This window comes from Scardinius erythrophthalmus (assembly GCF_964197995.2).
Source record: "Scardinius erythrophthalmus genome assembly, chromosome: 1".
NCBI classification, from domain to species: domain Eukaryota; kingdom Metazoa; phylum Chordata; class Actinopteri; order Cypriniformes; family Leuciscidae; genus Scardinius; species Scardinius erythrophthalmus.
In genome coordinates, this window is record NC_138221.1 from 56445685 (window position 1) to 56548182 (window position 102498).

Here is a 102498-nt window from a genome sequence, read left to right on the forward strand (position 1 = left end):
AAGATCTCACCTCGTGGGGTCTCAATGATCCTAAGAAAGGTGAGAAATCAGCCCAGAACTACACGGGAGGAGCTGGTCAATGACCTGAAAAGAGCTGGGACCACCGTTTCCAAGGTTACTGTTGGTAATACACTAAGACGTCATGGTTTGAAATCATGCATGGCACGGAAGGTTCCCCTGCTTAAACCAGCACATGTCAAGGCCCGTCTTAAGTTTGCCAATGACCATTTGGATGATCCAGAGGAGTCATGGGAGAAAGTCATGTGGTCAGATGAGACCAAAATAGAACTTTTTGGTCATAATTCCACTAAACGTGTTTGGAGGAAGAAGAATGATGAGTACCATCCCAAGAACACCATCCCTACTGTGAAGCATGGGGGTGGTAGCATCATGCTTTGGGGGTGTTTTTCTGCACATGGGACAGGGCGACTGCACTGTATTAAGGAGAGGATGACCGGGGCCATGTATTGCGAGATTTTGGGGAACAACCTCCTTCCCTCAGTTAGAGCATTGAAGATGGGTCGAGGCTGGGTCTTCCAACATGACAATGACCCGAAGCACACAGCCAGGATAACCAAGGAGTGGCTCTGTAAGAAGCATATCAAGGTTCTGGCGTGGCCTAGCCAGTCTCCAGACCTAAACCCAATAGAGAATCTTTGGAGGGAGCTCAAACTCCGTGTTTCTCAGCGACAGCCCAGAAACCTGACTGATCTAGAGAAGATCTGTGTGGAGGAGTGGGCCAAAATCCCTCCTGCAGTGTGTGCAAACCTGGTGAAAAACTACAGGAAACGTTTGACCTCTGTAATTGCAAACAAAGGCTACTGTACCAAATATTAACATTGATTTTCTCAGGTGTTCAAATACTTATTTGCAGCTGTATCATACAAATAAATAGTTAAAAAATCATACATTGTGATTTCTGGATTTTTTTTTTTAGATTATGTCTCTCACAGTGGACATGCACCTACGATGACAATTTCAGACCCCTCCATGATTTCTAAGTGGGAGAACTTGCAAAATAGCAGGGTGTTCAAATACTTATTTTCCTCACTGTATATACATATACAACATTTATGCAAAAAAATATATATTAAAAAAATAAACAAATATATACAATTTTAATAAAACAAAAAATAAATAAAAGTAAAGTAAAATAAACAAAACAAAACAAAAGCAAAGTAAATTCAAAACAAAAGACTTAAATATATACATTTTAAACAAAAAATATTATAAAACTAAAAACTAAACAAAAAGAAAAAATAAATAACACAAAACTAAAAGCCAAGTAAAATACCTAAATATATACATTTTAAACAAAACAAAAATAGTTTAGAAAACAAAACAAAAATAAACAAATCTATTAAATGTAAACAAAAACAAAAATGAATAAAACTAAACTAAAATGAACAAAAGTCAAGTAAAATCAAAACAAATAAATATATACATTTTAAAGAAAATGAAAAGAAACAGAAAATGTAATTATTTAATTTAAAAAAATAAAATAAACAAAACAATAGTCAAGTAAAATCAAAACAACCAAATATATACATTTTAAACAAAACTAAAATAATATATAAAACTAAAAGAAAAAGAAATCTATAAAATGTAAACAAAAAAACCCAAGATATTGTGCTTAAATTGTAAAAAAAAATATGAACGACTTTTTATATATAAAATTCCATCTTATTTGTATGTTTTGATTGTGAAGTGAAATGTGACCTGAATATCTATAAACGTCCAGTGAGATCATTTAAAAAAGGAATACTTGCTGGCTATAATGGAGAGATAACAGTAATATAATGTGTGTTAAAAGGCATATGATGTTAAAAGATGACCCTTGATAACCCCTATTTAATATCACTCTGAAACTTGCCAAACCAGAGGGCTTTTCAACGGATCAGTAGCAAGTCAGGTCAGGATTCAATTATAGCTGGAAATAAAAGACAGATGTCATAATATATGGGCATATGTGAAGGCCTGGAGGGGCAAAGCACTGCGCATGTGCAATGATGAGCTGATGGGAAGGAGGACAAGTAGAGTCAAGGTGACCAAAGCTTCACCATGAACCCGATCTGCCAGAATGAAGCTTCTACTGCTACATCTATCTATCGCCTAATGAAAGAAAAGAGTGGATGTGTAAAATACACCAACCTCGTACTGTATTTGCCTTGCCAAATCTCAAGACGACAGAAGCCACGCGGGCTTGTAGACTAAAATATATCAATCAATCAGTCACAAGTTCAATGTTTTGAGCTTTCTATTTGTATAAATAGAAAAGGAACAATGTATCCACAGAAATATGATGCAGCACAACTGTTTTTTATTTTGATCAAATAAATGCAGCCTTGGTGAGCATAAGAGACCTCTTTCAAAAACATATACAAATCTTACCGACCCAAACTTTTGAATGGTGGTGTACTAAGTTTGTAAAAATTTAGTTCACAATATTAGGACAGGACAGATGTATGTTTATAGCCGTTTATTGTCTCTTCCACAAGCATTGTGAATGTCTTCCACTGGTCAAACAGATAGTCCCATCCCAAACTCACGTCATTGCCAATGGTGCTGTGTCCAGCTGGTCAGACAAATAAAGCGATGTTTCGTAAGCATCACAGAGCCAGTCTTTGCTCACAGTTCTCTCTGCATCTGACCTGGAAAAGAAGAAAGTATTTTAACATTGAATAATGACACACTTTGCGACAGCTGCCATTGGGCATTCCTTATTCTTGAGCCCCGCCCTCTGCTGAATTAAAAGAGGTAACTTTCCTCCGCCGCCTTGCCTATAAGCAAGGACTAAAATAAAGCAGTTCAATGTGAATTAATATTGATTCTGGAATATTAAAAAAAAATCTATTTTAAAATAAAATATTAATAGGTGAATCGATTTTTCCCCAGCCCTAATGGACATCCATATAGTCCATCAGTTTGTTAAAAAAAATGAGCATGAGCATAAACATTCAAATATACCTTCAGCCACTTATTATACAAATTATTAAACATGTTAACATTACCACTGTGGTTTAAAAAAAGAAAGAAAAAGAAGCTTACTAACCTTGACTGGCCAAAACCATATCCAATTACAGAAAGGCACTGTCTCCATGTGCAGGTATTAAGTCAGAAAACCGAACGTTTATTGAAAACTCCTATTGAAAAAGAACATATTTAGACATATTTAGCTCTTTTCTGCTTTTAAACACTCCAGAAAGCCTTGTCCCATAGGCATTTTATAATGTTTTTAATCAACCGGGGGGTGAAATATTATGCCAGAGATGCTTTCAATAAAGCTTAACATGCTTCTTGTGCACAGAATATTCCTTTTACTGTGCAAATTGTGCATTATTAAACATGCAGAAATGAGAACTGATCAATGACTGAAAAAATACAAAGGTGCATAAAAAATATATTTCATATTTTGTACTTTCACTCCCTGCCAGCTGTTGTATTGGTGGAAAGATGTTATAATACACATTCATGATGAGTAGATGATAGTCATATATGATTACGTGCCATTCAGCAGGACAGAAATGTCGGTATGGCGGCATCACTGCAATGAATGCTGTACAATAAATCTTGGGTTGTAATATCCGTTATCAAATGAATAGAACAGAAACATGGTTTTACAGTCCATTGAAAATGCCCTAGTTCATTAGTAGAACCTGCAGCTCGAAAGTGATCCGTTTAAAACCCGAACACAAAGTTTTTGAATCCATCAGGCCTTCCACATGCAGTGCAAAACATGTGGAATAAAGCCTCACAGAGAACGGAAATGCAACGCCACCGCTGTTAAAATATATAAACTTAACGAAACCTGCATCTTAGACCACCACCACAGTCTGGATTTCCACTTCGTCAGGTGAAGCAATGACATACTGCTCCTCTTGCTCGGTTGGCTCAATGTTCTCGGCTGTTACCATTGTCACTGTGGTGTGGGGCGTCTCGATGGCGCCCTCTGTTGTCGCGGTGAGGAGGGTGCCATCGCTAATGGCATTTGCAAGTGTCATTGCCACCTGTTCGGTCAAACTCTCTGGTGTGGCGATTGTGATGGTGTCTCCGCAGTCCGAGATGCCGGGCGTTTCGTCGGCGGCCACGTTACGCACGATGATCTGGTGTCCTCCGTGTGATTGGCTCACGATTTGCTGCACCACCTTCATGATGTGACTGTCCATCTGAAGTCAGACACATTGAGCAATGTGGTTAACTCTATTTGGTTCATAAAGTCCTTTATTTTTTATTTTTACCTTGCTAATATTTGCTTTAAGTTGACATTGACAAAAGTGAAAAATGACCTGCTGCTGACTGTCTTGAATTATTGCCAGTTCCTCCCCTTGAGCTGCTTCCTCAACTGGTGCCTGCAGAAACATGAGACAAAATCTGTATTTCTAACAAAATCATAGTGCTTATATTGCAACAACTAATCTCTCAATGGATACGTTTTTAGATAAATATTTGGCCATCCATTTTATTGATTATAAAAATTAGCAGGTTAGCAGGTTTGAGGCCAGTATGATTTAAAAAAATTAAATAATAATAATAATAATAGTTTATTCAGCACAAATAATTTCTTTTTCAAATAAACGCTGTTCTTTTGAAGTGTCTATTCATCAAAAGAATACTTAAAAATAAAAATATGAAGCAGCACAACTGTTTTCAACATTGATAATAATAATAATAATAATAATAATAAATGTTTCTTGAGCATCAAACCATCATATTAGAATGATTTATAAATGATCATGTGACACTGAAGACTGGAGTAATGATGCTGAAAATTCAGCTTTGCCATCACAGAAATAAATTATATTTTAAAACATATTTAAATAGAAAACAGTTGTTTTAAATTGATATAATATTTCACAATATTACTGTTTTTTACCATATTTTTGATCAAACAAATGTAGTCTTAGAGAGAATAAGAGACTTCTTTCAAAAACATTTAAAAAATCTTACAGACTCCAAACTTCTGTTGTGTACATAATGGTGAAAATCGTATATATTGCCGGTATACATGTAATGACGTGAAAATATACGAAAACTAATTAAAATTAATACAAAAGACATCAAATTGGTTGGATTTTCATCAAAATCTCATATCACATAGCAAGCATACAGTAACACAAATGACGCATTTACCCCTATGATGTATTCCTGAGTGTCGGCCACTACTGAGGAGAACTCCACCAGCACAGCATGAGGGTCGTCTGATACGATAGTGGTGGAGACGTTCTCAGCCGTCACCTCCTGCTCATCAGAGCTCCCTGCGTGTTCAGAGTCCTTCTGCTGCGCAGCGAAACAGCCTCCTGACCACACGCACACAAACATACAGTCATCACCTTCACATGACAACTGTAAAGGGCCTTTCACACCAAGAATGATAACACTCTGTTTATTATAAGCACACGCTTATAATCGCTTATTTCATCTGGTTCTTTAAATGCTCTTTAAAGCAGGATGGGCTCTGATTGGCTGTCATTGTTTTGATCATTTATCAGCTGTAAAAACTAATTTTAAAACGATATCTTTAGTTATTATCCTTGGTGTGAATGGGTCTTAATGATGTCTATAAATAGCTTAAACGAGTCTCTCAAGTGTCCTAACGTTTTAGAGAAAAATTCGAGCTTTTTTTCATCTCATCAGCCTCTGATAAGTCTTAAAGGTGCCTTGTGTAATGTCCGCCAAAAAATCAATTCATACTCCACATTCCATACCAGATGGGGGCAGTATACCTCCAGAAAGGGAGTTGGTCTACTCTAGAGTAACAACCGAGAAACGGCATAGTCTCTATGCTCCGCCCCTACCTTCACAACGACCCTAGAGCCATAGCCGAAGCCGAGCCAACTCCTAATAGAGGACGTTTTGACTCCAGAGGAACGTTGGTTGATGTCAAGTGATTTTGAAATATGACATCTTCAAGCTACTCCCCTTCACCTTTACCAGTGAATATGTTCATATTCGTTTTGTTCATATTACATTTTTATTGTTAGTTTGAATTACATTAATTTGACAGACAGCATTCGCTGATGTTGACCAAGCTAGCGCCAACGTAACCAGAGCTGCCAACTCTCACGCATTCACCGTGATAACTATGTTATAACTTCCCGAAAAGACTACACAAACATATAAAACCAACTTCTAGCGAAATACTAACAGCATCTTACTTACCAATCCAAAATAAATGTTGCAAGTTCGGAGTCGAATCTCATTTCTTTCACGTCCATTAGTTGTCTCCAGCGATGGAAAGCAGTGCCAATGTTTACTCTGGTTCTGTTCCTTTTTTTTTTTTTATCAGATTTTTATTTGCATGGCTAACGTTACCACAAAACTGAGTAGCCTAACAGACGCGGCTACAACAGTATAGGCCTATCTGCCACGCAATTTCGTCTAGCCTACATCTGACAATTTTGGGTTCAAACACGCCCTGCACACCACACATAAGTTACTGAACAGTGTTAAATTTGAAAAATACTGTTCGACAGAACTGCTTTGTTACCACAGAACTGCGTGCTTCCTCGGTGATGAAGTTCCACATTTGCGGCTATCCAACACGAAAATGCATGCAGCAAAGCCTTTCACAATATTGTTTTCTTCAGATAACTCCAAATTTCTCCCACACACTGGACTTGACTTTTGATGACGTGTTGTCGACAACTTTACAATCTCCACTAGCTATTCTTTTCTTCAACTCCTCAGCATCCATCTCGACGACTGCAAGCAGGTCGTGCGCGCGGTTATGAGGAATTTTTAAAAGTGAAAGTAGTAGCCTAGGTAACGTTATAGATCCTGGTGGGCGTGGCGCGTGGGCACAAATAAACTGATGTGGATTTTAAATTATTTTATCAACTTGAAATACAGGAATATTTTTGGAGATGTGTTCCTAAAAATATGCATATAGTTTTACGTTTGCACGTGAACGTTTTAAACCCGTGTTTAGACCCGTGTTTCCCCGTGTCCGACCTGACCGCACCCGTATCCGACACAGTTGGATATTTTTCACCCGTTTGAGCAAAATTTGCGGGTCACCCGTGCAGGAATCTACTTTCCACACGATTGACATCAAGTTCAAGTACACCCACAAGCCGTGCGAGTTATTCGTGTATTGCAGTTTGGCTGGTGGTTATGTTGCCGCCCCGCATACCGCCTCCCATGGCCGAAACTGGTATTATGACACCTGTCGGGCCGTGGCTAGTAATTTAGCATGCTAATTCAGGTTGATATCTCTGCAGCACTATAACTTGTCATTTTTTTAATGACATCATCGCCCTTATTTCTTCTCATTCTTTTGATGCGTGTAGCTCATTTTTTGGATATTTTTACCTCAATTCTTACACATGGCACCTTTAAAGGCACAGTAAGCGCTTTCTGACAAAAACTGTTGATATTTGTAATCAACCCAAACAAACACGCCCCTCCCTTCATTGTTCCGTCCCCAAAATGCTCGAACACACAATGCAAGAGTGGATGTCTCTTTATCATAGCTGTAGCGAAATGGAAGAACAAAAAATTAACACTCAGTACACAAGAGTAAATACAAGCAAGAGGTGATTGTTTGTCACCAGCAGCACAGCAGCTCTAGAAACAATGACACTCAAAACTGTCCTGTTACTAACATTACAAGAGCTAAAATTACAACAGCAGCATATCCTGTGAAACATAGCAAAAACAATGTTAGTCACGAATGAAGCAGAAACAACTCAACCTCTGAGTCTGTTTTCAGCCTTCCTGCTTCAGTCTTTCAAGCGCTGGAAAGCTTTTCTAATATTAACGCGGGTCCTAAAGCTCTTGTCTGATCATAACCCTTTGCCACTGATATTCCTCTGACCTGTTCTCTTTTGTAATGTCTCTCAGCCATCTTTCTTTCTACAGTCTTTCTTCAAATCTCCCTCTTGCTCACTCTCTCTCCTCCCCCACCATGAGTGAACACGCCCCCTACTGCTGATTGGCTCACTCTCCTCCCCCATCATGAGTGAACACGCCCTCTACTGCTGATTGGCTCATTCTCCTCCCCAATCATGAGTAGACACGCCCCCTACTGCTGATTGGCTCACTCTCCTCCCCCATCATGAGTGGGCACGCCTCGTACTGCTGATTAGCTCTCTCTCTCCTCCCCCATCATGAGTGGACACGCCCCCTACTGCTGATTGACTACAAGTGTGTTGTGCTGCATGGTCCAATCCACTTTCAACAGCGTTTCTCAGAAATCACTTACTGCACCTTTAACAAAATACTCAAATGGCTCAAAAGGGTTTGAAATCCATATCCATATCAGACACGTCATTTCAAGACATGAGTTTAAAAAAAAAAGAGAGTTTAATTCAATACAAAATAGCAATATAAACACTTATCCATATAGACAATCTGCCCCTTAGAAATATTTATAGATTTTCTAGCTTATATTTAGGACTTTTAATATGCCAGAAAACATGTTATATTTATGCTGACTAGTTGTCGTGGAACATTCACTTCAGTATTAGTGTTTTAATTCATTTGAATGGTTAACTAATATCAATTCTACATATTTACAAACCTTTAGCTCGCAGGTGGCGGTTCAGCGTTCCATGTTCAGCAAAGCCCCGCCCACATTTCGAGCACTTGAAGGGTTTTTCTCCCGTATGATGTCGGATGTGACGGACTAAAGCGCTTTTTTCCCGGAAGCCACGGGAGCAGTGCGTACACACGTAAGGCTTTTCGTCTGCATGAGTGCGATGGTGGACCTGCAGGGCATTCTGGAACACACAACGGATATGAGTCGGCATGAAACCGAAGTTGTGATAGTCTTTTCTTCAGAACTTAAATTTGTCCAACAGGAATTTATTGGATGCTTGTTTTTTGCTATTTCTGTGATCTCATGTGAGTGACAGGTTATCCTGCCACAGTGCCAGTAAATCATTCATAATAAATACTGCAATATTGCATAAATAAAAAAGAATGATTCATTTAAATTTTCATGATGACTTTACGGATGACACTAACTATGTTTCCATCCACCTATTTTTATGTGCATTTTTGGATATAGCATAAAAACACTGGATGGAAATTCCAAGATTGGAGGCAGATATATTTTTTATCCGATAAGACATGAACATAAACTAAGATAGAAACACATTTACAGAATAAATCCCTCTCTATGCACAACAGAAAACTCATGTGACCATGCCTCAACAGTGGATGTGATTGGTTAACTGGACTTAGCAAACACCAGCATTCGAACACAGAGTAACATGTCAGCGTTTACTGTGTACTAAAATGTAATAATTTTATGATGTACTAAAAATGAGCCACAGTCTCTTCCCCGATTGCAGCAACTTCCATTTTTATTACAGATATTTTGCGCCAATTTCCCAGGAAGTGACAATTATTTTCTCTTGAACACGAAATGGAAACGCTGCTTTAATCGCAAATTTTTTATGCAACATCCTAATTTTGCACAAGTTAAACTCTGGATGGAAACATATCTACTGTATAAACCCAAGGATTGTTTTTGCATATTGTTCTTCTGTGGTGTCTCACCTTGGTCTTGTAACTCTTGTCACAGAAGCTGCAATGGTACGGCCTGTCGTCCGAATGAGCTCTCATGTGTTCCCGCACGTGTCCGATGGCTTTAAACTGTTTGCCGCACTCTCCGCATTTGTACCGCCGCTCGCTGACGTGCGTCTCCATGTGTTTCTTCAGCACGTAGCCTGTCAGGAACTCCTTCTGACATGTTAAGCACTTAAAAGGCTTATAACCTGTGGAGGGAAAAATACACCTTTGAAAAAGTTTTCATAATTAAAATTAGCCCATGATTTACTCACCCCCAAGCCATCCTAGGTGAATATAACTTTCTTCTTTCAGACAAATACAATCAGGGTTATATAAAAAAAAATGTTCTGGCTCTTCCAAGCTTTATAATGGGAGTGAATGGCTGGAGAAAATTTGAAGCCCAAAAAAGTGCATCCATCCATCATTAAAGTAATCCATATGGCTCCGGGGGGTTAATTAAGGCCTTCTGAAGTGAAGCCATGCGTTTGTGTAAGGAAAATACCCATATTTAAAACTTTATAAACTATAATCACTAGCTTCCGACAGACGGCCGTACGCATCAATTTACGGTGGAAGAGTGACCCCTGACCCGATGCACAACGAATTAGCAAAAACACTGGTCGCGAATTAGCAATTCACACCCATTATAAAGCATGGATTAGCCAGGACATTTTTTAATATAACTCCGGTTGTATTCGTCTGAAAGAAGAATGTCATATACACCTAGGATGGCTTGAGGGTGAGTAAATCATGGGCTAATTTTCATTTTTGGGTGAACTAACTCTTTAAGTGTCTTTAACTACTATGCACTAAGGTTTAGATTAATCAATTGATATAATGCACAAATTGTGCAGATTCATGTATTTACATTGTACTCATATTTATAAAACACCTGCATGTAATTACATCTGAGATTAATTTCTGTAATTACATACATAATTACAATGTAGAGCCTTTCCTTACTTCATAACCCACCCTTAAACCCCACCAAACATGTCCCTAACCTTACCTGTATCCCACCTCAATGGCAGTAAAAGTGTTTGGCAAAAGAAAATGTAAACATAGTAGTTAAAGACACCTAATATAAAGTGTGACTCATAATTATATGATTAATACATTTAACATTTAATAAGTAGGTTTGTGGGAAATTAATAAAATGCTTTTAAATGGGGCCTACCAACATGCCCTTTGACATGGACCCTCAGGTAGGCCAATGTCTTGAACATGCGCTCACAGTGAGGACATTTGTATAACTTTGACTCAACAGGTTCTCCTTCCTTCACAGGTGAATCCTACCATGGATAAAAAGAGTTTGAAGTCTCATTTGTGTTGCTCTGCAATTTTATTGTAATAAAACGTGCCACCACGACCTTATAAACTCACCTGCGCCTCTTCAGACACGGTCTCAACACACTCTTCTGTCACCTGGATGTCAGTGAGTCTGGTCTCGGCCTCAGGAGACTGCAGGATGGCTTTAGGTGATCGGGCCTCTGCCTGCTCAGCTGCCTCTGTGGCTTCGGTCTCCAGCGCGATGCCAGAGTTGATGATGGCCTGGCAGATTAGATTGTCGGCTTCAACCACAGACGCAGTTTGAGGCTGAGACACCACCTGTTACGGACAGAGCAGAGAACGGCCTTAAAAAGCAACTACTTCTGAATATACACTACCATTCAAAAGTTTGGGGTCAATAAGAGTTTTTAATGTTTTTGAAAAAAAGAACTTGTGCTCACCAAGGTTGCATTTTTTTTAAATTAAAAATACAGTAAAAACAGTAATATTGTGGGATATTATTACAATTTTAAATAACTGTTTTCTATGTTAATCTGTTTTAAATAGTAATTTATTCCTGTGATATCAAAGCTGAATTTTCAGCATCATGAATCCAGTCTTCAGTGTCACATGATTATTCAGAAATGCGTCCCATGATTCTTTGATGAATAGAAAGTATTTAGTAGTAGTAGAAACAGCATTTATTTGAAAACATTTTTTGTAACATTAAAAAATGTCTTTACTGTCACTTTTGATCTATTTAATGTGTCCTTGCTGAATAAAAGTAATATTTTTTTACTGAACCACCCCTTTATACACGTGAATCTCATTTTTTTTTAGGATAAATACAAACATCGTAATTTTTTTAGTGAGTTCCTTCTTTGAAAAATTATGTTTTTTTCTTTGTTAAACCTATAAAGCAAATAAAAGTATTTTAGGTTTTAGTTTAAAAACAAATCATTGCAATAATGTCCATTTTAATGATATAACACTACAATAAGGTTCACTTTGTTAATATGCATTAAATACTGTTAACATTAGTTAATGATTTAGGCATCATTAACTAACAATAAAATATAATTATTTTATAATTTATAAATATACTATTGTTCTTTGATTATTTATATTTGTTCATAATACATTCATTTAAAATGTTAAACATGCGTATGTAGAAATTAACATTAACCTAGATTAAAAATACGATAAATGTATTTCTTATTGTTAGTTTGTGAAATCTAACGCATTAAGTAATGTTGTCAAATTGTCTAATGTTCAGCTATTATAGTAAATTTTCCATGTAAAGAAAACTTAATTGTTGAAACAATGGATAATGAAATGTAAAAATATTATAATTATAAATATTAAATAATCAATGTAAAAAATATATATATAAAACAAATATATAAATTCACATCATATGAAACATTAAAATGATCAATATATGTTTAAAAATGGCAAGAGGAAATCCAACCAAGCAAACAGACAACCAAGCAAAATCTTTAAAGGGATAGTTCACTTTGAAAATAATTTTGGTATGTTTTAGCTTACCTCAAGGGCATCCAAGATGTAGGTGTCTTTTTTTCCGCAGTAGTTTCAATTTGGATATTTTTAGGTCAAACCGTTCTTGTCTGTCAGTCATATAATGCAGGTCTATGGTCACTGTATCAAAACACAAGCACAGAGTCCAAATTAAAACAATTCCCCATCGTCCAAATTAAACAATTCCCCATCATAAGTACACATTGATGGCCTAAGACACGAAACGAGCGGTTTGTGTGAGAAAATGAACAGTATTTATATCGTTTTTACCTCTTGTAACACAGCCACGTCCATATGATCTGACGGCGCGGCGGGTATAGATATATACATAGATGTCGCCTTGGCTACGGTTTCGTTCCAATGAACTGCAGTAGCCAAGGCGACATCTATGAATATATCTATACCCGCCCGCGCCGTCAGATCATTTAGACGTGTGCTGTTTTCAAGAGATAACAACGATATAAATACTGTTCGTTTTCTCACACAAACCGCTCGTTTCGTGTCTTAGGCCATCAATGTGTACTTACGATGGGGAATTGTTTAATTTGGACGATGGGGAATTGTTTTAATTTGGACTCTGTGCTTGTGTTTTGAGACAGTGACCATCGACCTGCATTATATGACTGACAGACAAGAACAGTTTGACCTAAAAATATCAAAATTGAAACTACTGCGGAAACAAAGACACCTACATCTTGGATGCCCTTGAGGTAAGCTAAAACATATCAAAAATTAATTTCAAAGTGAACTATCCCTTTAAGGTGGACAAACCTTGTCATATGCTTAAATATAAAAACAATTGCAGCCCCCCAATAAGCAAAATGTTTTTGTTTCAATTAGTGCAATTCAACATGCTGTTTTTGCATAATATACTTTGTCTGTTAGTCTCAGACCTGTTGCACTTGTCCTAGCACCTCGATCTGGATGATCTCCTGGCCAGCTTCCACCACTCTCACAACAGGAATTTGCTCCTTCTCAGCTTCAGGATGTGACGGCTGAACTTCTAGAACGATACCCAACAGTGGCAGAATCAGAAAACCTCCATTTTACAACAGTTGTCACATTAAAAACAAAACACTACTGTGACACGAACAAATCAGCTAAAAATGTTGGCCAACAAAAACCATGTCCTACGGATATTTTCAAACGACACCCTTCTATCACTGAAAAGGTCGCTATTAAAAGCCATTGTGAGATATGGATTACCTTTCTGAACTCCATCTTTGCTGACGAGTATCTCTTTACACTGACTGTAGCGAATCTTCTCAGTGCAAGGCGTGAGAGACTTCAGGTGTCTGGTGAGAGCTCCGGACTCTCTGAACGCAAGTCCACACTGATTGCAGCGGTACGGACGCTCATCTGCAGAAGAAAATTACATCATGATTTGATTCCTCAAAAGACAACCTTGAAAACTTAAAGGAAACCTATTATACGTTATATTTTCAACTCTCTTTAGTGTGAAATGTCGCTGTTTGAGCATGAAAAAGGTCTATAAAGTTACTCCAAAGTCATATTCTCCATATCAGTGCGTGCTGTTTCTGAACTCCCTGAAACGCCTCTATTGTAGTCCTGAGTTTTCTTCCATCAGTGTCCCTCATTTTAAATAATTCCTGCCCAAGGCATATGCAAATTAAAGGGGCGGGGCCTGACTGAGTTAGTTAGTAGCGTTGAAACTCGCGGTTATGATAAGGGGCGTGACATTTCCCAAACACGCTCAAAGCGGTTGACCAATCACAACACACTGATCCAGCCGACCAATCAGAGCGCATTGTGCTTTTCAGAAGGAGGAGCTTCATAGAGACAGGAACTAAACAGAGCGTTACTGACAGACTGGGAAGAGAGGTGCTGCAAAATTCAAGAATGAAAACCTATTCTAGTAGACCACAAAAACAAAATCAAGACTTTATAAATTTGATATAACTTTCACTACCTAGTATAGTCCAATATAATGGACTATAGATTTACCTGTGTGTCGACGCTTGTGTCGGATCAACGAACCCTTGGTCCTAAACGCAGTCTCACATATTTCACACTTAAAATCCTTCTGATCGGTGTGCGTGAACATGTGGGTTCTCAGAATATTTGTCTAAGGGACATAGAAATGGATCAAGTGAGTTTCAGTTGCATATTCACAAATATGACACATAGCAGTATTTAAATGCATAAAAAGTGATCAAATATTGTACCGTTTTAAAGGTCTTATCACATATCTCACAGATGTATCGTCCCTCTGTGTTTAACTTCCAAACCACTTTTGCAGGACTGGGACTGTCATCCTCGCTTGCAGAGCATCTTCTCTTTTTTCCTCCAGCTGCCGCCTTTTTATCCGTCTTGTCTAAAAGGACAAAGCAACTTCATTTAGTACCCAAAACAAAGACAGGTGGACTGGTAAATTACGTTAAATTCACCCCCAAATGATCCCATTGTAATCATACTGTATATAACTATGGAGAGCAGATGTCTTGTTTGGCTTTGGACGACCCTGTATTTAAGACAAATTCAAATAAGTTGGGACATCATGAAAAGGTCCTGTCCCATTAAAATTGGGCTTCTGGTCCCCCCATGACAATGATATTTTAATGACTTTAATAAGAAAAAGTGCAGTACCTGCACTGGACGTTCCCGCTTCATCAGATGAACAGTCATTTTCACTTATTTTCACCTCAATGGAAGCGCCTTCATTCGGGACAACATTTGTCTGAGGGAGGAGACAGACAGATATTTCCTACAGTGACCTCAAGGTACATTTTTACATTTACAGATTCTTAAGTCTTGGATTACTTTTCAAAATATAGGGTCAGTAAGATTTTTTAAAAATGTTTTAGAAAGAAGTCTCTTCTGCTCACCAAGGCTGCATTTATTTGACCAAAAACAAAGTAAAAACTGGAATATTGTGAAACATTATTAAAATTTAAAATAACTGTTTTCTATTTAAATACTTTTTCAAATTTATTTTATGGCAAAGCTGAATTTTCAGCATCATTACTCCAGTCTTCACGTGATCCTTCAGAAATCATTCTTATATGATGATTTGATGCTCAAGCAACATTTCTGAAGACAGTTGTGCTGCTTAAAGTGACTTAAAGTGCATTTTAGGTTCATCGCGTTTAGGTTTACATGCATCCACAATATGAATTGTCTCACAGTGTCTGAAACAGTTTGATAAAGGATTCTGTCTCTCTAAACCCCTCTGTCCCGAGAGCTACTCTGCTCTGATTGGTCAGATCTGTTGCACAGTCTGTTGTGATTGGTCAACGCTGCACCGATTGGTCAGATGGCCCGGTCTGTTGTGATTGGTCTACTCTGCTCTGATTGGTCAGATGACCCAGTCTGTTGGTCTACTCTGCTCTGATTGGTCAGATGACCCAGTCTGTCGTGATTGGTCTACTCTGCTCTGATTGGTCAGATCTTTTGCACAGTCTGTTGTGATTGGTCAGATGACCCAGTCTGTCGTGATTGGTCTACTCTGCTCTGATTGGTCAGATCTTTTGCACAGTCTGTTGTGATTGGTCTACTCTGCTCTGATTGGTCAGATGACCCAGTCTGTTGTGATTGGTCTACTCTGCTCTGATTGGTCAGATGACCCAGTCTGTTGTGATTGGTCTACTCTGCTCTGATTGGTCAGATGACCCAGTCTGTTGTGATTGGTCTACTCTGCTCTGATTGGTCAGATGACCCAGTCTGTTGGTCTACTCTGCTCTGATTGGTCAGATGACCCAGTCTGTCGTGATTGGTCTACTCTGCTCTGATTGGTCAGATCTTTTGCACAGTCTGTTGTGATTGGTCTACTCTGCTCTGATTGGTCAGATGACCCAGTCTGTCGTGATTGGTCTACTCTGCTCTGATTGGTCAGATCTTTTGCACAGTCTGTTGTGATTGGTCTACTCTGCTCTGATTGGTCAGATGACCCAGTCTGTTGTGATTGGTCTACTCTGCTCTGATTGGTCAGATGACCCAGTCTGTTGTGATTGGTCTACTCTGCTCTGATTGGTCAGATGACCCAGTCTGTCGTGATTGGTCTACTCTGCTCTGATTGGTCAGATCTTTTGCACAGTCTGTTGTGATTGGTCTACTCTGCTCTGATTGGTCAGATGACCCAGTCTGTTGTGATTGGTCTACTCTGCTCTGATTGGTCAGATGACCCAGTCTGTTGTGATTGGTCTACTCTGCTCTGATTGGTCAGATGACCCAGTCTGTTTTGATTGATCTACTCTGCTCTGATTGGTCAGATCTGTTTCCCAGTCTGTTGTGATTGGTCTACTCTGCACTGCTTAAGGTAATATCTGGAAAAGCATAATAGGGGCACTTTAATATTTTTGTAAGATCCGTAATACATTTATAAGGATTCTTTGAAGAATAGAAAATTTAAAAGAACAGCATTTATTTGAAATAGAAATCTTTGTGACATTATGTCTTTAGTGTCACTTTGAACAAATATGTCCGCTGAAGAGTAAAAGTAGTATTTTTTTCTTCAAAAATAAAATCTAACTGATCCCAAACTTTGAACATGTATGTGTATCAATGTGAATACAAACATTTATTTTAGGTGAAATGTTTTTAAAGTAAAAGATAATAACATGGCATGTTTGGCTGTACAGTTTACTTCGCATGCATTGAATGTACAGTATGTTGATGAATAAAAGTCACAAAAGCTTCCCAGAAATTACTACTCATTTTGCTGGTTTATATGGTTAATCTCAGGGAGATTTCCCCCAACAAGAAATATGTACAGTAAAGTCACTCTGGATGTGAAAGTATCCGCTCAGTAAGGACTAAGGAATGATAACAATAACACACAGACCTGATGGTCTTGCAGAGGACGCTTGCAGTTCCTGTTGAGTTTATGTTGGATGAAAGCATCCAGAGCAGAAAACTCCTCCAGACATCTGCCACATTTATGAATATCCTCATCTGACAGGGAACACAAACATACTGACCTAACTTCAGTTTGACAGATCATGCACATTGTGAAATTATCTGTGCAAAGATAAACTAATAATGAAATAAACAATTATTCACTGATGTGAAATAAATCACATTTTCACACAGCTGTGGCATAATTTTTTTTGCATCTAAAAAAGTTATTATATGCAAAATAAATACATTATAAGATATAACGTTACATTAAATAGTAAATAATTAAATATAATTTATCAATTGTGCATTTATGACAGAAAATGCTAGCAAGAAAGACAAAGCAATTTTATTCCATGAATACTTCAAATGTAATTTCCATCACAGAATGCAATTCAACAAAATGCATAATTTAATGTGCAACTGACTTTGTTGTGGAAATGGCCATTGTGTTTTTTTTTAAGAGTGTTGATTTTCTTCAATACAAAAATCAACATGATCATAAGTGTCTGCTGCCTTGCAGTTTTAATGTCAGTCTTTACTGTTGCAGCAAGAACATGGATGAGCTGTTAGATCTTCTTCATCCAATACAGTACGATGCTAAGCAGCATTAGCAGCCTAAACATGCTGCTCAAATATAACATTGCCGCTAATGGAGACTTTGCTAGCTTGACTGAACCACCCAAAGTCAGGCCCACACATTTAATCGCGTTTTTACTATGTGATTGTGTCCCGTAACACTGGCTCTACCTTCGTCTCCAAGAGTGGTTTGGATGGTGATGATGTTGCTATGCTCCGTTTGGTCGGTAACTGTTGCTGCCGTATTATTATTTTCTTCAGTCATGTCGTTCCAGACCTCCGTCTCTGTCGCAACGCTTCGGCAAGGAAAACATGGCGGATTTACGACCTCGTAGTCATAACAACAAAAGGGCGGCGAGTTGAGCGTGAGCGAGCAGCACGTCATTGTAAATTCAAAATGAAGGCGCGCTCCGCTCACTCATATTCTCTAGTCAAATCGGTTCTTTTGAAAACCGGCCAGGGTTATTACATATCGCTGTTTATTAAGTATTTTATTTATAATATATAGTTATATTTGATACGTATGTTAATCGTAATTTCACGTGTCCAATCCCAGGCAATATAGCACATATTTTGGACTTTTTCTGCCTTAAAGGGATAGTTTATCCCTTAAACTATAGTTTGTCATCATTTACTCACCCTCTTGTTGTTCTGTATGAATTTCTTTCCTCTGTTGAAGTAAAAATATATTTTCAAGAAACCAGACAAGTTGAACCTGGCACCCATTGACTTCCATAGTATTTTTTTTTTCCTACTATGGAAGTCAATGGGTGTTGTCAACTGTCTGGTTACCAACATTCTTCAAAATATCCTCTTTTGTGTTCAAGAAACTCATACAAGTGTGGAACAAAATGAGGGTGAGTAAATGATGACACATTTTTCATTTTTGGGTGAACTATCCCTTTAGTGTTCCCTAAGTTACTGTCAGATAGCTTTCAGTTCTCTGTCTCGGATCCATTGACAATACCTGACTCAAAATAACTATTTGTTCACATATAGGACATCGCCACAAACAAAGTCATTTCATTACAATGTTCGGTCCAAACCCAAAAACACAACAGTAAATTTTGATATAAGGCAAGGCAAGTTTATTTTTATTTCATACACTATGACAATTCAAAGTGCTTTACATAGAAAGGAATAAAAAATAATCACAAAATATAAATATTCTTATTGAACAGTAAATTGTCTTAAGGACTATGATTATCTATTAAATTATCTGTCGCAAAACTGTCATATTTGTGATGTTAAACTTGAGAACTTTGAAAACAGAAGTGAAATATTAGTTTCCCTCATACTTTAACATGATCACAGAGATAAGTAACAACGCAATGATGATTATCATACATGTTTACGCTAACTTTCCTTCACAACTCTCAGAGACGTATTTTATAACTAGCCCTATATTCACTGTGGGATGTATAGTGTCTGAATACTGGAAGCATAGAAACTATTCAATCTTAAATGTTGTTGAGATTTTGCATTAATAAGCAATGAAAACAAGTACAAAATACATTTAACCATTTTTTATTCTACATTGTAAACCCCTCAAAACACAGAAATGAAACAATTTCAAGCAAATCATGTTGTAGTATTATAATGCAGTATTATAATGCAAAATAAGCTCCAGGACCAGCAGGTTTTCAGGTTTAATGCTTTTTTTATGGAACTGTGGCGAGCAGGATGAGGTGGCGTGATTGTTAATGAGCGACACCTGTGAGACGCACCGGTCTCGTATCTCTCACGGAGGAGCGGAAGCATAAAAGGAGGAGCTATGACAAGCCTGGACTTGTGTTTGTTTTATTATATGTGACAGCTGTCGTCCATGAGGGGCTGTTTTCAAGGCACCAGTGCACAGTGTACACTTCTTCAAGAAGTGCATGTATATGGGGAAACCAGGGATGGTTGTAACATTTTTTACCTTTCTGTCTATATCTTGGAGTACTCTTAAGCCAGTGATTCAAACTAGTTACAAGCGTCTGCTATCATATTACATAGTTATTATCTTTGCAACACAAACAGAAAATGCAGGGTTTAGTTTCAAACACGAGGAGTGAAATGTTACAATTCACCCCATAGTCTGGGTTAGTTGTAACATACCCTGGGGTGAGATGTAACATTATGAGATCCAACGGGGTGATATGTAACATAATGAAATAAGGATTTTGACCAAAAAAAAAAAAAAGATTTTGAAAGCTTTTTATCCAACACTGACTTTTCAATATAACTGATGTGTGTGTCACTCTCAGTCATAGTAATTGACCATTATAAATTTAACTTGAACACAAACATTGTTTGTGTGTAAGCATGTTTGTTACTGTCAGAAATTTAAATTGAACAGTGTGTGTGTGTGTTTATTACTGTCAGTTATAGTATTGGCCATAATAAAATTTTATTGAACGTGTGTGTGTGTAAGGTGTTAGGGTTAGGTTGTAACGTTTCATCGTTGTTACAACTAACCCAGAGTCATGCAGCCATGAACTAGCTCACCTTACAGCTAACAGGCAAAACATTAGCACTAACAACTTGCATGAAAAATATATCTACACAGATACACAATAAACATCATTTAAATTTGATGAGTTTAACTATAAAGCAGAAATTCCCATAACAAAAATAAAGTAAAAAAGTTGCTTTCATACCTCAAATTATTTTTTTCCACTCTAAAATCTGCTGTGTTTGCCACAGTGCTCTACTTTATTACATGTGGAATAAGGACTCAACTGAGCATGTGCGAAGTGTATCAGGGGATTTGTAACTAGTTCCTGATTGGACAGATTGGAACTGTTACAAGTGACCCATGTTACAACCATCCCCGGTCTCCCCTAGTGTAATTACAGTACTTTTTTAGAGTACTACTTTTAATGTTATTACCACTACCAGCGAAGCCTTCAGGAAATAAGCAGGATCCCTGAGGTAGAAAAAAAAAAAAACACCTGTTACTAAGAGCACGACAGTTTTGAAAGTCACATTTTGGAATATACTCCCTATTGGTCCGCTTGTCCGTTTCACCTAGTTAACAAGGCATCAGCCTTTGGCTGTCCATTGAGTTTAATGATTCGTTCTATGTCAACCACCATTTTATTAAGTCTTTCTATGTGTTCGTTGACATTCTCTTCCAACCACTCTTCTAATGTGTCTGGGTAGAAGATAGCATCCATAGTTTGCTGGAAAGTTACTAAAAAGGAATCCCATTCATCCATCAATCTGACAAGGAAGAAAAGCAAAATATTTAGGTTTCACTTTACGCAACACACCCCACAGCATGAACAAGCCTTACTAGATCAACTCTTTGAACCAGAATTTCTAGTTTATGGTTTATAATAATCTTCTACACCTGATAGCAAACATACATTGTGACAAATACATTCATGAGTGTTGCATGTCCTCTCCTGTTGTAATTACTGGAGAAGGATTAAACAAATTGATACAGACCAATTCATTAATGACCATCATTTGTGAACCGTTTCTGAGAACTTCAGTGAAAAGAACCGTCTCAAAACAACAAATGGCTCACTATGACTGTGGGGAACCTGTATCTAAATAATAACCAAAATGTTTTATGAAATATTTTTAAAAAATATGACAGAGTAAAAAAATAAATCTTACTTTTTCAGGTCATCTTTGAAAAATGCAAGATTCCGAGGGTTTGCAAAGTTGCGTTTGCGATGATAAGAACTAAATGATCCCTTGACATGGCTGCACAACACAAGACCAACAAAACAACCAAGTGAAAGAGAATTAATACTGGCTTATGCACTGAGTGAATGTCATTTGAGCTCATATTTTTCTGATCACTCACTAGCTTTGCATGATGTTTTCGACTGAACTCTCAAGGTTGTCGTTGATCTTCTTCACCATTTCATAAACATCTGAGCCAGGAAAGGATACACCCTTACTGCAGAACATTCAAGAAAAGATCTGTTACAAACAGTGTGTGTGTGTGTGTGTGTGTGTGTGTGTGTGTGTGTGTGTGTGTGTACATTTACATACCACTCATTTTTGCTCAGCTCAATTTCACAGCCAATAATACGTTGTACTTCACTCTGTGCCTTGGCATCAAATGAACCTAACGCACACAAAACACATGGCAGCATGATACCGTTGCAATACCTCACATATGGTTTTATTCCCATACTTAACCGTTCCTGAAATAAAATGTGTTGGTCAGCATAATCCATATATACACCATATATCCATATACATGGATTTCATAAATACTCACCATATTTTAGTGTCTGAAGACAGACAGCCAGAGAAGGGATGGCCACCGGGAGAAGCTCACACAGCACAGTGTGATGCTCATACCTTAAACACACATTTTCAGTTTTTTCACTAACCATAGTAATAGTCTACTGTTGTTGATCCGCAATGCTTATTCATTTACTACAGTGGTTCCTGAACTGGGGTATGTGAATTAACAGAGGGGGTACGTAAACAAAATGCTGTGTTTTGCCGTTCATTTAATTCTACACCACCTTAAAATAACTTTAAAACCGAGCATGCATTTCTGACAGGTTAAATGCAGAAAAGGGTCAAATACAATCAAATTACCTCATCTTTTGAGATCAAAACTGACTGCATCCACACAAGCAGCGTGCATATGATAGGTTGCGTGCAGTCTGTTATTAAATAAGCAAATTTACATAACTGCCGTTCTTGACAATTTACCTTTGTAAAAGTGAGGATTAAACACTTACTAGCACGGAGAACAAATATAGACACAGACTGTGCAAACAGATCTATATCTGTTTGATCTATCAGATCTATACAGACTCAAACTCTGAAGAAGGCTGTTTGTGCCGCTACGCGTGGGTTGTTTTTTTCCCCAATGTCTTTTAAATTTTCTATCATGAAATAGCCAGTCCAATAAAGGCTATTTATAATTTTCTAAAGAAGAGTGCCTGGGATTTCCTTCTACTACATTTTACTGAATTCCCGACCCCAAAGAGCACCTTCAAAAACACTTTTTTTGAACTCCTTGAGCACCCTGGACATTTTTTCTCTTTCCAAGACTCAAACTCTCTTCGATACAAAAACATACCCTGTGTGAGTTCTTATTGTTTTTAATGTTGATAATATATTATATGAGCAAGAATTCGGTTCACTCGACATTGTGTCAGAGCTGGCGTTATGGGGCAATCCCCTCCTTCCTTAAATCTACTGAAGCCGTATGAAATCTCATGGGCGAGAATTGACCCGTGAGATTGCGAAATATGGGCTTCTCAGAGTGGCGGTCTGTCCTGTTTAAGGCACAAAATACTCCGGCCACACGCTTATTTGTTACCTTCTGTGATACTGTGATACACTGTGGAGTGTTCAAGCGGCAAATTGCATTGTTTTACACACAAAATTCTTCAGCTTCTGTCATGTTATACAGAGGTGTGGCAGGCTACTGTCCGGGCCCTGACAAATGGTGGTTCCAATCCCATCTTGGACCAAATAACGCTGTCAAAGCATGCGTTCAAATGAGCACATTGAAACAGATCCTCGTGCAGGTTTGGCCAGGGGGGCTGGATTAATGAACCTAAAATATGTCAACTTCCATGTTCAGATAGCACGTGTCAATCGGCATGTCGATAATCATTTTCATGTTCGCCCTGTAGAATGTCCTGGCAATAAAAATGCCAAATGGCACAAAAAGGCTGATCACCTCGCCCCTCTACATGATTTTTGGATGGTGTTCAAATTGGTCATGTGTACAAATTGTTCTTAACAGTTGTTAAAGCCCCTGAAAAGTGGTGTTTAACTAGGTGGTATACAGTAGCTGGTTCACAGTCTTTTGTCACAGGCGCAAACACTACATTTTCTCTGGCTCTGCACAAATGATGGCCCTTGTAGGTTAAATCTATGTGCATTGCTGTTGTACACATTTATGGTGTAATAGGAACAGACGGGAATCAGTCATCGCGTTTTGGTTTTTACCACACTGGTAGTATTTGTGGAAAAACCTATACCAGATGTGCTACGAGGCACCTTACTATGCATACTACTTTATACACGTGTTATTATAGCCTACATGTTGCTTACTTGCATCTGCATTGCATATTTCTCTATTGAATTTTGAATGCACTGTAAACAAATGCACTGTAACATCAATTTAAGGGGGCAAATATGGTCCCTTAATGGAAAAGGTGGAAGTGGAGAAGTGGAAGAGAGGGGGTACACAGAATAATGTTAATTGCCTCGGGGGGGTACGCCACTGTAAAAAGTTTGGGAACCACTGATTTACTTGATCGCAAACACTGTAATGCTTTAGGTTTGGGAGTTCCTAAAACTTTTCTACCTTTTACAGTTTGCGTTATTGCACGTTTAATGGCACAAAATTTTTGAAGAAACAATCGAGTAAAACTGCAAGCGTACCTCTGCCAGCCAGTCAGCGCAATGCCTTGGAATCTCACAGACTTGTACTGCGGCATGGATGTAATGACTTCCTGCCACTCTAGGTGGTTTTTTAAATGGTGATTGATTGGAGTCCATGTCTGGTCAATTCCAGAGGCTCCTTTAAAAGCACTAGCAAACCACACGCCCTGAAATCCAGCCTCCTCATACTTAGAGATATAGTTACCTATAAACAATAAGTAAATATTGTTTGAGAAAATGTTTGAGAATTTTTTTTTACAAATATCAAAAGCTTGGGGTGGGAAAGATTATTCATTGTTTCATAAAGAAGGTGAATCATTTCATATGTGAATTTTTAAAGTTAAAAAAAAAAGACTACAAAGAGAATTTTTTTCCCTTTTGAATAATATGCATAGATGAATCATTCACAATAAGGAATATGTTTTAAGCGAATAAATTGGGGCAATATTTTCACGTTGACTTTGTCATTTATAAGACACAGAAGATGGCCTCACCGATCTCCTTCACGTTCATGTCTTGGGCGTAGTGCCATATCATTGGCGATGCAAGATCTTGCAAACCTGAATCTAAAAATCAGAACCAAAAATATTACACAATAATTTGGAGACATTGAATTGATCAAAATTGACAAGAAATAATGAATTTAAAGGCTTGCATTAAACCTTTGATAGATTTGGAGCTGAGCTTCCTAAACATGTCATCCCACAAGATCAGCTTGATTCCTTGCTTCAGTTTGGTCATAAATTTCCCCACAGCGGTCACATGATTGAGGAACAGCCTTCCCATGTCTCCTTCGTTGGCCTCCAACCAGCGCTTCGAATCTTCGCTTTCGCCCAGGCCACGCACCTAAATGCGTTATATCAAAAGTGGACAGCGCTGGGGGTTACGCATTACAAGTAACATGAGTTATGGGTTACACTTTATTTTAAGGTGTCATTTGTTACAGTGTAATTATATATTTAAGTACTGAGTAATATTAAGCAATTACATGTACTTACTATAGGGTTAGGGTAGGATTAGGATTTGGTTGAGGGTTAGTTGCATGCAATTATGCATAATTTACTGTTAATTACATATGTAACAAGGACATGTAATTAATAATACTTGTAATCAGATTACTTTTTTCATGTAAATAGTAAAGCAATGCATTACTTTTAAATTTACAAGAAAATATCTGAGATACTTTTTCAAATATGCTCAATTACACAAATATGCTTTATGCATTTAATCTCACTTTATAAACCAATGTATTTGCTGTTGACATTTGATGATCTAATTCAACCACAGTACTAAGCAGAAATAACTATAGATAAGCATTACACGTGTTATTTTTTTTTAAAATATTCCTGAAGAAAGAATGTTGAACTTTCTTCTCCTGCATTGTGTTCTTCTGCAATCCAGGGGTGCGTTTCCCAAAAGCATCGTTAGCCAACTATGGTCGCAAGTTATGTCGTTATCTTCGCTTTCACCCAGGCCACGCACCTAGATGTATTTTATCGAAAGTGGACAGCTCTGGGGGTTACGCATTACAAGTAACATGAGTTATGTACTCTTAGATTACTTTTTTCGAGAAAATTGTAAAGTAATGCATTTTACAAGGAAATATCTGATATATTTTTCAAATATGCTCAATCACACAAATATACTTTATGTATTTAATCTCACTTTATTAACCAATTTGCGAAAAATGTCGTGACTAGCACGTTGATTTCTTCAACAATGCATCGCATTGGCTGCACCCAATACTGTATAGAGGTGACTTATTAATACAGATGAGGTTTATTTGTGTAACTTTTGTTGTGAAAGGGCCTTTACATTTGTCAAGAAAAGAATTTTTTTTGCTATTGAAAAACAAACAAAGCAAGCCCAGCCCAGATGAGAAAAAATAACAAAGCTTTAGGGAGTAACAAAATATTATAATGCATTACTTTTAACAGTAACTTCCCCAACACTGACAGTGGATAAAAATTATTCACTCAAAAATGAAAACTCATCATGCCTTTCTGTTATTCTCTTTCTTTCATGAAACGACCGTTTTTAACTGATCCGTAAAGAATAAAGATCCACCGACCTCGTCAGCTCCAATGTGGAACCACCGTGCATCCCGGTGCTTGTTCATAACTTGAGTTAGCATGTCCTGAACAAGTTCCATGCTTTCTGGGGCCAGAGGGTTTAGGCTATTGGGAAACGTTTCCACTTCTCTCAATCTGAAATACTTCTTGTGTTTTAACACAAACTGAAATGTGAACAGAAAGACTGGTTAAGTGTAAGCGGGAGTGTTAGGCATGCTAATAAAGTCAAGTAAAATCTCAATGCATTCTACGGCAGTTTTGCCTCCAAACATATAAAAAAATGTAAAGGTGCCTTTAGCGCTTTACTGAAGTATATGTAGTGAGCCAATATTTGAGACACATGTAGTTTTATGATAATTAGCTTCTTCTGTACTTGCCTCCATGTGTCCGAACACCTGCACAAGAGGAATTAGTTCAAGCTTGTGCTGTTTGGCAAGTGACTTGATTTCCTCTATATCTTCCGGACTATAGTGGGGAAAATACGTGTAAATAGAGATTAAGAGAAAGCAATTAAGAGAAAGAGGCACAAATCATGAGATTATGATCACTGAATATATTATAACAACAGTTCACCCAAAAATTGTATGGAAAAGTGCTGCATACAGTAACTATTCTTCAGGATACCTACTTTTGCATTCCACAAAAAATAACCGCACACAGCTTTGGAATGACATGAGAGTGAGTAAATAATGGAATTTCAATTTTTGAGGCGAATTAAGTCAAGTTCAGCCCATCAGAAGCTCAGAATCAGTAACACACCTGTACGCAAAGCTCGATTTGAGAATTGCGAGTTCCCCCTCATAGGGAAACATATCCTCATATTCCAGCAATATCCCATTAGCACCCAGAAATGACAGTAGAGGGAATAACTGTTAAGGAACACGAAGGGAAACTTTAAAAAGGACACTATTCATACACACACTTTTGAAACACATTCCAGTTTGCATACACTGATTCCCACCTCTTTGAGGTATGTGACTTTGGGTGCTGCACCTTTCAGATCTAAGTGTACAATCTTTAGTGGATCTGTCTGTGTTTCGTCAGAAACACCTGGCTCAGAGTCCTCTTGGTTTGATTGGATCATGTTTTCCTCCACTGGCTGAACCACTGGGCCGTCTGTATGTTCTTTTTTCTCAGGATCTTCCTGATTTTCATCCAAATTCAGCTGCGGGACACGCTGGTCAGCCCAGAACTTACTACCTTGTATGATTTGGTGTGTCTTTCCACTTGTTGCATAGCTTGAGCTATAAATAGAGGGTAAATAAACTGCAATTATGAGCTTGTTTGGGACAATGAATCCTGGTTTGAAAGATCCAAGGATGCACATGTGTACATGGAGACCTTTGAGACCTACAATCCTCACCTTTGGCTAGAGATAAATTTCCAAATGGTAACAATCACCAATCCGCCGATGATTAATCTCAGTAACTTTTGATGATTCATGTTAGTGTCTCTGCAGGTGGATGGGATAAACCATAAAATTTAAGGCAGGCTTTAAACTCAGGTGACCTTTAAAATACAAAATTTGCATTGGAAATCACATAATGGCAAGCTAAAACGTTTTACCTGTTAGTGTTTAAAATATCAATAGAAAAAAACTCCTCTTCTAAATACGTTTTTATTATTAAATGTATTTATAGTAATAATCATAATCATCATAAAACACTTTGAAAGCACTTTACAAATGCAAATTAGCAAATGGTCTGGTTTAAAAAAAGAAAATGCATCAATAAGTAATGTAGATCAAAAATACAGCATGCATTTTATTTACTTTCTCACAATTCTGACTTACAGGAGAAATGTTTTCCTTACATAGAGACTTTATAAATGGATGCATCTTGCTATTACTCTAGAAATATCGAAACGCCTACTTACTTTGTAAAAGATCATCAATTCTTTAGGGAATATAAATCCTTTTTGACGCAGGAAAGCAGATACATTTACTTCCGTAAGTAGTTCCTTGGGCTGCAAGTGCATTTGTGCGCTTGAAATCTAGACAATTTCAACCCTGGCTCAACCTGTTTGACCGAGTGACGTTCTCACGACACTGACGCCAGCTTATTATTTGCATTGCGTTGGCAAACTCACCTGACCAGAAGCGAACACCTGACAGTGAAAGTAAGAGTGCGCGTCACATCGACACTTTACGACGTGTGTTATTCCGATAGGCGATCGTAATATGTCTTATACATGCGCATATAAATAATGCCAGTTACTACAGTACAACAATAACAACAACAACAAAAACAAGTGGACAGTTGACATTGCATGTCAAGAACGTAACATCGGAGCCCTGCTATCTAAAGCATTATCTAAATATTCTTTTTAAGACAAAAACTATCTAAATATATAAAAATATTTTTTGCCAGTTATATTTTGTATAGGAAGTCCGAATCTGAGAGCACTAGTAAAATTTGTATTTTACATTGTTTTAATGTAGCTAAATACATGGTTATAAATTGCATAATCAGCATTAAGTTAAATAGTTTAATCTCAATGCTTTTAGAAAAACATTAAGATGTTTGCCTTATATGAAAATATGTCAAATGCAAAAACGTTGAATGAATACACCAGTGTGACGTGACAATACAGTTGACCGGGGCCTGTACCATGAAGGTAGCTGAACAAACTCGGGGTTACAGGATTAGTTTTGAGTTGACAAAACCAAACCGATGCAATCAGGCTTTGTTGGTACCATGATGCAGCTCATCAAATTTCTCTGTCAACTCAGGCTTTGATCATAGTATGATTACTCCACGCGCGCGTGCACATAAAAGAGTGACGTCGACACTGAACAACCAATCGCGGGTAGAGCGAGAGCGATATACTTTTCCGCGGAGGAGCAAGAGATAATCATTCATAATTTCGATGAATTTAAATATGTATTTCAAGCTCGAAACAATACAGTCCCTGCTGCCAAAGCAAGAGAAGACTGTTGGAGAAAGATCGCTGATTGTTAATGTGTAAGTTAAACAAATACGTATTTATGTAAAATTATGTAGGCCTATGTATATATGTATGTGTAGCCTATATGTGTAATAGCCTATAGCCTATTTTTATAATATATAAAAAAATGTGCATGTATGTACTAAGAAAGATAATTATTTATTGATTTTTAGATGCAACCCCAACTCCAAATGTTCTTGGCAGCAGATAAAGACAAAATATAAAAATATAATTCAAAGTGGTGAGTATTTACCACAACCTTTTATTACTTTTGTGAACATTTTATCACAAACACTTGTTTGCAGCAAACAGAAATAAAGAGTTAAATTCAGAATACACTGGCGGAGGAGTTGGCTCTGAGTAGGCAATAAGGGACGGCCGATTATGGATAGGATTACAGGTGCTGTACAATCTGACCCTGGTGCTGGCTCCTCTAAGCAAGTAACATACGTGTGCAATACATTACTACTTTTTTAAGTTTTAAATATGGCTGACTGTATATGTTCTGCAGTAGAGGGAAATACAGTGTCCCTGTTGAAGCCAGCACACATACACACACATAGTCTCCCACACAGAGGTCAGTATGCAGCAGACAGAACACCAAACATAACCTGCTTTACAACAGTTATGCTTTACATTGGCCTATTTTTATTTATTAGGGTGGAGGAAATGATGAAGACACTCTGTCTGTGTGTTCTCAGACAGTTGCTGATGTGAATGCACTGGGCTTTTTATTATGGCAAACATTTGAATGTGTGGCATAATAAAGTGACTGGCCCTTACACATCTCTTTTATTGTAGGATTTTACACAACCTGCCCCAGAAACTGAGGCCTCTACCTCAATGGGCTTCAGAAGAAATGTGAACAAGGTAAGGATTTAAAACCCTTGACATAAATTACAGTCAGTCCTGTGTTTGTAGGAAGTCAAGGAACTTTTTGTGATTTGATGAGCTTCCAGAAAACTTGTAATGATCATGTTTGTGGTGGAATTGTTTCAGGTGGAAACAGACTCAGTCAGGGCCCTGTACAAAAGGAGTCTTGAACTAGACTGTTCACTAAAGGAGACTTGAACTAGACTGCACACTAAAGGAGACTTGAACTAGACTGCACACTAAAGGAGACTCGAACTAGACTGCACACTAAAGGAGACTCGAACTAGACTGTTCACTAAAGGAGACTTGAACTAGACTGCACACTAAAGGAGACTCGAACTAGACTGCACACTAAAGGAGACTCGAACTAGACTGCACACTAGACTGCACACTAAAGGAGACTCGAACTAGACTGCACACTAAAGGAGACTCGAACTAGACTGCACACTAAAGGAGACTTGAACTAGACTGCACACTAAAGGAGACTTGAACTAGACTGCACACTAAAGGAGACTCGAACTAGACTGCACACTAAAGGAGACTCGAACTAGACTGCACACTAAAGGAGACTTGAACTAGACTGCACACTAAAGGAGACTCGAACTAGACTGCACACTAAAGGAGACTTGAACTAGACTGCACACTAAAGGAGACTCGAACTAGACTGCACACTAAAGGAGACTTGAACTAGACTGCACACTAAAGGAGACTCGAACTAGACTGCACACTAAAGGAGACTTGAACTAGACTGCACACTAAAGGAGACTTGAACTACGAACTAGACTGCACACTAAAAGAGACTTGAACTAGACTGCACACTAAAGGAGACTTGAACTAGACTGCACACTAAAGGAGACTCGAACTAGACTGCACACTAAAGGAGTCTCGAACTAGACTGCACACTAAAGGAGACTCGAACTAGACTGCACACTAGACTGCACACTAAAGGAGACTCGAACTAGACTGCACACTAAAGGAGACTTGAACTAGACTGCACACTAAAGGAGACTCGAACTAGACTGCACACTAAAGGAGACTTGAACTAGACTGCACACTAAAGGAGACTTGAACTAGACTGCACACTAAAGGAGACTCGAACTAGACTGCACACTAGACTGCACACTAAAGGAGACTCGAACTAGACTGCACACTAAAGGAGACTCGAACTAGACTGCACACTAAAGGAGACTCGAACTAGACTGCACACTAAAGGAGACTTGAACTAGACTGCACACTAAAGGAGACTCGAACTAGACTGCACACTAAAGGAGACTTGAACTAGACTGCACACTAAAGGAGACTCGAACTAGACTGCACACTAAAGGAGACTCGAACTAGACTGCACACTAAAGGAGACTTGAACTAGACTGCACACTAAAGGAGACTCGAACTAGACTGCACACTAAAGGAGACTCGAACTAGACTGCACACTAAAGGAGACTCGAACTAGACTGCACACTAAAGGAGACTCGAACTAGACTGCACACTAAAGGAGACTCGAACTAGACTGCACACTAAAGGAGACTTGAACTAGACTGCACACTAAAGGAGACTCGAACTAGACTGCACACTAAAGGAGACTCGAACTAGACTGCACACTAAAGGAGACTTGAACTAGACTGCACACTAAAGGAGTCTCGAACTAGACTGCACACTAAAGGAGTCTTGAACTAGACTGCACACTAAAGGAGACTCGAACTAGACTGCACACTAAAGGAGACTCGAACTAGACTGCACACTAAAGGAGACTCGAACTAGACTGCACACTAAAGGAGTCTTGAACTAGACTGCACACTAAAGGAGACTCGAACTAGACTGCACACTAAAGGAGACTTGAACTAGACTGCACACTAAAGGAGACTCGAACTAGACTGCACACTAAAGGAGACTCGAACTAGACTGCACACTAAAGGAGACTTGAACTAGACTGCACACTAAAGGAGACTCGAACTAGACTGCACACTAAAGGAGACTTGAACTAGACTGCACACTAAAGGAGACTTGAACTAGACTGCACACTAAAGGAGACTCGAACTAGACTGCACACTAAAGGAGACTCGAACTAGACTGCACACTAAAGGAGACTTGAACTAGACTGCACACTAGACTGCACACTAAAGGAGACTCGAACTAGACTGCACACTAAAGGAGACTCGAACTAGACTGCACACTAAAGGAGACTTGAACTAGACTGCACACTAAAGGAGACTTGAACTAGACTGCACACTAAAGGAGACTCGAACTAGACTGCACACTAAAGGAGACTCGAACTAGACTGCACACTAAAGGAGACTTGAACTAGACTGCACACTAGACTGCACACTAAAGGAGACTCGAACTAGACTGCACACTAAAGGAGTCTCGAACTAGACTGCACACTAAAGGAGTCTTGAACTAGACCGTTCACTAAAGGAGCTGTGAGCTGAGGAGGCTCCAAAAAAAACAATATTGCAGATCAAACAGCTGGATAAAACTGATCTCAGTATGTGAACTTATTTAACCAAGTAACACTTTAGTATATTTATTAATGCAACTTTCTCTTGCTCTCTTTCTCCCTCCCATCCCACAAAACCAATAAAACAGTTTGAGACCTATCTGCAGTTTCAATGTGCTTTTATTAAGAGTAATATTGTATGTTGATTGCATCTACATCTGCACCAGCTGGGTGGTCAAGTGTGATGGGGTCAGTTTCATCGGGGAGAAGCTGGTTGTGGTGTTTCTCGCTCCTTTCTACTGGTGGCTATATTGTGCAGAATGGCACATGCAGCCACTATCTGTGATGCCTGCTCTGGTGACTATTAAGGACCAACACAGTTGAAATGTGCCTTTAGGATGCCAAAGGTCATCTCTATCTTCACTCTGGTTTTACTGAGGGCCACATTGAAGTGGTTCTGTGGCTCTGTCTGAGGGTCACGATAGGGGGTTATTGTGTAGGTATCTCAGTTCAGATTAACAGTGTTTTGTGCTGACACAACACAGACTCACAGAAAATTTGTGAGACAAGCACTGGAGCCATACGTTCATGACCACAAGTCGTCTGCAGATGAAGTGTTTAGTAGATCATTGTTATATCTGTTAATGTTACTATTAAAGATTCATCTCACAGAAAATAATCATCTCACATATTCACATCATCTCTACCTGAACATTAAGGCTGTGATAGGACTTCCTATTAACATAATCTGCCTCATGTTCCCCAGTGGAGATTGGAGCAATAGACTGCATACATGTTGCAGTGACTCTAGGGAATCCTATCATAAGATTAACAGAATAATAATAAATATTTAAAATAATTCTTAACATGTATTATATTGTATAGTACATTTGTGAAATTTGCTTTTTGAAAAAAAAAAAAAGTGATGTCACCCTATCAATATATATCTTACCGGCAATTTTATAAAAGCCCTCTTTTATGGACATGGTCGATAAATGTCCGGGGAACACTATTAATGAAACTATTCATGTACTCCTGCAGAGCGACCTTGCGAATGGTTCGACAAACCGTGTTTTCCCCTTGCTTCTGTGCGTCACCCACCGTGCAAGTAACTTGCAAAAAAAACGCAACGCAATATTTGCGGTGCATGAATTCGACGTGTTAAATTCTTTATGTGCGGCTCAAGAAGTTCGCAAAGATAAGACATTCCTTCCGCGGAAATAAGATAATATAAGGGAATAAGATACGTCACCTATATGTTTCTTTGCTCTCAGCTGATTGGTCAAACTTCAGTCTGAGATCTTGAATCCAGAACATAACCTGCCCCCGGAGCAGGTTAGCCGTGCAGCGTAAGATACCATGGCAACGCACACCGATTAAAGCCAAGCTACTTTCATAGTACCTAAAACCCAGGGTTGGCGGAAACTAAACTGAAACATAGCTGGCTAGCCACCTAAACCGGCTTCATGGTATAGGCCCCTGTAGTCATATCAGCTGATTTCTTTTAAGTCCCGCCCTTATCCTCTTACTGTTTGCTTTGATTGGGCAGAGCCTCTATTAGGCGGTCTACGATTGGAGAGTTTAGAAGTCATTCACAGAGCCCTACCAACCACAGCACAGGCATACGGGTAGCAGTAAAAAACAATGGCGTCGCATTTCAGCGGTGTGCTTCAGCTCACGGATTTGGATGATTTTATCACTCCGTCTCAGGTTGAATTGTTGTTTCTGTCCGTAACATTAAAAGCAGCCACATTTATGTTAATTTAACGCATTTACATTTAATCAGCTTAATATGTTGGGCAAAAAAATGGTCGGCTGATCAAAAGATAAAATGGATGTAACATTGTATAATACAGATAAAGATACCGTTTCTAAGAGTGACACATGTTTCTGACAGGTCTTGGTTTTAGTCTTGGAAATACGGTAAATGCTTATTTTCAATAACATTTGTCTAGTTCGAGTTCCTAAGGATGGGCACACATTATTTGCTCTGTCAGATACAGAAAGTGACTGTCTAAAACCTAATGATCTGCCAACTACTGTATGTAAAATTAATGTACAGTGGTCCTAAAAAGTTTTTGTACACTTCAGGCACACTTAAATGCCACTGCATTAGATAAAATATCCAACCAAGTGTTTTATTGGTAAGAAAAACATAACTTTAAAACAAAACAGATGACAAACACAAGTTTGTTGGCTATTATATTCTATTCAAAATGTATTTTGACATTTTGTCATGCACTGAAATTTACTGCTACACCGTTTAGTAAAAAAATATTGGGGATAACACTTGGTTTGATATTTTGACATATATATTTGGCATCTAAAGCAATAGCAGTCGCACATTTTTAACTATGACCTAAGTGTCTAAAAGTTTGGGGTCAGGAATGAGTTTGAAATTACTCTCTTCTGCTCACCAAGGCTGCATTTAGTTGATTTTGTAACATTATAAATATCTTTACTGACACGTTTGGTCAATTTTATGCACCCTTGCTGATTAAAAGTAAATTCATTTCTTAAAACATTTAAACTGTAATGTATGCAAGAATATAATTTCACCGCTGTTAATTTGCCCAATTTATCAGGAATGTGTAAAGCCTGTAAAGGTGGAAAAGAAACAGGGCAGATCTGTGGCTAAAATCCAGATAGAAGATGATGGCAGTTATTTTCAGGTCCATCAGGTGAGTACAAATTATGCGACTTTTATTTTGAGCCAGTATTGTGGTGTTGTGTCATGTTTCATTTGATAGCAAAAAGCAAAGTATGTTTTTGATTTGTAACCTTAGATAGATATGTTGAATATTCTTATTTCCCAGGATGGTCAAAAGGAAAAGTTGGAGAAAGCGAAGATTACGCTGAACGACTGTCTCGCTTGCAGTGGCTGCATCACGTCTGCAGAAAGTGTCCTTATCACCCAACAGAGTCATGAGGAACTGTTCCGTGTGCTACGTCATAATAAAGTGTGCAGTACTTTACACTCATTAAACTGCATTTAACTTTTTGCTCCAAATGAATAGTTCACCTAAAAACATGTTTGTGTCTCTGAGCAGCAGGTTAGCAGTAGCGAGCAGAAGGTGGTGGTGGTGTCTGTATCGCCTCAGTCAAGAGCCTCTCTAGCTGCACACTACGGTCTCAAAAGCAGTGAGGTGGCCCACAGACTCACCAGATTCCTGAAAAATTTGGGTGAGTTGGAGTCCGCAATTTATCTGATCAGTCAAAGACATCCTCCTATGGAAGCTTATTTCCGCCATGAAATTAAAAATACATTTAAAAAAGGTACCGGTAATAGCGACTTTTTTCTTAAAATTATTTTTTTCCGGAGAATTGTATAAACTTTTTAGAATTGCGAGACAAAATTTGCAAATACCTTTTTTATTTTTTAGTCCGTGGCAGGAAAAAAAAGAATTGCAAGTTTAGAATTTCTAAGGAAAAAGAATTATGAGATGAAAACTGGATGGAAAAATCTGAATTGCGAAATGTAAACTAAGAATTACAAGGAAAAATGTCAAAATTACGAGATGTAAACTCGGAATTACAAGAAAAAATTCAGAATTATAATATGTAAACTTAGAATTACAAGAAAAATGTCAGAATTATGAGATGTTGACTCAGATTTCCAAGAAAAAAATCTCAGAATTAGGAGATGTAAACTCGGAATTATAAGAAAAATGTCAGAAATATGATATGTAAACTTAGAATTACAAGGAAAAAGTCAGAATTATGAGATGTAAACTCGTAATTACAAGAAAAATGTCAGAAATATGATATGTAAACTTAGAATTACAAGGAAAAAGTCAGAAGTATGAGATGTTGACTCAGATTTCCAAGAAAAAAATCTGAGAATTACGAGATGTAAAGTCAGAATTAGGAGGAAAAAAAGTCAGAATTATGAGATGTAAACTCATAATTACAAGAAAAATGTCAGAAATATGATATGTAAACTTAGAATTACAAGGAAAAAGTCAGAAGTATGAGATGTTGACTCAGATTTCCAAGAAACAAATCTCAGAATTACGAGATGTAAACTCAGAATTAGGAGGAAAAAAAGTCAGAATTATGAGATGTAAACTCGGAATTACTTGAAAAATGTCAGAAATATGATATGTAAACTTAGAATTACAAGAAAAATGTCAGAATTATGAGATGTTGACTCGGAATTACAAGAAAAATGTCAGAAATATGATATGTAAACTTAGAATTACAAGGAAAAAAGTCAGAATTGTGAGATGTAAACTCAGAATTAGGAGTTTATAACTTACATTTGTGAGCTATTGTTGGAATTGTGACAAATTGCTAAATGGCTTTCCAAATGCTCCTCTGTGTATTGAGATCATGAAAGTGCTCTTACACACTGATCTTTCAGGTGTCCATCATGTGTTTGAGACCGGCTTCAGTCGCTCTTTCAGCCTGTTAGAAAGCCAGAAGGAGTTTCTGGAGCGATTCAGTCGGAAGGAAGTGGACAAGAAGGCCCTACCGATGCTGGCGTCTGCCTGTCCAGGTAGTCTTTTCTCAATCTGTATTTTTATTTTCTGAAATATTCATGGTGGTGTGCTTTATTATGGGTCCAGCATGGGTTTATTCTCTGTATTTCATCCAGGGTGGATTTGCTATGCTGAGAAGACTCATGGTGAATTCGTCCTCCCGTACATCAGCACAACGCGCTCGCCCCAGCAGATCATGGGTTCTCTAGTCAAGGGCTATTTTGCCTCTCAGGAGGTACTAAATTAATTTCTGTTCACAGAGGGAGGAACTGCCCACAATGCTTTGTGCCAAATGCGAAGTCCCACATTAAAAAACCTGTATTGTTTCATTGTAGTTTAACTATATTGTACATTATTTTCTTATGTAAAGTGAATATAAACTTTGCTTTGGTCTCTGCACATGTAAAGCCTTTTGTTTTGCAGCTTTCACAAGAGTCTATACTACAGAAAAGGCTAATCTATGGAATACACACAACTATTGAACACATACCTATATTTACATTGGGTATTAATATAAACATAGTAAATAAAATGACAGGCAGCCTTTAAATATTTCTCATTTAAGTTATGTCTCACCTATTTTAATTTACATGACAAAATCAAGGTGAAAAGGCATTTAATCTCCATCATTTGCTTTGATAGGGTATTTTACCACAGAAGATCTACCATGTGACTGTGATGCCCTGCTATGATAAGAAACTTGAGGCTTCCAGACCAGACTTTTACCTTAGCGAGCTTGAGACCAGAGAGGTGGACTGTGTTATCACTTCAGGTGAGTGAATCTAACAACATTAAAAGATGAACGGGTGTACAACAACGAGGCTCAGTCCCTCATCTTGTATGCGTTTGGTTCACAGGAGAAGTTCTGAAGATGTTGGAGGAGGAGAATGTGTCCTTGAGAGATGTGGAGTTGGCTCCTTTAGACACGATGTGAGTTCTTCATGTTTGCCAAACCAGTAGTATTAATACATAATAGAAATTGTGTCATACATGAATGTGTGTTTTTAGGTTCAGTAACGTCTGTGGGGAGGAGCTGCTGCGTCACGCAGGAAGTGGATCTGGAGGATATCTTCATCACATCTACAAACATGCCGCAAAACAGCTGTTTGGGGTTGAAGTAGATGAACTCACTTACAAGACAGTGAAGTATGTCTGAACACAGCAATACAGAACACATGACACTACCGGTCAAAAGGTTGGGGGTCAGTCTTTTTTTGTTGTTGTTAAAGAAATTAATACTTTTATTATTTAAGGATGCATTTAATTTAATTAATAAAGGATGCATTAAATTTGATCAAAAGTGTTACAAAAGATTTTAAAATTAAAATAAATGTTGTTATTTTAAACTATGAATCTCTTAAAAAATGTATCCGTATCCTCAAAAGTATTAAGCAGCAAAAAATTTTAACATTGAATATTAAGAAATGTTTCTTGATCAAATCAGTATATTATAATGATTTCTGAAGGATCATGTGACTCTGAAGACTGGAGTAATGATGCTGAAAATACAGCTTTGATCACAGGAATACATTGCATTTTAAAATATATTTATTAAAATAGAAAAAAGTTCTTTCAAATTGTAATAATATTTCACAAATTTTTTTTAATCAAATACAGCAGAAGAGACTTCTTTCAAAAACATAAAAAAATATTACCAACCCAAACTTTTGAATGGTAGTGTATACACTTTATTGATATTTTAATAAATATTACCTAAATAATGAATATTCATTTTAAGGTTGAGATAGTTTAGAATTAATAAATGTTAAATGGTTCCATCAGGGTTTCCGCAGACCAGGAAAACCTAGAAATATGAGAGAATTTTTAAAAGTGTGATTTTTTTTTTCAAGTCTGGAAAAGTCCAAATTATTAATAATAATAACCTTAGATCATGGTAATATCATGGAATTTTCTATAGCCAGTAGTTACACCCAGTTCTTTTAAAAGTTCTCTTTTGACTAGAAATTAATATAAAGAAATCACCCAGAAATTTCTAATTTACTGATTACAAATTTAATCTAATTTCTGTATAAAATGATTTTAAAAAATAACTATTTAAAACAATTTTACAACTGGAAATTGGTCAGAAATTGGAGTTAACATTTAATACCATGGTATTATTTGAAGTGCACTGGAGCACAGTGTAAATACCTTGGTATATGAATATGATAATCATTCAGTTCCATGGTATGTATCAAAGCGCCTTAGTATTAACAAGATACCCTGATACCTTTACCATGGTATTACCACAGTACTGTTTTGTTAAGGAAAATATGCTTGTCGCATTTGATTTATTTAAAAAGACTGTTCTGAACAAGTGTTTGTTCTTCAAATAAAACTTCCAAAAGTTGTGTATCATAGTAGTGCCTCAGTACTTTTTCGTAAGGTACATTTTATTTGTCTCTCTTTTTGTTCGAACAGAAACAAGGACTTCCAGGAAGTCACTCTGGAGAAGGATGGTCAAGTTCTGCTGCGTTTTGCTGCCGCCTACGGCTTCAGGAACATTCAGAACCTGGTGCAGAAGCTGAAAAGAGGGAAGTCACCGTACCACTTTGTAGAAGTGATGGCATGTCCGTCAGGTAGGAGATTACGCCATACTTGCATAACCTGTTAGGGCCCTGTCATACACCAGATGCGACGCAAGTGTTTTTTGCCAGTTTCAGCCTGAAGCAGTTATCATTTTCACGTCCTGCTCCACGTTGTTTAAATAGCAAATACATATGCGCCCATGGGCTGCTGGCCTGAAAACGAGGTGTGTTCAGGCGCATTGTTGGCGCGTTGCTATTTTGAGGCAACTGAAATATTTTTTTTTTGTTAAAGAGCACGTTAGTAATGTGCACCTATAGGCGGGTCCACAATGCGCGTACACTCTGCTTATTACACACACAGGGACGCGCAGCAGCACGCAAAAATAAAATAAAAGGATTACAATGTAAAAGATTATTATTGTGTACATAAAGATATGGTGGAATCCGGCTTGTCCCGTAGATGGTCTGCTCACACGCTTTAACCTCGCGCACGAGCAGATCCATTTGCGCTCTGGAGAAGCGTTCGGTCTTTCCGCTTGCAAATTCCACCATGTAAATAGCGAATCCGCCTTGGTGCGAGCACAACTGGCTTTTATAGGGAATGGGAGATGAGCCTCTGATTGGTTTATTGCACGTTACACCCAAAACACACCTATTACTCATTAAGAGAATTGGGACAACCCTCTTAGACCATGCGCCGACCATATTTCCCATCGTTAAACTAGCAAAAGTGGATTCGGAAATGCACTAAATGCACTTGCGCTTTAGACCATGCGCTTAGATAGTTAAAATAGGGCCCTTAATGTTAGTCAGTGTTGTTTAGTAGCGTTTTAAAATAAGGTCTGATTCATAAACGCGTTTAATTGAACTCCACAGGATGTCTTAACGGCGGCGGTCAGCTCAAACCTTCATCAGATCAATCCAACAAAGAGTTGCTGCAGCAGGTGGAGGAGTCTTACAACGCTGAACGTACCGCAGTGCCAGAGGAGGACTCACGAGTGGCTGAACTCTATCAGCGCTGGGTGGAGAGCGTGGGAGAGGAGAAAGCCCGACAGTTTCTGCACACGCAGTACCACGCCGTAGAAAAAAACAACAGTGGCCTCACAATAAAGTGGTGAAGAGCTGCCCAGACTCTGATAAACCAACTACATTGTTTGCGGTTTTCCTTTCTGTGTGCGGTAATAGTCCAGTCATTTTAAGCCAAAATGGGGGTCAACCTTGAACAAATTGCAAAAGAAAAAAACTCCACTGATTTTGTATCCTCAATATGTCCTGAGTAAGGAAAAAAAGCCCAGAAGAATCCCATAAGGGGAGAGTTTTGAAAATGACCCAAATAGCCTATTCATTCTCTTTCTCACGTGAATAGGGTCAAAATTTTAACCTTTAGAAATCACCATGAAAATTACTGAGTTGATTACTTGCATCAAGCCAAACAAAAAATGTATTACAAGTTTTTTTAAATTGTTTGTTAACATGGACTAACGGTGCATAATCTAATTACGTATGTGCTAATTTGCATAAATACCACAATAGATCTAAACATTGGGTATAGCCAGGTGAAAACGTCTTGTTGAATCTTGTTGACACATAACAGTAAAATAATTAATGTTAAGGTCTGAATGGAACACGTTTAGGTTACCCATGAGCATTAATACATAGAGGCAGGAAGAAGTACCAGCCTTTATTAATTTTTAAGGGATTGGGTTTGGGGCTGGGTCTGTGGGACTGTTTCTGGGGGACGAGTCTGAGGCAAGAACAGGAGACAATAGTAAGGAGAATGCAGAAGACAATAGGTAAGTAAAATAAAAAGTGAATCCCCAGAAACAGTCCCACAGACCCAGCTCCAAACCCCATCTCTGCAATAATAATTAATAAAGGCTGGTTTCTAAAGTACTTCTTCCTGCCTCTATTAATGCTCATGGGTAGCCTAAATGGGTTCCATTCAGACCTTAACATCAAGTATTTTACTGTTATGTGTCGTCAACAAATTTTCACCTGGCTATACCCAATGTTTAGATCTATTGTGGTATTTATGCAAATTAGCACATACATAATTAGATTATGCACCGTTTGTCCATGTTAACAAACAATTTAAAAAAACTTGTAATACAATTTTTGTTTGTCTTGATGCAAGTAATCAACTCAGTAATTTTCATGGTGATATCTAAAGGTTAAAAGTTTTACCCTATTCACGTGAGAAAGAGAATGAATATGTGTATGAATAGGCTATATTTGACTCTTTTTCGAAACTTTCCCCCAATGGGATTCTTCTGGACTTTTTTTTTTCCTTACTCAGGACATATTGAGGATACAAAATCAGTTGAGTTTGCTTCTGTTGCAATTTGTTCAACCTTTTTTCATAAAATGACTGGACTATAAGGCAATATCTAACACACAGTAGACACTACACCAGCTATACATGTTATTACGTTTGAATGGACAGATGAAGTAATATTTCCTGCAAATATGCGTCTATCAGATATCTGCTAAAGAACGTTGAGTTCAGATTACATATCAAACCGGCCTTTATGTATTTTACACTTGACTTGTCCATGAATGTTGCCTTGTTTTATTTACTCTCATTTATCCATGAGTTTGTTTTTTGAAAGCGTTGAATGCTCCTGTGAATTCATTGTTACTATGTAGTATGCACTGAAAACAGTACTTTTTGAGAATACATTTTGATTCATGATGACAATAAAAATGATAACGTTGCCCTGTATATAATCATTCCATGAATGTAATTATATTTATTGAGGAAATAAACTATACATATATTTTACTCAATAAATGTGTGTGCATTTGTGATTTTTCTTTTTTTTTTATCAGGCATTTTGATTCAGGGCATTTTAATTTATCCTTTTTTTTTTTTTTTTTAAAGCAACAACAAAAACATTCATATTAAAATTGGTCCCGCACAGTACATTATTTTCATTTGTGTAACATGGTATTTAAAACGGGATTATAAACCTTGAATTATGGTATAATTTTATTTAAATTTTATACCATGATGAAGTTGATCCAGGACTGTTTGGTGTTAAAATACTGCAACATAATTAGTATTTTACAATTAGTACTTAATATTGTTTCACACAAAGCAGGTAATAAAAAAACTGCATCATTAAGAAAAAATGTGTCGCTGCATTTCTAAAAAACAAAAACAGCTGTGTACATTTATATTAAAACTTTATTCAGTCTGAATGATTATAATTAAATCTTCTCTTTGTTACTTCTGATGACTAGTGCAAGATTGGCTGAAACGAGACGAAAAGCTGAAACAAGTATGCAGTGTTCAATATTTTCTATATTCAAAATCATTCAGAAACATCAAAATAAATGCAGTTCAATGAAAAGCAATTTTCTTATGGACATTAAAACACACCAAATTAAATTTAGCTGGACCACCTCGCTTTGTCAACATCTTAAAAATAATTCTTTTTGATTTACAAAAAAACATTGCACATTAAGACATTCTGAAATAAAACTATAATTTAACCACACAACATTGGTTCAGACATGGCCTGGATCCTTCCAAAAATAAAACTTGCGCAAGTTTACGTAAATAAAACTTGACCTACAGCACAGACCTAGTACATTTGTATTTTTTTGAAATGCAAATCGACGGCATTAATGTATTTTTTTAACGATGAAAACATTCTGTTTTTGTTTGATCTATTTCTTGTAACGATGATTTAAATACATTGTTTTGCAGGTTAACATTCCTGTGTATTGCTCATTGAAGATGATACGCTGCCCAAAAATTGTGCTTTTGATATAAATTAAGCATGTGTAAAAAAAGCAAGAGTTTATGCATGTGCCTCATGTCCTGCTATTGTTAGTGAAACGATGAGCGTAGTGGCGATGACCATCGCAAAGACAAGCCTGAAAACTCAGTTCTTCGGGACTCTAAAGCTGTCCTTCTCCTTACGGATACTTTTCATGGCTTCAATCGGGTCACTGGTCCCAGCATGCTCCTGTACCGACTTCTCTCTGAAGTGCAAACACAAAGACCAATGTCTCATTTGTTAACATTAGTTAATGCATTAAGCAATATATTTTACAGCATTTATTAACCTTCATTAATATTAGCAAAAAAAAAAAAAAAGTCCATGTTCATTTTAGTTCACAGTGCATAAACTAATGTTAATAGACACAACTCTTTATATAAATGTATTAGTAAATGTTGCGATTATCATTAACAAAGGCTGTAGAATTCATTGTTAGTTCATGTTAACTAATGTAGTTTACTAATGAAAACTTATTCAATACTAAATTACATTTTAAATAATAAATGTCCTTAAGCACTTTAACATAGATTTTAAAATAATACTTTTTATAACTAGTATATATTTTTTTGTATCTTAATGTTTTTCAATAAGTTCAAACCAATGCTTAAATTTTAAAGTTAACTCGTATGTCCAGATAATGTGAAATGCACAAACAAGTGGTGCAAAAGTCTTAGGGACATTAGTATTTTCACCCCCAAAAAAAAGGTTTTAAGTGAGTTACTTCTATCTTTTGGTGGAGATATAAATAACTGTATATTTACTGTATATTTGGGAATGATTTGACATACCTCACTCTCATGAAGGGGTTAAATGTGAACTCATCAGCCACCGTAGAAGGAATGGTCGGCTCTCCGTTATCGTATTTTTCCTAATCAATTAAGACAAGGTTATTCAAACACATGCACTATGATAGTATTTGCAACGCAAGTAAATGAATGTTAGAGAAGAGTTAAACACCTTAGCCCATGCCAACTTTGTCCGGACGGCCTCGTTTTTTGGCTCGACGTGCCGTGCAAATTTCAGATTATTGATCGTGTACTCGTGCCCACAGTACACGCGCTGAAACCAGAGGAAATTGTGAGTTTTAGAACATGCAACTTTTTATTACTTAAAGGGTAACTCTCGCCAAATTGCAACCTAGGGTCTTTTTGTTAATCTACCCGAGGCAAACTTTCGTTTAAAAGCATAATTATAATGGAAACGCCACTTTTATGTTTGACCGTATTTTCGTTTTCGGTCAAATTGCCTTTTGAATGGGAGTGCTTGGGGCACGAGTATGATAGCATCAAAAATCGCTATTTTTAAAACACTAAGAAGGCTCGACGCAACATGAAACTTTGCTCGAAGTATCACCAGGGGCTCTAAACATGAACTCGAGCATTGTTTGTGTACACAGAGTTTACTAAAAAGAAAGGTTTTGTACAACTCACTGTAGCTGTGTCCGCCGGCATTTTGGCAGTCAAAAATAGTCGATCTCCGAATGCAATGTAACAGGGAGGAGAGTAAAGATGGAAAGCTCCTAAAGCTTAGTTCCATATAAATTCACGGATAATTTGTTGTTTTGTCATTAGTGAAAATCGATATTGATCTTGTATTTGAAAAAGGATGCTCATATGAGAAGCAATACCAATGTTCATTCACATTCGGAGATCGACTATTTTTGACTGTCAAAATGCCGGCGGACACAGCTACAGTGAGTTGTACAAAATCTTTCTTTTTAGTAAACTCTGTGTACACAAACAATGCTCGAGTTCATGTGTAGAGCCCCTGGTGATACTTCGAGCAAAGTTTCATGTTGCGTCGAGCCTTTTTAGTGTTTTAAAAAATAGAGATTTTGATGCTATCACTGTAGTGCCCCAAGCACTCCCATTCAAAAGGCATTTTGACCGAAAACGAAAATGCGGTCAAACTTAAAAGTGGCGTTTCCATTCTAATTATGCTTTTAAATGAAAGTTTGCCTCGGGGAGATTAACAAAAAGACCCTAGGTTGCATTTTGGCAAGAGTTACCCTTTACTTGAAACATGGCTTTTTTTTTTTACAGTAAGAGTTTAACAGAATTTGTTGCTTTAAAATGAAATGTTCAGTGATATTTTACAGCAAAAAAACAGAGATTTGAGTTTAGAGTTTAGGGGAATTGTTACCGTCTCTGGAGGAAGACGGCCTAAAACCTCGATCAGGGCTTTGTACATCTCATCAGCAGTACCCTCAAAAAACTTCCCGCAGCCGGCCACGAACAGAGTATCTCCTATTCAGAATGTGAACGTAATAAGAAAAAAAAAAACTGCTTGTCAATACAAAGTGTGCATATGTCAGACTGGCAGAATAGTTTTTGTAGTCTCTGCTCAAAAATGTGGAACTTAAAAGTTTTTTTCAAATTGTTAAATCGTTAAAGAATTATTATTTACTTAGTGTACACTACCGTTCAAAAGTTTGGGGTCAGTATGATTTTTTTAATTTTTAAAGAAATTAATATTTTTATCCATCATGGATACATTAAATTGATCAAAAGTGACAGTAAAGACATTTTTAATGTTACAAAAAGTATAAATGCTGATCTTTTGCACTTTCTATTAAATCAAAGAACAGCATTCTTAGGACGTCAATCAATCAGAAATGTTTCTTGATCATCAAATCATCATATTAGAGTGATTTCTGAAGGATCATGTGACACTGCAGACTGGAGTAATGATGCTGAAAATACAGCTTTGATCACAGGAATATACAATTTAAAACAGATTAACATAGAAAACGGTTATTTTAAATTGTAATAATATTTCACAATATTACTGTTTTTGATCAAGTAAATGCAGCCTTGGTGAGCAGAAGAGACTTCTTTCAAAAACATTTTTTTTTTAAAGTCTTAGTCTGAGTATGAAAATGTGTCTTACCCGTAAACACAGCTGGTGGTTCGGTGCTGTTGTCTTTTGTTACAAAATAGCAGATGTGGCCAGTGGTGTGACACGGCGTAAACAAACACTTTACATTCAGAGAGCCCACCTGGAACGATCAAACAATCTGAAATGTGTCCAGCGGTATGAAGCGCATAGTCCTGATTGGCTAAGCTGCATTCAAAGCCAATTTAAAGGAGAAGTTCACTTTTAAAATGAAAATTCTGTCATCATATACTCACCCTCATGTTGTTTCAAACCTGTATGAATTTCTTTCTTCTGCTGAACAGAAAGGAAGATATTTAGAAGAATGTCAGTAACCAGACAGTTTTTGGGTCCCATTGACTTCCATAGTATATTTTTTTCCTACTATGGAAGTCAATGGGACCCAAAAACTGTCTGGTTACTGACATTCTTATAAATATCTTCCTTTCTGTTCAGCAGAAGAAAGAAATTCATACAGGTTTGAAACAACATGAGGGTGAGTATATGATGACAGAATTTTCATTTTAAAAGTGAACTTCTCCTTTAAGCCATTCAAAAGGGTCAATAAGGTCAATAAGGTTTGGGGTCAATAAGATTTATTAATATTATTTCTGCTCACTAAGGCTGCATTTACTTAATCAAAAACAGTAATATTGTGAAATATTATTACAAATTAAAATAACCGTTTTCTATGTTAATCTGTTATAAATTGTATATTCCTGAGATGTCAAAGCTGTATTTTCAGCATCATTACTCCAGTCTTCAGAGTCACATGATCCTTCAGAAATCATTCTAATATGCTGATCTGATGCTCAAGAAACATTTATTGCAGTTGTGCTGATTAATAATTTTTTGAAAACCTTTTTTACAGGATTCTTTGAGATCTTTAATGTCACTTTTGATCAATTTATCACATAAAACTATTAAATTCTGTAAAAAATAAATAAAAAAATCTTACTGACCACAAACGTTCGAACAGTATATATTAAATAAACCAGTCTTACTTTGAAAGTGTTGCAGTGTGTGACTTTCTGAGTTAAAGCTCCCACTCGGTCATCTCCTCCGTACACTGTCAGTCCCGGCATGAGCTTCACCAGCTTCTCATTTCCTCCAGCGTGATCCCTGGAAGTTAGGAAACATCACCTCTAATTCCACAATCAAACTGTCATATTAGTGTGCATGGGCTGCATACATGCCACAGAATGATTGGACTTTATTACAGGTCTGACTTACCAGTGATGATGAGTGGTCAGGACAGTTTTGAGCTTCACGCCATGCTTTTTCACCGCATCTACAACCTGAGACAGATGACAGTTATGAATCCATGCGATGCAGAATCTGTAATATGCACAATGAGATATTCTTACTTTCTGAGGCTCTACTGGATCGACGATGGCTGCCTCCTTGGTGTCTTCATCGATGAGGAGGTACATGTAGTTGTCGGTGAGCGCAGGAAGCAGTTCGACCTTCATATCTGACTGTTCCACCAGAGATGATTTCCTAAGAGCGGAGTGAAACCAGGCTGTAGGAACTTCAAAGCAGAGGTTCGGGATCAGGAAATGTTCTCGCTTGAATAACATACATGTATGTTCATAATTTCAAAACGTGATGAAAAACATAGTTGCTACCAAAATACCAGTTACTACAATTTGAGATAATGTATAATACATTTTACATCATTTCTACCTGATAAATCCGGTCATTTATGCTCATAAGTTCCTGGTAGTCGACCTTGTCTAAGTTTATGCGGAACTGGTTAGGCTCATTATCCACGTAACGGAAGTGATTCATCAGCTTGCCTACTTTAAACTGGTTCGACCTGCTTTTTCCAATGTTGAAATGCTAAAAAAAAAAAATTCCAAAGAATGAGTTCCTACATTCTTATATTATGATTATACAGTTGTTATGACAACAATTACTAAAGTAACTGTAGTATTTTGGTGGAAACTACAGTTAGTCGTATTGGTAGTAATATTGTGAAACATTATTGCAATTTGAAATTCTATTTGAATATCCTTTAAAATGTAAGTTATTCCTGTGATGTTAAAGCTGTATTTTCAGCATCATTACTACAGTCTTCAGTGTCACGTGATCCTTCAGAAATCATTCTAATATGCCGATTTGTTGATCAAGAAACATTTATTATTATTATCATCATCAATGCTTTTTTCAGGGCTCTTCGATTAATAGAAAGTTCAAAAGAACAGCATTTATTTAAAACACAAATGAAGTTTCTTTACTGTGATTTTTGAGCAATTTAATGCATCCAAGCTGAATAAAACTAGTAATTTCTTTAAAAATATATATGTTTGAGACATTACCATTATAAAAATTATCAACACTTGTAGTTCATCTATAATTTATGGAAAATGCGTATATATTGTGAGAATTTTTTTTTTTATGTTTTGATGCTGGTTTAGTCATTTTCTCCCTATTGCATCTAATGCAATACTGTAAAATATAATGCACGGCGTATTATATTATTGCAATACGGGTGTGTTAACACCAAAGTGCGAATTAAGAAATCTTTGATAAATGGTTTTACAACTTTCAATTGCACAACGCAGAACAAACATAAAGCACGAAGTGTTTACACTTACGTCACTCCACACGCACGACATGGAAAGTGTTGCATTTTGCCTTTTACATGAACACTAATCAAGAATGCGTTATTATCTATTCATGCCACATGTCATGCTCGATGACATACGTCAACAGCCAAGATGATGTAACTCCGCACTGTTTAGGGAACACTTCTTTTACTAGATCAAAACAATGACTGCCATTACACCAACGGTTCTGTGACAGCACTGACATATGGATGCATTATGCATGTCGATAAATAAGGCATGCTTTCTGATCATGCGCGAGGGAAGATCCTCGTGTAAACATACCGAATTTATGCGCGACAGCAGCTCCGAGAGCACCGAGAGTGCAGGCACTCGCCGCCAGTGACCTGAACCGCATATCAGGACTTCAGCTGTCTGATATTACAGCCAGGACAGGGAGGAGGAAGTAGAAGGTCTGGTTTAAAGTGCAAAACAGCCCACTTTTTAACTTTGACCCCTCGTTTAACCAATCCAATACGAGGGAGTGTCGCGCGCTCAGTAATGCACGCTGTTTTTGAGGTTATTTACGAATCCTACTATAGTGAAGGCTTCATGTCACATGACCTAATTAATATTCAATAAGAGTCATAACTAGTAACAATTAGAAAATAAAAACATTTAAATTAGAACAAAAGACAAAATGTGTATATTTTATTTACAAACATTATGAGGGATGGAACATCAAATAGTGACATTTTAATGCAATTACTTCAGATATATTAATACATAAATATAAATCCATATCCGTTTTGTTGATGCAAACAATAGAAATGCAAAAAAAAAAAAAAAGTTTATGCAAGCAATAGAAAACAATACAAAAATAGCTATAAGACTTGGGAATGTAACTCGAGCTTTTGTCATTGGATGGCCAAACTAGGAGCGTCAGCAAAACCTAATTAATATTCAATAACGCAGCTTTCGCCATTGGACAGATTTCAAGAACTCTCGTGAGACCTAATTAATATTCATAAGGTATGCCTTTGCCGTAGTAGGATTGATATCGCTTTTCGGGCTTCGTGATTGTGATGGACTTCTTCAAGCCTAATAATGTTTCTTGGACTTAACTCCAGACAATTGTATCAGTTTCTTGATTGGTCTATTTGAACTAGAGTTACATATTTCGTAATGTACTACTAACGCGTCTCATCGCCCTCCGTTATCAAGCGACCAAAGGTCATCTTATTTCCGGCTGCAGGACAAAATGAGCACGAGGAATATTGTTCGCTTTTGGGAATGGGGAAAGAAAATAATATGCGTCGGGAGAAACTATGCAGATCACGCCATCGAACTCAAAAATGCAATTCCCAGCGAGCCTGTGCTCTTCCTGAAGCCCCCGTCTGCTTACATTAGGGAAGGGTCTCCTATTCTGGTCCCCTTCTACACCAGCAATCTCCACCATGAAGTTGAGCTCGGGGTGGTCATTGGTAAAGGAGGAACTGCTATTCCTCAGTCTTCAGCCATGGACCATGTGGCTGGATATGTGTTATGCCTGGACATGACAGCTCGAGACATTCAGGACGAATGCAAGTCCAAAGGTCTTCCATGGACCCTGGCCAAAGCTTTCAACACCTCATGCCCCATTAGTGACTTCATCCCCAAGGAGAAGATCCCAGACCCTGGGAGCATCAATCTGTGGTTGAAGGTGAACGATATCCTGAAACAGAGTGGAAGCACATCCCAGATGATCTTTTCCGTCCCATTTCTCATAAACTACATCAGTGAGATCATCTCTTTGGAAGAAGGCGATCTCATTCTCACTGGGACCCCTAAAGGAGTGTCAAGCGTCCAGGAACATGATGAACTTCAAGCTGGGATTGATGGCATTGTGACTATGACATTTAAAGTTGATAGAAAAAGTTGATTTGATCATCAAGAATTAACATTCTTGAGTCTCAAATAGCTGCAAAGCACAAGCATTTTGATTTGTTTTAAATTTGAATACAATGTCTGACAAGGACACATTCTCTGAATGGGAAACATTGTATAATGTTTAATCTTTTCTAAATAAAAAAAGATCTGACTACATCATATTTTGTGGTCATCTCATGCTTTTCTCATTCTGCAAAATGACCTGTGGCTGATTTGCTTTCTCACTTTCAAGACCCCTGGCCCTCAAGTTACAATGTGTACTATTTAACGGGACAAAATGTACTTTAATCAGAGCAGTTTTGTTTTTCGAATTGACTAATTATTGCATATTGTAGATCAGTTACATGAATAAACATGAAAAACAGCAGCTCAACCACATGTGTAGGAAAATCTATTCTCAAATATCACCTTTCAGTAGCCATTTAAGTTGATGCTCACACCAGAAAATTGATATGGCGCAGTTACACACACACACACATAGGCTACTGCTACAAAGACTGTAAATGTGTCTTTATAGGTTCAAAGTATCAAGCTCTATATTCATTCCCATAAGCAATTTATTTACTAATCCTGTTTTTTAAAGATGTTTAAGGGGGATTTTAAACTTTAAACATCTCCTGGGCTTTTCATCAATATGTAACAACAGAAAAATGCAGCAGGTTATTAAAAATCAAACAAGTTTAATGACTGAAATCTTTGTAGTGAGCACACAAGCAGTGATATACAGAAACAGCAGAATGTTTCCAAAAGTTGATCTTTTGGCATTGTTCTAAACATGTAAATACATAAATTATTTAAAGTGGTAAACATTTTAAAGCTGATCTCCACATGACCAAGTGAGGCTGCAGAAATTATGTCAGTATTTAGGATCCTTGTTATCAAGTCACCAAGAAATACACATTAAAGTAACTATTGATCTATAACAGGCAAACTAAGATAAAATGTGCACTAGCATTCAGAAGTTAAGACTCGAGTTAGTATACGGTTTTTATTATTATGAAATAAAGAACTTACTTTTAAATAAAGTAAATATGCAAATATGCGTTCAATCCCATTTCAAATAAATGCTGTTCTTCTGAACTTTCTATTCATCAAGAATCCTGAAATAAAAGATCATGGTTTCCACACAAATATGAAGCAGCACAACTGTTTTCAACATTGATATTAATCAGAAATGTTTCTAGAGCGTCAACTCTTCATATTATAATGATTTCTGAAAGATTATGTGACGCTGAAGACTGGAGTAATAGATTACACTTTAACATATAGTTAAATATATGTTAAAAGTGGAAACTTTTAATATTATTGAAATCAGAGCAACACTGACATGACAACAATCTCAAAAAAAGCACAAAGTTTTCAACAATCCCTCATTTCTGATGCTCAGCAGCCAGTGACTTTTTGCAGTCAAGTCAAGTCAAGTCAAGTTTATTTATATAGCGCTTTTCACAACACAGGTTGTATCAAAGCAGCTTCACAGTAATAAATTAGAACAATACATCAATGTTTGTTTCTAGTGGAACGTCTACGTTTGGTAATGCTGATCAATAGTATCGTTGATTGATTAATTAAATTAAATATCCCCAAATATCCCCAACTGAGCAAGCCAAAGGCAACAGTGGCAAGGAACCGAAAAACTCCATCAGGTGACCTAATGGAGAAAAAAAACCTTGGGAGAACCCGGGCTCAGTCGGGGGCCAGTTCTCCTCTGGCGTTTATGAACTAGAGGTCGGATTTAACTGTAGGATTAAAAGTATTATATGAATGCCTGGCTGAAGAGATGCGTCTTTAATCTAGTTTTAAACTGGGAGAGCGAGTCTGAGCAACGAACAGTATCCGGAAGACTATTCCAGAGTTTTGGTGCTAAATGTGAAAATGCTCTCCCTCCTTTGGTGGACCTAGATATCCTAGGTATGACCAAAAGCCTCGAATTTAGTGACCTTAAAGAGCGCGGTGGATTATAGGGCGATAGAAGATCGGTTAAATAGACTGGAGCTAAGCCGTTTAGGGCTTTATAAGTCAGTAGCAATACCTTGTAATTAATACGGGACTTTATAGGTAACCAATGTAGGGATGATAAAATCGGTGTTATATGATCATATTTTCTTGATCTAGTAAGAACTCTAGCTGCGGCATTTTGGACTAACTGTAGCTTGTTTATTGAGGATGCAGGACAACCGGCTAATAACGCATTACAGTAATCTAGTCTCGAGGTCATGAATGCATGAACTAACTTTTCTGCATCAGAAACAGATAGCATATTACGTAGCTTAGCAATGTTTCTAAGGTGGAAAAAGGCTGTTCTTGTAACATGTGAAATATGATTTTCAAAAGACAGGTTGCAATCTAGTATAACACCCAGGTCTTTTACTGTAGATGATAAAGTAACAGGACATCCTACTATGTTAAAGTTGTATTGTGAGAGGTTTTGTGGGTGGTTTTTTGAACCGATAAGTAGTACCTCTGTCTTGTCTGGATTTAATAAAAGAAAATTATGCGTCATCCAATCTTTTATATCTTTAACACACTCTGTCAATTTGGATAATTTAGTGTTTTCATCTGGCCGTGATGAAATATAGATTTGAGTGTCATCAGCATAACAATGGAAACTAATTCCATGTTTCCTTATAATATTTCCAAGTGGCAGCATATATATTGAGAATAATAGAGGGCCTAACACAGATCCCTGCGGCACTCCATAGTTTACTGGAGTTATGATAGATTTTTCTCCGTTTAAATAGACAAAATGGTAGCGGTCAGATAAATACGATCTAAACCAGCTTAATGCTTGTCCTTGAACACCAGTATAATTTTGTAGTCGATCTAAGAGTATTGTATGATCTATAGTATCGAACGCAGCACTAAGATCAAGTAAAACTAATATTGAGATACAGCCTTGGTCAGAAGCTAAAAGTAAATCATTTGTGATTTTAACGAGCGCAGTTTCAGTGCTATGATGCGGCCGGAACCCAGACTGAAACTTTTCATAGGTGTCATTTTCTTGTAAGAAAGAGCCCAGTTGAGCGGACACAACTTTTTCTAGTATTTTAGACATAAAAGGTAGATTTGAAATGGGTCTATAATTTACTAGATTATCCGGATCTAATTGTGGTTTCTTAATGAGAGGTTTTATAACTGCCAGTTTAAATGTTTTTGGAACATGACCTAAAGATAAAGATGAGTTAATAATATTGAGGAGAGGCTCTTCCACTACAGGTAACACTTCTTTCAATAGCTTAGTTGGTATAGGATCTAGTAAACATGTTGTTGTTTTAGATGAAGTAAAAAGTTTATTTAACTCTTTTTGTTCTATAGTTGTAAAGCACTGTAATTGTTCTTGCGGGGTGATAATTGAGGCTGAATTATAAGGCGCGATTGAGGATTGAACGTTTACAATTGTGGTTCTGATGTTTTCTATTTTCTCAGTGAAGAACTTCATGAAATCATTACTACTAAACTGTAATGGAATATTTTGTTCAGGAGACATCTGTTTATTTGTTAGTCTCGCCACGGTGTTAAATAAGAACTTAGGATTGTTATGGTTGTTTTCTATTAGTTTGCGTAGATGCTCACCCCTAGCCGCTTTTAGGGCCTTTTTATAACGTGACATACTGTCTTTCCATGCGATTCTAAAGACCTCTAAGTTGGTTTGTTTCCATTTACGCTCTAAATTACGGGTTTCTCTCTTTAGAACATGCGTAGTATTGTTGTACCATGGTGCTTTACTTTTCTCTCTGACCTTTTTAAATCTAATGGGCGCAACAATATCCAATGATCCAGAGAGAATGGTGCTCATAGTGCTAGTTAATTCCTCAAGTTCATCTGTTTGTTTGGGTTCACTGAGCAGCTGAGACAGATCCGATAAGCTGTTTGAAAAATTATCTATGGTGGATGGAAGGATTGTTCTGCCTAATCGATAACGCGGCGCAGCATGATATATTACAGGAGTACGTAATATGCAAGTTACCATGTAATGGTCAGTGACATCGTCACTTTGTGGAATGATATCTATATCGGTTGGATCGGTTCCATGTGATATAATTAAATCGAGTGTATGATTAAATCGATGAGTCGGTCCGGTAATGTTTTGCTTGACCCCAAAGGAGTTTAATAAATCTGTAAACGCAGCCCCTAACGCATCATTTTGATTATCTACATGGATATTAAAGTCTCCAACAATTAATGCTTTATCAAAGTTAACTAATAGGTCTGAGAGAAAATCTGCAAACTCTTTTAGGAAATCAGCGTAAGGCCCAGGCGGTCTATATACGGTAGCCAAGGCTAGAGATAATAGGGATGTTTTTCGAACATCTAAGAGCGTAAAATTTAGTACAAGTACTTCAAATGAAATAAACTTATAACCCGTTTTCTGAGTAACATTGAGAAAATCTCTATAGATTGTTGCAACACCGCCGCCACGACCATTCAGACGGGGCTCGTGCTTATAGGAGTATCCTGCTGGAGTAGACTCATTTAAACCGAAATAATCATTTGGTTTAAGCCAGGTTTCAGTAAGGCAAAGTACATCGAAGCTATTATCTGTGACTATTTCATTTAAAATAACTGCCTTAGGTGTGAGTGATCTAATGTTTAGAAGACCTAGCTTTAAAAATTGTTTTTGATTACCAATAGCAACATTTTCTGGTTTAATAACAATTAGATTTTTTCTAGATCCTGCAGTAGATTTATGATTTGATCTCACTAAACGAGGAATAGACACAGTTTCTATGCAATGTTCTACACTATTTATATCAGTTAAATTGGTGCAGCAGAGACTATGATTTGGACTTTTGGTTACTAGTCAAAAGGTATTTAACATTTTGGAGATGTTATCTGACAGAAGATCCGATCCGAATCTGCTTGGGTTTAAGCCATCAGATGGCACGGTAAAGCCTAGGACACTCCCAAAACAGATTCCAATTATTTACAAAGAGAAGTTTCTGCTCATTGCACCATGACATTAACCATTCATTAAGCGCAAATAATCTACTAAACTTTTCTTGACCTAGTCGATACGTGGGAAGCGGTCCTGACACAATAATCGTTATATCAGGCGATGTGCTGCGTACCGTATCGATCAGATTCCTGAAGTCTTTCTTCAGAACCTCCGTCTGGCGCAGTCTGATGTCTGCCCCTCCCGCGTGCAGGACCACAGTTCCGACGCGCTCGTTCAGAATCTCGGGAACGTGAGCAGCGATTTCAGAAACACGAGCACCAGGAAAGCAGTGACTATGCACCTTACTTTTATTTAACGTGACGTGTACGTGTCGAACGATGGAATCGCCGATGATCACAGCATCGCGTTCTGTTTCGCGAAGAGGGGAGAAGCGGTTTTGTGTGGATATCTCGAAAACCGGGAGGGTCGGAGAGAGTTTTCTTGGTCTAGACCTGACTCGCGTCTTCCGCTGCGGAAAAATCCAGGCTTCGTGATGGCATGTTGGAGCCGGAGTGAACGAGACCATGGCTGATCGCGACCTCGACGTTCGGGACCGATGTTGAGGAACGCACGGAGTAGACGAGGTCGGAGTCAGCGGGTTAGTAACGTTAATCTCTGATTTGTGTGCCTCGGCACGTGATGCCTCAAGAGCTAACCGCCGGTCTATCAGCTCGGCTTTTCTTACTAAAAGGTCGTGGATCTGTTTCTCAACAGCTTCCAGCTCAGACTGCACCGCATGCAGCTCAAATGTGTCCTCACCTGCACCAAAAGGTAGACTACTTACATTTGATATATTCGCCATTTTAACAGATGGACAGTAAGTTAAGTTAGCAACGACGCTACCAGTGGTGCTATCAATATTAATACTAATTTATGGCTTAAGTCTTGGATATAATCCGTCTTTTCAGTGGTACGGGTGTAGAGTAGACGCACGATAAGCGAAAAAATGTTTGTTTGTAAATGAGTGCGGAGAAGACGCGTTCAGCCGTGATCCACGGACGTAACCTATAGACGAATCCGACGAGCGTTCTGTGTAGGCTGCCATCTTGTGGCGACGCCATTACTGAGCTGTTACTAGTATGTAAACAAACCTCCGTGATAACGCAAACGCACCCTCGATGACAGCTGCAGGCAGTATGACTTGTTAGGTTGATGATGTTAGACAGTGGCCTCCAGTCACAGATGAAGGTACAAACGATCTTACAGATTATTTATGAAAATAGCTTGGCAATAACTATGCTAGCTAGGCAAGCTAATGAGGAAACTATTAAAAGATCTGTCCATTTGGCAACAATAAATAAATTAATGATATCAAATAAACGAATTCATGTTTTTATTTTGTGACCATTATTTATCTCATTTTCACATTTCAAAAGGAAAGGGTAAGGTACAGCTAACTGCTAGCGTTGTTGGTTCTCAGAGTGAGAGTCACAGTCAAGCAAATACAGTAACGTTAATGCTACTAAGTTACTGCCCCAACGCGCCCCTTCGGTTGTTTTAAAGGTATTCAAGAGTATTTTCTCCTTCGCCTGGCATCCGATGATCAACAAAATGCCAACTACAGGTCACTGATAGAGGGTCAAAAAATTATCTGAGCTCCGTATGGGTTGGTCAAATAATGCACACTCTACCAGATGATAAATACATAGTTCTTAAAGGACCTGTCCGATCTTCACAGACCATTAACAACACTTATACTGTTCAAATAACTCTGCAGAGGAAGAATAGTAAAGTTGTAGATGTAACGTTAGTGACAGTCGTAAATTGCGGGCTGTTTATTCCAGTGGACGCAACCAAACCAATAGGAGGCAATGGCGCAACGCTACCCAGCAACAGCTCAGTAATGGCGCCCGCTTACTTCCGGTAGTTTCGCCGGATTTGTCTATAGAGCTCGGGATCGTTGCGTCACGCCGCAATGCATTGTGGGAATCACGGTACGGAAGTAGATGTACTGTATAGTAGCGTATATTAGGCAGTAGGTAACGTTGATCATTTGGTCATTAATTTAGGTTATTTTTTGGCAAATGGTTCAGTATTGCTGTATTGTGAACTGCTGTAATCGGTCTCATGATCGACAGGGGAAACGCCTCATAAATCATAATAGTTTTTCCTATTTTCGTTGAATGGCTTGGGTCGCCGCTGGTCGTCAACCGGACGAAAACAGTGGATTATTGCACGTATGATACATTACTCCTGAAGTGTAACAAACCCGCATAGACAAGCTTCATAGCTCACAGAATCTGACAAGTGTGTGTGTGTGTGTGTGTCACCACTGATGCTTGGTTAACGGTGCGAACGATTGTTTTCTCCGCGTTTACCTTGTAGATATGCAGATCTTGCACTCATCCATTTGTGAACTGCAAGTGAGCCTCCAGTGACAAGTTTCTACTTTTCTAAAAGTGTCTACTTTTAAACAAACAATTCAAAACGAAAGAAAACAGACAGCTCTCTGCTTATGTAAGTTAATCAGTATGCAATTTGCATTTCTCTCTGGCGCGTACAGCGAAGATCGCCAATCAGCATCGTCAACCTCATCTTTGCAGCCGACTGTGACAAAAAAAACCCATTTGTTTATTAAACAATTAAAATGTGTGTGTGAATGTTGTTGCCGAGGGCACAGGAAATTGTAAATCCGGCTCTGGATCGGAGGTGTAAGCGCTCACTCCACAGACCAGGTAGGAAAATATCAGGGAAACTGAGGCTTGATATTAGCCTACTCCAGACTTTATTCATAGGGATCGATTCGCCTATAATCTAATTTTTTTTTAAGTAGCGTTGTTTGGCTTCATTATTAAGTTTGTCAGTATACAGTATAGCCAACTTTTTTTGTCACGGCCCATAACTTTTTCTCTTTCTTTCTCGGTGCCGGTGGAGACCGGTCGGCTACGCTATTACTTTATTCCGAACGCTTCTGCGTTGCCTCTAAAATGGCCGCCGTTACCCACAATGCATCATTCCATAACGTCTACGCCCGAGCTCTATAAGAGTATCCAGCGTTGGATCACTAGGCTTGAGACGCGTCTGCTCAACAATCCGCGTTATAACTATGAGGTGAGGAAAAGTAGAAAATGTTCGTTGTAAGTGAGTAAGTGAGAAATCAAGAATTATAAATCAATCGATGGAGCTCCAAAGACAACAACGCGCTCAGACGCGACGCATGCGCATACGAAACATTGGCAGTCTGGATAGATCCGTCGGTGATCTTCCACCACATGAAGGAGAAACTGCAATTGTTCTTCAGAGTGTGTGAGATAGCCATTGTATTCTTGAATCAGAGCCACTCCTCTCTCGGCGTGATCATTGACTACTTTCATTGCATGTATGGTTGCCTGTGCCTCCTGATAATCTGCTTGATCCGGCCAAAGTTCCGGGTCAATTTCAAGGAACGTAATGTAATTTTTTAAACCAAAAAATGTGCTCTAAACCCAAACAATAACCAAGGTGGTCATCAATAGAAATATGTATTGATTCCACCAGGAAAGGTAAATCTGCTAAACCGGGTCATGGATGGATTAATTTGGATTTAGTTTCTATAATAAGTAAACTGAGATATGTATCTAAAATACATATTTAGGAATATATGGTGCATTAGATGCTTTTATGGAGATTTTTTTGGAATTTTACTAGCCAGGTACAATACCAATTCAAATGATCTGTTTTTACGAAAATCATCAAAATCTCAGAAAGTTTAAAGCTATTGAGCTTCCAGTAATTATTATGTTACTGCCATAAAAATTGGCATGCTGTGAGTATGACAATTGGAGACTTTAAAAATAAGGACCACCCTAATGAGCAGTCACAGGTGAAGCGAATATCATTGATCATCTACTAACAAGCACACATATTAAGATCTGGGTAGATTAGATAGAAAGCAAACAATCAGTTCTCATAATCAACATGATGGATGCAGGAGAAATGGGCAGGAATAAAGATCTGAGCGACTTTGACACGGGCCAAACTGTTCTGGCAAGGTGATTGGCTCAGAGTATCTCTGAAACGGAGAGGCTTGTGTGTCGCTCTCGGTCAGCAGTGATGAGGGTTTATCAGCAGAGTTCGAGGAGGGACGAACCTCAAACCAGAGACAGGGTGTTAGACGTCCAAGACTCATCAGTGCACGAGGGCAATGAACGCTGTCCCGTCTGGTCTGAGCCAACAGAAGGTGTACAGTGGCACACAACATTTTAATGATGGTCATGGGAGGAATGCGTCACAACACACAGTACGTCACACTCTGCTGCGTAGACACTGACCAATCAGAGAGATGATGACCCCTGTCCACCGGCGAAAGTATCTATATGTGTCTGCAAGTGTCTGAACTGGACCTTAAAGCAGTGGAAGACGTTTGCCTGGTCCGAGGAGTCCTGTTTTCTTTTACATCACGTGGATGTTCTCAATAAATGCAGTTTAGTCTGGTACGTGTGCAGCGTTTACCTGGGGAAGTGATGCATTGTGGGACGACGACAGTGGAGGGAGTGTGCCGCTCTGGACAATGTTCTGCTGGGAAACCCTGAGTCCGCCATTCAAGTGGACGTAAATTTGACACTTGTCATATACCTATAATTGTAGCAGAGCAGGTACACCCCTTCATGACACTGGTGTCCCCTGGTGGAAGTGGCTCTTTCAGCAGGATAATGCACAATGCCACACTGCACACATTGTTCAGGAATGGTGTGAGGAACATAATGAAGAGTTCAAGGTGTTGCCCCGGCCTCCAAATTCCCCTGAATCCCAGTCCAATTGAACATCTGTGAGATGTGCTGGACCAACAAGTTCGATCCACAGCGACTCAACCTTGCAATCTACAGGACTTAAATGATCTGGTGCTTACGTCTTGGTGCCAGAGACCACAGCACCCCTTTAGGGCTCTTGTAGAGCCCACCTCGGCTGGGTCGGCGCTGTTTTGGCAGCCCGCAGTGGGCCAACAGCATATTAGGCAGGTGTTCATAATGTTTTAGCTTATCAGTGTATTGCTCACTGCTAGTTCATGTCAGTTAATACATTAATTCATGTTAAAAATGTTGACTTTAATGTAAAGTAATGTAATTTAATGTAATTAATATAATGTTACCGATTAAACTGATCACTGAGACTTAAGGATGAAGAAAAGCAACTAGTATTAACACAAATGAACCTTTAATGTTACATTTTTATTGATGCTTGGCAATATTAAATGTAAAATAAACATGTCAAAAATAGTGGAGAACCAAGCACACAAACACCATGTGTGATAACTTTAAAACAAGACATTCCCATAGTTTTACTAATCACATAACACAAGTTACATATGCGCTTGCATAAGTTGCCTTGTTTACGTATGTTATACAGTAGCTACATCGGGGTCAACTTACCAGTCTCAAAATGATCTTTATAAAACTCCCCTCCGGAGAACGAACAGAAAGACATGACTATGCAGACTGTGGTGAAGTTAAAACGAAGGACTGTAATTTTGTGTGTCAACTGGTGCTTTGGTTCAGTGTTAAATGGAAGAAGCGTGTCTGTACCACGTGATCACACAATCGCGACTGCAAACTTGTGTCAAACAAACACATGGTGGCAGAATTATTATTAGGGGTTCAAGCACGAAGTGCTGAAACCCTATTGTAATTGTACAGATTTTTAGGGGTTCAAGCACGAAATGCTGAAACCCTATTGTAATTGTAAGGATTTGTAAAACGCATCGTGCAGGCCAAACCGTAAGGCCTAGAGTCTTGAAACCTGGCCAGATGGTAGGCCTCAATTTGGGGAAAACCTATCAGAGTATGACCTCGAATGGCCCATAGGTAGCGCTACAGCAGCCAAAAGTTAAAAATTGCTCATAACTCTTAGACCGTTTGTCCCAAGTGTCTTATATCGTTGGAATCCGTGGCTCAAGCCGGACAAAATGGCTATCTCCGATTTTGATTTAGGCAGGGGAAATCTTCTGCAATGTCGAATTTTGTCCAAAACCTACTTTTGCGAACTAGTCCCTGTTTTTTCGCCCGATCGGAACCAAACCAGTCTAGGACAATTCTCTGGACTCTCTAGAACAATAATTATCAAAAAAAGTTGAACTTTGGCATTTGGGTGGCTGTAACGGGGTCATTTAGAAAAGGGGTGTGGCAAAAAACACTCAAAAGCCTATAAATCCCAAAGGAAAACTCAGAACTTCACAAAAATTGATGAGCATATGTGTCAGAACATGGTGAGGAAGCATGCAGAGTTTCATGGAGATCGGACCATAGGTGGCGCTATAACTGGCAAAAAGCCTTCATTCTTATTAGGGGTTCAAGCATGAAATGCTGAAACCCTATTGTAATTGTAAGGATTTGTAAAACGCATCGTGCAGGACAAACCGTAAGGCCTAGAGACTTGAAACCTGGCCAGATGGTAGGCCTCAATTTGGGGACAACCTATCAGAGTATGACCCCGAATGGCCCATAGGTGGCGCTACAGCAACCAAAAGTTCAAAATTGCTCATAACTCTTAGACCGTTTGTGAAGACTAAAAATTTACTGTTTAATGTTATGTATTTGTATTATTTTTCTTTATTCATAATTTCATAATGTATTTTGTCAAGCCAGAGTTATGCATGTGTTCAGTGCATGAGGAGACTATAGATAGCATGGAACCATGTGAAGATCAGGTCACATGACACAGGTGGATGAGCTACATTTTTAGAGGGTGTGTACAATGTAACATGTTTTCAACTGATGTAAACAACAGAGATAGTTTCTTAATATGGAAGTGAATTGTGCCATGTGTTCGTATGACATATACGTTCCATTTTTAAAGCTCAAGCAACATAGTTTGTTACCTTAAAAGGAAGCTGCTCTGTAATGTATATAAGCTCTATCTTACTGTACCACCTCAGAGAAAGGCATAAGGCAGAGAAACAGAGGCATGATGGCAGAGAAACATAAAGCCAGTGAAACCATTTACATCTAACATGATGGGATGAGAAGATAAAGAATGGGGAACAGAGAAATCTGGAATGAAGACCTCTCATGTAGCCTTATTCTTATATGCCTGTTTCTCTCTGTCTGACACATGATACATAATAAATTGAGATCTTGGCAAAGGTAACTGGTGTAGCTTCCGTGGCTTTCTATTGGAAAAAGGTCCGCGGTCACTCACGGCAACCAGGGCAAGACAAAGACTACAACGACCAAACTGATGCCCTTGCCAAAGCTGGCGCGCTAAATGGCGATCCCTGGACTTTTAAACCCCTCCCATCCAGCCCATGTGTTTCTGCCATCACACGCCACCAGCACGCACAAGCCGCGCTAAACCTTGCCTCCTCCCAAATCGGCATCTCACCCCAAATTTCCAATGACAACGTTGGAACTCTCCAAACTTCGGGGATGCAGCCATCCAAACTATTATTAATTCAATTCAAATTTATTTGTATAGCGCTTTTCACAATACATATTGTTTCAAAGCAGCTTTACAGAAAGTGCATTTCAGAAATGTACATAGAAAAATACAGTTAGTTAATCATGTATTAATTTAGGGCATAAATATATCGCCAGCGTCGAGTCGTCTCTTCACAGGCTTCGAGTCGTCTCTTCACAGGCTTCGAGTCGTCTCTGCACGGGTGTTGGGGCATTTGTAGTTTCCATGGGAGGCTGGACACAAACTGGAGCTGACGATCTGTATTTACTGGAACAGTAATCTGTATTTATAACAACAGAAAAGCAGATGGGAAAAAATTAGTGTAGCTGCTGTTCATAATATTAATGCATTCAATCTGATTCAACTGTAGTATAAAAGGTAAGTATTATGTGAATGCTTGGCTAAAGAGATGCGTTTTTAATCTAGTTTTAAACTGGGAAAGCGAGTCTGAGCCTCGAACAGTATCAGGAAGGCCATTCCAGAGTTTAGGAGCTAAATGTGAAAACGCCCTCCCTCCTTTAGTGGACTTAGATATCCTAGGAATGACCAGAATTTAGTGATCTTAAGGAGCGCGATGGATTGTAGGGCGATAGAAGTTCCGTTAAATACCCAGGAGCTAAACCATTTAGGGCTTTATAGGTCATTAGTATTACTTTGTAATTGATATGGAACTTAATAGGTAACCAGTGTAGAGACGATAGAATTGGTGTTATATGAAGAGATAGCATGTTACGTAGCTTAGCAATGTTTCTAAGGTGGAAAAAGGCTGTTCTTGTAACATATGAAATATGATTTTCGAAAGACAAGTTGCGGTCTAATATAACACCCAGGTCTTTTACTGTAGTGGATAAAGTAACAGGACATCCTTCTAAATTAAAGTTGTATTGTAAGAGGTTTTGTGGGCAGTTTTTTTGACTAATAATTAATACCTCCGTTTTATCTGAATTTAATAGCAGAAAATTACACGTCATCCAGTATTTTATATCTTTAACACACTCTGTCAATTTAGATAATTTATTGTTTTCATCTGTCTCAATCTATTGTTTTCTTATAATATTACCAAGTGGCAGCATATATATTAAGAATAGCAGAGGGCCTAACACAGATCCTTACTGACGTTATCTTCGATTTTCCCCCATTTAAACAGACAAAATGGTAGCGGTCTGATAAGTACGATCTAAACCAGTTTAATGCCTGTCCCTGAACACCAGTGTAATTTTTGTAATCTATCTAATAGTATTTTGTGATCTATAGTGTCGAACGCAGCACTAAGATCGAATCCTGACTGAAACTTTTCATAGATATAATTTTCTTGCAAGAAAGAGCACAATTGAGCAGACACAACTTTTTCTAGTATTTTAGACATAAATGGAAGATTTGAAATGGGTCTGTAATTTGCTAGATTATTATGATCTAATTGTGGTTTCTTAATAAGAGGTTTTATAACTGCCAACTTGAATATTCTTGGAACATGACCTTAAGATAAAGACGAGTTAAAAATATTGAGAAGAGGCTCTTCCACTACAGGTAACACTTCTTTCAGTAGTTTAGTGGGTATTGGATCTAATAAACATGTTGTTGGTTTAGATGCAATGATAAGGTTATTTAGCTCTTCCTGTCCTATAGTTGTAAAACGCTGTAGTTTTTCTTGAGGGGTGATAATTGAGGCTGAATCATAAGACATCATTAAAGATTGTACATTTAAAATTGTGTTTCTGATGCTTTCTATTTTCTCAGTGAAGAAATTCATAAAATCATTACTACTACACTGTAACGGAATATTTTGTTCAGGTGACGTCTGTTTATTTGTTAGTCTAGCCACGGTGTTAAATAAAAACCTTGGATTATTTTGGTTATTTTCTATTAGTTTGCGGAGATGCTCAGCCCTGGCTGCTTTTAGGGCCTTTTTATAGCGTGACATACTGTCTTTCCACGCGATTCTAAAGACCTCTAAATTAGTTTGTTTCCATTTACGCTCTAAATTACGAGTTTCTCTCTTGATAACATGCGTAGCACTGTTGTACCATGGTGCTTAAGTTTTCTCTCTAACCTTTTTTAATCTAATTGGTGCAACAATGTTTAATGTACTAGAGAAAATGGTGCTCATAGTGCTAGTCATTTCCTCTAGTTCATCTGTTTGTTTGGGTTCACTGAGCAGCTGAGATAGATCAGGTAAGCTATTTGAGAATCTATCTATATTTGTTGGAAGGATTGTTCTGCCTGGTCGATAATGTGGCGCATCGTGACAAATTTCAGCGGTACGTAGTATGCAAGTGACCATGTAATGGTCAGTGACTTCATCACTTTGTGGTATAATATCTATATCGGTTGGATTGGTTCCATGTGATATAATTAAATCTAGCGTATGATTAAGACGATGAGTGGGACCAGTGACGTTTTGCTTGACCCCAAAGGAGTTTAATAAATCTGTAAACGCAGCCCCTAACGCATCATTTGTGTTATCTACGTACATGTTAAAATCTCCAACAATTAATGCTTTATCGACATTGACCAATAGATCTGAGAGAAAGTCTGCAAACTCTTTTAGGAAATCAGCATAGGGCCCTGGAGGTCTATATACAGTAGCCAAGGCTAGAGATAATAGGGATTTCTTTCTTACATCTAAGAGCGTAACATTTAGCACAAGTACTTCAAACGAATTAAACCTGTGACCTGTTTTCTGAGTAACATTAAGAATATCTTTATAGATTGTTGCAACACCGCCGCCATGACCAATCAGACGGGGCTCATGCTTATAACAATATCCAGGAGGAGTAGACTCATTAAGACCGAAATAATCATTTGGTTTAAGCCAGGTTTCAGTAAGGCAAAGTACATCGAAACTATTATCTGTGACCATTTCATTTACAATAACCGCCTTAGGTGTGAGCGATCTAATGTTAAGAAGACCTAGCTTTATAAATTGTTTTTGTTCACTAATATTGAGATTTTCTGGTTTAATCACAATTAGATTTTTCCTAAATCCTACAGTAGATTTAATATTAGACCTCACTAAACGAGGAATAGACACAGTTTCAATATAATGTTCTACATTTGTACTTATATCAATTAGGTTTGGACAGCAAAGAGTGTGATTTGGACTTTGACTTACTAGTCATATGGTGTGCAACGCTTTGGAGATGTTGTCCGACAAAAGAGCCGCTCCGATTCTGCTGGGGTGAAGGCCATCAGCACGGAAGAGCCTAGGTCGCTCCCAGAACAGATTCCAATTATTTACAAAGAGCAGTCTCTGTTCATTACACCATGACATTAACCATTCATTTAGAGCAAATAATCTACTGAACCTTTTATGTCCTAGTCGGTACGTGGGAAGCGGTCCAGACACGATGATCGTTGTTTCAGGCGATGTGCTGCGTACCGTCTCGATCAGGCTCCTGTGGTCCTTCTTCAGAACCTCCGTCTGCCGCAGTCTGATGTCGTTCGTTCCCGCGTGCAGTACGACAGCTCCGACGCGCTTGTCACCGTTCAGGATCTCAGGAACCTGCGCAGCTACATCGAGAACACGAGCACCAGGAAAGCAGTGAGTGCGCACCTTACCTTTACCTGAGAAAGCGTGGACATGCCGGACGATGGAAGTGCCGATGATCACAGCGTCGCGTTCCGTCTCGCGTAGAGGGGAGAAGCGGTTCCGGGTGGAGATCTCGAAGGCCGGGAGGGGCGGAGAGGTCCTTGCTCTGGTCCTGGCTCGTGTCTTCCACTTCTGAATCACCCAGGGTCCATGGTGATGTGTCGGTGCCGGAGTAAACGAAACCAGGGATGATCGCGTCCTGGCTGCTTGGGTCCTGTGCAGAGAAACACAAGGAGTAGACGAGGTCGGAGTCAAAAGGTTACTAATCACTGACTTGTGAGCATCGGCGCGTGATGGTTCAAGCGCGGATCGCCGATCTCGCAGCTCGGTCTGTCTCTCTAGTAGGTCGTGGATCTGCTTCTCCACGGACTCAAGCTCTAACTGCACCGAATGCAGCTCGAAGGTGTCCTCACCTGCACTCAAAGGTAACGTTAGACACACATCCGTTATATTCGCCATTTTAGCAGATGTGCTATAATGGCGAATTATAGCTTTCAATGATACGGGTGTAAATAAGACGATCGATAGGCGCGACCACGCGTACAATGCTAGCGGGCTAAGGCTAGTAGCGGAAGTTCGGATATAAGTAGCGATATCAAAGCAATCCGATTGTTTTTTAAAGAGAATAGTATTCCAGATATGTTCACACGCTAAAAAAATGAAAATGTTCGTTTGTAAAAGAGTGTAAAGAAGAAAATCAAGGTTTCTGAATTAATACGACGGAGCTCCAAACACAACAACGCACTCAGTCGCCTAAATAATCACCTCTCTGACCCACAATCAAACCCCATAATCACCTCTGACCTTGCTGCTTCCTCTGACTTCCGGCATCTTAATGCACTCCTGCACATGCTACATCTAAAACATGGCATATTGGTATATGCCCCTGATGAACTCACTACGCCCAAGCTTGTTGTCCCTCAGTGCCAAAGTGGGGTGATGCTCATATATTCCCACGATGCACCATGTGCCGGACACCGCGGCGCCAGAGCCACTTACGAAACGCTAAGACAAGTGGCATACTGGCCTGGCATGCAGCAAGATGTAGCAGAATATGTAAAAGGGTGCCTGGTGTGTTGCCAATTCCAACCGGCGAACCCGAACCACAGAGCACCACTACAGCGAAAAGGAATGTCCTTCCCATGGTCGGACCTCCAAATCGACTGGGTCGGACCCCTACCAAGGTCAACAAGGGGTAACAAATATTTCCTCACCGTCGTCTGTGAATTTACCAAATGGGTAGAGTGCCTTCCCGCTCCCAATGATACAGCTCAAACCACGGCCTGCCTCCTAATGAACCATATCTTTTCAAGATTTGGACTGCCGCTGAAAGTCAACTCTGACCACAGAACACGTTTCACTGCCGAAATCATGCAGGAAGTCTGGAAACTCCTGGGCATACAGGCCAAGTTGCACATCAGCCACCACCCTATCGCCTCCGGGCAAGTGGAGCGTTCCAACCAAACCGTGGTCAGCATGCTAAAGAAGTCTGTGTCTGCGAACCAAAAGGATTGGGATATCAAGCTCCCACTAGTGCTAATGGCTATCAGAGCAACTCCTTACAAGTCCACCGGGGTGCCACTCTTTGAGCTAATGACGGGACGCCAAATGACACTGCCGCTCCACTTGCTCTACCAGCCAGGTGACATGAGCCTTGTCACGGCATATACCACCCACCAGTATCTTGAAGAGTTGCATCGCCATCTAAGAACTGCCTTTGCCTTTGCACAACAACAACAACAGAAAAGTGCAGAAGGACACAAAGCCTATTACGACCAGAAGGCCTCTCACCAAGAACTCAACATCGGAGACAAAGTGTGGTACTACAGTTTTGTGCAGTCACAACAATCGGGTCCCCATCGCCTGTCAAAGAAGTTCCTGCCTCGCTGGACAGGACCCCATGAAATCGTGGACAAGCTCTCACCTGTCGCATACAGAATCAAGATGAGCCAAAAGCGCAATGAGCCAGTCCTACGTTGGGTCCACCGAAACCAGATAAAAAGGCACTTGGGCTCCAACAGACAAGAAAAGGGGGAAACCAAAAGTGACCGACACAGATCAGTTTCACCACACACTACACCCCATTTAATGAAACACTCAATTGTCTTCATAAACACTTTACTCAGAGTTGTTCAAATGATATGCACCCACTTTTTTTGAGATTGCCCCACTAACAAGAAGTATATTGGTGTAATGAAAATCATCGCAGATATATTTTCTTTCTAAAAAGGAACATAGTTGTGAGGATACTGCCTTTTCTAGTATCTTCTAGGTATTATCAACTGGCCGGAATTTTGAGATCGCAATAGACGTGAAGGACTATAATGCGTTAAGAGCTTGCTCAAGTACTGCGGAGCTAAACCATTTAGTGCACTGCTTTGTAAGTAATCAGCAATATTTTAAAATTTATACCATGTTTAATAGGGAGCCAGTGCAGTGTTGACAGAACTGAGTTAATATGGTCATACTTCCTGGTTCTGGTAAGAACTCTAGCTGCTACGTTTTGGACCAGCTGTAATTTGTTTATTAAGCGTGCAGGGCAACCACCCATAATAGCATTACAATAATCTAGCCTTGATGTCATGAACACATGGACTAATTGTTCCACATTTGTCAATGAGAGCATATAACGAAATTTAGTTATATTTTTAAGATGGAAAAATGCGGTTTTACAGATACTAGACACGTGACTTTCAAATGAAAGATTGGTATCAAAGAGCACACCCAGGTTCCTAACCGACGACAAAGACTTGACAGAGCAGCCATCAAGTGTCAGACAGTATTCTATATTATTATGTGAAGAAGTTTTTTGTCCAATAATTAGAATCTCTGTTTTTTCAGAATTAAGTAGTAGCAAATTACTAGTCATCCAATTTTTTATATCACCTATGCATTCCATTAATTTTGTGAATTGGTAAGTTTCGTCAGGGCGTGAAGAAATATAGAGCTGAGTATCATCAGCATTACAGTTAAAACTAATTCCATGCTTCCTAATGATATCTCCCAAGGGTAGCATGTACAGAGTGAAAAGCAACGGTCCTAGTACTGAGCCTTGTGGTACGCCATACTGAACTTGTGATTGATGAGACATCTCTTCATTTACTGCTACACACCAATAACGGTCAGATAATTATGATTTAAACCATGTTAATGCAATTCCACTAATGCCAACATAATTTTCGAGTCTATTTAAAAGAATGTTTTGGTCAATAGTATCAAATGCAGCACTAAGATCGAGTAACACTATTAGAGAGATACAACCACGATCGGATGATAAGAGCAAATCAATTGTGACTCTGATGAGAGCTGTCTCAGTACTATGGTACGGTCTAAATCCTGACTGAAAATCATAGCAGATATAATTTCTTTCTAAAAAGGAACATAGCTGTGAGGATACCGCCTTTTCTAGTATCTTTGACAGAAAAGGTAGAATCGAGATCGGCCTGTAATCGACTAATTCTAAGTGTTAGACAGTATTCTAGATTATTACATGAGGAAGTTTTTTGTCTAAAAATTAGAATCTCTGTTTTTTCAGAATTAAGTAGTAGGAAATTACTAGTCATCCAATTTTTTATATCACCAATGCATTCCATTAATTTTGTGAATTGGTAAGTTTCGTCAGGGCGTGAAGAAATATAGAGCTGAGTATCATCAGCATAACAGTTAAAACTAATTCCATGCTTCCTAATGATATCTCCCAAGGGTAGCATGTACAGAGTGAAAAGCAACGGTCCTAGTACTGAGCCTTGTGGTACGCCATACTGAACTTGTGATTGATGAGACATCTCTTCATTTACTGCTACACACCAATAACGGTCAGATAATTATGATTTAAACCATGTTAATGCAATTCCACTAATGCCAACATAATTTTCGAGTCTATTTAAAAGAATGTTTTGGTCAATAGTATCAAATGCAGCACTAAGATCGAGTAACACTATTAGAGAGATACAACCACGATCGGATGATAAGAGCAAATCAATTGTGACTCTGATGAGAGCTGTCTCAGTACTATGGTACGGTCTAAATCCTGACTGAAAATCATAGCAGATATAATTTCTTTCTAAAAAGGAACATAGCTGTGAGGATACCGCCTTTTCTAGTATCTTTGACAGAAAAGGTAGAATCGAGATCGGCCTGTAATCGACTAATTCTAAGTGTTAGACAGTATTCTAGATTATTACATGAGGAATTTTTTTGTCTAAAAATTAGAATCTCTGTTTTTTCAGAATTAAGTAGTAGGAAATTACTAGTCATCCAATTTTTTATATCACCAATGCATTCCATTAATTTTGTGAATTGGTAAGTTTCGTCAGGGCGTGAAGAAATATAGAGCTGAGTATCATCAGCATAACAGTTAAAACTAATTCCATGCTTCCTAATGATATCTCCCAAGGGTAGCATGTACAGAGTGAAAAGCAATGGTCCTAGTACTGAGCCTTGTGGTACGCCATACTGAACTTGTGATTGATGAGACATCTCTTCATTTACTGCTACACACCAATAACGGTCAGATAATTATGATTTAAACCATGTTAATGCAATTCCACTAATGCCAACATAATTTTCGAGTCTATTTAAAAGAATGTTTTGGTCAATAGTATCAAATGCAGCACTAAGATCGAGTAACACTATTAGAGAGATACAACCACGATCGGATGATAAGAGCAAATCAATTGTGACTCTGATGAGAGCTGTCTCAGTACTATGGTACGGTCTAAATCCTGACTGAAAATCATAGCAGATATAATTTCTTTCTAAAAAGGAACATAGCTGTGAGGATACCGCCTTTTCTAGTATCATTGACAGAAAAGGTAGAATCGAGATCGGCCTGTAATCGACTAATTCTAAGTGTTAGACAGTATTCTAGATTATTACATGAGGAAGTTTTTTGTCTAAAAATTAGAATCTCTGTTTTTTCAGAATTAAGTAGTAGGAAATTACTAGTCATCCAATTTTTTATATCACCAATGCATTCCATTAATTTTGTGAATTGGTAAGTTTCGTCAGGGCGTGAAGAAATATAGAGCTGAGTATCATCAGCATAACAGTTAAAACTAATTCCATGCTTCCTAATGATATCTCCCAAGGGTAGCATGTACAGAGTGAAAAGCAATGGTCCTAGTACTGAGCCTTGTGGTACGCCATACTGAACTTGTGATTGATGAGACATCTCTTCATTTACTGCTACACACCAATAACGGTCAGATAATTATGATTTAAACCATGTTAATGCAATTCCACTAATGCCAACATAATTTTCGAGTCTATTTAAAAGAATGTTTTGGTCAATAGTATCAAATGCAGCACTAAGATCGAGTAACACTATTAGAGAGATACAACCACGATCGGATGATAAGAGCAAATCAATTGTGACTCTGATGAGAGCTGTCTCAGTACTATGGTACGGTCTAAATCCTGACTGAAAATCATAGCAGATATAATTTCTTTCTAAAAAGGAACATAGCTGTGAGGATACCGCCTTTTCTAGTATCTTTGACAGAAAAGGTAGAATCGAGATCGGCCTGTAATCGACTAATTCTAAGTGTTAGACAGTATTTTAGATTATTACATGAGGAAGTTTTTTGTCTAAAAATTAGAATCTCTGTTTTTTCAGAATTAAGTAGTAGGAAATTACTAGTCATCCAATTTTTTATATCACCAATGCATTCCATTAATTTTGTGAATTGGTAAGTTTCGTCAGGGCGTGAAGAAATATAGAGCTGAGTATCATCAGCATAACAGTTAAAACTAATTCCATGCTTCCTAATGATATCTCCCAAGGGTAGCATGTACAGAGTGAAAAGCAACGGTCCTAGTACTGAGCCTTGTGGTACGCCATACTGAACTTGTGATTGATGAGACATCTCTTCATTTACTGCTACACACCAATAACGGTCAGATAATTATGATTTAAACCATGTTAATGCAATTCCACTAATGCCAACATAATTTTCGAGTCTATTTAAAAGAATGTTTTGGTCAATAGTATCAAATGCAGCACTAAGATCGAGTAACACTATTAGAGAGATACAACCACGATCGGATGATAAGAGCAAATCAATTGTGACTCTGATGAGAGCTGTCTCAGTACTATGGTACGGTCTAAATCCTGACTGAAAATCATAGCAGATATAATTTCTTTCTAAAAAGGAACATAGCTGTGAGGATACCGCCTTTTCTAGTATCTTTGACAGAAAAGGTAGAATCGAGATCGGCCTGTAATCGACTAATTCTAAGTGTTAGACAGTATTCTAGATTATTACATGAGGAATTTTTTTGTCTAAAAATTAGAATCTCTGTTTTTTCAGAATTAAGTAGTAGGAAATTACTAGTCATCCAATTTTTTATATCACCAATGCATTCCATTAATTTTGTGAATTGGTAAGTTTCGTCAGGGCGTGAAGAAATATAGAGCTGAGTATCATCAGCATAACAGTTAAAACTAATTCCATGCTTCCTAATGATATCTCCCAAGGGTAGCATGTACAGAGTGAAAAGCAATGGTCCTAGTACTGAGCCTTGTGGTACGCCATACTGAACTTGTGATTGATGAGACATCTCTTCATTTACTGCTACACACCAATAACGGTCAGATAATTATGATTTAAACCATGTTAATGCAATTCCACTAATGCCAACATAATTTTCGAGTCTATTTAAAAGAATGTTTTGGTCAATAGTATCAAATGCAGCACTAAGATCGAGTAACACTATTAGAGAGATACAACCACGATCGGATGATAAGAGCAAATCAATTGTGACTCTGATGAGAGCTGTCTCAGTACTATGGTACGGTCTAAATCCTGACTGAAAATCATAGCAGATATAATTTCTTTCTAAAAAGGAACATAGCTGTGAGGATACCGCCTTTTCTAGTATCTTTGACAGAAAAGGTAGAATCGAGATCGGCCTGTAATCGACTAATTCTAAGTGTTAGACAGTATTCTAGATTATTACATGAGGAATTTTTTTGTCTAAAAATTAGAATCTCTGTTTTTTCAGAATTAAGTAGTAGGAAATTACTAGTCATCCAATTTTTTATATCACCAATGCATTCCATTAATTTTGTGAATTGGTAAGTTTCGTCAGGGCGTGAAGAAATATAGAGCTGAGTATCATCAGCATAACAGTTAAAACTAATTCCATGCTTCCTAATGATATCTCCCAAGGGTAGCATGTACAGAGTGAAAAGCAATGGTCCTAGTACTGAGCCTTGTGGTACGCCATACTGAACTTGTGATTGATGAGACATCTCTTCATTTACTGCTACACACCAATAACGGTCAGATAATTATGATTTAAACCATGTTAATGCAATTCCACTAATGCCAACATAATTTTCGAGTCTATTTAAAAGAATGTTTTGGTCAATAGTATCAAATGCAGCACTAAGATCGAGTAACACTATTAGAGAGATACAACCACGATCGGATGATAAGAGCAAATCAATTGTGACTCTGATGAGTACTATGGTATGGTCTAAATCCTGACTGAAAATCATAGCAGATATCATTTCTTTCTAAAAAGGAACATAGTTGTGAGGATACCGGCTTTTCTAGTATCTTTGACAGAAAAGGTAGAATCGAAATCGGCCTGTAATTGACTAATTCTGTACGATCAAGTTGCGTTTTTTTTTAACAAGCGGTTTAATCATAGCCAGCTTAAAGGTTTTTGGTACGTATCCTAATGACAAAGATGAATTAATGATATTAAGAAGAGGATCTATGACCTCTGGAAGCACCTCTTTCAGTAGCTTAGTCGGTATAGGGTCTAACATACATGTTGTCGATTTAGATGATTTAACAAGTTTAACGAATTCTTCCTCTTCTATAGCAACGAATGAATCAAATTTTTCCTTAGGGAGACTACAATGCACTGCCTGATGCTATACTGTAGTAGATGGTTGCATAGTTATAATTTTCTCCCTGATATTATCAATGTTATAAGTGAAGAAGTTCATAAAGTCATTACTGCTGTGCTGCTTGGAAACTTCTGGGCTTGAAGCTTTACTTTTGTTAGTTTAGCCACTGTTTCAAATAAATAACTAGGATTTTGTTTATTTTCTTCTAATAGGGTTGAAAAATAAGCAGATCTAGCAGCTTTTAAGGCCTCTCTGTATGCAATCGAGGTCTCTTTCCACGAAACGCGAAATACCTCTAGTTTTGTTTTCTTCCAGTTGCGCTCCATTTTTCTGGCTGCTCTCTTAAGGGCCCGAGTGTGCTCGTTGTACCACGGCGTTGGACTATTTTCTTTAATCTTCTTTAAGCGCAACGGAGCAACTGTGTCTGGAAAAGAGAGAGTTAAAAGTTTCTGTCGCAATATTGAGTTCTTCTAAGCTATCTGGGATGCTGAGATGATGAAACTGATCAGGAAGATTATTAATAAAGCAATCTTTAGTGGTAGAAGTGATAGGTCTAACATATTTGCAACCCGGAGTCCGCTTCGCAGCCTTGGCTAAATGAAGTTTACACGAGACTAGATAATGATCTGAGATGTCATCGCTCTGATGCAGAATTTCAACGGCATCAACATTGATTCCGTGTGATAATATTAGATCTAGAGAATGATTACGAATCATTCCGGAATTATCCCGACAACGCTTTATCTGTAGATAGGTAAAGGGAAGCCGGAGGGAGGCCTTCACAGGAAAGAGCCTAGTTGACATTTCAGGACTGCACTGTCGTTGCGTCCAGGCGCAGGTCCTTCATCAGATCTAGATACAGCCTGGAAACCTCGGGATAAACAGAGAGGCTAATATTAGCGTAGATGCCATTCTTCTTATGATGTATTGACTACATCAGGATTTATGGGAAGTGTTCCCGGTTCCGGCTGACCTAATCTATGCAGCCTAACATTGAATTATAAAAGTCTATAATGTGTTATGTGTATGCTAGGTCAAAGAGATGTGTTTTTAGTCTAGCTTTGAACTGACGTTAGGATGTTATGAAGCCTGTTCCAAAGTTTTGGTGCTAAATAGGAAAAGGATCTACCACCAGCAATCGATTTTGATATTCTAGGTATTATCAACTGGCCGGAATTTTGAGATCACAATAGACGTGAAGGACTATAATGCGTTAAGAGCTTGCTCAAGTACTGCAGAGCTAAACCATTTAGTGCTTTGTAAGTAATCAATAAAATTTTAAAATGTATACCATGTTTAATAGGGAGCCAGTGCAGTGTTGACAGAACTGAGTTAATATGGTCATACTTCCTGGTTCTGGTAAGAACTCTAGCTGCTACGTTTTGGACCAGCTGTAATTTGTTTATTAAGCGTGCAGGGCAACCACCCATAATAGCATTACAATAATCTAGCCTTGATGTCATGAACACATGGACTAATTGTTCCACATTTTTCAATGAGAGCATATGACGAAATTTAGTTACATTTTTAAGATGGAAAAATGCGGTTTTACAGATACTAGACACGTGACTTTCAAATGAAAGATTGGTATCAAAGAGCACACCCAGGTTCCTAACCGACGACAAAGACTTGACAGAGCAGCCATCAAGTGTCAGACAGTATTCTAGATTATTACATGAGGAAGTTTTTTGTCCAATAATTAGAATCTCTGTTTTTTCAGAATTAAGTAGTAGGAAATTACTAGTCATCAAATTTTTTATATCACCTATGCATTCCATTAATTTTGTGAATTGGTAAGTTTCGTCAGGGCGTGAAGAAATATAGAGCTGAGTATCATCAGCATAACAGTTAAAACTAATTCCATGCTTCCTAATGATATCTCCCAAGGGTAGCATGTACGGAGTGAAAAGCAACGGTCCTAGTACTGAGCCTTGTGGTACGCCATACTGAACTTGTGATTGATGAGACATCTCTTCATTTACTGCTACACACCAATAACGGTCAGATAATTATGATTTAAACCATGTTAATGCAATTCCACTAATGCCAACATAATTTTCGAGTCTATTTAAAAGAATGTTTTGGTCAATAGTATCAAATGCAGCACTAAGATCGAGTAACACTATTAGAGAGATACAACCACGATCGGATGATAAGAGCAAATCAATTGTGACTCTGATGAGAGCTGTCTCAGTACTATGGTACGGTCTAAATCCTGACTGAAAATCATAGCAGATATAATTTCTTTCTAAAAAGGAACATAGCTGTGAGGATACCGCCTTTTCTAGTATCTTTGACAGAAAAGGTAGAATCGAGATCGGCCTGTAATCGACTAATTCTAAGTGTTAGACAGTATTCTAGATTATTACATGAGGAAGTTTTTTGTCTAAAAATTAGAATCTCTGTTTTTTCAGAATTAAGTAGTAGGAAATTACTAGTCATCCAATTTTTTATATCACCAATGCATTCCATTAATTTTGTGAATTGGTAAGTTTCGTCAGGGCGTGAAGAAATATAGAGCTGAGTATCATCAGCATAACAGTTAAAACTAATTCCATGCTTCCTAATGATATCTCCCAAGGGTAGCATGTACAGAGTGAAAAGCAATGGTCCTAGTACTGAGCCTTGTGGTACGCCATACTGAACTTGTGATTGATGAGACATCTCTTCATTTACTGCTACACACCAATAACGGTCAGATAATTATGATTTAAACCATGTTAATGCAATTCCACTAATGCCAACATAATTTTCGAGTCTATTTAAAAGAATGTTTTGGTCAATAGTATCAAATGCAGCACTAAGATCGAGTAACACTATTAGAGAGATACAACCACGATCGGATGATAAGAGCAAATCAATTGTGACTCTGATGAGAGCTGTCTCAGTACTATGGTACGGTCTAAATCCTGACTGAAAATCATAGCAGATATAATTTCTTTCTAAAAAGGAACATAGCTGTGAGGATACCGCCTTTTCTAGTATCTTTGACAGAAAAGGTAGAATCGAGATCGGCCTGTAATCGACTAATTCTAAGTGTTAGACAGTATTCTAGATTATTACATGAGGAAGTTTTTTGTCTAAAAATTAGAATCTCTGTTTTTTCAGAATTAAGTAGTAGGAAATTACTAGTCATCCAATTTTTTATATCACCAATGCATTCCATTAATTTTGTGAATTGGTAAGTTTCGTCAGGGCGTGAAGAAATATAGAGCTGAGTATCATCAGCATAACAGTTAAAACTAATTCCATGCTTCCTAATGATATCTCCCAAGGGTAGCATGTACAGAGTGAAAAGCAATGGTCCTAGTACTGAGCCTTGTGGTACGCCATACTGAACTTGTGATTGATGAGACATCTCTTCATTTACTGCTACACACCAATAACGGTCAGATAATTATGATTTAAACCATGTTAATGCAATTCCACTAATGCCAACATAATTTTCGAGTCTATTTAAAAGAATGTTTTGGTCAATAGTATCAAATGCAGCACTAAGATCGAGTAACACTATTAGAGAGATACAACCACGATCGGATGATAAGAGCAAATCAATTGTGACTCTGATGAGTACTATGGTATGGTCTAAATCCTGACTGAAAATCATAGCAGATATCATTTCTTTCTAAAAAGGAACATAGTTGTGAGGATACCGGCTTTTCTAGTATCTTTGACAGAAAAGGTAGAATCGAAATCGGCCTGTAATTGACTAATTCTGTACGATCAAGTTGCGTTTTTTTTTAACAAGCGGTTTAATCATAGCCAGCTTAAAGGTTTTTGGTACGTATCCTAATGACAAAGATGAATTAATGATATTAAGAAGAGGATCTATGACCTCTGGAAGCACCTCTTTCAGTAGCTTAGTCGGTATAGGGTCTAACATACATGTTGTCGATTTAGATGATTTAACAAGTTTAACGAATTCTTCCTCTTCTATAGCAACGAATGAATCAAATTTTTCCTTAGGGAGACTACAATGCACTGCCTGATGCTATACTGTAGTAGATGGTTGCATAGTTATAATTTTCTCCCTGATATTATCAATGTTATAAGTGAAGAAGTTCATAAAGTCATTACTGCTGTGCTGCTTGGAAACTTCTGGGCTTGAAGCTTTACTTTTGTTAGTTTAGCCACTGTTTCAAATAAATACCTAGGGTTTTGTTTATTTTCTTCTAATAGGGTTGAAAAATAAGCAGATCTAGCAGCTTTTAAGGCCTCTCTGTATGCAATCGAGGTCTCTTTCCACGAAACGCGAAATACCTCTAGTTTTGTTTTCTTCCAGTTGCGCTCCATTTTTCTGGCTGCTCTCTTAAGGGCCCGAGTGTGCTCGTTGTACCACGGCGTTGGACTATTTTCTTTAATCTTCTTTAAGCGCAACGGAGCAACTGTGTCTGGAAAAGAGAGAGTTAAAAGTTTCTGTCGCAATATTGAGTTCTTCTAAGCTATCTGGGATGCTGAGATGATGAAACTGATCAGGAAGATTATTAATAAAGCAATCTTTAGTGGTAGAAGTGATAGGTCTAACATATTTGCAACCCGGAGTCCGCTTCGCAGCCTTGGCTAAATGAAGTTTACACGAGACTAGATAATGATCTGAGATGTCATCGCTCTGATGCAGAATTTCAACGGCATCAACATTGATTCCGTGTGATAATATTAGATCTAGAAAATGATTACGAATCATTCCGGAATTATCCCGACAACGCTTTATCTGTAGATAGGTAAAGGGAAGCCGGAGGGAGGCCTTCACAGGAAAGAGCCTAGTTGACATTTCAGGACTGCACTGTCGTTGCGTCCAGGCGCAGGTCCTTCATCAGATCTAGATACGGCCTGGAAACCTCGGGATAAACAGAGAGGCTAATATTAGCGTAGATGCCATTCTTCTTATGATGTATTGACTACATCAGAATTTATGGGAAGTGTTCCCGGTTCCGGCTGACCTAATCTATGCAGCCTAACATTGAATTATAAAAGTCTATAATGTGTTATGTGTATGCTAGGTCAAAGAGATGTGTTTTTAGTCTAGCTTTGAACTGACGTTAGGATGTTATGAAGCCTGTTCCAAAGTTTTGTTGCTAAATAGGAAAAGGATCTACCACCAGCAGTCGATTTTGATATTCTAGGTATTATCAACTGGCCGGAATTTTGAGATCACAATAGACGTGAAGGACTATAATGCGTTAAGAGCTTGCTCAAGTACTGCAGAGCTAAACCATTTAGTGCTTTGTAAGTAATCAATAAAATTTTAAAATGTATACCATGTTTAATAGGGAGCCAGTGCAGTGTTGACAGAACTGAGTTAATATGGTCATACTTCCTGGTTCTGGTAAGAACTCTAGCTGCTACGTTTTGGACCAGCTGTAATTTGTTTATTAAGCGTGCAGGGCAACCACCCATAATAGCATTACAATAATCTAGCCTTGATGTCATGAACACATGGACTAATTGTTCCACATTTTTCAATGAGAGCATATGACGAAATTTAGTTACATTTTTAAGATGGAAAAATGCGGTTTTACAGATACTAGACACGTGACTTTCAAATGAAAGATTGGTATCAAAGAGCACACCCAGGTTCCTAACCGACGACAAAGACTTGACAGAGCAGCCATCAAGTGTCAGACAGTATTCTAGATTCTTACATGAGGAAGTTTTTTGTCCAATAATTAGAATCTCTGTTTTTTCAGAATTAAGTAGTAGGAAATTACTAGTCATCAAATTTTTTATATCACCTATGCATTCCATTAATTTTGTGAATTGGTAAGTTTCGTCAGGGCGTGAAGAAATATAGAGCTGAGTATCATCAGCATAACAGTTAAAACTAATTCCATGCTTCCTAATGATATCTCCCAAGGGTAGCATGTACGGAGTGAAAAGCAACGGTCCTAGTACTGAGCCTTGTGGTACGCCATACTGAACTTGTGATTGATGAGACATCTCTTCATTTACTGCTACACACCAATAACGGTCAGATAATTATGATTTAAACCATGTTAATGCAATTCCACTAATGCCAACATAATTTTCGAGTCTATTTAAAAGAATGTTTTGGTCAATAGTATCAAATGCAGCACTAAGATCGAGTAACACTATTAGAGAGATACAACCACGATCGGATGATAAGAGCAAATCAATTGTGACTCTGATGAGAGCTGTCTCAGTACTATGGTACGGTCTAAATCCTGACTGAAAATCATCGCAGATATAATTTCTTTCTAAAAAGGAACATAGTTGTGAGGATACCGCCTTTTCTAGTATCTTTGACAGAAAAGGTAGAATCGAGATCGGCCTGTAATCGACTAATTCTAAGTGTTAGACAATATTCTAGATTATTACATGAGGAAGTTTTTTGTCTAATAATTAGAATCTCTGTTTTTTCAGAATTAAGTAGTAGGAAATTACTAGTCATCCAATTTTTTATATCACCTATGCATTCCATTAATTTTGTGAATTGGTAAGTTTCGTCAGGGCGTGAAGAAATATAGAGCTGAGTATCATCAGCATAACAGTTAAAACTAATTCCATGCTTCCTAATGATATCTCCCAAGGGTAGCATGTACAGAGTGAAAAGCAACGGTCCTAGTACTGAGCCTTGTGGTACGCCATACTGAACTTGTGATCGATGAGACATCTCTTCATTTACTGCTACACACCGATAACGGTCAGATAATTATGATTTAAACCATGTTAATGCAATTTCACTAATGCCAACATAATTTTCAAGTCTATTTAAAAGAATGTTGTGGTCAATAGTATCAAATGCAGCACTAAGATCGAGTAACACTAGTAGAGAGATACAACCACGATCGGATGATAAGAGCAAATCAATTGTGACTCTGATGAGTACTATGGTATGGTCTAAATCCTGACTGAAAATCATAGCAGATATCATTTCTTTCTAAAAAGGAACATAGTTGTGAGGATACCGGCTTTTCTAGTATCTTTGACAGAAAAGGTAGAATCGAAATCGGCCTGTAATTGACTAATTCTGTACGATCAAGTTGCGTTTTTTTTTAACAAGCGGTTTAATCATAGCCAGCTTAAAGGTTTTTGGTACGTATCCTAATGACAAAGATGAATTAATGATATTAAGAAGAGGATCTATGACCTCTGGAAGCACCTCTTTCAGTAGCTTAGTCGGTATAGGGTCTAACATACATGTTGTCGATTTAGATGATTTAACAAGTTTAACGAATTCTTCCTCTTCTATAGCAACGAATGAATCAAATTTTTCCTTAGGGAGACTACAATGCACTGCCTGATGTGATACTGTAGTAGATGGTTGCATAGTTATAATTTTGTCCCTGATATTATCAATCTTATAAGTGAAGAAGTTCATAAAGTCATTACTGCTGTGCTGCTTGGAAACTTCTGGGCTTGAAGCTTTACTTTTGTTAGTTTAGCCACTGTTTCAAATAAATACCTAGGGTTTTGTTTATTTTCTTCTAATAGGGTTGAAAAATAAGCAGATCTAGCAGCTTTTAAGGCCTCTCTGTATGCAATCGAGGTCTCTTTCCACGAAACGCGAAATACCTCTAGTTTTGTTTTCTTCCAGTTGCGCTCCATTTTTCTGGCTGCTCTCTTAAGGGCCCGAGTGTGCTCGTTGTACCACGGCGTTGGACTATTTTCTTTAATCTTCTTTAAGCGCAACGGAGCAACTGTGTCTGGAAAAGAGAGAGTTAAAAGTTTCTGTCGCAATATTGAGTTCTTCTAAGCTATCTGGGATGCTGAGATGATGAAACTGATCAGGAAGATTATTAATAAAGCAATCTTTAGTGGTAGAAGTGATAGGTCTAACATATTTGCAACCCGGAGTCCGCTTCGCAGCCTTGGCTAAATGAAGTTTACACAAGACTAGATAATGATCTGAGATGTCATCGCTCTGATGCAGAATTTCAATGGCATCAACATTGATTCCGTGTGATAATATTAGATCTAGAGAATGATTACGAATCATTCCGGAATTATCCCGACAACGCTTTATCTGTAGATAGGTAAAGGGAAGCCGGAGGGAGGCCTTCACAGGAAAGAGCCTAGTTGACATTTCAGGACTGCACTGTCGTTGCGTCCAGGCGCAGGTCCTTCATCAGATCTAGATACGGCCTGGAAACCTCAGGATAAACAGAGAGACTAATATTAGCGTAGATGCCATTCTTCTTATGATGTATTGACTACATCAGGATTTATGGGAAGTGTTCCCGGTTCCGGCTGACCTAATCTATGCAGCCTAACATTGAATTATAAAAGTCTATAATGTGTTATGTGTATGCTAGGTCAAAGAGATGTGTTTTTAGTCTAGCTTTGAACTGACGTTAGGATGTTAGGAAGCCTGTTCCAAAGTTTTGGTGCTAAATAGGAAAAGGATCTACCACCAGCAGTCGATTTTGATATTCTAGGTATTATCAACTGGCCGGAATTTTGAGATCGCAATTGACGTGAAGGCTATAATGCGTTAAGAGCTTGCTCAAGTACTGCGGAGCTAAACCATTTAGTGCTTTGTAAGTAATCAGCAATATTTTAAAATTTATACCATGTTTAATAGGGAGCCAGTGCAGTGTTGACAGAACTGAGTTAATATGGTCATACTTCCTGGTTCTGGTAAGAACTCTAGCTGCTACGTTTTGGACCAGCTGTAATTTGTTTATTAAGCGTGCAGGGCAACCACCCATAATAGCATTACAATAATCTAGCCTTGATGTCATGAACACATGGACTAATTGTTCCACATTTGTCAATGAGCGCATATGACGAAATTTAGTTATATTTTTAAGATGGAAAAATGCGGTTTTACAGATACTAGACACGTGACTTTCAAATGAAAGATTGGTATCAAAGAGCACACCCAGGTTCCTAACCGACGACAAAGACTTGACAGAGCAGCCATCAAGTGTCAGACAGTATTCTAGATTATTACGAGAGGAAGTTTTTTGTCCAATAACTAGAATCTCTGTTTTTTCAGAATCAAGTAGTAGGAAATTACTTGTCATCCAATTTTTTATATCCGCTATGCATTCCATTAATTTTGTGAATTGGTAAGTTTCGTCAGGGCGTGAAGAAATATAGAGCTGAGTATCATCAGCATAACAGTTAAAACTAATTCCATGCTTCCTAATGATATCTCCCAAGGGTAGCATGTACGGAGTGAAAAGCAACGGTCCTAGTACTGAGCCTTGTGGTACGCCATACTGAACTTGTGATTGATGAGACATCTCTTCATTTACTGCTACACATCAATAACGGTCAGATAATTATGATTTAAACCATGTTAATGCAATTCCACTAATGCCAACATAATTTTCGAGTCTATTTAAAAGAATGTTTTGGTCAATAGTATCAAATGCAGCACTAAGATCGAGTAACACTATTAGAGAGATACAACCACGATCGGATGATAAGAGCAAATCAATTGTGAATCTGATGAGAGCTGTCTCAGTACTATGGTACGGTCTAAATCCTGACTGAAAATCATCGCAGATATAATTTCTTTCTAAAAAGGAACATAGTTGTGAGGATACCGGCTTTTCTAGTATCTTTGACAGAAAAGGTAGAATCGAAATCGGCCTGTAATCGACTAATTCTGTACGATCAAGTTGCGTTTTTTTTTAACAAGCGGTTTAATCATAGCCAGCTTAAAGGTTTTTGGTACGTATCCTAATGACAAAGATGAATTAATGATATTAAGAAGAGGATCTATGATCTCTGGAAGCACCTCTTTCAGTAGCTTAGTCGGTATAGGGTCTAACATACATGTTGTCGATTTAGATGATTTAACAAGTTTAACGAATTCTTCCTCTTCTATAGCAACGAATGAATCAAATTTTTCCTTAGGGAGACTACAATGCACTGCCTGATGCTATACTGTAGTAGATGGTTGCATAGTTATAGTTTTCTCCCTGATATTATCAATGCTATAAGTGAAGAAGTTCATAAAGTCATTACTGCTGTGCTGCTTGGAAACTTCTGGGCTTGAAGCTTTACTTTTGTTAGTTTAGCCACTGTTTCAAATAAATACCTAGGGTTTTGTTTATTTTCTTCTAATAGGGTTGAAAAATAAGCAGATCTAGCAGCTTTTAAGGCCTCTCTGTATGCAATCGAGGTCTCTTTCCACGAAACACGAAATACCTCTAGTTTTGTTTTCTTCCAGTTGCGCTCCATTTTTCTGGCTGCTCTCTTAAGGGCCCGAGTGTGCTCGTTGTACCACGGCGTTGGACTATTTTCTTTAATCTTCTTTAAACGCAACGGAGCAACTGTGTCTGGAAAAGAGAGAGTTAAAAGTTTCTGTCGCAATATTGAGTTCTTCTAAGCTATCTGGGATGCTGAGATGATGAAACTGATCAGGAAGATTATTAATAAAGCAATCTTTAGTGGTAGAAGTGATAGGTCTAACATATTTGCAACACGGAGTCCGCTTCGCAGCCTTGGCTAAATGAAGTTTACACGAGACTAGATAATGATCTGAGATGTCATCGCTCTGATGCAGAATTTCAACGGCATCAACATTGATTCCGTGTGATAATATTAGATCTAGAGAATGATTACGACAATGAGTAGTTCCTGACACATGTTGTCTAACTCCAATAGAGTTAAGAATGTCTTTAAATGCCAATCCCACTGCATATTTTTCGTTATCTACATGTATGTTAAAATCACCAATTAGGACTTTATCTGCAGCCAGTGATAGAAAGTCAGCAAATTCTTTGATAAAGTCTGTATGGTGCCCTGGTGGCCTGTATACAGTAGCCAGCACAAATCTCAAATGTGATTTATCATTTACACTTTATATTGCTATATTAAGCACCAACACTTCAAAATAATTATATTTGAAACTAGACATTTTAGTAATTCTAAAAATAAAACTTGTGTTAAAGGGACTTTGATGTTCATTTCACATTTCACTCGGCGGCCATCTTTGAGACCCCTCTTGGGCAAGCAAGTTAAAATGTATTTGATGTTAGTTAACAGGCTAGCTGAGGCAAAGCTTTGCCCTTCGTTTACATCATAGCTATTATAGCAACTACATAAAACGTATAATTGGAACTGTAAATAGAAAACACAACTACAAATAATAATACCTAGAAGTTGTGATCCATAAACAACAGATTGTCCGGACAAAATGGGAACGGCTATTTCTTTCAGGAGAAGCTTTTGTGCGTATAGCCTGCATTGTACTCTCTACTGGAAGCTTTTCTCCTTAAAACGTTATAATGAGGTTATAATGTTCAGGAACAGTGTTAAAAAGACATTTTAACCTCTCTAAGTTCGTCAGCCTTAAGAAAAACCTTTACCAGGGTGGAAAAAACAGTGACTCTTCATCTTCTCTAACACAGCTTAGCCAGGCCTAGCCAACTTTTTCTGCGTATTGCGTGGGTAATAATCTCATTATTAAATGAGAAACATTATGATTTCATAAGATCTGGAAAAATCACTTTGTAAGCTGAACAAGCCGTTCGTTGCAGTTCTTGAAAAGTGGACTCTGTAAAATAAAATATAATATAAAATTATAAAATATAAAGTGGAAAAGCACAACAGGACCCCTTTAAAGCCGGCTCCTCATAACCCAATTGAGTGGCTGCGCTGAGTCTTGGCACTTCCACAGCCAGCATCCACTACACTGGACCTCTGGGACTGCCAATGGGTCTCTTCCAGTTTCCTGCAACACCATCAACAATCCACATGTCAGGCATGAGGGCAGTGACAGCAACATCAGTCAGCTTTGTTCCTGAAGTCAGTCAGCTGTGTTTGTCTAGATCTATTACATTACAAATGCAATTCATACATGCTATGACTAAGATACACCTCTTTTATGATGTTCATGTTTCAAATTTCTAAATTAAAATTGATTTTAATATTTTCGTTTCTCTTGAACAAACCCAGCAGGTTCCAGATGAATCACATTCCAAACTTTGATTTGAAACAATACTTAAATCCAATCAGAAAAAAATAAAAGACTTGTGCCCGGTTTCACAGGCAAAGCTTAAAGGGGTTAGTTCACCCAAAAATAAAAATTCTGCCATCATTTACTCACCATCATGTCGTTCCAAACCCGTAAGACTTTCGTTCATCTTCCAATTACAAATTAAGATCTTTTTGATGAAGTCTGAGAGCTTTCTCCTCCATTGACAGCTACGCAACTAACACTTTGACGCTTCAAAAAGTTCATAAAAAGATCGTAAAACTAATCCATATGAATTGGGTGGTTTAGTCCAAATTTTCTGAAGAGACTATCGCTTTAAATGCTTGAAAAGATTTACTTTAAGCTTTTATTCAAAAGTTGCTCATCAATTCCCACATCAGTTGTGTTAAACGGAAGCTCAAGCATGTTCACTTGACGTGTGAAAACCAATGAGGTTTGATACATGCCTTGACAAACACCACTGATCATTTCACACATGCCGCTACTGGGACCAGAAAAAAAACAGTCTGACTTTGTTTACCAAGCATGAATAAGATATACACACAGCATAGGCCATAACCTTGTGAGCCTCAACTTGGGCCGAGACAGGGTATTTAAAGTTCAAAGGTCAAGAACAGCACCTCAGTGTTACCAGCCCTTCAACACCGTTAGCCTTGTAACTAAAATAGCTTGTGCAGTGTTCATTTACAGCCAACTTAAACAGCTTCGTTCTTCACTGCTGTGTGTGTGTTTAATGGGGTCCTATTATATCCTTTTACAAAGTCTTGATTTTTTTTTTGGGGTGTTCTAGAATATGTTTTCATGCTTGATTGTTCAAAAAACATTATTTTTTCAAATTTTTACATTATTACAGCTCCTCTCTCCCCAGTCTGGTTGAACGTGTTGTTTTCGTTGAAGTCCCTCCTTCCAACATATGAAATGTGCTGTGATTGGTTAGCTGGAACAGTGTGTTGTGACGCAGAGCTTAGTGTGTGTTCAGGAATTTTCCCGCCCCTCCATAACCGCGAGCTCTACTCAGATGCAAATATTAACAATTTCAATTTCAATTTCAAACCATTTCAAACCCGATTCAGACCCTGACAATGTTAACGAGCAAGAAGATCGTGCGGAACGGATTTCAAGCACGGACTTTACAAGCTCGGATTTCACAGGTTAACCAACATAAAATTTATGAAAAATACTTGCCAAAATACTAATATGCCAGAAGTAAGATAAATCCGACAAAACCATGTGCTGTGTGTCATTCAGAATTGAATTGAGTGAACCATTTAATTTCCAGAATTTAAAATGAGGTGGAAAACAACAATTCGGAACAGAACTTAAAATTGTCCAAATCATATTTGGAAATGTCATTTATAAAATTTGTTTTCTGTTTCCACAACTGAACAAAAGTTCGGGGTAGGGAAATGTTTAAAAATAAAAATAGAAAAATAAACTCTTCTGCTCACCAAACAGTGAGCTTTTGATTAAGCAGTATTTTTTAATAAAAAATACAGTAAAAATAGTAATATTGTAAAATATTAATTTCCCATGGAAAAACATTGTGACGGGTCTAAAATATAAACACTTATAATATGTTCATAGTGAATCACGGTAAGACAAAACCATGTTTTGGAGGAAGGATTGATGATGTATTGACTCATTATTGTTGTTACATAGTGTACAAATGTTGTTACATAGTGTACAAATACAGTATATTCTCCTATCCCAGTTAGATTGATTGGCTGAAAAGTGTACAGTGTGTCATTGTGGCTCAATCAATACATTGCTCTGTTTGTGTGAGCATCTCGACATTGGTTGCTCAGTCACCGGCATTAGTTTAGGCTGGACTATGTTTGACTGACACAAATGACACAATAATATACAGTACGTGTAAAATAATTACTTTTTTAACCTAAAACCGGGTAAACACATTGCATTAAACCAAATACACAAAATAATGTGCTTTTTAGAACTATCATATGACCCCTTTAAGTATACGCTAAAGTGTACTTCTTTTTCAAAAGGGTAATAATTTAATATTACTGCGTATTAAAATCATTAACTGAGTCTGAATGTACTGTAAATGCCCCTGTTTCTCGATGAACACAAGCTGTAACTCTTGGGCAACTGACTGACCTCCTGGTTTAGATTGTGACCTTCTTCCTTCTGTTGAGCCTGATCCTGACGTGAACTCTGAACCTAATCCTGGCCTGAGCTTTCGACATAATCCTCAATTATAACCCCGAGGCTGTTTAACTACAGGTGAACCGTAAAGAAGAAATGAAAATAATGTTAAGGAAAAATAATAACCCAATGCTAGGGTATTAAAACAACAAGGCTGGGCAATATATAGGTTATTGTGATTTTTTTGTAATATTATAATATTAACTTTTGGTATTTGAGTTTGATATATGGCCCAGCCCTTTGGAGGGAGGAGTTCTGTCTGTCTGACCTGCTCTTGTATGTCTCTGTATTGGTGGCTTCTCTCTTCCTCTCTCTCCTCTCTCAACAGAACCATCACTATTTCGTTCAGCTTCTGCACTGCAGTCCTGTATGAGTGTGTGTGATGTACAAAGGGCTCAAAATGTCCACCAGTGAAAGGAAATTGCACTTGCTTTTGTAATTTAATCAGGTCCAGATTCATGCACTTCTGCAGTGCAAAAAACAAGTGGGATGTGTTTCTCCAGAAAATTGAAGAGAAAACTGATTCTGATATAGCATCATTATGTCCAGATTCTGCTAACAATGAGAATGTCAATGAGAAAGTAAGAAAACATCTAAAAATATTATAACTGTACAGTGGATATAAAAATTCAGCAACAAAAGAATTGAACCTTTAATCTAAAAATAAATTAAATTTTTCTTAAAACACTTTAAGTTTCTGTTATTATCTTTTTTTTCTATGAAATATCACAGGTTTTTAGTGGCATTGCATAGGTTGTAATTTTTCCATTAAACGTTTTACATTAAACAAAAGTTCTGATATGATTTAGGTTTGTTTCATTTTATGACAAAAATGTATATCCACTATATCTGCACATCTTGTTTTTGACACTGCACTCTGACTGATGCTGCATGGTTTTAATGATCAATTCTGACCACTAAATGCAAAAAAAACTGATGCCATGTGAAACTGTGGGACATGGTTTGTCCTATGTCTCTGACGAGTGACTGGTTAATACCTCATGTCGGACATCTGCAGGGTCAGCTGCTTTTTCTTTGAGGCGTCTGTGTCCTGATTGCTCTGTCCACAAGAGAAAACCTTATAAGTCACACTAAATGTTTTTTGAAATGTAAAAATGCAGAACGTTTTCTGTGATGGGTAGGTGTAGAGTTAGGGGATAGAATATACAGTTTGTACAGTATAAAAATCATTATGTCTATGGAAAGTCAACATAATTATATAAATTAAGTTTGAGTGTGAGGGTACATTTACATGACAACGATACGCTTAAAACCGAGAAGTTTTTACTTTGAGTTTTCCGCGCACAGACATTGTCAAAATGATCCCCATTCACACAGATCCGCAAAAACGACTAAAAACGCTGTATTCTGCTGCCAGTCCATTAGATGGCGATGAAACACTATAGACTTTTTTATTTTATTTTTTATTTTTTTTTATTGCAGATAGAACAAATAACAGACATAGCATACAACATCACAAGACAATGATAAACATTAATTGGTAGCAGGGGATCCAAAAATAATATCAAAGTATTTCACACATGTTAGTGACTTTTTGTTTTTTAACAATTTCAAAGAAGATATAAAGCAATCAAATTCTAATTTATACAGCTTAAATAAAGGGGATGAATTTAAATATTTTTGCTTATGAATATAAAATTTTGCCAAAAGTATAAATAAATTAACAATGTATTCCAGACCTTTGTTAACATTGTTTTCATAATACATAATCATATCCTTTAATGTAAAATAATATTTAATTTTCACAAAATTAAAGATAAATTCTAGAGATGCACCGATTGATCGGCTGGTGACCGGAATTGGCCGATTTTCACGTGATCGGCCGTAACCGGCGACCGGCCGGTCAGTCTGACAAATGACGATTTTATGCCGGTCAAATGCACTCGGGCGCCGCATGATTAACATCGCGCAACATCAGCATCACACGTGCACATGGAGCACATGTAGAAAACCTCGTGAATTACGTCCGTTCAGACCGCAAGCGCGTATTTTTTTTCGCCGTGCATGTTAATCGATGAGTGCATTCACAACGGGAGCGGGAGCAGCGCGTGAGCGTCGCGAGCAGTGAAGCGCGTTTCGGCGCCGAGTCTATTTGCTGCACTGCTCGCGCTCAATTAAAGGGAAAGCACACTTTTGATGGAAAATAGCCTTATAGGGTTTCACAAAAAAAGTGCCCAAAATGCACAGAATGTGCATGTTTTAACAAGAACTGGAGTAGGCTATGTCAGAAAAGAAAACAAAGACTAATATTTATAGAAAATGTACCCATTTAAACTTGTTTTATTATTCAGTTTGTACAAGTGATTGCAATGGGCCTGTGTGTGTGTGTGCTTTGAGAAATATCTTAATACTGCAAGGCTATATTTATTTTGTTTTTTATTTATATATTATTTTATTGCCATTCCCTGTTTTCATACAGACGTTTCGTTTGCTAAATACATATATATAAAATTATTGGATATTGAATGTGAAAAGGAAATGGTTCTTCCACAACACTGCACTGCACACAACAATTGGAAAATGTTTTATTATAGAAATGATATAAAATAAATATTTGGGTGTGCTGTAAAGTGGTTAGAAAAAATGAAATCGGAATCGGCTAAAATCGGTATCGGCAGGTCAAACTTAATGAAAAATCGGAAATCGGAATTGGCCCAGAAAATTGTAATCGGTGCATCTCTAATAAATTCTGCCAATTCCTTCCAGAATCTTTGGGTAATTTTGCATTCAAAAAACAAATGCGTCAACACCTCTTTCCCACTTTTGCAAAAAGAACATAAATCATCAATATCAGAATATCTTGCAATTAATGATTTAACAGGGTAAATGGTATGCAAAATTTTAAAATGTATTTCTTTGGTTTTATTATTAATGCAATATTTAATGGGGATTAACCAAGCATTCTTCCAATTAATATTATCAATAATAGAGTTCCAAAAAAATTTTCCTCTAGGTCCTAATTTATTTTGTCATTGAAATATTGTACAAATATGTTTATTGTTACATTTTTTATCAATCAAATCAATGCCGTTTAATATTAATTTTGGATTTGTCATTAATGTAGAGTTATATTGAATATGACTTTTGAATAGATGAATCAGAGTAGGGGAGATAGCTTTAATGACAGAATTAAATTCCTTAAAATGCACAGGAAAACTATGGATTTGCATGAACTGTTTGAATGTTAAAAGATTTCCATGAATATCAAACATATTTATAAGATGATTAATATCCCTGTTAAACCAATTCCTTAAAAATAAGGATTTATTGGCAACCAAAATATTTGCATTATTCCATATAAAGGAAGTGTGAGGAGAAAAATTGTGTGAGTAGCATGAAACACTATAGACTGAACACGTAATACGCATGTGCATGACGTCATCGTTTTCACAGATTCATGTTTTTGATGTTTACACGGAGACCGCTTAAAAAATCTTGCACTTTGAAACCCCTTTATCAAAAGTTGTGTTTTCAGGCTCCCAAAACGCCGTTGTCATGTAAATGAACGACCAAAACACATAAAAAGTTTTATATTTTTAGTTGAAAATGGTGTTGTGTAAACAACTCCTGAGTTTGACCAACATATAATTGATGAAAAATACTTGCCAAAATACTAATATGCCAGAAGTAAGATAAATCCGACAAAACCATGGGCTGTGTGTCATTCAGAATTGAATTGAGTGAACCATTTAATGAAATGAGGTGGAAAACAACAATTCGGAACAGAACTTAACAAATTGTCCAAATCATATTTGGAAATGCCATCTATAAAATTTGTTTTCCGTTTCCACAACTGTACAAAAGTGTGGGGTTTGGAAATGTTTCAAATTAATTTCCTGACGGGTCTAAAATATAAACACTTATAATATGTTTCCCAGACATCAACATAGTGTCGGCCCAGATCCGGCCCACATCTAGTACGCATGTATCAGATGTGACCCGGATCTGGGCCGACACTATGTTGATGTCAGGGTTACCATAGTGAATCACGGTAAGACAAAAACATGTTTTGGAGGAATGATTGATGATGTATTGACTCATTATTTAAATGTTGTTACATAGTGTACCTTCAAATATATTCTCCTATCCCAGTTAGATTGATTGGCTGAAAAGTGTACAGTGTGTCATTGTGGCTCAATCAATACATTGCTCTGTTTTTTTGAGCATCTCGACATTGGTTGCTCAGTCACCGGCATGAGTTTAGGCTGGACTATGTTTGACTGACACAAATGACACACTTCACCTTTTACAACAATAGAAGTCTAGGGGAAGTTCTGTTTAGATAATTACATAAACTGTACCGATGAAAACAGCCTTTAGAGGAACTTGACTATCATATAATCTGATAACCCTAAACTGTGTTTTTAAAGAGAGGGTTAGAGGAAAGGTTAGGTTGGATTATTTTTTCTCATACCATCTCTTCATCTTCTAGAAGAATGTCCACAAGAGTCCTGAGATAAAGCAGCTGAAACAGCACATCGTCAGGAATCTGCCGCTCTCCTGCAGACATTACGAACAAAATGTCAGAAACATAATTACACAAGTATATTAACAAAAAGTAACTTGCCTGTGAATAAAAATTGGTACCCACTTCATATTAAGTGCATTTAACTAGTACTAACTATGCACTTATTGTGTACATTTTTACATTGACCATGAATTTTTATAAAAATACCTGCATGTAATTGCAGCTGTAATTAATTTCTGTAATCACATCTATAATTACACTGTTAACCTTCGCTTACAGCTTAACCCACACTTAAACCTAACCTGGCTCCGCCCTCCTACGTACTTCTGCTCAATTTTAATTTTCTTTCAGTACTCCGTCTTGGTTTGCGGTATATTCGTGGGTTTTCTCTGGCCAAATTTTTACCCGTCTAAACAGCGAACAGAGGGAGTGGCTGAGAACGATGACGTTAAGGTCGTGCGCAAGTTTGAGTTGTAGGGTTACGTCACGACCAAACGTTAGCAATTTTTTATGGCAGATCCAGAGTGGCTCTGGGCAGATCCAATAGTTTTTAACTTCAGCAGAGTACCCGCCTACAAGGAAGTTAACGCTCGTCAATGGAGTGGCCAGACTCTCTGTACAAATGAGATGTACGAGAGTCTGGTAGGACCAGGCTAACTTAAACCTACCCTTACCACCAAACCTGTCCCTAACCGTACCCGTATCCACCTCAATAGCAGCACAATTGTTTTGCAATACAACATCAATGCTGTAATTACATTGTACCTATAACAAATATTTTTTGATGCAAGTACATAGTAGTTAATATAAATGGATATATTTGATTGATTTGCAGGTGTAAAATGCAGATGAAGGCACCTGTAATGCCCGATTTATATTAAAGGGGCTTTATATAGAGTTAAGGCACCCTTGTCATTAGCGACAACGGTGGCCTTTAAGTGAAAAGTCAATTGTTTTTATTATTGTTGTTTTGGACCCCATTGACTTCCATTGAATGGAAAAAAACTGTCTTCAAAATATCTTGTTTTCCATAAATAAAGAAAGCCATACAGGTTTGGAATGACATGATGGTGAGTAAATAATGACAGAACTATCCCTTTAATCCCAGACAGCTACGTAGTGTCGACCCAGATCCGGGGCACATCTGGTACATGTGGATTCGATGATGGCCGGATCTGGGCCGACACTATGTTGCTGTCTGTGATAAAACTTGTTTTAACATCGGCATCTTTTCAAGCCATAAGCCTCTTTGTGAGGTCACCATGAATTATAAATGTGATTAGAATTCTGAATGAATAATAGAAATAACGCAGGATGTTGTCGGTTGAGACCCTGCTGTGTATGTCGTACCCAATGTAGTGAGGCGATGCTGCAGACATTGAATTTCGTTCCGAAGAGCTATGTGTGCTTTCATCTGTCTCACACGGGTTTCCAGACTCTCATGCCTGTCACTCAGACTGCACACCTCCTCCAGAGCCTCTACGGTCTCCGGGCAGCTCTCGTCAGACAGGGACTGATTTGGAGAAGAGAGATCTACACCAGCTGTCCCACTTGGACCTGCTCTGTCATCCTCAATCGGGCTACCAGGGTTCAAAGGGAGGACGGGTACGGAGTCTTCAGCGGCAGAGACTGTGCCCTGCAACCCCTGTGAACGTAAGAGGGAATGTCATTTACAAAAGCACAGTTCATGCTACCTGAGGCTGAGATGAATGTCTTCGTTTTTTGGCCTCAGTTTCTGTTTGTAGATGTTGGTTATGCATTTACATTTAGCAAATCATTAATTCAGGTCAATGTTTGCCTCAACTGCAGCTGCCGCCTGCTCTGACAAAACAATGACTGCGATAAAAACCTGTGAGATTTAGGATGGTTGTGAAAGGTTACTGGCTTCTGAAAACCCCGCCCCCGGGAACGCGATTTATAGATTATCATGACAGAATATGCTTATCAATGACTAGAAGATAACTACACATAAGCTACATAAATTCATCAACTAACCATTCAGAAATATTGTCTACATGTTGTCACTTCTTCTTGAGTCTCTCCATCTTTGTCTGACTGCGGTTTGAACATAAAAGGCTAAAAGTTTTTTGAAATATTCAGTGCGTGTCTGTGTTAGGTAATCGAAGATGCTTACACGGCGCGTTTTTGCTCACCCTCAAAAAGTGCTATAAAAAAATATCTGTGGGGTGTTTTGTGCACTCTGGGAACATCAGAGACTTATTTTACATCTTGTGAAAAGGTCATTATCGTGTGAGGGATGTAAAGTGACTTCTGTGCACAAGAGGCTTCATACATTGGCACATTTTTGACAGTGGACTTTCTTTATTTGTGAAATTTCATGAGGGTGAATTTGAATGAAAATACAACTCTAGCTAAAAAAACAAGGTATTAACATGTTTTTGGACCAAGACAAGAGTTATACAGTGTTTGTGGACACATAGCATGAAAATATGAGTTTTAGATGGTAATACCATGTTTTTGAGCATGTGCCATGGTAATATATATATAATACTGTTATATGGGAATTTTTTTTAGATGTGCATTAAGATAATACCCTTTTTATTTCTTTATTCATCTCTCTATCTATTTAGGACATATAACAAAGGAAATAATATGCTTCTAGACCTTTTTTTAAAATATCTGGTAATACCCTGTTTATATATATATATATATATATATATAAAATACCCTGGAAATATGGCTGTTATCTTGTAGTACCTTGTAAACACAATGGTAAATGAATATAGTAATTGGTCAGTTCCATTTCCATATTATGTGATGGTACACCATATAGTACACCTACAAAACAGTATTAAAAACTACCATGGTAATTATAGCTTTTGGGAGTACCAAAATACTTTTTATAATTTTATTACTGTCAGGCTCTCTCAGGGTGGATGAAGGAGGAGACGAACTCACAGATAACTTCCAAGGTTTTAATTCACAAACTTTACAAATACAAACAAAAAGGGAGCGTGTGCTCAGAATAAAAGATCCTTGGCAATAGACAACCTAACCATAAACATTAACCGACAAAAGACAAGTGAAGGACAGGAACTTAAATACACAGAAGATTATGAGGGAAGACAGGTGACGGTGATGATGATGAGGATGATGAGGACCAGGTGCAGGTGATGACGACTGAGGACTCTGGGGAGTGTAGTGCACACACAGACGAAGACAGAAGAACGTGACCGTGACATTACTCCCCCCTCCCGCAAGGCGCGTCCCGCGCCGAAGAAGGCAGCATACGGGAGGGGGGGTGGGCATCCTGGAGTCCGTGACGGGAAGGTGGACCAGGTTCTGAAGTACGGACTCCAGGATGGTGGCAGGACAGACAGAGGAGGTGATCAAGACGGTGCAGGCTGAACAGGGGACCATGGAGGAACAGGCTGATCAGGTGGCCATGGCGGTGCGGACCCTTCCGGTGGCCACGGCGGTGCGGACCCTTCCGGTGGCCACGGCGGTGCGGACCCTTCCGGAGGCCACGGCGGTGCGGACCCTTCCGGTGGCCACGGCGGAGAAGCCCCTTCCGGTGGCCACGGCGGAGAAGCCCCTTCGGGTGGCCACGGCGGAGAAGCCCCTTCGGGTGGCCACGACGGAGAAGCCCCTTCGGGTGGCCACGGCGGAGAAGCCCCTTCGGGTGGCCGTGGCCCCTCGAGTGGCCAGGACGGAGCTCTATGGCCCCCCCCCCAAAAAATACTTGGGGAAAGTCCCGGGTTTTAGAGAGGGCAGCGATGAGGGCTCGGTGCTGGGCAGATCCAGCGATGAGGGCTCGGTGCTGGGCAGATCCAGCGATGAGGGCTCGGTGCTGGGCAGATCCAGCGATGAGGGCTCGGTGCTGGGCAGATCCAGCGATGAGGGCCCGGTGCTGGGCAGATCCAGCGATGAGGGCCCGGTGCTGGGCAGATCCAGCGATGAGGGCCCGGTGCTGGGCAGATCCAGCGATGAGGGCCCGGTGCTGGGCAGATCCAGCGATGAGGGCCCGGTGCTGGGCAGATCCAGCGATGAGGGCTCGGTGCTGGGCAGATCCAGCGATGAGGGCTCGGTGCTGGGCAGATCCAGCGATGAGGGCTCGGTGCTGGGCAGATCCAGCGATGAGGGCTCGGTGCTGGGCTGGACCGGCGGTGAAGGCTCGTTGCTGGGCGGGACCGGCGGTGAAGGCTTTGTGCTGGGCGGGACCAGCGGTGAAGGCTTTGTGCTGGACGGGACCAGCGAAGAGGGCTTTGTGCTGGGCAGGACCAGCGATGAAGTAGGCTCGGTGCTGGACGGGACCAGCGGTGAAGTAGGCTCGGTGCTGGACGGGACCAGCGGTGAAGTAGGCTCTTTGCTGGACGGGACCAGCGGTGAAGGCTCGGTGCTGGACGGGACCAGCGGTGAAGATTCTGTGCTGGACGGGACCAGCGGTGAAGAAGGCTCAGTGCTGGACGGGACCAGCGGTGAAGAGGGCTTTGCAAACTCTGGCACTGACTCAGGCTTTGGCGGGCAGGCGACAGGCTCTGGCGGGCAGGCGACAGGCTCTGGCGGGCAGGCGACAGGCTCTGGCGGGCAGGCGACTGGCTCTGGCGGGCAGGCGACTGGCTCTGGCGGGCAGGCGACGGCTGGACGAAACTCTGGAGGAGCTGCCATCTTGGCAGATCGCACTGACATCAGCGGAGGATCTGCCAGGCTCGATAGCAGTTTGTGAAAAACCGATCTAGTGTCAGGCCTGATGTGAAGAGACCCAGACCTGGCAGACATGACGCTTGCTGTCCCAGACACGGCAGGCATGACACTCACAGTCTCAGGGGCGGCGGGCATGACGCATACTACTTTGGTCTCAGCAGATTTGGCGTGAAGTGCGGGCTCGGCTGGACTGGCGTGAAGTGCAGGCTCGATTGGACTGGCGTGATGTGCAGGCTCGGCTGGATCGGGATCGGCTGGTGTTAGGGTGAGAGAGGACCCACAAACCCAAAGAGCTTTGTCCATAAATTTAATAAAGGGTAGGTGCAGGTACTCATTCAGCAGAATCTGGGCGAGTGGATCTTCTAACCCGCACCAGAAACGCTGCTTTAAAAATTCCTCCTCCCAGTAAACATCCTGATGCAGATGCAGGTACACTTCTACAAACTCCTCCAATGTACTCCCATTCTGATTAAATAAAAAAGCCTCAAATTCGTCTTCCTCCATATTCCTTCTTAGGTCGGTTAATCTGTCAGGCTCTCTCAGGGTGGATGAAGGAGGAGACGAACTCACAGATAACTTCCAAGGTTTTAATTCACAAACTTCACAAATACAAACAAAAAGGGAGCGTGTGCTCAGAATAAAAGATCCTTGGCAATAGACAACCTAACCATAAACATTAACCGACAAAAGACAAGTGAAGGACAGGAACTTAAATACACAGAAGATTATGAGGGAAGACAGGTGACGGTGATGATGATGATGAGGATGATGAGGACCAGGTGCAGGTGATGACGACTGAGGACTCTGGGAAGTGTAGTGCACACACAGACGAAGACAGAAGAACGTGACCGTGACAATTACTATGATACACAGTCATGTCAAAAAGTAAGGGGTATCCATTCTTTTTCATATGAATGTGTATCATAGTAATACTGAATTCTATGGTTTTACGTATTTATTTAGTATTATACATTTACTATAATTTGGGAATTTTGTTTGTTGCCTTAATGTCACATGTTTAGAAAACAATTTGAAAAATTAGAAAAAAATATAAAAATATTTATTGCAAAAATATTCAGATTATTTTATGCTCCTTATTTATGCAATGCCCTTTTTATACCTAACAGCTGCTGTTATTTCCAAGTGTGACTCAAGATGTACATTTATGCAACTTTCCATTACATATACTCTACTGTTCAAAAGTTTGGGGTCGATACAATTTGTGTGTGTGTGTGTGTGTGTGTCTTTTTGAAAATCTCTAATACTTACCATGTATTTCATAAAAATTACAGTAAAAACAGTTATATTGTAAAATATTAGTACAATTTTAAAAGCGTTTTCTATTGTAATATATATTAAAATGTAAGTTATTCCTGTGATCAAAGCTGAATTTTCAGCATCATTACTCCAGTCTTCAGTGTCACATGATCCTTCAGAAATCATTCTTTTTATTATCAATGTTGAGAGGATTTGTGCTGCTTCATATTTCTGTTGAAAAACACTCTGGGGACATTAAAGACTTATTTTACATCTTGTGAAAAGGGCATTATACCACCCCTTTAACTAATGTTAACTAATGAACCTTATTGTAAAGTGTTACAAGCAAGGTAAGTTATTAACTGTGTTCTGTGGTGATAGACCTACAGTGTAGTGGAGTTACCATGGTTCTGTATACACTTCTAGTTCACAGTAGTAGTGTTTGTAAGTTTCCTCCTGTCTCTTACCTTATCGCTGAGCGCCGTGTCGGAGGAGCTCTTGAGCTCAGAGCTCTTTACCCTCTGCTCCAGCGCCCCATTCGGGCTCAGTCTGCCCACCTCCTCCAGAGCCTCTACGGTCTCCGGGCAGCTCTCGTCAGACAGGGACTGATTTGCAGAAGAGAGAACTACACCAGCTGTCCCACTTGGACCTGCTCTGTCATCCTCAATCGGGCTACCAGGGTTCAAAGGGAGGACGGGTACGGAGTCTTTAGCGGCAGAGACTGTGCCCTGCAACCCCTGTGAACGCAAGAGGGAATGTCATTTACAAAAGCACAGTTCATGCTACCTGAGGCTGAGATGTATGTCTTCATTTTTTGGCCTCAGTTTCTGTTTGTAGATGTTGGTTATGCAATTTACATTTAGCAAATCATTAATTCAGGTCAATGTTTGCCTCAACTGCAGCTGCCGCCTGCTCTGACAAAACAATGACTGCGATAAAAACCTGTGAGATTTAGGATGGTTGTGAAAGGTTACTGGCTTCTGAAAACCCCGCCCCCGGGAACGCGATTTATAGATTATCATGACAGAATATGCTTATCAATGACTAGAAGATAACTACACATAAGCTACATAAATTCATCAACTAACCATTCAGAAATATTGTCTACATGTTGTCACTTCTTCTTGAGTCTCTCCATCTTTGTCTGACTGCGGTTTGAACATAAAAGGCTAAAGTTTTTTTAAATATTCAGTGCGTGTCTGTGTTAGGTAATCGAAGATGCTTACACGGCGCGTTTTTGCTCACCCTCAAAAAGTGCTATAAAAACATGCTATAAAAAAATATCTGTGGGGTGTTTTGTGCACTCTGGGAACATCAGAGACTTATTTTACATCTTGTGAAAAGGTCATTATCGTGTGAGGGATGTAAAGTGACTTCTGTGCACAAGAGGCTTCATACATTGGCACATTTCTGACAGTGGACTTTCTTTATTTGTGAAATTTCATGAGGGTGAATTTGAATGAAAATACAACTCTAGCTAAAAAAACAAGGTATTAACATGTTTTTGGACCAAGACAAGAGTTATACAGTGTTTGTGGACACATAGCATGAAAATATGATTATGTTTTTAGATGGTAATACCATGTTTTTGAGCATGTGCCATGGTAATATATATATAATACTGTTATATGGGATTTTTTTTTTTAGATGTGCATTAAGGTAATACCCTTTTTATTTTTTTATTCATCTCTCTATCTATTTAGGTAGTGTTGGGACATATAACAAAGGAAATACTATGCTTCTAGACCTTTTTTTAAATATCTGGTAATACCCTGTTTTTTTATATAAAATACCATGGAAATACTATGGCTGTTACCTTGTAGTACCTTGTAAACACAATGGTAAATGAATATAGTAATTGGCCAGTTCCATTTCCATATTATGTGATGGTACACCATATAGTACACCTACAAAACAGTATTAAAAACTACCATGGTAATATTATAGCTTTTGGGAGTACCAAAATACTTTTTATAATTCTATTACTATGATACACAGTCATGTCAAAAAGTAAGGGGTATCCTTTCTTTTTCACATGACTGTGTATCATAGTAATACTGAATTCTATGGTTTTACGTATTTAGTATTATACATTTACTATAATTTTGGAATTTTGTTTGTTGCCTTAATGTCACATGTTTAGAAAACAATTTGAAAAATTAGAAAAAAATAAAAAATATTTATTGCAAAAATATTCAGATTATTTTATGCTCCTTATTTATGCAATGCCCTTTTTATACCTAACAGCTGCTGTTATTTCCAAGTGTGACTCAAGATGTACATTTATGCAACTTTCCATTACATATACTCTACTGTTCAAAAGTTTGGGGTCGATACAATTTGTGTGTGTGTGTGTGTGTGTGTCTTTTTGAAAATCTCTAATACTTACCATGTATTTCATAAAAATTACAGTAAAAACAGTTATATTGTAAAATATTAGTACAATTTTAAAAGCGTTTTCTATTGTAATATATATTAAAATGTAAGTTATTCCTGTGATCAAAGCTGAATTTTCAGCATCATTACTCCAGTCTTCAGTGTCACATGATCCTTCAGAAATCATTCTTTTTATTATCAATGTTGAGAGGATTTGTGCTGCTTCATATTTCTGTTGAAAAACACTCTGGGGACATTAAAGACTTATTTTACATCTTGTGAAAAGGGCATTATACCACCCCTTTAACTAATGTTAACTAATGAACCTTATTGTAAAGTGTTACAAGCAAGGTAAGTTATTAACTGTGTTCTGTGGTGATAGACCTACAGTGTAGTGGAGTTACCATGGTTCTGTATACACTTCTAGTTCACAGTAGTAGTGTTTGTAAGTTTCCTCCTGTCTCTTACCTTATCGCTGAGCGCCGTGTCGGAGGAGCTCTTGAGCTCAGAGCTCTTTACCCTCTGCTCCAGCGCCCCATTCGGGCTCGACGGCCCCGGCAGGGAAGTGCTCTGTGGTGGCCTGTCATCTTCGTTGTCCTCCTCTTTCAATGTAGTTTTGAACATGGAGTGTAGCCAATTGGACATGGCGAATAAAATGTTTCGCGCCTTGGTGAGCATTTTAAATCGCACGTTACCGGCTGCTTTGCTTTGGGTCAAGTTTGCTCTGTTTACGCTTAGTATTGTGAGCGGCGGCGTCTGTGGGTGCTTAGCAACTGATTCAGTGGCAGCATCATCGGCAGTGCACGTGAGAGCGGAAAGCGATATACATGTAGTTTTACATGTTACATGATAATGTAATGATAAAAATAGCAAACTTAAAAAAATAAAATAAATAAAAACATTTCTTTTCATATGCCTATGTGGCAGGTCCAATGAAATTATTTCTGCCTGCATGTGGTTGGTTAGTCCACTCGTTGAGTTTCGTCCTATCAGTAGCATAGTAGCAGCATATATATATATATATATATATATATATATATATATATATATATATATATATATATATATATATATATTAGAAATATTATGAGGGATGGAACATCAAATTGTGACATTTTTAATGCAATTAATTCAGATATATATCCATAAATATAAATCCATAAATCCATATCCGTTTTGTTGATGCAAACAATAGAAATGCAAAAAAGTTTATGCAAGCAATAGAAAACAATACAAAAATAGCTAAAGACTTGGGAATGTAACTCGAGCTTTTGTCA

The 102498-nt window shown here is 38.3% G+C and overlaps 6 protein-coding genes across 18 annotated transcripts; 2 read left to right on the forward strand and 4 right to left on the reverse strand.

The window, feature by feature from the left end:
- Positions 1-2299: 2299 nt before the first annotated feature.
- On the reverse strand, positions 2300-18049 carry e4f1 (E4F transcription factor 1). The gene is made up of 15 exons (XM_081379435.1): positions 17929-18049; positions 17126-17235; positions 14932-15022; positions 14511-14659; positions 14290-14410; positions 13531-13683; positions 13218-13327; positions 10900-11124; positions 10694-10808; positions 9505-9722; positions 8522-8720; positions 5131-5297; positions 4287-4349; positions 3053-4166; positions 2300-2651 (listed from the first exon to the last, which is right to left on the reverse strand). Exons 1-14 carry the CDS (start codon positions 18020-18022, stop codon positions 3816-3818), a joined length of 2166 nt encoding a protein of 721 aa, XP_081235561.1. The 5' UTR covers positions 18023-18049; the 3' UTR covers positions 2300-2651; positions 3053-3815.
- A 777-nt stretch (positions 18050-18826) lies between these two features.
- On the reverse strand, positions 18827-33937 carry LOC308698954 (hexosaminidase D). 2 transcript variants are annotated; one of them, XM_081379460.1, is made up of 14 exons: positions 33698-33937; positions 27556-27645; positions 27154-27436; positions 26952-27061; positions 26570-26657; positions 26192-26356; positions 24783-24966; positions 24615-24686; positions 24121-24325; positions 21983-22065; positions 21751-21826; positions 21560-21655; positions 21367-21456; positions 18827-20964 (listed from the first exon to the last, which is right to left on the reverse strand). In XM_081379460.1, exons 1-14 carry the CDS (start codon positions 33760-33762, stop codon positions 20766-20768), a joined length of 1806 nt encoding a protein of 601 aa, XP_081235586.1. In that variant the 5' UTR covers positions 33763-33937; the 3' UTR covers positions 18827-20765. The 2 variants fall into 2 exon arrangements, with proteins under 2 accessions (XP_081235586.1, XP_081235587.1); XM_081379461.1 differs by lacking the exon at positions 33698-33937 and adding an exon at positions 28068-28247.
- Positions 33938-34011: 74 nt separating this feature from the next.
- On the forward strand, positions 34012-40712 carry narfl (nuclear prelamin A recognition factor-like). Of its 2 annotated transcripts, none has more exons than XM_081388666.1 (11): positions 34012-34155; positions 35031-35126; positions 35262-35405; positions 35496-35628; positions 36809-36943; positions 37043-37161; positions 37569-37698; positions 37784-37856; positions 37935-38072; positions 39348-39505; positions 40331-40712. In XM_081388666.1, exons 1-11 carry the CDS (start codon positions 34090-34092, stop codon positions 40570-40572), a joined length of 1434 nt encoding a protein of 477 aa, XP_081244792.1. In that variant the 5' UTR covers positions 34012-34089; the 3' UTR covers positions 40573-40712. The 2 variants fall into 2 exon arrangements, with proteins under 2 accessions (XP_081244792.1, XP_081244793.1); XM_081388667.1 differs by having other exon boundaries at positions 34125-34368.
- Positions 40713-42740: 2028 nt separating this feature from the next.
- hagh (hydroxyacylglutathione hydrolase) lies at positions 42741-49265 on the reverse strand. Of its 10 annotated transcripts, none has more exons than XM_081388703.1 (10): positions 49011-49214; positions 47803-47958; positions 47484-47647; positions 47350-47414; positions 47121-47238; positions 46132-46240; positions 45385-45488; positions 44200-44301; positions 44031-44110; positions 42741-43444 (listed from the first exon to the last, which is right to left on the reverse strand). In XM_081388703.1, exons 3-10 carry the CDS (start codon positions 47586-47588, stop codon positions 43345-43347), a joined length of 783 nt encoding a protein of 260 aa, XP_081244829.1. In that variant the 5' UTR covers positions 47589-47647; positions 47803-47958; positions 49011-49214; the 3' UTR covers positions 42741-43344. The 10 variants fall into 10 exon arrangements, with proteins under 10 accessions (XP_081244829.1, XP_081244825.1, XP_081244830.1 ...); XM_081388699.1 differs by having other exon boundaries at positions 47484-47684; positions 49011-49123; XM_081388704.1 differs by having other exon boundaries at positions 48717-49102.
- Positions 49266-49709: 444 nt separating this feature from the next.
- Positions 49710-50774, forward strand: fahd1 (fumarylacetoacetate hydrolase domain containing 1). The gene has a single exon (XM_081388784.1). The coding sequence runs from the start codon at positions 49927-49929 to the stop codon at positions 50584-50586; it is 660 nt and encodes a 219-aa protein (XP_081244910.1). The 5' UTR covers positions 49710-49926; the 3' UTR covers positions 50587-50774.
- A 12119-nt stretch (positions 50775-62893) lies between these two features.
- LOC308690365 (uncharacterized protein) lies at positions 62894-99781 on the reverse strand. Of its 2 annotated transcripts, XM_081364767.1 has the most exons (6): positions 99313-99781; positions 94274-94568; positions 92870-92955; positions 89433-89494; positions 66014-66704; positions 62894-63181 (listed from the first exon to the last, which is right to left on the reverse strand). In XM_081364767.1, exons 2-5 carry the CDS (start codon positions 94335-94337, stop codon positions 66017-66019), a joined length of 900 nt encoding a protein of 299 aa, XP_081220893.1. In that variant the 5' UTR covers positions 94338-94568; positions 99313-99781; the 3' UTR covers positions 62894-63181; positions 66014-66016. The 2 variants fall into 2 exon arrangements, with proteins under 2 accessions (XP_081220893.1, XP_081220892.1); XM_081364766.1 differs by lacking the exons at positions 89433-89494; positions 92870-92955; positions 94274-94568; positions 99313-99781 and having other exon boundaries at positions 66014-70596.
- Positions 99782-102498: the final 2717 nt, after the last annotated feature.

Bases quoted from the DNA above. Each gene is read 5' to 3' on its own strand.
- LOC308698954 (XM_081379460.1), bottom strand. From the start codon at position 33,762: ATGTTCTGGATTCAAGATCTCAGACTGAAGTTTGACCAATCAGCTGAG. The intron at 26,658-26,951 runs GTGTGTTACTGA...TCCCCACTATAG, and splicing joins AAATCGAGCTTTGCGTACAG to TCCGGAAGATATAGAGGAAA. The intron at 21,457-21,559 runs GTGAGTGATCAG...TGTGTTGTGCAG, and splicing joins GAAAACATCATGCAAAGCTA to CCATGTCAAGGGATCATTTA.
- hagh (XM_081388697.1), bottom strand. From the start codon at position 48,737: ATGTCGTGCGTGTGGAGTGAC. The intron at 47,415-47,483 runs GTAAGAATATCT...CATCTGTCTCAG, and splicing joins ATCCAGTAGAGCCTCAGAAA to GTTGTAGATGCGGTGAAAAA. The intron at 46,241-47,120 runs GTAAGACTGGTT...TGATCGTTCCAG, and splicing joins CACACTGCAACACTTTCAAA to GTGGGCTCTCTGAATGTAAA.
- narfl (XM_081388666.1), top strand. From the start codon at position 34,090: ATGGCGTCGCATTTCAGCGGTGTGCTTCAGCTCACGGATTTGGATGAT. The intron at 34,156-35,030 runs GTTGAATTGTTG...CCAATTTATCAG, and splicing joins ATTTTATCACTCCGTCTCAG to GAATGTGTAAAGCCTGTAAA. The intron at 37,857-37,934 runs GTGAGTTCTTCA...GTGTGTTTTTAG, and splicing joins TTGGCTCCTTTAGACACGAT to GTTCAGTAACGTCTGTGGGG.
- fahd1 (XM_081388784.1), top strand. From the start codon at position 49,927: ATGAGCACGAGGAATATTGTTCGCTTTTGGGAATGGGGAAAGAAAATA.
- LOC308690365 (XM_081364766.1), bottom strand. From the start codon at position 66,949: ATGGCGAATATAACGGATGTGTGTCTAACGTTACCTTTGAGTGCAGGT.
- e4f1 (XM_081379435.1), bottom strand. From the start codon at position 18,022: ATGACTGAAGAAAATAATAATACGGCAGCAACAGTTACCGACCAAACG. The intron at 14,411-14,510 runs GTACAATATTTG...TATGTCCCTTAG, and splicing joins GTGATAAGACCTTTAAAACG to ACAAATATTCTGAGAACCCA. The intron at 5,298-8,521 runs GTTTGTAAATAT...GCGTGTGGTCAG, and splicing joins CCGCCACCTGCGAGCTAAAG to GAGGCTGTTTCGCTGCGCAG.